Source organism: Salvelinus alpinus, chromosome 25 (genome assembly GCF_045679555.1).
Source record: "Salvelinus alpinus chromosome 25, SLU_Salpinus.1, whole genome shotgun sequence".
Lineage (NCBI taxonomy): Eukaryota > Metazoa > Chordata > Actinopteri > Salmoniformes > Salmonidae > Salvelinus > Salvelinus alpinus.
The window spans coordinates 5182006-5318100 of NC_092110.1; the positions used below are offsets into that span (position 1 = coordinate 5182006).

Sequence of the window (136095 nt, forward strand, 5' to 3'; positions counted from 1 at the left end):
TATGGCGTGTCGCTGCAGAATGCTGTGCTAGCCATGCTGGTTAAGTGTGCCTTGAATTCTAAATAAATCACTGACAGTGTCACCAGCAAAGCACCCCCACACCATCACACCTCCTCCTCCATGCTTGACGGTGGGAACCACACATGCGGAGATCATCCGTTCACCTACTCTATGTCTCACAAAGACACAGCCGTTGGAATCAAAAGTCTAAAATTTGGACTCTTCTTATTGGTGTCCTTTAGTAGTGGTTTCTTTGCAGAAATTCGAAGGCCTGATTCACGCAATCTCCTCTGAACAGTTGATGTTGAGATGTGTCTGTTAATTGAACTCTGCAAAGCATTTATTTGGGCTGCAATCTGAGGTGCAGTTAATTGCCGATTTATGAGGCTGCTAACGCTTAAGAACTTATCCTCTGCAGCAGAGGTACCTCTGGGTCTTCCTTTTCTGTGGCCGTCCTCATGAGAACCCGTTTCATCATAGCGCTTGCTGCTTTTTGCAACTGCACTTGAAGAAACTTTCAAAGTTCTTGAAATGTTCCGGATTGACTGCCCTTCATGTCTTAAAGTAATGATGGACTGTCATTTCTCTTTACTTATTTAAGCTGTTCTTGCCATAATATGGACTTGGTCTTTTACCAAATAGGGCTATCTTCTGTATACACCCCTACCTTGTCACAACACAACTGATTAGCTCAAACGCATTAAGAAGGAAAGAAATTCCACAAATTAACTTTTAACAAGGCACACCTGTTAATTGAAATGCATTCCAGGTGACTACCTCATGAAGCTGGTTGAGAGAATGCCAAGAGTGTGCAAAGCTGTCGTCAAGGCTAAGGGTGGCTACTTTGAAGGAAATATATATTTTGATTTGTTTAGACTTTTTTGGTTACTACATGATTCCATGTGTGTTATTTCATACTTTTGATGTCTTCACTATTATTCTACAATGTAGAAAATAGTAAAAAATTAAGAAAAACCCCTGAATGAGTAGGTGTATCCAAACTTTTGACTGGTATTGTATATAGTTTTTATGCTCTCTACTTGTCAGTGTTCAAAATGGGACATTATTTGTCTTTTTACCTAAACATACAAACACCATCAGATAGAATTCATAGCAATCAGTGCACTGGAATGACATTCAGATGAACTGGAATGGCATTCACTCTCATGGGATGGGTGGCCAAAAATAACTAACTGAAAGCCACACCCCCAATAAGCCACAAATATGACCGCATTGAGGAATATGTCACTGTGATTCTATGGCTACATGCACCATGCCTCTGCTTCATTTGTTCATTTAGCAAACAAGACAGCTCCATTTTTTTATCTAGTGCCTTTATCACAGTCAACACACCTATGTTTTAGCTTAAATTAGATTAAAAAATAGAATAGCATGAGATTAGGTATAAAACTGCACATTTTAAGCTTTGTCCCATGGCAAAATGTGTATAATTGCAGGAAGTTAGCTGTTTTTGTTTGGTCCCATCCACATTTCTGCAGGCCCACCCACCAACTAATTTATGACTACACTACTGGTATCATATTGCACAAATTGGATTTGTAACATATATGAAATAGATCATGTAGTACACAATTGGATGAAGTAGTACACTGGCTCGTGAGCACCGTTTTCAAAACTAGTGGCTAAAATTGTTCGAGAGTGCATCTTTAATTAAAGGCTTCCCACATACAAACTAGGGGTGGATGAAATGTGTTAGTCAGCTGAGCTTAAGTCTAGGCACTAGTTTGGGGCTCTAACACAAGTCTTTAGGTCCACCGTTACAGAAGCATAATAATAGCTTCCCACATGCAAACTAGGGGGGTGGACAGAAGGACATGATGATGAATGAGCTGTCTGATAGGTTGGCAGTGGTGAGGGAGCCCTCTGCTGAAGGGTGCAGTGTAAAAGAACACATCACATAAAAGAAGGGCACACACAGCAGAATAACGACTGACAATTTCACTGGCTCGGCCAAACCCCATTACAACGATGGATCACTGATCAATTACCAATCAGTTACACAAAAGACAGCAACAACACAGAAAGACAGCTTAGTCTTTCATTCCTTTCATTAATAAAAACATCAGCCGTTTTTAATTGTTGATTTCAAACACACACGTAGTATGTCTACGACATGCTTTCTCCTGCGTGCATTTACAGTGTTACGCCTTCAGACTGTGTAATCCTCAAATGCTGAACCTCTGAGCTGGCCATTCCAGTAAGGGTAATAATATGATGTAATAGTATAGACTGTGGGAGATGAAGGAGGGTAGGGATCACACAGAACTATAGGGTGGATATAGAAATATCAAACCTCAAAAGCTTCTACTCCTACTGCTGTTTCAACCCACTATTCCTTCCTTCCCTCCACGATGTGAATTTCCGTGTATGCCACTCCCCTGGAGAAGCAACCCTGGAAACAAAATTCCATCCAAACAACCCAAAGCAATATGCTCCTCCCCTTCCTCAACGAACACAGGGCTTAAAATGAAATAACAGATTTGAATAAATACTTTGTCTATAAATATAGGTTTTAGATCAGAGAGGGGTTGCGGTTAGAGGGTTAGAGAACTGGGGAGTGAGAGCTAGGGGGAACGCCCTAGAGAGAGCCATAAGGATGTGCGTCGCTGAGTGAAACAATATCCCCTTTAACAGTCAAAATGACATTCAGTGGAATCTGAGACAGGGCACATAGGCAGCACCAGCCAGAGGGCATGTAGTCTGAGCCTGGGTAGAGGGGAGGGTAGTCTGGGGCTGAGGCAAGGGTATGAGTTTTGGGGCAGAGGATGAGACTGGGGTTGGAGCTTGGGCTTTGTCTAACTGTTTTTTTCCACTACTTGGAAGAGTCCTTCAGATGACGAGATACAGAGAGAAGAGGTTAGATAAAGCTCACTCCCTTACACCCCTTGTTCTTATCCATTAAAACAGATACATGCCCACTCACTCTCACTCAGAACATTGAATCCTTGATAAGACTTTAGTGTTTGAGAATAGTAGTCATAGACTATCTATCTGTCTGTCTGTCTGTTGTCACTCTCCCTGTCTGCTTAGGCCTACTGACTGACTCCTCTCCAACAGAGAATGTTCCAACAATGTTCCAACAGAGAATTCACTCTGTTAGAGATAAATTAACACCCAGCAGTGTAAAATAACCCCAGTGTTGGTGTTAATAACCAGAGTTATTGTTTTACACTGTGGAGAGTAAAACAGTCCCATCAAAACTACACCCATCATTACCATATTTCCCAGCATGCTATGCATGTACATTGATTGATTGATTATCTTATGCTACACAGAGATAATAAATACATTTTTTCAAGATAAATAACAAATTTTTCTTAACAAATCCAATCAGTTAGTTACATTTATTGCACGTGTCACTGAAATGGTTGTTCCGGTTTAAATGGTTTAGGTAGTCTCCTTTATCTGAGTTCCTAACCCTGGTAGTCATTCTGAATGCAAGTTGTGGTTGAATAAAAACTCTGTCTGAATTCCAAAAGGAAGTAGACATCACTTTGCCAGGCAGCATAATGTGACTTGCAGGCCTGATGATGCCTGTAATTTGTATACCAGGATTTTCCTACCACCATTCTGTTAAGGGAAAACTAGGCCATCAAAGCAAGGCCTTATGATATATGTGATGTATTGTCATCAAGTAAAATTTGTAATGATAACATTCACCTAGGTACTAATTTGATGAAAGCCACAGGCTTTTAAAAGGCAAGAATTCAACAACTATCTCTCTGTCACTAACAAATACAGTCATGGGCGGTAACTCTACAATTCACTCGAAAAGAAAAGGCACCATATGCAAATTAGGCTTCACACCACATAGTGCTAAAATAACACCCAAAATCACTTACTGTAACAGTGTTTTTGCATACCACTAATAGGAGTTGACTCTAGATTAACACTAGCGTTGAATAGAAATGACACTGTGAGTATTACTTACCCCATAGTGTTAAATTTGAGTAACACTGGCAAGTTTAATGCAGTGTTGATTTCCTACACTACGAAGTGTTACAAAAACACTCAAAATGGAACACTATAATCAGAGCACTATGTAGAGTGGGACCATATGTTGTCTGAGATAGTGTCAAAATGTAAGTGGCAGTGGTTTAGTAGCCTGGTCCCAGATCTGTTTGTGCCGTATAGCCAACTACTAGGTCATTGGTTACAAACAGTACAAACAGATCTGCGACAAGGCTAGTGTCGAGGTCTAAACTCTGAAGCAAGTAGCAGATCAGAGTAATTTTCTGATGCCTGGTCTGATGCCTTGCAACATGGTCATAGCCAACAACTCCATCAGGCTAAGAGAGATTTTAATTTATAATTTTTTTTATTTAACTTTTATTTATCTAGGCAAGTCAGTTAAGAACAAATTCTTATTTACAATGACTGCCTACCAAAAGGCAAAAGGCCTCCTGCGGGGACAGGGGCCTGGGATTAAAATAAATAAATACAATATAAATATAGGACAAAACACACATCACAACAAGAGAGACAACACAACACTACATAAAGAGAGACCTAAGACAACATCATAGCAAGGCAGCAACATATGACAACACAGCATGGTAGCGACACAACATAACAACAACATGGCAGCAACACAACATGTTAGCAGCACAAAACATGGTACAAACATTATTGGGCACAGACAACAGCACAAAGGGCAAGACGGTAGAGACAACAATACATCACACAAAGCAGCCACAACTGTCAGTAAGAGTGTCCATGATTGAGTCTTTGAATGAAGAGATTGAGATAAAACTGTCCAGTTTGACTGTTTGTTGCAGCTCGTTCCAGTCGCTAGCTGCAGCGAACTGAAAAGAGGAGCCACCCAGGGATGTGTGTGCTTTGGGGACCTTTAACAGAATGTGACAGAGATTTGAAAAAAAAATGTATGACTATGAAACAATTCTACAAGGTGCCATTTGAGAGGAATAGTGGCAGAATGAAGGAGCTGTGGTACCAGTATGTCCGGGTAGGAACTGTGGTACAAGTATGTCCAGGTAAACCATTGGTGTGCACATGGTATATAGTACAGGGAGTTTTACTGTACTTCAATGATGCCTGTATATACTTCTTGAAGTTGTAGATACCCATAAGAACAGAAAACATTTCTACTTTACTAAACTGTCTGATTCTAGAATAGGCTATGCAAAACTAACTTTATATTTTGTGTCTGTGTTACTATATAGAGAATAATGGAGCTGGAAGGACATGAAATGACCCACATTCTTGTTTTTTGTGGACGAGGCTGGGTTCAATCTGGCCAAAGGCAGGGGACGTGGCCGCAATCTCATTGGACACTAAGCCACAATTGGCACACCAGGCCAACGTGGGGGCAATATTACAATGTGCTCTGCCATTTCTGAGAATGGTGTGAGCAAACATATTCCACACATTGGCTCTGTAACACACAACTTCTCCTGGCCTTCCTAAATACACTTTACAGAGACCTAACACCAGAACATCAAAGAGGTTTAGATAGACCAGATTTGCCAAATTATGTAATTGTGTGGGGCAATGTCAGCTTCCACCGAACCAACATTGTTAGGGAATGGTTTGCTGCGTATGAAAGGATAACAATGGAGGTCCTTCCACCATCCTCCCCGTTCCTGAATCTGATAAAAGAGGTTTGTTCAGCATGGAGGTGGAAAGTATAAGACTATCGGGCACAAGATCAGATGTCTCTGTTAGATGCCATGAATGCTGTTTGTGAGGACATCACAGGCGATCACTGCAGGGGACGGTTGCGCCACGCAAGGACATTTTTCCCCCAGTGCATCGCAAGGGAAAACATCAGATGTGATGTGTCAGGTTTTGGCCAGGACTGTTCTGGTTTTTTGTCACTAGATGTCCCCATTGCACCTTTTTTGTACCTTTTGTTTTTCCCTTGCTCTATTATTGTTTGCACCTGTATGTCGTTCCCTTGTTAGTATTTAATCCCTGTGTGTTCCTTAGTTCCTTGCTCAGTGTTTGTATGTTAGCACCCAGCCCCAGCCCAAGCCTTGTTGTGAACATATATTTTTCTCTTGTTGGATTTTCCAGAGGTTCTCTGGTTTTGTTCTTTTGTATTTTGGATTAGTCTTTTAGGTTTGTTTTTTCCCTTGCTGTTTTTACCACTTTGTGGATTTTCTTTGTATTTTGGAAGTTATCTATTTTTTATTAAACCACCATCTCTAGTACTGCTGTGTCTGCCTCATCTTCTGGGTTCTGCCGATTTAGTGACTGTTTCTCGCACCGGGTCCTGACAGAAACACTGAGCCATTAAAATGAACCCAGAGGCAGCCAGTACCCAGGACTTTTTTCCCATGCTGTCCCACCACGAGGGGACTGTCCAACGTCACGAAGCTGCTCTGGTTCAGCAAGAGGCCTTAATGGCTGGACATTCTCAACTTCTGTCGGAGATGATGACTTCCATAAAGCAGATTTCTGATCAACTTTCTCCTGCAACCGCTTCTGCTCCAGTTCATCAGATTCAAGTGCCCGTGGCAGTTAACCCCCTGGCTGAACCTCGTCTGCCGCCTCCCCAACGGTTCTCAGGTGATCCGAGTGGTTGTAAGGGGTTTTTCACCCAATGTTCTCTCTCCTTCGAGCTGCAACCCTCGTCATTTCCCACCGACCGGTCCAAGATAGCATATATCATCACCCTGCTGTTGGAAAAAGCCCTAGCCTGGGCTACTGCTGTGTGGGATGCCCAAAGTCCCTGCTGTGCCAGCTACTCTACCTTTGCTGATGAATTCAAGCGAGTGTTTCAAGGTCCTACCAGCGGTCCTGACTCAGCCAAACAGCTCCTGACTCTCCGCCAAGGTCGGTGCAGCGTGACGGACTATGCCATCCAGTTCCGCACGGTGGCAGCAGCGAGTGGCTGGAATGATGAGGCGCTCACAGTGTGCTTTTTGAAGGGTCTTTCCGACACCATCCAAGATGAACTGGCCACTCGGGAACCACCGGACAACCTCGAGTCCCTGATCAAGTTGGCTTCACGCATAGACCAGCGTCTGAGAGAGAAAGAGCTCAACCGTAGATCTCTCACCCTAGCTCCTATCGGTCCCAGCTCTGAGTCTCCACCTTTATCCCCGCTGACTCCACCAGAACCCATGCAGGTTGGACGCATCTCCCAGGCTGAGAGAGACCGCCGGATGAGGGAGCGATGCTGTCTATATTGCGGCAAACCGGGCCATTTCCTCTCCACGTGTCCCGGGCTCCAGGGAAAACGCACTCTCCCGTGCAGGCCTGGGAGGACTGTAACGGGAAACATAACCTCCTCCCATCCATCCAACTCCCGCCTGCTCATTCCAGTTACCCTTTCCTGGGACAACCACGAGCTTCCCCTTCAAGCCTTGGTAGACTCTGGAGCCGCAGGTAACTTCATAGATGGTGTCTGGGCGAAGGAGAATGGCGTTCCCTCTGAACCTCTAAGTGACCCCATAAGGGTTACTACGTTGGATGGAAGCCCTTTGGGATCTGGACTTGTCACTCGTGTCACTACCCCCTTGCGTCTTTCAGTTTCCCAACACCAGGAAGTGATGAACTTTCATCTGATCTCCTGTTCCGAGTTCCCTCTCGTCCTTGGATACCCCTGGCTTCACAGCCATAACCCTCACATCGACTGGTCTGTGGGCACTATCAAGCAGTGGGGTCCTACGTGCCAAGCCACTTGTATCTTCCCAAGTTCCCCGAGTTCCCCTCCCGAGTCTCTAGAATCCATCGACCTGTCCCGAGTTCCCGAGTGTTAGCATGACCTCAAACCGGTATTTAGCAAACAGAGGGCCACCAAACTACCACCCCATAGACCTTACGATTGCCCCATCGACCTGTTTCCGGGCACCTGCCCCCCCAGGGGTCGGATCTTTTCCCTATCTCCTCCCGAACGAGCTGCTATGGATACCTACATCAAGGACGCTCTGGCAGCAGGCCTCATGCGTCCATCCACCTCGCCGGCGGGAGCAGGGTTTTTCTTTGTGGCCAAAAAAGACGGGGGATTACGTCCTTGCATCGACTACCGGGGACTTAATGCCATAACCGTCCGTAACCGCTACCCGCTACCCCTTATGGCCACAGCCTTTGAGCTGCTCCAGGAAGCAGTGGTCTTCACTAAGCTTGACCTGCGGAACGCATACCATCTTGTGCGGATCAAACCCGGTGACGAGTGGAAGACCGCTTTCAACACGCCTACTGGTCACTACGAATACTTGGTGATGCCCTTCGGCCTGACCAACGCCCCGGCTGTGTTCCAAGCGCTCATAAACGATGTGCTTAGGGATATGCTTAACATTTTCGTGTTTGTTTACTTGGATGACATCCTCATCTTTTCGAGCTCCCTTCAAGAACACACTAAGCATGTCAGACAAGTGCTCAAACGCCTCCTAGACAGCCATTTGTACGTTAAGCCGGAAAAGTGTGAATTCCATTCCTCTCGAGTACAGTTCCTGGGATTTGTAGTGGAACCCGGTCGAGTCCAGATGGACCCCAAGAAGGTAGGGGCGGTAGCAGATTGGCCCACCCCCAAGTCCGTTAAGGAAGTTCAGCGTTTCCTGGGCTTCACTAACTTCTACCGCAAGTTCATCAAGAACTTCAGCTCGGTGGCAGCCCCTCTCTCAGCTTTAACCAAGGGTGGCAACACAAGGTTTCTGTGGGGAAGAGAAGCTGAGACGGCCTTCCAAGGACTCAAGCAGCGCATCCTCTCTGCTCCCATCCTGACACTACCGACGGCGGATGAACCTTTTGTGGTGGAGGTAGACGCATCAGAGGTTGGTGTTGGAGCTGTCCTGTCTCAGAGGGGTGAAGACAAGAGGCTTCATCCTTGCGCCTTCTTCTCTCACCGGCTTACCCCGGCCGAGAGGAATTACGATGTGGGGGATCGTGAACTCCTAGCGGTTAAGATGGCATTGAAGGAATGGAGACACTGGCACGAGGGGGCTTCTCAACCGTTTCAAGTGCTTACGGACCACAAAAATCTGGAGTATATCCAGCAGGCGAAGCGGTTGAACTCCAGACAAGCTCGATGGTCTCTTTTCTTCAGCCGATTCCAGTTTATTCTCACCTATAGACCCGGGTCGAAGAATCTCAAACCGGATGCCTTGTCACGAGTCTACTCTCCTGCCATTCGAGAAGATACTGACATGACTGTTCTTCCTGCCGCTAAGATCGTGGCTCCGATCTCGTGGCAAGTGGAGGATACCGTGAAACAAGCTCAAGCCATCGAACCGGGCCCTGGAGGAGGTCCTGCTAATCGGTTGTTTGTTCCCAAGGCAGCAAGGTCCCAAGTCCTTCTGTGGGGGCACTCCTCTCGCCTCACCTGTCACCCGGGCGTAGGTCGCACCTTGGAGTTCATCCAGCGTAAGTTCTGGTGGCCCACCATAAAAGAAGACGTTGCCACTTTCGTCAAGGCCTGTTCCGTGTGCTGCCAGGGCAAATCTTCTCACCTCCGCCCTCAAGGACTCCTTCACCCTTTATCTATTCCCCACCGACCCTGGTCCCATATCTCGCTGGACTTTATTACTGGCCTTCCTCCGTCCCATGGTAATACTACGATCCTAGTCATCATCGACAGGTTTTCTAAGGCGGCCAGGTTTGTTCCCTTGACCAAATTACCTTCTGCCAAGGAAACAGCTGAGTTGGTGATTAACCATGTGTTCCGAGTCTTTGGCATCCCGCAAGATATGGTTTCCGACAGAGGTCCCCAGTTCGCCTCAAGGTTTTGGAAGGCCTTCTGCCAACTCATAGGGGCCACGGCCAGTTTATCTTCAGGGTACCATCCGGAGTCCAACGGCCAAACTGAGAGGATGAATCAGGAGCTGGAAACCACCCTCAGATGTATGGTTTCCAACAACCCATCCACATGGTCATCCTTCATTGTTTGGGCTGAGTACGCGCACAACACCTTGTGCTCCTTCTCCACTGGTATATCCCCGCACGAGTGTCAGTTTGGCTATGCTCCTCTATTGTTCCCGGACCAGGAGGCAGAAGTCAGAGTGCCTTCAGCCTCGAGGTTCATCAGACGCTGTCGGCTTACGTGGAAGAAGGCCCGTCTTAATCTTCTGCGTTCCTCTCAGCAGTACCAACGACAAGCCAACAGACGTCGCCGTCCCGGTCCTACCCTGTACCCCGGCCAGAGAGTATGGCTCTCAACAAAAAACGTACCGCTACGGGTGGAGTCTCGCAAGCTGTCCCAGAGATTCATCGGACCCTTTAAGATTGCCAGGAGAGTCAATCCCGTTACTTTTCGCCTGCACTTACCCAGATCCCTTAAAATCAATCCCACATTTCACATTTCTTTATTAAAACCTGTTGTTTTTTCTCCCCTTATTCCGGCAGGCAGACCTCCCCCTCCGCCCCGTGTCATAGGAGGCCAGTCGGCTTATACCGTCCACCGGATACTGGACTCCCGCCGGGTGCAGCGGTCCTGGCAGTATCTGGTGGACTGGGAAGGCTACGGTCCCGAGGAGCGCTCCTGGGTTCCTGCCAAGGACATACTGGACCCTGACCTCATTCGTCAGTTCAGGGCCCTCCACCCTGAGAAGGCTGGTAGGAACGTCAGGAGCCGTTCCTAGGAGGGGGATTCTGTCAGGTTTTGGCCAGGACTGTTCTGGTTTTTTGTCACTAGATGTCCCCATTGCACCTTTTTTGTACCTTTTGTTTTTCCCTTGCTCTATTATTGTTTGCACCTGTATGTCGTTCCCTTGTTAGTATTTAATCCCTGTGTGTTCCTTAGTTCCTTGCTCAGTGTTTGTATGTTAGCACCCAGCCCCAGCCCAAGCCTTGTTGTGAACATATATTTTTCTCTTGTTGGATTTTCCAGAGGTTCTCTGGTTTTGTTCTTTTGTATTTTGGATTAGTCTTTTAGGTTTGTTTTTTCCCTTGCTGTTTTTACCACTTTGTGGATTTTCTTTGTATTTTGGAAGTTATCTATTTTTTATTAAACCACCATCTCTAGTACTGCTGTGTCTGCCTCGTCTTCTGGGTTCTGCCGATTTAGTGACTGTTTCTCGCACCGGGTCCTGACAGTGATGTTGATGAAAATCTCTGGCCAGACCAACAAAAGCGACAGGATGTCCACCAAGAAGATGGGAACTTGTAGTGTTACGTACTGTGAGGAGGTACAATATAATTTTTTTTACAGAACTACCGCAGGTTTTTTCACTGTTGCATTTGTTTTTTTTGGCATGGATGTCATTTTGTGGCAAATTTTCTGTTCACTATATATGACTTTACATGTAAGAAATATAAAAAAATGGACATGCAACTGTGAATTTTCTGTTTACATGTAACACATTGCTACAAACAATAAATGTACTGTATACATACAAATGTGCATATCATTTTTCTGTGTTCCTCAGTATTGACTTTTCCCAGTAAACTTTTCCCTACTGTTGAAATCGGTATCTAAAAAGCTCAGTGTGATAACACAATAGCATTTAGCTAGACAAAACTGACCTTCTGGTATAGTACAGTAAGCAGTCAGTGTCAACAAAAAAGTAGAACAAAACTGAAATTTGGTGAAAAAATGAGGGAAGTTGGTCCCTCTCCTTGTTCGGGCGGCGTTCGGCGGTCGACGTCACCGGTCTTCTAGCCATCGCCGCTCCACCTTTCATTTTCCATTTGTTTTGTCTTGGTTTTCCGCACACCTGGTTCACATTCCCTCATCTGACTAAATGTATATTACCCTCTGTTCGAACCCATGTCTGTGTGTGGAATTGTTTGTTTGTTACGTGTGGTTCGCATCAGGCTGGTTTGCGCCGGGTATGTGTTTGACCCGTGTGTTTTGTTGATTGTACCGTTAGTGTACTTTAAGAGTTATCGCTGTTTTCCTTGGGCATGAATAAAGTGCGCCTGTTATCACCCATCTCTGCTCTCCTGCACCTGACTTACCTTCAACCAGTTGCTCACATAGTGGCAAAGGCTCACACGATGATTAAAAAAAACATTTAATTTTGGTGGCATTGGCCAATTTACTGACACAATAACTAAGTTTTGAAGCATGAATTAAATGTTTTGTGGGAGTTACTACATTTTGCAGACATGCAATAGAGTTGTGATGTCCCATCAAACAGTTGTGACAATTGCACTTACAGTTTAGAGAATGTTAAGACTGTTTCAAAAAATTAACCAAAGTGATTGAGAAAAACTGTAAATCCCCTTCCCCTCAAGTTCCCTTCTCTCTTTCTCCAACCCTCTTCTCTCCTTTCTACTGATCGTCCTGCGCTGAGCCAGATTCTGTGCTGCAGCTGAATGAGCTGAACACACACCTGGCTGCAACCACAGCAAAGTGAGGGAGGTGACTGACTAGTAATGAAGTCATGTCTTCTGTGGCACACACACACACAGTCACCTGCGACAGCCAGCCAGTGAGACAGACACTCAGCAGCGAGACAGCCTGATGGTTGGAACAAGGAGGCTTTTAAAAATAGTGAGCTCAGAGATAAGATGAACTAATGGTACTAATATTCTGGGAAACTCACAAAGCTCTGGGAAATAGCTTCTGGAGAATGTGTGTTTGTGTGTGTCCCCGTTCTTGGGCTGGGACCTGCAGAATGTGACCCATGTGCACAGGGTGTGTGTGTTTCCCTCCTCTCCCTATAACATGTTTTTCAGTGTGGAGTTTACATTGAACCGTCAAATGTCAAGGCACTGGTCATGAAATAAATGATTATATTAGCCCCCATCTCTCTCCATGGCCATTCAATCAGCCAGATAACTGATTTCAAATGTCAACGTCTGCCATTATCATGCACGCCAGTAGAAATTCCTACTCATCTTCAGTGAAAGAGCGCATTGTGAATCAAACAAACACTGCCTACTCGCCGAGTTGAGAAAAAAAAGGGGGAAAGGATAGGAGAAAGTGGGTGGTTGAGTCAGTGGCTGAGCGCTCCCGTCCCACTCCGTAGACATCACCGTGCTCTACCGACTCCCGCCGGATCAGTGACTGACCGCGCGCTGGACCAAAGAAGTGAGGCTCGAGAGGCGGGTTTTATGCAAATGAGGCGCAGTGAGGAGACGCTCGAGCTTCAGTGAGACAGGACGAGCACTTTGTGAACACCACTTTCTTTGATCATTCGTCGATAAAAAATAAATCATCGCAACATGGCTTCAAAGTGCCCCAAGTGTGACAAGACTGTGTATTTTGGTAAGTTACTTGATTTCCTGACTCTAATCTAGTTTGTGCACATGGTTAGTTGAGATTTATTCGCTAAATGACACCCGTGGGAAAGGATGCAAAGACTGCAACCTGCTACAGCTAGGCTAGCCACGTTATTATGTAGAACATGTCCTTACCCAAAATCACGACGTTTGTGGGTAGGCCTACAAGTTGGCACAGTTTGGCATTGTTTACAATAGCTAGCTAACGTTACTGTCATCACGACTAATTATCAAAGAGGACCAGCTTTTCTAAGCAGTAGTAAGTCTCTGCTTTGTTGTAAAAAAACGAATGATGCTAGCTAATATATCAAGTAAATTAAATGACTGGATTTGTTAATTGACTATACTCCATAGGTTATTTTCTAAATCCTACATGGTCCTTTAGTGTTCAGCCTGGCACGTTCCTAACAATCCTAAGGGTTACCCACGTTTAGAACAACAGTCTAGTGGACAAATCCTATGCAGTGTAAATACTGGAATGATAGTAGAGGATTGGACTAGCTAACGTTAGTGCCCGAAGAACATCCATTCAATCTCACAATAACATCCTTGCCAAAATATGGGACATTTGTATGTATGCATAAAAAAAAAAAAAATGTAATCCTAAAATATTAAATGAATCGCTCAGTTGACACAGAACTAGGACATAGCAGTAGTACATTTGTTGTGCTTTTGGGATATATACGCCTATGGCAGCTTTGGAGGTTGCCGCTCAGTCAGTGTCCTTGCTCACTCAGTCAGTGTCCTTGCTCATTCAGTCAGTGTCCTTGCTCACTCAGTCAGTGCCAAGTGTGTGATAATGCCATATGCTGAAAATACTCAATATGAAGGGAGGCAGTGTAGCCTAATTTTGTGGTCAAGCTGTTTCAGATGTACCAAACCTGCTGTTCTGTCAACCATATGCCCAGTCTGGACCACAAAGATACCAAACAACTACTTTGGCAGTGTAGAACTGTGATTTACACACACACACACACACACACACACACACACACACACACACACACACACACACACACACACAGATAAGTTTGTCATGATTAAATCAATCACCTGATCGCCGTGTGTGTGTGCGTGCTTGTGTTTTGCTGTCATCATGGAAAAAACACAGTTATTCCTGGCTAGTTCTCATCCTATCTCTAACTACATCAAACACACACACACACACGCCATCTAGTACAGTGCTTGAAATGGTCATGGGTTCCAAATCAATTAAGTGGATGCGCCTGTTATATAATAACAATCGGTGCACATGGCAGCTGCTCCTCATCCTATGGGCCAATAGGGCTGTGACAGGCATGGCATTTTGGATGACAGGTATTGGTCTACCAAATAACCGTGGTCATCGTAATTTCCATTCGGATAACAAAACCAAAACAATTTTAAAGAAAATAAATATATATTTTAAAGACATTTTCTCTTCTTGTCCGCGCCTGACTGTATGTGCTGCTGCTGCAGGGAGGCATTGCCTAGGCAAGCAAAGACTGGTTTGCTAAAACACCTTGCTTGTTTCAGCAAGGTGCAACAAAGTTTCATCACGTTGTAGAGTCCATGTTACCTCAGAAACGGACTCAACAGCACAAGCGCCCGGGCGTCCCGTCTTCAGTCAGTTGTGCGTTCCACACAACAATAGGGCTGTGACGTTCCACACAACAACAACAAAAAACAATGTTTTTTTTAAACGGTTATGACTGTTATTTTATTTTCATGACGGTCTTCATCCAAAACCGTCAGTTACACGGTTATACGGTAATTGTGCCAGCCACACTCCCTCAAGTCATCAAGTCAGACAACTAGAAGCATACAGGTGTAGGATCTTCATTTGAGCCAGTTTGCTGGAAATGTTAATTATTATGTGAATTGTAATTAATGGTCATTTTTGTAGGGCTGATACATTTTTTGTAAGGGAAAATCAAATTACAAACTTCAGAAGCCTTTTTTAAACCTCAAATGCACTGGAACAGTGGTCACCAACTGGTCGATCCTGATCGACTGGTCAATTTCCAAGGCATTTCTAGTCAATTGCCAAACAGTTCTGTAAAAAACAACTATGATAAAGCCTTGCTTTCCTTTTTGTTTTGTTTTTGTCTCGTGCTGTTGCCTGTAGGTGCATCCGATTCAGCTGCCCTGCGCACCAGATTGGCAAAGTTTTCCCATTTTGAATCATTTCATGTGTCTGAAGGTACAAACTCTGCCTTCCCGGCAGGCCCGGAGAGCAAATCAAGTGCACTATAGGCCTACCGGTGGCCAATCGGATGGCTCAGATTAACGTGTCTGCAGTAGCGAGCCAGGCTTAAAAGAAAGCTACAGCAAAGTTTATACTGTGAGATTTCAAACCTTTTAAAACCCATGACTAGAGAGACTGTCAACGAACACAGCAAAGTGCTGCTGTTTTTATGATGTTGTTGTTTAACTTCTTACTCAACACTGTCAAAAAAATCTATTCAACACTTTTCTAGGCTATTAAAATGTGCGTTCTTCCAACACTGAGGCGGTAAGGAATGACAAGGAAAGTGTATCTATAGGCTTGCGTTGTTATCATTAGAGGCTTGGGTCTTTATTAGTATCGGGGAATATTTCACTTTCTCTGTTCATAGGAGTAACAACATGAATTTGTGCATGAGGCAGGAATAATGCGGTGCGACTCGAGTTTCGCCATTAGCTGGAAGACGGTGACCCTTTTTGGTCAGCGGAGGAAAGGGAGAACGGAGGGACGTTGAGAGGCGAACCCTCAGTCTGCTGCTCTCTCCCTCCGCTGAGACTGACCATCAGATGCAGGCACCATCAGCCCAGTAAAGTATTTAAATGTATGCTCACTCAGCTGTGCCTCACAAGTAATACAACAACGGATATATTACCGGAGTGATCATATAGCCTAGCTCAAATCTTTACATATTAAAAAAATAAATTCTCTGAACAACAATGCATTGGCAGGGCAATTCAAGCAAAGCCAATATAAGGTGCTAATATATTGGTCTTACTGCACAAACCTCATTGATACAGTACTGTTTTTAGTAGGTTAATGTTGCGTAGGCTTACATTTGTCTAAGTCATGGTTAAAAAATCTCAGCAGTACATTTCGGCTTGCATTTTGACTCAGAAAGTGATTTTGACTTAGAAAAGGTTGGTGACCACTGCACGACACACTTTAAATGTCCTGCACTGCAGGAAAGTTCTTCTGCGAAAGTGTGATCAAATTAACATCCTACATCTGTACAGCAGGCAAATAAGATTTGAGATGAGCATCAAATAAATGGCAATTTTCTAATCTTAGCAGTAATTTGATTGCTCCGCATTTATTAATATTTTTTTAATGTAACACACAGACAGGGAAACAGACAGACACACACAATGCGAGCACACAGAGGAAGGGGAACAGCCTATTGAAGTTATTTTTACCTGGACTGCGTGTGGTGGGGTGAAGTGTTCACATCACAGTTGGGTGGAGTGCTGCCTCCTGCCTGGAGCATGCAGGTTTATCTGAAGTGCAGTATGGGGTTGGTGCTGGGGTTATGTGAACAGCTGATGCTGGGATTGTGTGAACAGCTGATGCTGGGGTTGTGTGAACAGCTGATGCTGGGGTTGTGTGAACAGCTGATGCCGGGGTTGTGTGAACAGCTGATGCTGGGATGTGTGAACAGCTGATGCTGGGGTTGTGTGAACAGCTGATGCTGGGGTTGTGTGAACAGCTGATGCTGGGGTTGTGTGAACAGCTGATGCTGGGGATGTGTGAACAGCTGATGCTGGGGATGTGTGAACAGCTGATGCTGGGGATGTGTGAACAGCTGATGCTGGGGTTGTGTGAACAGCTGATGCTGGGGTTGTGTGAACAGCTGATGTTTTTTATTTATTTAACCTTTATTTAACTAGGCAAGTCAGTTAAGAACAAATTCTTATTTACAATGACGGCCTAGGAACAATGGGTTAATTGCCTTGTTCAGGGGAAGAACGACATATTTCTACCATGTCAGCTCGGGGATTCGATCTAGCAACCTTTCAGTTACTGACCCAACGCTCTAACCACTAGGCTACCTGCCACCCCATGTAGGGGATATGTGAACACAACAGTTGATTCTGGGGATACAGTAGCTGTAACTGACAGCAGTCAGTCAGTGACTAGCCTCAGTGGTTTGCGTCAGAAGTCAGAGTGGGTGAGTGAGTGAGTAACTAACTATAGCAGGGATGGGCAGTGGGGGTGGGGGCCACAACAAATCTGAACTCATCATGAGGGTCTGCAGTGGCTTGCGGGTCTGTGTACCCACATCCATACTCACACATGCAGTCAGCCGGCCCCCCACCTTGCGAGAAGAACATTTTAGTGGCCCCCTTTTTTACAGCGGAAGGAAGAGAGAATTTCATGCAATTCTACTCATTTTACCATTGGACGTACAGAACATGTTGCAATTTTAAATCAAGTTTGCTGCAATTCTACACATTTTGCCATGGGGCAGAGATACATAATTTTTTTATATATCGAATTCCCTGCAATTCTGCTAATTTTGCCAAAGGGTGGAGAGAAATGTTGGCCCATGATTATTACAAGTTTAGATAGCTGGCTAGACTAACTCACCTATTTAAAAAATTGTTAGCTGACATGAGCTAATTGAGTGACTGTCAGTGACTGGCATAACATGAGAAAAACTGCTGATGCAAAACAACATTTATAAATTGTACCTTGTGTATTCTACTATTCTAACTCTCAACATTAAGTTAAGACCCCGACCTAATAACCCCACCCAAAACATTTTTGGATTGTTCTTATTTGGGAGCGGGGGCAGGGCAAAATTGATCCGCGGGCCTACAAAAGCTCCGTGGGCCTATTGATCCGTGGGCCTACAAACAAATAACAGTTTTACTGGGAGTAGTTGACGCTGTGGCTAGTCGGAACAGTCAGTGATGAGACTTGTGTGGTTTTGTCTGCATCATACGTGATTATTGGAGATTATACAACGGGTGGGTCTAATCCTGAATGCTGATTGGTTAAAACTGCATTTCAGCCAGTGTCTATTCCACAAGGTACCACCGGCTAAATCTATGACGTTAAAATGCCTATTTACTCTGTTCCATCTGACTCCGCAATCCACTGTCTCATCAGCCCAGCCAGGCAAGTTATAAACTTGATCTCCACTTTAAAAATCATCTAGACATGATCTCAATTTTCTTTTAGACTAACATTTAGTTTTCAACAGCAGAGATTTTTATAAACCTTGCAGTCTGTCTCTCCGACATTTGCAACATTGTTTCAGTATTCAAATTCGATCTCCAGCTGTCCCATAGTAATGAAAGTGTCGGGACGAGACAAAAAGGCAAGTTAATCGTAAGAATGTTGCCAGCCAGTATGGCAATGGAACATTTAGAACGAACAACTGGGTCGCGTCCATAGATGCAGAACAAAAAGACTGAACAACTGAGTCGCGTCTCTGGCAACCGAACCGATAGAACGAACGACCAACCGGCTTGGGTAGCAACCCTAGATTTGTGTCGGGACTATATTTTGTGGAAGGATGAAATAGTATGAATAAATTAATAAAATTAAAAAAATGTATGAAAATTTGTCAATCATTGTTTAAATATTTTGGTAACCCATTGTATAAAAATGATAATGCTCTCGAAGCCGGTGTTTGGAGGATATATTGGCATCCTCCTAACAACACCCGTGCCACTATATCCTCCAAACACCGGCTTCTCTGGAATTATCACTTAAGTGAGTAAGTGATGCGGTCTAGTCTGGGCGAGGTGGTTGGAACATCAGGTGGACGTCACAAAGGAATTCTAGAATGCACCTGTGTAGAACGAGCTGGACTTGCTGCCTTGTTACAATACCACCTAGACAACTCTCTTTAACCACCTTACCTGACTCACTTTAGCTGGAAGCGATTGCTGCTCCTGAATGTGCTGTATGGATTCAAGCAGCATGGTGGTTGACATGCGCCTTATCGATTAGGCCTACTATGCACCTTGCGTCCTACTATGGAGAATGGCTATGCCAAAGAACAATATAAAATCCATTTGGAAAAGGATCATCTTAGCTCAAGCATTTCTACATTGAATTCTATGTTTGCCAGTATATATTTGGCGTTGGCGTCTGTAGAAAAGGACCCGCCTTGCGTTGCCCAATATTGGAACAGCGGGCATTTTATCTATACCTATTTCTCTCTTTCAATCTTTTTTAAATTCTCTCTCTTCCTTGATACTATAGACTGTCGTTTTAAACCCTTGGTGGTAAGCCACTGTCTGGAATGCAAACTTTTGCTTCGAAAGGAAGTGTTTTATTATTTTCCATTTGTTCTTTATTGGGCTGCTGTTTGCAGATGGTGACATTTAGTCGCCACTAACTTAATACACATGTTGACTGTAATAGTGGCATTTTAAAGCCTTTACAATCATCTTATTTCAAATGTATTTTTGGTGTTAAATCTCTGCTTAGCTTGTCTCTACTTATTCATAGTGTTTCTATCCCATGAAGAGAATCTGTACCAGATTAAAGAATCAAGAGTATAAAGTAGGTTGATGTTTGGCCTATATTTAGGATTCTCATGAATTTAGGCTAACTTAATGAAATCCAAATACATCCATAATAAAACCTTAGCCCAAGTGTAGGCAGAGAAAGAATGCATAATGTCCCTTAGCCTAGGTCAGGATGACTTCTTCTTCACTCGTTGACGTGAACTCTTAACTCCCAGAGTGCATGGTGCACATCTGTCAGAAGAGAGTTCCAGTGTTCCAACTGCTGCAGCTCTACCGATGTGAAACCGTATTGGAAATGCACAGGGACTATTGATTGGCGTGACTAGGACAGAGACCCCCAGGGAATTGTGTGTGTCTGTTTGTGTGAGTGCGTGCATGGTGGCACGGCTCAGTAAACCAAACGTGGACCTGAAATAGGCTAAGTGGGCCAATATAATGGCAGGCAGCGTCACTTGTGCACAGCATGATAAGTGAAAAACTAGGAAGTGAATGATGCTGTGCTGCCATAAGTCTATTCTATGTTAAATATCTCTCTCTCCATCCCGTAACAATGTGCATATTGCCAAATCATACTTTGGAGATGAAGTGATTAATTTACAATATTAACATAATTGAAATAATAATCATCAAGATTGTCAATGGGACAATCAGGAACAACATTAATCAAGGGTAAAAAAATCCATACAATGGACAAAAGCAATGGCATAGAGGACATGTGCAGGTTGGTTGGTCTGTCAGACACTGTCCCTTCTTTTATGGCAGGCTGCAATCTAGTGCGCTGCCAACCCACAGCTCTATGCGTCATCCACCAACAGGACGGGTAGCCTATCCTCATCAGAGAGGTCTTTGAGCCTCTCTCTCTCTATCCCTCTACATCTCTTTATCCCTCTCTTTAAAAAATAAAAATCATACTCTTTCTCTTTCTAAACCCAGGCCTTAAATTCCTCCCCTGAATCTAAATGAGGGGGCAGGGGGAGCGAGGCGGAATGGGGCGAGTGGAGAGGAGTGGAGTGACATGGCTTGGTCTTTATTTAAAGCGAGCCTCTCAAAGTGCCTCCTGTATTATAATGAGTAGCAACACCTCTATTCACACAAGGCTCTTTCTGTCTTTTTCTGTGTATAGTAGCTACACGCATTTGTCCTTTCAGGTTGCTAGAATACCTTAGTCCTCCTCTTAGACAGGCTCTCTCAGGGCAGAAGAGAAGGACACCCTATTTCCCACACCGTAGGCTACACACTCATACACACACTGACAGACACACTGAAACACACACACACACACACACACACACACACACACCGTACACACACAATCTTCTCTTTCTCCCTGTTCATGGGGGAGTACCCTGTTATCCACTTGGCTGCCCCTGGGGCTGACTGAACGCTCCACATTAGGCCTAGGCTACGTTATGTAATGTAATTTCTTGATTCGGTGCCTCATGTGGCATTGGGTTGCATAATAGCCCCTGTGAAACTATAGCTGGTCAAGGAAGGGCCCTGTTGTCGATCTGTATGCCTCTTCCAGTCACAGTTTGATCCCCTAACAGAGATGACACTATTGCGTCCCAATGGCACCCAATCCCCTATGTATGCACTATTTTTGACCACTGCCCATAGGGAAGTAGTGCACTATATAGGGTATAGGGTGCCATTTGGGACCGACTATGCCGTGCCCTTAAAATGTTGGCTCCCGAGTGGCGCAGCGGTCTAAGGCACTGCTCCTCAGTGCTAGAGGCGTTACTACAGACACCCTGGTTCAAATCCAAGCTGTATCACAACCGGCCGTGATTGGGAGTCCCATAGGGCGGCGCACAATTCGTCCAGGTTTGACCGGTGTAGGCCGTCATTGTAAATTAGAATTTGTTGTTAACTGACTTGTTAAATAAAGGTTCAATAAAACAGACGGTGCCTTTCTCAGTTCTTAGTAATAAAATGTGTCAGTCACAGACGGGTGCATGGGATTCAAGCAGCAAAAGGAGATTATACTCTGTTAATCTCCAAAGGAAATCTGTTTGGGATACTAACATGCATAGTAGAACACCAAAATATAGAATAGATACCTTTTACAGTGCACACTGTAAACTCTGCTCTGAGAGATGAACTGACCTGCATGTGGTTATTGAACTATGGTTTCTTAGGATATGATCCTTAAATAGAACTGATGTTTAGGCCTAATTTGTTTTTTTATTGTTATTATTATATATCTACACTACCGTTCAAAAGTTTGGGGTTACTTCGAAATGTCCTTGTTTTTGAAATAAAATGTAAAAAAATTGTCCATTACAAATAAACTGATCAGAAATACAGTGTAGACATTGTTAATGTTGTAAATGACTATTGTAGCTGGAAACGGCTGATTTATTTATATATGTATATATATATATTTTTTTTAAATGGAATATCTACATAGGCCTACTGAGGCCCATTATCAGCAACCAACACTCCTGTGTTCCAATGGCACGTTGTGTTAGTTAATCCAAGTTTCTCATTTTAAAAGGCTAATTGATCATTAGAAAACCCTTTTGCAATTATGTTATCACAGCTGAAAACTGTTGTTCTGATTAACCTTTCTGGCGCAGGCGTTCCCCTAGCGACCCACCTCGACAACATCCGGTGAAATTGCAGAGCGCCAAATTCAAATGACAGATATATAAATATTTAACATTCATGAAAATACATGTCATACATCAAAATAAAGCTTCACTTCTTGTTAATCCAGCCGCTGTGTCAAATTTCAGAAAGGCTTTACGGCGAAAGCAAACCATGCAATTATCTGAGGACAGCGCCCCGCATACAAAAGCATGAAAAACATTTTTCAACCAGGCAGGTGCTCCACGAAAGTCAGAAATAGCGATATAATAAATGCCTTTGAAGATCTTCTTCTGTTGGCACTCCAAAAGGTCCCAGCTACATCACAAATGGTCCTTTTGTTCGATAAAGTCCTTCATTATGTCCCCAAAAACTCTGTTTAGCTAGCGCGCTTCATTCAATAATCCACCAGTTTCCCTCCTTCAAAATGCATACAAAATGAATCCCAAACGTTACCAATAAACTTCTCCAAACAAGTCAAACAACGTTTATAATCAAACCTCAGGTACCCTAATACGTAAATAAATGATAAAATTTAAGACGGAGAATCGTTATTGTCTTTACCGGAGATAAACAACAAAGAACGCGCTCTCATCCACACGCATGATAACACTACAGCCAAAATGGGAGCCACTTAGAAAAACTACAAATTCTAGCTCATTTAAAAAAAAAAACAAGCCTGAAACTCTTTCTAAAGACTGTTGACATCTAGTGGAAGCCCTAGGAACTGCAATCTGGGAGGATTTCGCCTCATAATAAACATGACATACATTGGAAACAGTGGTAGGCTGAACATTTTTCTTTTTGGGATGGTTTGTCCTCGGGGTTTCGCCTGCCATATCAGTTCTGTTATACTCAGACATTATTTTAACCGTTTTAGAAACTTTAGAGTGGAGTACCCTGTTTTCCACTTGGCTGCCCCTGGGGCTGACTGAACGCTCTACATTAGGCTTAGGCTACGTTATGTAATGTAATTTCTTGATTCGGTGCCTCATGTGGCATTGGGTTGCATAATAGCCCCTGTGAAACTATAGCTGGTCAAGGAAGGGCCCTGTTGTCGATCTGTATGCCTCTTCCAGTCACAGTTTGATCCCCTAACAGAGATGACACTATTGCGTCCCAATGGCACCCAATCCCCTATGTATGCACTATTTTTGACCACTGCCCATAGGGAAGTAGTGCACTATATAGGGCATAGGGTGCCATTTGGGACAGACTATGCCGTGCCCTTAAAATGTTGGCTCCCGAGTGGCGCAGCGGTCTAGGTTCGATTACAGGCTCAAAATGTCCAGTGGAGCAGTGGTAAGATCTGGTGCACAACTGAGCAAGAGCACAAGTGCATTAGAGTGTCTAATTTGAGAAACAGACGCCTCAACTCCTCAACGGGCAGCTTCATTAAATAGTACCCGCAAAACACCCATCTCAACGTCAGCTGTGAAGAGTCAACTCCGGGATGCTGGCCTTCTAGGCAGAGTTCCTCTGTCCAGTGTCTGTGTTCTTTTGCCCATCTTAATCTTTTCTTGTTATTGGCCAGTCTGAGATATGGCTTTTTCTTTGCAACTCTGCCTAGAAGGCCAGCATCCCGGCGGCAGGTAGCCTAGTGGTTAGAGCATTGGACTAGTAACCGAAAGGTTGCAAGATCTAATCTGTCGTTCTGCCCCTGAGCAAGGCAGTTAACCCACTGTTCCTAGGCCGTCATTTTAAATAAGAATTTGTTCTTAACTGACTTGCCTAGTAAAATAAAAATTAAATAAATATCTCTTCTATGTGCGCTAGTTAAATAAAGGTTAAATAAAATAAATAAAATCCCAGTCACCTCTTCACTCTTCACTTTAATCATTACAACAGTTTTCAGCTGTGCTAACATAATTGCAAAAGGGTTTTTTAATGATCAATTAGCCTTTTATAATGACACACTTGGATTAGCTAACACAACGTGCCATTGGAACATAGGAGTGAGGGTTGCTGATAATGGGCCTCTGTACGCCTATGTAGATATTCCATTCAAAATCTGCCGTTTCCAGCATTAACAATGTCTACACTGTATTTCTGATCAATTTGATGGTATTTTAATGGACAAAAAATGTGCTTTTCTTTCAAAAACAAGGACATTTCTAAGTGAACCCAAACTTTTGAACGGTAGTGTATTATTTTTATATTAAGACGTCCAATCTGACTGCAGTGAAGCCGCTCTAATTTGGTTTTGGTCTAGATGCAGAAAATCATTCATTTACACCCCCTCTACCCCTTTTATCTTCCTTAGCCAATTCCGCTGAACACTACCAACTTGTGTAGTGAACTCAATGCGTCTGAGACCCTTTTATTTAAGCACTTACTGCGCTCACTCTGTGACTCTGTGAAGGTGATGTGAATTTCAAATAGCATTTGGTTCCACAAGTAAACAGCAGCAAGACCACAGGTGCAAAGCAACCTACATACAGTACAATAGGCATCCCAAATGGCACCCTATTCCCTAAATAGCACACTACTATTATCCAGAGCCCTATGGGCCTCTGATCAAAAGTAGTGCACTATGTAGGAAACAGGGTGCCATTTGGGAAACATGCTACATCATTAGTAATCATTAGCAGTAAGTCACACAGTCCTGTACCCAGTAGCATTTCAGCCTAGTACTTCTCTGAGAGCTATGTTGACCTGTAGCCTAGACTCTCCAGTTCAGAACACAATGTCCTGGCTGGTTAGTGGTTGCAGATGAGTTGGAGCTGAGGGTGAGAGGCTGTGTCTTCCACATTTAACCCAACCCCTCTGAATCAGAGAGGAGCGGGGGGCAGCCTTAATCGGCATCCACATCATCGGCGCCCGGAGAACAGCGGGTTAACTGCCTTGCTCAGAGTCAGAACGGCAGATTTTTACATTGTCAGCTCGGGGATACGATCCAGCAACCTTTCAGTTACTGGCCCAACGCTCCTACCCGCCAGGCTACCTGCCGCCCCGAAAGGTGAACAAGGCAAGGCAGAGAGGCTATGAAAATGGTGCTTTCCTCTTGACCAGTACAGACTAGTGTTGCACGGTACCACGGTAATATCACGGTACCAAAACATCATGATACCAACATCTTGGAATACCGTAGTACCGTTTCATATGATACTACCACATTTTTCAGCCCTACAGATTGAAAGAACCCGCTGGCGCCTGTTAGAGAATGTTTATAAACTCAGTTTGGTTTATACATTCAGTTGAATTGAAGCAACAGCCACTAGTCTCTTGAATGCACGGGTCCACTTCACTATCTACTTTACTTTCATGCCCACATCACATGTGGCAGCTGTAATCAGCCAGCCCCAGCCCCATCCCCTACCAGCCCACTCTCACTGCTTCTCTCTGCCCACTCTTCATGTACATCTATTCCTCCATCAGTTTTTGAAATAGAATTTAGCAGTGATGGCGAGCGGGGATGCAGACCCTGATGAGTCTTCTGTTGTTAGAGTTGTACATTTGTTACATTGGAAGCGCGCGGCGCAAAGCAAGCCATGTTGATAGATTGTATCGTTTCATCGCCTGTTATAACCAAGAGCACAGGCCCAGAGTAGACTTTGCAAGTTGACTGACATGCAGCCTCTGAGTGTCAGAGAGGGAATATGGAGCACCGTTTCGCGACGGGCATGTTTACAGCTTTACAGCAAAGAAAACGGCTTGTCTCTAGTGTAAGCGGTAAAAACAATATGACCCATATTACCAGAGATTTTTTTTTAAACTTTCTATCGGGATTTGCACGCATTTGATATAATTTCACAAACCATGTCGCGGGCCATTTTAAAATAATCCTGTGTCGCTCATTTTTGGTTTGATAACCAACAACGTTGTTCAGTCATGTCACCTAGCTAGCAAAAAATCTGGTACTGTAACTTGACAGTAGGTTAAGGCTAATTTGATTGGCACAGGAAGAAAGGAAAAGAGTCTGCTACTCATGAGATGTGCTTTAAAGGTAGGATTCATGTAGGCCTAATGTAAACCTAAACTATATCACAAATCAATTTCTTTCTGGTGCTCCTTAAATTTAGTTTGTGCCTAACATGTTAAAAGTTGGGAGCAGTGTTTGTGGGAATCCCTACTGTTAAACCAGTGACCGACGAAGGGGCCTACACGTCGGCTCTGAACTTCGGCTTGCCTGAAGACATTTTTTGGTGTGCACAAACAGCCGATAAAACCCTTGCCGAGGACCAAAACGGAAAACGTCACAAAATGCCATCATAATATATGCACCAACTGTTCCAAAATGTTGCGGATGGAAAGCATATTGATTTCTGCGCGTAAAAAAGAGCACGGGTCGGGAGTGATTTTTATCGGGATGGGACAGGAAACTTCCAGGGTTCTAGAACTGTTGCAGGATCAGGATATTTAGGGGGGAAAATTGGACAGGACAAGACGGGAAGAATGAATTTTCACTCCCGTGTCAACCTGAATATGATCCTATGTAGTAGCAGCACATCACATAATTTTGAACCAACAAAACACGTAATTGAATCATAGACTTTCGGACTTTGTGTATTGCTAGCAGTGTAGCACTTATCCCATCTTGACCCACTAATGAAAGGTCATCCTCATCACCCTCATGATGTGGTAGTTAACAAGGTCAACACTGTTGAGGATGTGTCAAGTCCTAAAGGACAGCTAGCCTGTTAAAAAACAACGGTAACATTTTACATTTAGGTATAGCCAGTGGGCAGTGTGAGTTCTGATGACAACTGAACAAAACATATTTTGCTTCTACTGCTTAGAAGCAGACAGAGGTCAGAAAGCGATTGATATGCCTGATACTGTACCTGTCCTCTGTAAGCCTCTTAGCTGTGTTTTGAGGTCCTGTGGTGAGCTAAGCTCTCCTCTTCAGTCTGTGGTTCCTTTGATCTCCTCTGTATAGTAAATATGGTCTTATCTTTTATCTGTCTGAAATATGTGAAATAACTCTTGTGACGCTACCCCTTACGCTCTGTTGGCAACCTGGTTTAACCCTAGGATGGAGGTGATGGAGGTGTTAACCCCCTGTTGGCAACCCGGTTTAACCCTAGGATGGAGGTGTGGTTGTATTAACCTCCTGTTGGCAACCTGGTTTAACCCTAGGATGGAGGTGTTAACCCCCTGTTGGCAACCTGGTTTAACCCTAGGATGGAGGTGTGGCTGTGTTAACCCCCTGTTGGCAACCTGGTTTATCCTAGGGTGGAGGTGTGGTTGTGTTTAACCCCCTGTTGGCAGCCTGGTTTAACCCTAGGATGGAGGTGATGGAGGTGTTAACCCCCTGTTGGCAACCTGGTTTAACCCTAGGATGGAGGTGATGGAGGTGTTAACCCCCTGTTGGCAGCCTGGTTTAACCCTAGGATGGAGGTGATGGAGGTGTTAACCCCCTGTTGGCAGCCTGGTTTAACCCTAGGATGGAGGTGATGGAGGTGTTAACCCCCTGTTGGCAACCTGGTTTAACCCTAGGATGGAGGTGATGGAGGTGTTAACCCCCTGTTGGCAGCCTGGTTTAACCCTAGGATGGAGGTGATGGAGGTGTTAACCCCCTGTTGGCAACCTGGTTTAACCCTAGGATGGAGGTGTGGTTGTATTAACCCCCTGTTGGCAACCTGGTTTAACCCTAGGATGGAGGTGATGGAGGTGTTAACCCCCTGTTGGCAACCTGGTTTAACCCTAGGATGGAGGTGATGGAGGTGTTAACCCCCTGTTGGCAACCTGGTTTAACCCTAGGATGGAGGTGATGGAGGTGTTAACCCCCTGTTGGCAACCTGGTTTAACCCTAGGATGGAGGTGTGGTTGTGTTTAACCCCCTGTTGGCAGCCTGGTTTAACCCTAGGATGGAGGTGATGGAGGTGTTAACCCCCTGTTGGCAACCTGGTTTAACCCTAGGATGGAGGTGATGGAGGTGTTAACCCCCTGTTGGCAGCCTGGTTTAACCCTAGGATGGAGGTGATGGAGGTGTTAACCCCCTGTTGGCAACCTGGTTTAACCCTAGGATGGAGGTGTGGTTGTATTAACCCCCTGTTGGCAACCTGGTTTAACCCTAGGATGGAGGTGATGGAGGTGTTAACCCCCTGTTGGCAACCTGGTTTAACCCTAGGATGGAGGTGTGGCTGTGTTAACCCCCTGTTGGCAACCTGGTTTAACCCTAGGATGGAGGTGATGGAGGTGTTAACCCCCTGTTGGCAACCTGGTTTAACCCTAGGATGGAGGTGATGGAGGTGTTAACCCCCTGTTGGCAACCTGGTTTAACCCTAGGATGGAGGTGATGGAGGTGTTAACCCCCTGTTGGCAACCTGGTTTAACCCTAGGATGGAGGTGATGGAGGTGTTAACCCCCTGTTGGCAACCTGGTTTAACCCTAGGATGGAGGTGATGGAGGTGTTAACCCCCTGTTGGCAACCTGGTTTAACCCTAGGATGGAGGTGATGGAGGTGTTAACCCCCTGTTGGCAGCCTGGTTTAACCCTAGGATGGAGGTGTGGCTGTGTTAACCCCCTGTTGGCAACCTGGTTTAACCCTAGGATGGAGGTGTGGCTGTGTTAACCTTGGCAACCTGGTTTAACCCTAGGATGGAGGTGATGGAGGTGTTAACCCCCTGTTGGCAGCCTGGTTTAACCCTAGGATGGAGGTGATGGAGGTGTTAACCCCCTGTTGGCAACCTGGTTTAACCCTAGGATGGAGGTGATGGAGGTGTTAACCCCCTGTTGGCAACCTGGTTTAACCCTAGGATGGAGGTGATGGAGGTGTTAACCCCCTGTTGGCAACCTGGTTTAACCCTAGGATGGAGGTGTTAACCCCCTGTTGGCAGCCTGGTTTAACCCTAGGATGGAGGTGTGCTTGTGTTAACCCCTCCTATGTTACCCCATCCTCATCCTTTTGACTCAGGATGACTACGTCTGGATGAACCATTTTTTATAACAAAGCAAACCTACAGTTGACATTGTTCACAGTGTGGGTAAAACTTGACTGTAAAGGGACTGTAAGGTGCATGTGAGGCCACAGCAACTGTTCACAGAACTTTTCTATCATAGACACACATAATTCACAACCTTCTCTCCCAGGGAACATGGGAGTCATAAGGATGGATCTAATAGAATCAGCGTTGAGGAAAATTTGTTTCTGTAAACATGCCAAGCCCAATATGAGATTAGCCATGTGATAGGGGAAGTGCTGTTTCTACACTGCTATCAGTGATACAGGTTTAGCAGAAAGTCGTCTCTGTGATTCGGTTACGTATTTTGTTTGTTCAAAATGATGTGATGTGCTGCTACTTAGGATCATGTTCGGCAGGGAAGCCATTAGGCCTACTGTGAGCGTTATTCTTTGGACAGTTAAGTTCTCTAGCCATATTGGGGTCTCTGTCTGTGTGTGTCTGTCTCCTGTGTGTGTCTGTCTCCTGTGTGTGTCTGTCTCCTGTGTGTGTGTGTCTGTCTCTGTGTGTGCGTGCGTGCGAGCGAGCGAGCAAGCCCAGGCGCTTATGGTGTGTGAAAACGGAGTGTAATTACGCCAGACATTAGCAGTGTGGGGAAATTATACGAGGGAACTAGTAATTTAGCAAGGAGGTCTACAGGGGGAAGGCTTCTAATGGGCAAGTGTCCCAAACGACTTAATTACAGCAGCTTAATTATCAACAACGAGCCAGAAGCACCCAAACACCATAACTCTCACACGTGACCCACACACAAACACAGCAAACACACACACACATTCAACGTTTTTTTTAATTTGTACTATTTTCTACATTGTAGAATAATAGTGAAGACATCAAAAATATGAAATAACACATATCATGTAGTGACCAAAAAAGTGTTCAAATCACAATATATTTTATATTTGAGATTCTTCAAATAGCCACCCTTAGCCTTGATCACAACCAGCTTCACCTGAAATGCTTTTCCAACCATCTTGAAGGAGTTCCCACATATGCTGAGCACTTGTTGGCTGCTTTTCCTTCACTCTGCGGTCTGATCCCAAACCATCTCAATTTGGTTGAGGTCAGGGGATTGTGGAGGCCAGGTCATCTGATGGAGCACTCCATCACTCTCCTTTTTGGTAAAATAGCCCTTCCTGTTGAAAAACAAATGATAGTTGCACTAAGCCCAAACCAGATGGGATGGCGTATCGCTGCAGAAGGGTGTGGTAGCCATGCTGGTTAAGTGTGCCTTGAATTCAAAAACATTACAGACCGTGTCACCAGCAAAGCACCATCACACCTCCTCCATGCTTTACGGTGGGAAATACACATGCAGAGATCATCCGTTCACCCACACCGCGTCTCACAAAGACACGGCGGTCGAAACCAAAAATCTCAAATTTAGACTCAAGACCAAAGGACACATTTCCACCGGTCTAATGTCCATTACTCGTGTATCTTGGCCCAAGCAAGTCTCTTCTTTTTATTGGTGTCCTTTAGTAGTGGTTTCTTTGCAGCAATTCGACCATGAAGGCCTGATTCACGCAGTCTCCTCTGATCAGTTGATGTTGAGATGTGTCTGTTGAGCATTTATTTGGGCTGCAATTTCTGAGGTTGGTAACTCTAATGAACTTCTCATCTGCAGCAGAGGTAACTCTGGGTCTTCCATTCCTGTGGTGGTCCTCATGAGAGCCAGTTTCATCATAGCGCTTGATGGTTTTTGCGACTGCACTTGAAGAAACTTTCAAAATTCTTGACATTTTCCGTATTGACTGACCTTCATGTTTTAAAGTAATGATGGACTGTCGTTTCTCTTTGCTTATTTGAGCTGTTCTTGCCATAATATGGACATAGTTTTTTACCAAATAGGGCTATCTTCTGTATACCACCCCTACCTTGTCACAACACAACTGATTGGCTCAAACGCATTAAGAAGATAAGAAATTCCACAAATTAACTTTTAAGAAGGCACACTTGTTAATTGAAATGCATTCCAGGTGACTACCTCATGAATCTGGTTGAGAGAATGCCAAGTGTGCAAAGCTGTCATCAAGGCAAAGGGTGGCTACTTGGAAGAATCTAAAATCTGAAATATATTTTGATTTAACACTTTTTTGGTTGCTACATGATTCCATGTGTGTTATTTCATAGTTTTGATGTCTTAAACTATTATTCTATAATGTAGAAAATAGTACAAAATAAAGAAACACCCTTGAATGAGTAGGTGTTCTAAAACTTTTGATCGGTAGTGTGTGCAATACACATGCTGCACCCACACACCTCTGTGTCTGTTAAACAAAGTCTGAGAAGTCATCACAGACAAATAATCACTGGACTACTCCGCCTTGGACAACACTTACACAACTACCAGCATGCAACAGTACTGCCACAGGAACGGGAAGGAATGTCCAGTGGGACAGTGTTGCTACCTCGTATATAGACCTCTTATCATACTATAACTGGATTAAAATTGTAGTGAAATCCACTCCGAAGGAAGACAACATAATGACTTCTGCCCTCACATATCTGATAGCGTTTACCTCACACAACTATTACCATTTAACGACTGGTTAGATAGAAGCAATCTATAAAGGATTGTATGAGTGGATGTGTGTGTATGTGTTGCAATTTAGGTGTCATGTATGTAGGCCTACAGTAGCTGTCTTATATTGATAAAGCCTAACATAGGGCCCTTTACATTTTTTGCCTGATTCCATTTAGTTTTTTCTCAAATACCGTTTTCTCCGTTTCATTTGTCCAGGCTCCCGATAGCAAAATGATGATAATGTTTTTTGCTCTCAAAATCACACTTTTTAAATATAAAAGCATTTTCTAAGTCCACAACCATGCTTAAACCACATCAGGAGACTTTTGAGGTCTGGGAAAAATAGAAGAAATGTGGCTTTGAGGTGTAGTTAGGCTACCCTTTAATCCAAGTGCGCACCAGCAAGAGACCGTTGTTTGGTTAGCGATGTTTTTGTAGCGCTCATGTGATTGCATAGTTTTCAAAGGAAATGGCCACTGAATTGATGCAAATAATCATGATATCATTCTGCCAGGTAGGCACAGGTTACTTTGTAGTTCACATTTAATTGAGAAGGTTTTTGGGAAAGCTTTTCCATATCTGCTAGCAGAAGGTTGTCATTAGCATCATCGCTAACGGCTGTACAAAGTAAAGGTCGACCGATTATGATTTTTCAACGCCGATACCGATTATTGGAGGACCAAAAAAGCCGATACCGATTAATCGGACGATTTTTAATTTTTTTTATTTATTTGTAATAATGACAATTACAACAATACTGAATGAACACTTATTTTAACTTAATATAATACATCAATAAAATCAATTTAGCCTCAAATAAATAACGAAACATGTTAAATTTGGTTTAAATAATGCAAAAAACAAAGTGTTGGAGAAAAGAAAAAGTGCAAAGTGCCATGTAAGAAAGCTAACGTTTAAGTTTCTTGCTCAGAACATTAGAACATATGAAAGCTGGTGGTTCCTTTTAACATGAGTCTTCAATATTCCCAGGTAAGAAGTTTTAGGTTGTAGTTATTATAGGAATTATAGGACTATTTGTCTATACGATTTGTATTTCATTAACCTTTGACTATTGGATGTTCTTAATAGGCACTTTAGTATTGCCAGTGTAACAGTATAGCTTCCATCCCTCTTCTCGCCGCTACCTGGGCTCGAACCAGGATCACATTGACAACAGTCACCATCAAAGCAGTGTTACCCATGCAGAGCAAGGGGAACAACTACTCCAAGTCTCAGAGCGAGTGACGTTTGAAACGCTATTAGCGCGCACCCTGATAACTAGCTAGCCATTTCACATCGGTTACACCAGCGTAATCTCGGGAGTTGATAGGCTTGAAGTCATTAACAGCGCAATGCTTGAAGCATTGCAAAGAGCTGCTGGCAAAACGCACGAAAGTGCTGTTTGAATGAATGCTTACGAGCCTGCTGGTGCCTACCATCGCTCAGTCAGACTGCTCTATCAAATCATAGACTTAATTATAACATAACACACAGAAATACGAGCCTTAGGTCATTAATATGGTCGAATCCGGAAACTATCATCTCGAAAACAAAACATTTATTCTTTCAGTGAAATACGGAACCGTTCCATAAGTCTAAATATTCCTGTTACATTGCACAACCTTCAAAGATATGTCATAGTTACGTAAAATTCGGGCAAATTAGTTCGCAATGAGCCAGGCGGCCCAAAATGGTGCATATATCCTGACTCTGCGTGCAATGAACGCAAGAGAAGTGACACAATTTCACCTGGTTAATATTGCCTGCTAATCTCGATTTCCTTTAGCTAAATATGCAGGTTTAAAAATATATACTTCTGTGTATTGATTTTAAGAAAGGCATTGATGTTTATGGTTAGGTACACGTTGGAGCAACGACAGTCCTTTTTCGCGAATGCGCACTGCATCGATTATATGCAACGCAGGACACGCTAGATAAACTAGTAATATCATCACCTATGTATAGTTATAACTAGTGATTATGATTGATTGATTGTTTTTTATAATATAAGTTTACTGCTAGCTAGCAACTTACCTTGGCTTCTTACTGCATTCGCGTAACAGGCGGGCTCCTCGTGAGGCAGGTGGTTAGAGCGACTCTTATGACTCTTAAATAAAGGTGTAAAAAAAGGAAGAAAAAAAGATTTCCGATTGTTATGAAAACTTGAAATCGGTCCTAATTAATCGGCCATTCCGATTAATCGGTCGACCTCTAGTATGTTCTGTACAATGTATGCATATTGTAATGTAGGTGTAATATGCATTTTAATCTATATAAACACACGTGTGTAGGTGGGTGTGCCTGGGTATGACTACGAGCATGCATGTCTGTGCGGACACACATGGACACACGCACGTACACACAGCTTTCACACACACACACATACACACTCACAAGCACATATACGCACCAGCACACATGTCTCTATTAGCAGTAGTGGCATAACACCACCTATCCTTCATGGCTCATATCTATGCAAAGCCGGGGTCCTGCCAATCAGTCACCCCGTTGACACGGAGCCCCACCTCCCCAATTAGAGCTGACAGAGCAAGATTAGGAGGTGGCCCGCCCCCACCCACCCACCTGCCTACGTGTCAATCACGAGCCCGGGCATGCGCACACCTGTTTACTGTCAGATCCCATCTCCGCCTGTCAGACGCCATGGCAACCGTCACCGAGGGAAGAGAGCAGGGTGGAAGAGGAGTTAGGGAGGCAGGGGGTGGAGAGGAGATCTGATCTGAATTAACTATGCTGCTCCCCACAGACTGGCCATACTTTTAATTCATTAAATGGATGAGAGGAGAAGGGGAAAGATGGAGAGAGCGAGACAGAGAGCGGGGAAGGGAGGGAAAGAGGGTGGGGGAGCGTTTAACACCCTGAGCAGGATTGTCTTTGAAAGTTTTGGAGTGATATTTCCTTCCTTCTCTTCCCTGCCAACCATCCCCTGGTCCTGTCTCTCTCCCTCTGTCTTCTCTCAGAGGTGGAAGCTGTCTCTGTGAGGGAGAACACGCTGTCTTGTGGGACCTCTCAAGTGACTATTGAACACTGGTCTGTATGACGATGAGTAGGATATTCCACTCCTTGACAATCCTTGTCATTCCAAACATTACATGACAAGGAGTGACAAGAAGTGGAATGTTAGCACAACAGACTGGTTTTCCCGTGCTACCACATATGTTGGGTTCCCTCATAAATGGTAACTGGAAGAAAAGGAGATTTAGAATCTGGTACATACAGAAAAGATGGTCGTTATCACATGGTACCTGCATGGGGTTATTTGCACTTTAATGACTTGAATAGCTAACATTGAACCTGAAATTGTTCCCTGTCTATTGTAGTATAAAGGTCAAGATGCTGGTCCCATTGTGAGACCAGTGTGTGAGCGTACGTGTGTTTCAGGGTAGTTAGGGGTTTTAAGCTGTGGCCTGTGTACACAGTATGTAAATGTGTGTGTGTGTGTGTTTTCGAGGGCATTAAGCAGTGCTCTGTTTACACTTATGCAAATAAGGATATGTGTGTGTGTGTGTGTGTGTGTGTGTGTGTGTGTGTGTGTGTGTGTGTGTGTGTGTGTGTGTGTGTGTGTGTGTGTGTGTGTGTGTGTGTGTGTGTAGCCATGGGCCCTTGGTCCCTGGTGTGTCTGTCTCTGTTCTGTGTTGGGGCCCCAGTGTGAACCCTAACTAATCCCTGACGGGGGCTTGATGGGGTCTCGGCCGGGGCCACTGCCAGGATTACAGGGCCACAGAGTCAACCCTTAGGAGAGAGGAGGAGAGAGATGGAGAGAAAAATGAAGGAGAGAGGAGAGAGTGAAGAGGGAGCAGGAGAGAGGGCCAGAGAGGGATGGAGGAGAGGGGACAGGAGAGAGGGATGGAGGAAAGGGGACAGGAGAGAGGGATGGGGGAAAGGGGACAGGAGAGAGGGATGGAGGAGAGGGGACAGGAGAGAGGGATCATTACAATAAGACATGAAGGTCAGTCAATCCGGGAACATTTCAAGAACTTTGAACATTTCATAGAGTCCTTTGGTCTGATGATTCCAAATTTGAGACTGTTGGAAAAGCATTCCAGGTGAAGCTGGTTGAGAGAATGCCAATGGCAAAGGGTGGCTACTTTGAAGAATCTCAAATATAAAATATATTTAGATTTGTTTCACTTTTTTGGTTACTACATGATTCCATATGTGTTATTTCCTAATTTTGATGTCTTCACTATTATTCTACAATAATGTATGTATTGGTAATGTATGTATTGGTAATTTACAGAGATAGTAGCTGTATCATGAACATATTCCCTACGATACCATGTAGCAAGCAGCACTCATAATCAGAAATGTACAGGTTGTAAGTATTTCTGTTGGACATGTTCACAGCAGCAGTATTAGAGGCCTGTTCGCTATGTATTTATTAAGCGCAGTCTGATACAGAGCCCAGGTGCCTGCCTCTCTCTCTCTTTCTCACTCACTCACTCACTCACTCACTCACTCACTCACTCACTCACACCACATCAATCTTTAATCCATATCTTATACTTTTCTTATGTTTAGTGTGTTCTTTCTTCCCATATGGCAATGAATACTGACAAATATCTCAAATGCTCATAATGCTTTATTGATGAAGTATTCCACAGAATTTAGATTTTAACCAAAGCCAGCCGACAGTATTTACTTTTCCATCTGTGTTGCATTCTGACTTCTTCAGTTCGATGTCTGGGATGTACGCCGTGTGATTTTCTTTGCCATGTGCCTTTTTCGACAGATTTTCTCTTTCTTTCTCCCTCTGTTTCTTTTCGTTATAGTTCCTTGTCACCTCGTCCAGGTGGGCTTTCACCCTCTCCTTATTCTTCCTCACTTCTTCCTTACTCTCTGCTTTTCTAGCTCTGAGCAGCTCTTTCACTTTGTTCTTCTCCAATATCTCTCTTTCCTTCCTCTTCTTCTTCTCTAGCTTTGCCCTGACTCTCTGGGCAGTTTTAGTTTCCTTCTGAAAGAGAAAGTCCATACATGTTAATCAGTGATCTGAGATATTATTATTAGTCATTCTCCAGCATGCAGTCAACTTAATCTATTGAATCTGATAGTATAACCATTAGGAGGTGACTTGTGACCTCCCTGAAGTGTGACTGGTTAAATGGAGTACTGTACCTGTGGCTGCTCTTGCTCTCCGAACCTCAGGGCAGTCTGCATCTGGTACAGCTTTATGTATGCCTCTTTCATCCTCTCCACCATATCTTTCTTCTCTATTTCACATCTGTCTTTCTCCCTTTGCATTTTCTCAATTTCACTATTCGTTCTCTCCCGCTCCCCTGTAATCTCCAACTTCTCCATTTCCATCACTCTCTTTTCCATCTCCCATCCCTTCTTCTCTTGTCCATGCAGGCAAAGAATCCTCATCTTTTCTCCTTCCAGAGCCTCTATCGCTCTTTCCTTTTCTCTTAGTTCAATCATCCACTCCTCTGCTGCCTGTGTGCTACTTCTATTAATCTCCTCCTTCTCCGTCATCCATCTTTCCCCCTGTTGATCCCAGATTCTTTGTAGGCCAGCCTTGGCCTTGGCCCATCTCCCCCTGTCCTCCTTCCAGCCTACTAAGGTCTGATTCCTCTCCAGGTCTGCTTTGGCCAAATCTGTCTTCAAACCATTTCTTATGAGGTTCCATCCATTCCTCTCTCTCACCCTCTCCTTCACCACCCTTTCATTCTCAGCTAACAGTCTCTCCTTGTCCACTCTCAACTTCCATAACTTGGCCAAGGACATGTTCACCTTTGACATCTTGTCCACCAACGCTTGTCTGTCGGCCGCTGCACTTTCTCTGTGTTTGTCCAACACGTCTCGCTGCCTTTCATTCTCTGCTAACAGCCTCGTGTTCTCCACGGTCAACTTCCCTATCTTGGCCAAGTGCAGTATGTTCTGCATCGTCACCTTTGTCATATTGACTTCTAGATTTTCTTTGTCTGCCTCTAAGCTTTCTCTCTGTTTCTTCAATATTTCTCTCTCCCTTTCATTCTCAGATAACAGCTTAGTACTCTCCACTGTCACCTCTCCTATCTCGGCCAAGTTCAGTATGTTCTGCACCTTCAGCTTTGCCATCTTGAGCTCCATCTTCTTTCTGTCTGACACTATGCTTTCTCTCTGTTTCTCAAACGACTCTCTCTCTAGCTTCCGCTGGTTGCGGTGTACCTCAATAGAAGCCTCAGTCACCCTTAACTGCCTCAGCAGATCTCCAATTAGCCTTTCTTTTTCTTTCTCTGGTTCCACCCTCACCTTGTTGACTTTCTCCAACACCTCTCTCTCCAGCTTCCATCGGTTGTGGTCTACCTTGTTAAAAGTCTCAATCTCCTTTCTCATTCTAAGCAGCCCCTCCATTTCTCTTTGTCTTTCTTTATCTCGTTCCATCCTCATCTTGTTACCTTTCTCCATCTCCTCACTTTCAGTCATCTTTTTCTCCGTCTCACTGACTCCTCTCTGCATCGATCTATATTGAGAAACATGTATTCCTTATTTTTTTTTTATTTTTTTCCCTGTAATTTTCTTAACTGTTTGGCCATGCCTGTTTTCCAACTTCAGTTACCCTCAAGCTAATTCGTATCATTTCTTAAATGCTAATAAGTAGGCCTACTTTCACTGATTTGCTTAGAAGTCAAACACTTTTACACATGATTATTTTCTGACTCACCTGTTTCACTGTCACCTCTCTTCCACGATTTATGTCCAGTTATGAAGATTTAATAAGGTCATACACTTGAGGTTTTGATGTGGTGAATGGATATGCTGGTTGTTTTCTTTGGTTTGGAACTTCTTGTTGCCAAGTTCTAATTCTGAATTCTATGGTTGTAGCCAAGCCTAATTGTTGAGTCATAATGAGATTGGAATGTTGGCTTGAATTCTTTATTATGGCCAAAAATCTCAGAATTCTGAAGATTTTAGAATTATTTTACAAAATTCTTGTTTGTGTCATACATTCTATATACACAATTCTAGCCCATGGATGCTGTCTCAAAGTTATAAATCTTACATTCTCAGCCAAAGAAATGTTATCTATTTCAAAAAGATTCTAAATAAAGATGACTTTGTAAGTATTGGTTGTCATGGTGCCCTGAGGTAGTCCCGAAGCCACTCCTGCATTGTCTTGGCTGTGTGCTTAGGGTCGTTGTCCTGTTGCAAGGTGAACCTTCGCCCAGTCTGAGGTCCTGAGCGCTCTGGAGAAGGTTTTCATCAAGGATCTCTCTGTACTTTGCTCCTTTTATCTTTCCCTCGATCCTGACTAGTCTCTCAGTCCTTTTCGCTGACAAACATCCCCACAGCATGATGCTGGCTCTACCATGCTTCACCGTATGGATGGTGCCAGGTTTCCTCCAGAAGTGACGCTTGACATTTATGACAAAAAGTTCAATCTTAGTTTCATCAGACCAGATAATCTTGTTTCTCATGGTCTGAGAGTTTGTAGGTGCCTTTTGGCAAACTCCAAGCGGGCTTTCGTGCCTCTTTTACTGAGGAACGGCTTCCGCCTGGCCACTCTACCGTAAAGGCCTGATTGGTGGAGTGCTGCAGAGATGGTTGTCCTTTCTCCCCCGATTGCTCAGTTTTGCCTGGCAGCCAGCTCTAGGACGAGTCTTGGCGGTTCCAAACTTCTTCCATTTAAGAATGATGGAGGCCACTGTGTTCTTGGGGACCTTCAATGCTGCAGAAATGTTTTGGTACCTTTCCCCAGATCTGTGCCTCGACACAATCCTGTCTCAGAGCTTTATGGACAATTCCTTCGACCTCATGGCTTGGTGGGACCTTCAAACTCAACTGTGGGACCTTATATAGACAGGTGTGCCTTTCCAAATCATGTCCAATCAATTGAATTTACCACAGGTGGACTCCAATCAAGTTGTAGGAACATCTCAAGGATGATCAATCAAAACAGGATGCGCCTGAGCTCCATTTTGAGTCTCATTGCAAAGGGTCTGAATACTTAAGCAAGTAAGGTATTTATGTTATTTTAAAAAACAAAAAACATTTCTAAACTTTCAAAAAAACTGTTTGCGCTTTGTCATTATGGGGTATTGGTGTACATTGCTGAGGATTTTTATTTATTTAATCCGCTTTTGAATAAGGCTGTAACGTAACAAAATATGGAAAAAGTCAAGGTGTCTGAATTCTTTATTAAGGCACTATTTATTTATTTATTTATTTATTTATTTATTTTACTATTTTTTATTTTATGCACTTTGAGATTATCACAGTATAATGAAAAATACTTTACAAATGTAATAAATAATAATAGTAATTATTAGTATTATGCGTGTCTGACGAATGTCTGACGAATGTTTCTCACTCCCTGGCTGGTCCATTGACGCCCTCTCCACTCAAGCTACTCCTTTACTGAACTGTATCATCATGTAGAGGTGAAAGACCATTTTTGTCACTATATTGTTTTTGAGCAACTTTGTCATTCTTTATGAAACGCTCCATTTAAAATATACCTATGATTATTATTCATTAACAATAAAAGGCCTTTACATAATTTTTTTGAAAATGGTCATGTATAGTTTTTCATGTATAGTCCATTCATTGAGATGTGTCTAGATTATTAGGGCTTTCCAAACCTGTTCCTGGAGAGCTACCGTCCTGTAGGTTTACACTCCAACTAATCTAGCACACTTTATTCTAATAATCAGCCGCTTGATAAGGTGAATCGGATTAGTTACAACTGGGGTTGGAGAGAAAAAAACCTACAGGAGGGTACTGTAGCTATTCAGGAACAGGTCTGGTCTAGATGTCTCTGTGTTTAAGGCCCTGTTACTGGGTTGATTATGTGAGGATCTGATAGTTATGAACAGTTTATCTGGAGACAGCCAACAGAGAGAGGGAGAGAGTGAGGATCTGCATTAGCCAGGGAGCTGGGCCCGTACTCACAAAGCATCTCAGAGTAGGAGTGCTAATCTAGGATCAGGTCCCCACATTTTCACTCTTTGTGATCTACAAGGCTAAATTGATCCTAGATCAGCACTCCTATTGTGAGATGCTTTGTGAATACAGGCCCTGATGGTTAGGAACAGTGGTCCTGGAGACTGAGCCCAGTCCAGAGAGAGACAGAGGGAAGACCTGTATTTGCCAGGGCAGTTTGATGCCTTTAGCTAAATGATGGTGGCAGATGGAGGGATTGCTTTGGGAAGTTGTAATCCATCATGATTTCAGATGGACTCACAGCAGCGCTATGTTTTTGGGGTTATGGTCTGGAGCTGTGATTGATGTGATGTGGAGGCTGGTGTAGTGTGTTAGAGGTCGACCGATTATGATTTTTCAACGCCGATACCGATTATTGGAGGACCAAAAAAGCCAATACCGATTAATCGACCGATTTTTATTTATTTATTTGTAATAATGACAATTACAACAATACTGAATGAACACTTATTTTAACTTAATATAATACATCAATAAAATCAATTTAGCCTCAAGTAAATAATGAAACATGTTCAATTTGGTTTAAATAATGCAAAAACAAAGTGTTGGAGAAGAAAGTAAAAGTGCAATATGTGCCATGTAAGAAAGCTAACGTTTCAGTTCCTTGCTCAGAACATGAGAACATATGAAAGCTGGTGGTTCCTTTTAACATGAATCTTCAATATTCCCAGGTAAGAAGTTTTAGGTTGTAGTTATTATAGGAATTATAGGACTATTTCCCTCTATACCATTTGTATTTCATTAACCTTTGACTACCTTGGCTTACTGCATTCGCGTAACAGGCAGTCTCCTTGTGTAGTGCAACGAGAGAGAGGCAGGTCGTTATTGCGTTGGACTAGTTAACTGTAAGGTTGCAAGATTGGATCCCCCGAGCTGACAAGGTGAAAATCTGTCGTTCTGCCCCTGAACAATCTTGCAACCCCACCGTTCCTAGGCCGTCATTGAAAATAAGAATGTGTTCTTAACTGATTGCCTAGTTAAATAAAGGTATTTATTAAAAAATAATAAAATTTAAAAAAAGTTGTTATGAAAACTTGAAATCGGCCCTAATTAATCGGCCATTCCGATTAATCGGTCGACCTCTAGTACAAAGTGTAGACATGCGCCTGCATCACATACAACACACAGAGACAGGTGCATTCCTGTGCCGTTTCAGGAAGTTGCAGGAAAACATGAATCACTGATGCATTTTGTTCATGTTTTATGATTAACTCGGGCAAATGAAAGCATTTTCTAATACGTTCAATACACTTAGTTGATGTCCTACTAAGTTCAATACATTTTTTAATATTGTTAAATTCCGTTTTAATGTCTGGATTCCGTGACTTTGTTCGGGTTCTCCACAACATGGATTTTATAGGGTCCTACTAACATTCCTGTCAAAAGTTATTCACCTCTATAACATAGTACTTGTAAATCAGTCAAATTTGGGGTAAAATCAATTTAAATTCAGTCAATTCCAGAAGTAAACTGACATTTCTATTTCAATTCAAATTTTCCTCATTAAAAAGCAATTGAATTGGAATTGACCCCAACCCTGAATACAGTATATAAATTGTGTGTTTTTTAATTGAATGTAAAGTATTTACATGTGTACTGTAGGTTAAATATTTCAGAATTACGGTTGGTTGGTTGGACTAATTTCTACATCAGCTGTCATGTGGACCCATCTGTTCTTCAGCCCCTCAACACTGTAAGCCCCCCCTCTCTCCTCCATTTCCCTTTCCTGTCCCATCCCCCCATCCATCCCTTCTCCTCTCCCCTATCCACTCCAGTTGAGTACACACAGGCATTTGTAGTCTACTCCGTTGTTACTATTGCAGCGCTCCTTTGATAATGGCATGTCCCATTAACCAACATGCACCTGACTCCTGAGGGCTGAGGGGCCTATAGAGGCAGTGGTAACAGAGAGAGAGAGTTTGTTTGTGTGTGAGGCAGAGACAAAGGGCACAAACATACAGCAAAACAAACAACCATCCTCCCACCTCCTCCCCTCTTCAGCAGCAGACAGGAAGGAACAACATTCAGCCTGTGTTCCCCCTCTGCATCCTCTCTCCATTCTGCTCTTTTTCAATTCAATACACACAACACCCCAAGGCCAAATGGCCTTTGCTGTGGTTAAGACAATGGCTATTCAACATTCACACAATCCCGTGGCAAAGGTTGGCATTCTACATCTACATCCACTAACATCATTCATCTGACCCTGGCTTTGAATGTGGTTTGATTTGGTGAGGTACCAGTTACATTCAACACTGGGGTCAAAGTCACTCTCAGACACTTGGTTTCTTGTTGCACATACATTAGAACATATTTACATCCTCCAGCTCTCTAAAATCTGAATTTCCAATCAACCCCAGGACCACAGCCATTACGGTGATACTGTAGCTGTCTATCTTTATTTAGTGCTTTCTGATTGGCTGGGTGGACATGTGGTATGTACAGCATTTGGCTTCCACCCCTCTAATCTTCTCAGATCTACAGAAGTGGCTAGAGAGTAAAGGGTTGATTTGGCATTCAGCATTAGGTGTGTCCCTCTGTAGGGTGTGATTGGTACAGCCTCTGGGTCACATGTGTTTGGGTCAGCTCCTGCTCCCTCAGGCTGGCTGATGCAACGCCAGTGAAACTATAGCCCAACTTCCCTTCAATCCCCTGGCTCTGGAGGGCGTCTGTCGCCTCAGTCAAGGCGAGGTTTCCTCGCTCTCTCTCGCTCTCTCCCGCTCTCTCTCTCCGTCCGTTTCTATCCTTGTCAGCGTCCCTCCCTGAATTTAACAGCCTTGTGAATTGGGCTTGCTGACGTAAATGTTCTCTCCAGGCTGCACCCTGGAGCAAAGTGGATAAGTTAAAATACTAGCATCCTGTCTGTCTGTATTAGTGTTGTCACGATACCACCATTTTACTAATGATACAATACCAGGTCAAGTATCACGGTGGGGAAAAAATCTGTGGTCTAGCGTCCTGTTCTCCCCCGTACGCTTGTTCCCATTTTCTAAACGTTCTGCTCATGTGCTACGCAAATATCTGTCACTGAAATTCACACTTTCACACAAATTCACATTTAACGTCAAACTGTTCAGTGTACAATAGAATACTGCATAGAATGGCTGATTTGCTCATATTTGCAAAGGCCTACCTGTAGCCGATGTGAGCAAGACCTTTAAACAGGTCAACATTCACAAGGCCGCAGGGCCAGACGGATTACCAGGACTCAGAGCATGCGCGGACCAACTGGCAAGTGTCATCACTGACATTTTCAACCTCTCCCTGACCGAGTCTGTAATACCTACATGTCTCAAGTAGACCACCACAGTCCCTGTACCCAAGAAAGCGAAGGTAACCGGCCTAAATGACTACCGCCCCGTAGCACTCACGTTGGTAGCCATGAAGTGCTTTGAAAGCCTGGTCATGGCTCACATCAACACCATCATCCCGGAAACCCTAGACCCACTCCAATTCGCATACCGCCCCAACAGATCCATGGATGATGCAATCTCAATCGCACTCCACACTGACCTTTCCCACCTGGACAAAAGGAACACCTATGTGAGAATGCTGTTCATTGACTACAGCTCAGCGTTAAACACCATAGTGCCCACAAAGCTCATCACTAAGCTAAGGACCCTGGGACTAAACGGCAACTGGATCCTGGACTTCCTGACGGGCCGCCCCCAAGTGGTAAGGTTAGGCAACAACACATCTACCACGCTGATCCTCAACCCTGGGGCCCCTCAGGGGTGTGTGCTCAGTCCCCTCCTGTACTCCCTGTTCACCCACAACACCATTATTAAGTTTGCTGACGACACAAGAGTGGTAGGCCTGACCACCGACAACTATGAGACAGCCTATAGGGAGGAGATCAGAGACAACAACCTCTCCCTCAACGTGAGCATGACAAAGGAGCTGATCGTGGACTTTTCACATCGACAGGCTGTAGTGGAGCGCTATCACTCCGAGTGCATCTCAGAGCACATCGTTAAGTTCCTTCATTACTGCACTATCACTCCGAGTGCATCTCAGAGCACATCGTTAAGTTCCTTCATTACTGTACTGCGCTATCACTCCGAGTGCATCTCAGAGCACATCGTTAAGTTCCTTCATTACTGTACTGCGCTATCACTCCGAGTGCATCTCAGAGCATCTCAGAGCGCAGGTTGCCTGTTCAACCTGTCTTTCATATTGTCTGAGATCCCCAAGGATTGGAAAGCTGCCACAGTCATCCCCCTCTTCAAAGGGGGAGACACCCTGGATCCAAACTGTTACAGACCTATATCCATCCTGCCCTGCCTATCCAAGGTCTTTGAAAGCCAAGTTAATAAACAGATTACTGACCATCTCGAATCCCATCGTACCTTCTCCGCTGTGCAATCCGGTTTCCGAGCCGGTCACGGGTGCACCTCAGCCACGCTCAAGGTACTAAACGATATCATAACCGCCATTGATAAAAGACAGTACTGTGCAGCCGTCTTCATCGACCTGGCCAAGGCTTTCGACTCTGTCAATCACCATATTCTTATCGGCAGACTCAGTAGCCTCGGTTTTTCTGATGACTGCCTTGCCTGGTTCACCAACTACTTTGCAGACAGAGTTCAGTGTGTCAAATCGGAGGGCATGTTGTCCGGTCCTCTGGCAGTCTCTATGGGGGTACCACAGGGTTCAATTCTTGGGCCGACTCTTTTCTCTGTATATATCAATGATGTTGCTCTTGCTGCGGGCGATTCCCTGATCCACCTCTACGCAGACGACACCATTCTGTATACTTCTGGCCCTTCCTTGGACACTGTGCTATCTAACCTCCAAACGAGCTTCAATGCCATACAACACTCCTTCCGTGGCCTCCAACTGCTCTTAAACGCTAGTAAAACCAAATGCATGCTTTTCAACCGTTCGCTGCCTGCACCCGCCCGCCCGACTAGCATCACCACCCTGGACGGTTCCGACCTAGAATATGTGGACATCTATAAATACCTAGGTGTCTGGCTAGACTGTAAACTCTCCTTCCAGACTCATATTAAACATCTCCAATCCAAAATCAAATCAAGAATCGGCTTTCTATTTCGCAACAAAGCCTCCTTCACTCACGCCGCCAAACTCACCCTAGTAAAACTGTCTATCCTACCAATCCTCGACTTTGGCGATGTCATCTACAAAATAGCTTCCAATACTCTACTCAGCAAACTAGATGCAGTTTATCATAGTGCCATCCGTTTTGTTACTAAAACACCTTATACCACCCACCACTGCGACCTGTATGCTCTAGTCGGCTGGCCCTCGCTACATATTCGTCGCCAGACCCACTGGCTCCAGGTCATCTATAAGTCCATGCTAGGTAAAGTTCCGCCTTATCTCAGTTCACTGGTCACGATATCAACACCCACCCGTAGCATGCGCTCCAGCAGGTATATCTCACTGATCATCCCAAAAGCCAACACCTCATTTGGCCGCCTGTCCTTCCAGTTCTCTGCTGCCTGTGACTGGAACGAATTGCAAAAATCGCTGAAGTTGGAGACTTTTATTTCCCTCACCAACTTTAAACATCTGCTATCTGAGCAGCTAACCGATTGCTGCAGCTGTACATAGTCCATCTGTAAACAACCCACCCAATTTACCTACCTCATCCCCTTACTGTTTTTATTTATTTATTTTTCTGCTCTTTTGCACACCAGTATCTCTACCTGCTCATGATCATCTGATGATTCATCACTCCAGTGTTAATCTGCTAAATTGTAATTATTCGCTCCTATGGCCTATTTATTGCCTACCTCATGCCTTTTGCACACAATGTACATAGACTCATTTTGTTTTTGTTTTCCTACTGTGTTATTGACTTGTTTATTGTTTACTCCATGTGTAACTCTGTGTTGTTGTCTGTTCACACTGCTATGCTTTATATTGGCCAGGTCGCAGTTGTAAATGAGACATGTTCTCAACTAGCCTACCTGGTTAAATAAAGGTGAAATAAAAAAAATAAAAAAATAAAATCGTTAAGTTCCTTCATTACTGCACTATCACTCCGAGTGCATCTCAGAGCACATCGTTAAGTTCCTTCATTACTGCACTATCACTCCGAGTGCATCTCAGAGCACATCGTTAAGTTCCTTCATCACTGCACTATCACTCCGAGTGCATCTCAGAGTACATCATTAAGTTCCTAAACGACCCCAACAGGTGAAAGGGTACATGATTTACTTACTTAGTCCTATTCAATTATCAACAAAATATGGGGGAAAATTGCCTAATGCATGGCTGGCTAATACTGCCTGCATTTATTCCAGACACAGATTTAGATGAAGGTAGGATAATTCGCTTGCACCATATATTGTTTTACTTTCAAGAGGAGACAAAATGTTTCTCTCCTGACACTTGTGCCACAACATTTGTATAATCAAAATAAACTATATACATTTGTAATTTTATCTTCTAATGATCTGTTACTCGGTAAACATGCTTTGTGAGAATAAAAAAAAAAATAGCAAGCAAGCTTGGGCTTGGATCATAACATAACGACAGACGTTATCAGCAATGGAATAATTATACGGACAAAGTAGGCAAACTCAACAACACCAGTTAGATAGACAAAAACAACCATAGGGCCTCAGCAAAGTTGACAGTAAATAACTAGATTGAACAACAATGACTAGCTACGGATTCTGATTCATACACAATGTTTGGAGAAGGGCAGACTTGTGCCTTGAGATGAGTGACTGTGAGTGAGTGAAACAGCCATGCATGTGTCTGTGGAAGTGAGAGCAGAGGAAGAGCGGCTTGTTCTAATCCAATCGCTGCAGCAGGCTCAACCGATACCCCGCCCGTTTCTATACAGACAGACGAACTAGCCAATGGCTGTTTAGAGCTTCACACTGTTTGAGTGAAAGAGAAGCATGCTGGCAGCGGATTTTTTTTTTTACTGATGTCGTATTCAGAAAATTCTCCATATCCGTTATGATACTCGTTTTGTCCGAGTACTCGGCACACCAAGACTGTTCTCAGGGCAAGCCTGGTTGTAGGTAGATAATGTTTGTGTTGCATCAGGGACAATATTAGCATTTACCTAACCGTAACCTAATTATCCTAACCTCCCACGTTAATTATCCTAACCTGCTTCGAAAAGTCACTTCTGCTAGTCAAAATCGGCAGATTTGCCCTGAGAACAGTCTTGGTTTCCACTAATGCGATACAGCTGCTATGCGAGTGAGTAGCCATAGCAACTGCTCCATTTGGCTGCTGCTCAGCGCTCATGAGACAGTTGCCTGTACACAGCAGATAACAACCACATTAAGAGATTTTGGCAATTAACTTTTTGTACTTTTCTAGAGTCGGATGAACTCATGGACATGTGTAATTGTGTACGTCTCTGCGTGCATATAAGATAAAGTAGTGACTGGCTACAACTGGAGCGAGACGAGAGAATGAGCCGAAGGAAGGGGAGGGGGAAATGGCTATTTATTTTGTAAAGATTTTAATAAAGTATACTATATTAGGCCTAGACAGTGTTTTTTTTTGTATGAAATGCGCCACACATGACATATTTATAACCCCCCCACCCCTTCCCCCCTCAAAAAAGCTCATAACTATTCCTGTACTACCCAATCCTGTAGACTGTCTATCCTGTCCTGTCCAGAACTTGACTATAGAACTACACGGAATCCCGCAGGAATGAGAGTCAGCCGTTACTGGGTGTTATTATTCAGAGTTACAGTTGCATTCAAATATATTATAGGGCCCTATAGTTTTGCGAAAAACTAAATGCAATCAGGTGAAAAATATAACCGATTTTTATAGGGCCGAAATATTGGCACCCTTGCACTTTTCTTAAATAATTACCTATATCTTCTCAGATAAGTTCAAATTGAAAAAAAACATTTGGTCCCCGCACCTTATTGGATGTTCAACATTGCAGAACCAATTAAAATTTTGTTGACTTAAGTTTAAACAATTTGTTTCGAAAATAAAGACATGGCATGAACAAAACTATTGGCACCCCGGAGCTAGTACTTGGTTGCACAGCCTTTGGCCAAGATCACTTCAGACAAACTCTTCTTGTAGCCATCAATGCGCTTGCTGCATCTTTCTACTCCCTGGCCACTCCAGAACAGGCCAGTGTTTCTTCTTGAACCATTCATAGGTGTTTTTTGATGTGTTTGGGATCGTTATCCTGCTGGAAGTCCCACAATCTTCATTGGAGACCCTGTTTTTGGACACTTGGTTGAACATCAGACCCCAAAACACCTCAATCTGCTGATTTCATGATGTCTTGCACACGTTCAAGGTCCCCAGTGCCAGAGGCAGCAAAGAAATGCCACAGCATTCAAAGAACATAACACCCTCACTACAATCAAACATGGGGGAGGTTGGATAAGGCTGTGGGGTTGCTTTGCTGCCTCTGAAACTGGGGGGATTGAATGTGTTGAAGACAGCATGAAATCAGCTGATTATCAAGGTGTTATGGAGTGCAATGTTCAACCCAGTGTCTCTGAAGGTTGTGGGTCTTCCAGCAAAACAACAACCCCAAACACATCAAAAGCACCCTGGAATGGTTCAAGAAGATACACCGGACTGTTCTGGAGGAGCCAGCGAAAAGTCCAGATCTGAACCACATCCATAACCAATGGTCAGAATAATAATAATAAATAACGCCTTTTAGCAGACGCTTTATCCAAATTGACTTAGTCAATTTGCATGTATTCATTTTAGGTATGGGTGGTCCCGGGATTCGAACCCACTACTGTGGCGTTACACACGCCATGCTCTACCAACTGAGCTACAAAGGACCAAAACAGTAGTTAGTGGAGGGTACCCCTCAAACATTGATGAATTAGAGCAGTTTGATGCTGAAAAGTGGGCAAAATTCAAGCTCATTTGTGGCTCCAAGAAGCGATTGTTGGCAGTTATCTTGGCCAAAGGGTATGCAAGCAATAATTTTTCCCATGCCTTTTTGTCTTGGTTTTCTGAATTAAAATTGGAAACTTAAGCTTACAAAAATATAATTGTTTCTGCAATGTTGAAAATCCAATAACAGGTTGTGGAGAACCAACGTATATATACTTTTTTCTATGTATTGAGAGGAAATAGGGAATTATTTAAGAAATGTGCAAGGGTGCCAATATTTTATGTTCTCTAGCCATAGTGGGAAAGGGTCACACTGTGTGTGTTTGTGCCTCCAGTCACCCAGGCTGGATAATGGTATGCGTGTGTGTGGTATCGTATAGGGGGAGTGGTTGGCTGGAGGATAGACAGCCGGACCATTCCCCTACACTGCAACACACACACACTATAACTCACACACTCGTAACCCAGACACCCCTTTTAACAACGTCTCTCCTCTTACAATAATAACATCCATTTAAACTGAAGAGCTTTTTTATTTGTTCAGTTTATCACCTAACCCTCATACAATGACAGACGGCTGGCTGGCATAGCCTTCTGTCCCTCTGCACGCACAACACACACACACACACACACAATGACAGAGGACTGGCTGGCTGGCATTATAGCCTCTTCATGTCCCTCCTATCCCACTCATAAATTCTCTTTGGACACTGTCACTGTTTGGTTAGAAATCATTGATTTAGAGGCTAATCTGTGATTTGGGGGTATTTCCCCTGACCCCTGCAACTATTATCACTGATGATATGTTCAGGTTAAGCTGTGTTGTGTTTGTGGGAGGTCCAACTGTAGTTACTGTCTACATCCTGTTTTAGTGCAGTTGACAGCGAAACTGTCTTGGAGACAAAATGAACTGCCTGGAGGGAAGTCAGTCGCTGAGCTGAGGGGGGTCTGAAACAATCCTTCTGAAACAGTCCTGCTCACTCCAGGTGGAGAAGAGAGAGAGGGAGGGAGAAAGGGGGCGATAAGGAAGGTGTACTGTAGGAAGCGGCCTGACGTCCGGCTGATTGTGGCCTGCCATGATTAGAAAAGGTGTTTCCTGTAGTGAAGTTAGCTGGTCCTGCGGGCCTCTTCTGGACCATTGTCTGAGGGAGGGAGAGGGAGGTGGGTATAATTGTAAACTTGGCTATAATTAGGACCACTCCTGTCTGGAGAAGTGTCTGGTTTGGTCTGGGAGAGAGACTAAGACTGGTGAAAGGGGATAGAAACGGGGTGGATGAGGAGAAGTGGGGTTGGGGGGGGGGGGGAGTCAGAGAGGGGGATGAGGGAGGGGTATAGAGAGAGGAAGGGGGAGGAGAGGAAGGATATTAAGGGCTCTGGGTTAGCTGTTGACACCCTGCTGTCCAGCTGTACTCGGCCTCATGCATCTGCTATCTGTCTGTGTGATGATGACATTATTACAGCAGCGTCCTGTATCGTGCACTAGCACCCTCAGACAATAGCCTAATGTGCCCTTCTCTGAGCTCTGAGGAGGCAAGAGAATAATCAGTGGAGTGAACAGAAAATCATGATACTGTAAAGCAATGACCTACCTACCTAAGGAACTGAAAGTAACAGCCTTCTAAGAGATAAGGAAGTGTAGTCATTGATTTCAATGAAATGCCTCCATTATTTAAGCGTGTTTACACTCATGACGTCTTCTCCTCCTCTCTCTCTCATCTCTCTCTCTCTAGCTGAGAAGGTGGCATCTCTGGGGAAGGACTGGCATAAGTTCTGTCTGAAGTGTGGCCGCTGTAACAAAACCCTGAACGCAGGGGGACATGCTGAGGTGAGTGATAATCAATGATGTCTATGGGTCTGTAGGCTCACAGGCATAGGATCAATCCCTATAGGTCCACGAGGTATAACCTAGTCGGAAAACCCAGTTTTATTTTGACTGATTGACACACACAGACACTCACTCACACTACATCCAGATACGGTTGAAGTCAGAAGTTTACATACGCCTTAGCCAAATACATTTAAACTCAGTTTTTCACAATTCCTGACATTTAATCCTAGTAAAAATTCCCTGTTTTAGGTCAGTTAGGATCACCACTTCATTTTAAGAATATGAAATGTCAGATTAATAGTAGAGAGAATGATTCATTCCAGCTTTTATTTCTTTCATCACATTCCCAGTGGGTCAGAAGTATACACTCAAAAGTATACACCCAATTAGTATTTGTTAGCATTGCCATTAAATTGTTTAACTTGGGTCAAATGTTTCAGGTAGCCTTCCATAAGCTTCTAAAGCCATGACATCATTTTCTGGATTTTTCCAAGCTGTTTAAAGGCACAGTTAACTTAGTGTATGTAAACATCTGACCCACTGGAATTGTGATGTGAAATAATCTGTCTGTAAACAATTGTTGGAAAAATTACTTGTCAGGCACAAAGTAGATGTCCTAACCGACTTGCCAAACCTATAGTTTGTTACAAATAATTTTGTGGAGTGGTTGAAGAACGAGTTTTAATGACTCCAACCTAAGTGTATGTGAACTTCCGACTTCAACTGTAGATCAGTAGCTCAAAATGACATTACCATCACCATTCTATAGGACTAAAGCTTAACCTACAGCTGTGCTCTGTAGATGTGCTGCCTGTGTCCTTGCTGAAGGTTAGCTGTCACTTCATGACCTAGCCAGCCAGCCCATAGAAATACCAGTACAATATATTATAGAACTGTTCTATTTCATTCAATGAGTCAGCTATTCTATTTTCACCATGTCTGTGTTTTATAATGAATACAGTATATCACCTCCAGTCCTCTCATATCTCCTCCATACACTCTTACATCAGTATGAATCAGCACTGGTTCCTGGGCCTGGATCAGAACAGAAAGGAAGGAGAGGTGATCATTTTGCAGCCTTTTTCATGACCTAGCAGTCAGCCATTCTATTTCCACTTTGTCTGTACATGAAGACTGAACATCCCCTTCAGTCATCCCTCATATAAACTCAGCAAAAAAAGAAACGTCCTCTCACTTCCAACTGTGTTTATTTTCAGCAAACTTAACATGTGTAAATATTTGTATGAACATAACAAGATTCAACAACTGAGACATAAACTGAACAAGTTCCACAGACATGTGACTAACAGAAATTGAATAATGTGTCCCTGAACAAAGGTGGGGGGGTCAAAAGTAACAGTCAGTATCTGGTGTGGCCACCATCTGCATTAAGTACTGCAGTGCATCTCCTCCTCATGGACTGCACCAGTTTTTCCAGTTCTTGCTGTGAGATGTTACCCCACTCTTCCACCAAGGCACCTGCAAGTTCCCAGACATTTTTGGGGGGGAATGGCCATAGCCCTCACCCTTCGATCTAACTGGTCCCAGATGTGCTCAATGGGATTGAGATCCGGGCAGAACACTGACATTCCTGTCTTGCAGGAAATCACGCACAGAACGAGCAGTATGGATGGTGGCATTGTCATGCTGGAGAGTCATGTCAGGATGAGCCTGCAGGAAGGGTACCACATGAGGGAGGAGGATGTCTTCCCTGTAACGCACAGCATTGAGATTGCCTGCAATGACAACCAGCTCAGTCTGATAATGCTGTGACACACTGCCCCAGACCATGACGGACCTTCCACCTCCAAATTGATCCCGCTCCAGAGTACAGGCCTCGGTGTAACGCTCATTCCTTCAACGATAAGCACGAATCCGACCATCACCCCTGGTGAGACAAAACCGCGACTCGTCAGTGAAGAGCACTTTTTGCCAGTCCTGTCTGGTCCAGCGACGTTGGGTTTGTGCCCATAGGCGACGTTGTTGCCGGTGATGTCTGGTGAGGACCTGCCTTACATCAGGCCTACAAGCCCTCAGTCCAGCCTCTCTCAGCCTATTGCGGACAGTCTGAGAACTAATGGAGGGATTGTGCGTTCCCGGTGTAACTCGGGCAGTTGTTGTTGCCATCCTGTACCTGTCCCACAGGTGTGATATTCGGATGTACCGATCCTGTGCAGGTGTTGTTACACGTAGTCTGCCACTGCAAGGACGATCAGCTGTCCATCCTGTCTCCCTGTAACGCTGTCTTAGGCGTCTCACAGTACGGACTTGCAATTTATTGCCCTGGCCACATCTGCAGTTCTCATGCCTCCTTGCAGCATGCCTATGGCACGTTCACGCAGATGAGCAGGGACCCTGGGCATCTTTCTTTTGGTGTTTTTCAGAGTCGGTAGAAAGGCCTCTTTAGTGTCCTAAGTTTTCATAACTGTGACCTTAAACACCGTTTCCCATGCTTGTTCAATGAACCATAAAGAATTAAATGAACATGCACCTGTGGAACTGTCGTTAAGACACTAACAGCTTACAGACGGTAGGCAATTAAACCCTTTACAATGAAGATCTGTGAAGTTATTCGGATTTTTACGAATTATCTTTGAAAGACGGGGTCCTGAAAAGGGACGTTTCTTTTTTTGCTGAGTTTATAATGGCGCCGGAGGGGATGGGTGCCGTTTTATGGGCTCCTTACCAACTGTGCTATTTTGTTCGTTTTTTCACATTGTATTTTGTACATAAAGTTGATGCTACTGTCTCTTATGACCGAAAAGAGCTTCTGGACATCAGAACAGCGATTACTGACCTCGAACTGGACGAAGATATTTTCTTTAATGAGTCCTACGGCAAAGAATATACTGCTTCCCGGAGACAAGGCCCAAATCTCTCCCATTCACGTGAAGAAAAGGCGGAGATACAAAGGGAGAAGGTCGGTTCTATTGGCCAACGTGCAATCACTGGAAAACAAACTGGATGATCTATGGTCGAGACTGGCCTACCAACGGGACATTAAACACTATAATATCTTATGTTTCACTGAGTCGTGGCTGAATGACGACATGGATAATATAGAGCTGGCTGGGTTTTCCATGCATCGGCAGGACAGAGCAGCTATGTCTGGTGTAAGACGAGGGGCATGGTGTGTGTCTATTTGTCAATAACTGCTGGTGTACGATGTCTAATATAAAGTAAGTATTGCTCGCCTGAGGTAGAGTGTTTATCATAAGCTGTAGTCCACACTATTTACCAAGAGTTGTCATCTACAGTTGAAGTCAGAAGTTTACATACACCTTAGCCAAATACATTTAAACTCAGTTTTTCACAATTCCTGACATCCTAGTAAAAATCCCCTGTTTTAGGTCAGTTAGGATCACCACTTTATTTTAAGAATGTGAAATAATATAGAGAGAAGGATTTATTTCAGCTTTTATTTCTTTCATCACATTCCCAGTGGGTCAGAACTTTACATACACTCAATTAGTATTTGGTAGCATTGTCATGCCCTGGCCTTAGAGAGCCTTTTTATTTTCTCTATTTGGTTAGGTCGGGGTGTGATTTTGGGTGGGCATTCTAGTTTTTCTATTTCTTTGTTGGCCGGGTATGGTTCCCAATCAGAGGCAGCTGTCTATTGTTGTCTCTGATTGGGGATCATACTTAGGCAGCCTTTTTCCCCACCTTAGTTTGTGGGATCTTGTTTTTGTTCAGTTACTGTGTAGCCTGCAGAATGTTACGTTTGTTTATCTTTTGTTGTTTTTTTGGTGTTCATCTAAATAAAATAAGATGTACGCTTATTACGCTGCACCTTGGTCTCCTTCCAACAACGGACGTGACAAGCATTGCCATTAAATTGTTTAACTTGGGTCAAACATTTCGGGTAGCCTTCCACAAGCTTCCCACAATAAGTTGGGTGAATTTTGGCCCATTCCTCCTGACAGAGCTGGTGTAACTGAGTCAGGTTTGTAGGCCTCCTTGCTCGCACACGTTTTTTCAGTTCTGCCCACAAATCTTCTACAGGATTGAGGTCAGGGCTTTGTGATGGCCACTCCAATACCTTGACTTTGTTGTCCTTAAAGCCATTTTGCCACAACTTTGGAAGTATGCTTGGGGTCATTGTCCATTTGGAAGACCCATTTGCAACCAAGTTTTAACTTCCTGACTGATGTCCTGAGATGTTCCCTCAATATATCCACATAATTGTCCTTCCTCATGATGCTCGTGGACTTCATGAAAAGGAAGGCCGATCAGACCTCCATTAACATCGACGGGGCAGTAGTGGAGTGGGTTGAGAGTTTCAAGTTCCTTGGTGTCCACATCACCAACAAACTATCATGGTCCAAACATACCAAGACAGTCGTGAAGAGGGCACGACAACTCCTTTTCCCCCTCAGGAGACTGAAAAGATTTGGCATGGGTCCCCAGATCCTCAAAAAGTTCTACAGCTGCACATCGAGAGCATCATGACCGGTTGCATCACCGCCTGGTATGGCAACTGCTCGGCATCCGACTGTAAGGCGATACAAAGGGTAGTGTGTAAGGCCCAGTACATCACTGGAGCCAAGCTTCCTGCCATCCAGGACTTATATATATACTAGGCAGTGTCAGAGGAAGGCCCAAAAAATTGTCAAAGGACTCCAGTCACCCAAGTCATAGACTGTTATCTCTGCTACAGCACGGTACCGGAGCGCCAAGTCTAGGTCCAAAAGGCTCCTTAACAGCTTCTACCCCCAAGCCATAACACTGTTGAACAATTAATCAAATGGCCACCTGGACTATTTGCATTGACCCCCCCCCCCCCCTTGTTTTTACACAGCTGCTACTCATTGTTTATTATCTATGCATAGTCACTTTACCCCTACCTGCACAATTGACCTCAAATTACCCCCGCACATTGACTGGGTACCAGTACCCCCTGTATATAGCCTTGTTATTGTTATGTAATTTTATTGTGTTACTTTTTACTTACCAACAATGCAGTTCAAGAAAGTGTTAAGTAAGCATTTCATGGTAAGGTCTACTACACCTGTTGTATTCGGCGTATGTGACAAATAACATTTGATTTGATATTGGTTATGTCAGTGTGAAACAGCTCTGTCCCTTGGTCAGGATCAGAACAGGAAGGAAAGAAGGATGTGAATTCTGCAGCTTTTTATGACACAAAATCACAAAAGCTATTCCCCACCCAGCTCAGACCAGACGCAAGCCAGTCGTCAGTAGATACCAGTCCTAGCCTGGGTTGTTTAATCTCTCTATCATCATTACATCATATAAATGTTATTTTTCCATGTCCTCTCCACAATTTCCCTCCAGACCCCAGTAGATAAGCCTGGTCCCAGATCTGGTTGTACAATATACTGTAAATAGATCTGGGACCACGCGATAACCAAATCCAATTAATGCACAAACAGATCTGGGACCAGGCTTTAACCAACTCCAATACAGCACAAACAGATCTGGGACCAGGCTTTAACCAACTCCAATACAGCACAAACAGATCTGGGACCAGGCTTTAACCAACTCCAATACAGCACAAACAGATCTGGGACCAGGCTTTAACCAACTCCAATACAGCACAAACAGATCTGGGACCAGGCTTTAACCAACTCCAATACAGCACAAACAGATCTGGGACCAGACTACTAGTAGATGTTGGCAATACTGGCCTGATTTGTTGTTGTTGTCCGCCCTCCACTCCATGGACAGACAGCAGATCAGACACACACACACACACACACACACGATTAGATGTACTCTAGTCCATCCTCTCCATTGACAGCACATCCCAAATCCAACCAGCAGCCTTAGGCTAGGCTACATTGCCATGGTGAGTGCATTGCCGTGGTCGGAAAAATCTGTACCCCATCATCATGGAACTGAAGGGATGGTTCAGAGATGGAGTGGGGGGGGTTAGTAGTGAACTATAAGAAAAGACATGGAATGTAGTCAGTGTGCTGTGAGGAGATCCCAGGCCCAGTACAGCAGAGGTCAGGGTCTCTATAAGCAGGAGGACAGGGGGATAACGAGGGGGGAGATGGCACCACTGCCCCCTGGGGCTCCATGGATGGCAGATGGCAGAGTCATAAGGTCATCCACATACTTCCCATCCGAAACAGTTATGAACAGTTTGTGCATTTGTTATGACGACATATTGTAATGTTTTTGTTAGTTTTGGTCTTCGGTAGTTTTTTTTCAGATGTTCGTGCACACTAATACTTTTTTTCAATGCAAGCTGAAGTTCAGAGCTGAAGTCTACACGCCTTCGTTGGTCATTGGTCAACAGTAGTGATTCATTGGTCAACAGTAGTGATTCGTTGGTCATTGGTCAACAGTAGTGATTCGTTGGTCATTGATCAACAGTAGTGATTCGTTGGTCATTGGTCAACAGTAGTGATTCGTTGGTCATTGGTCAACAGTAGTGATTCGTTGGTCATTGGTCAACAGTAGTGATTCGTTGGTCATTGGTCAACAGTAGTGATTCGTTGGTCATTGGTCAACAGTAGTGATTCGTTGGTCATTGGTCAACAGTAGTGATTCGTTGGTCATTGGTCAACAGTAGTGATTCGTTGGTCATTGGTCAACAGTAGTGATTCATTGGTCAACAGTAGTGATTCGTTGGTCATTGGTCAACAGTAGTGATTCGTTGGTCATTGGTCAACAGTAGTGATTCCTTGGTCATTGGTCAACAGTAGTGATTCCTTGGTCATTGGTCAACAGTAGTGATTCCTTGGTCATTGGTCAACAGTAGTGATTCTTGCAATTTGAGAGACGACTTGATTTCACACACATTTTTTCACTTGGGAAATACTTTCTTAGATTCATTCTGACTATTTTGTGGAAGTGTATACTGGCTACGGCGCCTCAAGATGGACAAACAGGCTAGATGTCGACCGATTATGATTTTTCAACGCCGATACCGATTATTGGAGGACCCAAAAAAAACGAAACAGATTAATCGGACGATTTTATTTATTTATTTATTTATTTGTAATAATGACAATTACAACAATACTGAATGAACACTTATTTTAACTTAATATAATACATCAATAAAATCAATTTAGCCTCAAATAAATAATGAAACATGTTCAATTTGGTTTAAATAATGCAAAAACAAAGTGTTGGAGAAAGTAAAAGTGCATTGTGCCATGTAAGAAAGCTAACGTTTATGTTCCTTGCTCAGAACATGAGAACATATGAAAGCTGGTGGTTCCTTTTAACATGAGTCTTCAATATTCCCAGGTAAGAAGTTTTAGGTTGTAGTTATTATAGGAATTATAGGACTATTTCTCTCTATACGATTTGTATTTCATATACCTTTGACTATTGGATGTTCTTATAGGCACTTTAGTATTGCCAGTGTAACAGTATAGCTTCCGTTCCTCTCCTCGCTCCTACCTGGGCTCGAACCAGGAACACATCGACAACAGCCACCCTCAAAGCAGCGTTACCCATGCAGAGCAAGGGGAACAACTACTCCAAGTCTCAGAGCGAGTGACGTTTGAGACGCTATTAGCGCGCACCCCGCTAACTAGCTAGCCATTTTACATCGGTTACACCAGCCTAATCTCGGGAGTTGATAGGCTTGAAGTCATAAACAGCGCAATGCTTGAAGCACAGCGACGAGCTGCTGGCAAAACGCACGAAAGTGCTGTTTGAATGAATGCTTACGAGCCTGCTGGTGCCTACCATCGCTCAGTCAGACTGCTCTATCAAATCATAGACATAATTATAACATAATAACACACAGAAATACGAGCCTTAGGTCATTAATGTGGTCGAGTCCGGAAACTATCATCTCGAAAACAAAACGTTTATTCTTTCAGTGAAATACAGAACCATTCCGTATTTTATCTAACGGGTGGCATCCATAAGGCTAAATATTCCTGTTACATTGCACAACCTTCAATGTTATGTCATAATTACGTAAAATTCTGGCAAATTTTCACAACGAGCCAGGCGGCCCAAACTGTTGCATATACCCTGACTCTGCGTGCAATGAACGCAAGAGAAGTGACACAATTTCACCTGGTTAATATTGCCTGCTAACCTGGATTTCTTTTAGCTAAATATGCAGGTTTAAAAATATATACTTGTGTATTGATTTTAAGAAAGGCATTGATGTTTATGGTTAGGTACACGTTGGAGCAACGACAGTCCTTTTTCGCGAATGCCACCGCATCGATTATATGCAACGTAGGACACGCTAGATAAACTAGTAATATCATCAACCATGTGTAGTTATAACTAGTGATTATGACTGATTGATTGATTGTTTTTTATAAGATAAGTTTAATGCTAGCTAGCAACTTACCTTGGCTTCTTACTGCATTCGCGTAACAGGCAGGCTCCTCGTGGAGTGCAATGTAAACCGTAAGGTTGCAAGATTGAATCCCCGAGTTGACAAGGTAAAAATCTGTCGTTCTGCCCCTGAACAAGGCAGTTAACCCACCGTTCCTAGGCTGTCCATTGAAAATAAGAATGTGTTCTTAACTGACTTGCCTAGTTAAATAAAGGTGTAAAAATAAAATAAAAAACGCAGTCCAAAATACCGGTTTCCGATTGTTATGAAAACTTGAAATTGGCCCTAATTAATCGGCCATTCCGATTAATCGGTCGACCTCTAAAACAGGCTATTGCATCTTTTTCTCATTTTTTTAAGTGAAGGTCTTTTTTTAAAGGAGTATGCGAGTTCGACTAGCCGCCAACCAACTGAAGCATGCAGAAGCCTTTAGCAAGCCTCCATAGTACACATTATGCATACACACACACACACAGGCCAAGCCTTCATCCTGGCTCTATCCAAGGAGGAGGTCATAACTCTGTTACTACACACAGAGAACCTTCCAAGATCATGTCTGTACTAATCCCCCTCACCTGTATACCTGATACAGGTATACAGTTGATAATGGGCCTGGGTCTTACCACGCAAATGCCAAGGGAGCAGGGTGAGCGGTGGTGGTGTTTGTGTGTCTCACGAGGAAGGGGGCTGTATGAGATCGGATTCGGGGTCAGGGAAAGACTAGGGCTGTGACGGTCATGGATTTTGGATGACGGTAGTTGGCCAGCCAAATGATTGCGGTCACCGTAATAACCGTTCGGATAGCGAAAAAAGAAACACGGTCGTTTTCTTCTCTCCTCCACTCCTGACTGCATGTGCTGCCATAGAAATAGAATGAATAGAACTGGTGTCTCCATTCATGTCAATGATGGCATAATGGGTGGACTGGCGGCCATTGCGAGTCTACTAATAGGAGCAAAGCAGGAAGTAAAAGGAGGAAGTAAAAGCAGGAAGTGTACCCATCACTTCTCAACTGACATTACAAAAAATACATTCCATTGCATGAGTCACATCAGATAAAATCATTTGAATGAACATTCTACGTTACCATGGAAATTATTGCATCAGGCAGCCATTGCAAGTGTTGACAGGGTTAGAGGTTCCAAGCCTTATATTCATTATATTTCTTTGTGTGCTGCTGCTGCAGGGGGGGTGTTGCCTAGGCAACTCTTTTGCTACAACACCTTGGTTGTCATTAGTTACTACAGCGACAAAGTCAGAAGGCTCACCTACTCGACCAATCAGATGAGGGAGTGTGATGACGCATATAGCGACCGACCGGCTTGCAGGGGCAGACGAGAGACATGTATTTATTTTATTTAGTGATTCATCAATGGTTTGGTAAGTTATTAGATATAGTAAAACTAACCATTATAAATGCAAAGTGTAAATCGGATATTTTATTCAAATTCAGCTTGCAAGCTTATTACAAGGTTTGCCCTTACTCATAGTTACTTGTCTTAACCCAAAATAGGTTTACTCCAATATCTGCATTGTTTTTTAAATGGCATGTAGTCAAACAAATTGGCACATTTTGATTTTCAAAATCAACAATCAAAACATACGATTTCACAGAAATGTTCACAGAAAAAAAACACTATACAGTGGAAACTCACCACCCTAACCCCACTCTAAACAGGGGAAGCTCACCATCCTAACCCCACTCTAAACAGGGGAAGCTCACCACCCTAACCCCACTCTATACAGGGGAAACTCACCAACCTAACCCCACTCTATACAGGGGAAACTCACCACCCTAACCCCACTCTAAACAGGGGAAACTCACCACCCTAACCCGACTCTAAACAGGGGAAACTCACCACCCTAACCCCACTCTAAACAGGGGAAACTCACCACCCTAACCCCACTCTAAACAGGGGAAACTCACCACCCTAACCCCACTCTAAACAGGGGAAGATCACCACCCTAACCCCACTCTAAACAGGGGAAACTCACCACCCTAACCCCACTCTAAACAGGGGAAGATCACCACCCTAACCCCACTCTAAACAGGGGAAGATCACCACCCTAACCCCACTCTAAACAGGGGAAACTCACCACCCTAACCCCAATCTAAACAGGGGAAGATCACCACCCTAACCCCACTCTAAACAGGGGAAACTCACCACCCTAACCCCACTCTATACAGGGGAAGCTCACCACCCTAACCCCACTCTATACAGGGGAAGCTCACCACCCTAACCCCACTCTAAACAGGGGAAACTCACCACCCTAACCCCACTCTAAACAGGGGAAGATCACCACCCTAACCCCACTCTAAACAGGGGAAACTCACCACCCTAACCCCACTCTATACAGGGGAAACTCACCACCCTAACCCCACTCTAAACAGGGGAAGCTCACCACCCTAACCCCACTCTATACAGGGGAAGCTCACCACCCTAACCCCACTCTAAACAGGGGAAGATCACCACCCTAACCCCACTCTATACAGGGGAAGCTCACCACCCTAACCCCACTCTAAACAGGGGAAGATCACCACCCTAACCCCACTCTATACAGGGGAAGCTCACCACCCTAACCCCACTTACATACATACTCTTTCTTTGTATTTATTGTATTGGCCCATCCACCCCCGGAGTACAAAAGTAAATTACTTTTAACTTTTTTATTTTGTTACTTATTACATGATTCATACATATGGTATTTTTCTATATAGTATTACATGATAGGAATACAGTTTGATATACACATGCAGTGAAAACAGGACAAATATAAACAACACCCCCCCCCCCATGGGATCTTTAGTTACGACAGAGTTGGGACAGCTGTTTAAAGTGCCATCTTCTTCAGTTTTATTGAGGAACATTCCATTGTTAGTACTTCAATATTATTCAATGAAACCAATGTTGTAAAAGTGTATTGCAGTGGTCACCAACTGGTTGAATGTGATCGACATTCCTAGTTGATCACCAAACCAAAAGAAACTATAAAAAACAACGATAAAGCCTTGCGTTCCTATTTTTTGTTTTGCGCTGTTGGCGGTTAGTGCACTTGATTCAGCAGCCCTAGCACCAGGAGAGCAAAGTGTTTCCATTTTTAAACATGTCATGTGTCTGAAGGTAGAACCACCTACCTGGCAGGCCCAGAGAGCAAATCAGGTGCACTTATAGGCCTCCCGCTGGCCAATTAGATAGCTTACCATGTCTGCAACGTGGACCTCGTGCCCTAGACTGTATAAAGAAGACTTGAACACACAGTGAAATTTATAGTGTGATATTACAAAATGTTTAAAACTATGACTAGAGAGACTCAACGAACGCAGCAAAGAGCTGCTGTTTTTGAGTAAGTTCATATTTTAAGTCATTTTTTAAATGATTTATTTTACCTTTATTTAACTAGGCAAGTCCGTTAAGAACAAATTCTTATTTACAATGGCGGCCTACCCCAGCCAAACCCGGACGATGCTGGGCCAATTGTGCACTGCCCTATGGGAGTCCCAATCATGACCGGTTGTGATACAGCCTGGAATTGAACCAGGGTATGTAGTGACTTAGACCGCTGTGCCACTCGGGAGCCCTTATTCAGCACGGTCAATAATTTGATCAGCACTTTTATAAGCCATAAAGTGTGCATTCTCCCTATTTCCACTCACACTACAACCAGCACTGCAGCTGCAATTAATGAGTGTAGCAAAGTGTTTCCATACGTTTGCGTTGTTATTATAAGCGGCTTGTCTTTTATAATATAGAGGAATATTTCACTTTCTCTGGTCATAGAAGTAACAACATTAATTGGTGCATGAGGCAGAAATGAATGTGGGAAAATTGGAAAGGCGAATGTCTCCTCCTTTTTGTGTCTGGGAAGTGAGTGGGCTAGGCTCTGGGCTCTGGACTGGGAAAGTTGATCCATCTTTAGGGTACTCATACTGCAGGGAATTATAACCACACACTGGGCTGGGTAATCCATCTTTCAGGTCCTACTGGTCCTGCTGTAGGGAAATTACAACCAGAACTGTGAGGGGACCAGAGCTGTCTAGTGGACACAATGAAGTCCTGTGTGCTGGACCTTCCCTCCTGACAAACCCATCAGTGCCTATTAGTCAGAGAGAGAGAGACAAATATTACCAGAACTTTTACTCTATAGGCCCCATAGATGTTACAACCCCTACGCATCTGTGTCTGTCTGTTTAACACACACATACTGTGTCTGCCTGTCTGTTTCTAGCTCCTGTTACAGAGCTACATTTACTTCCTGTCATGGGTAATACATTATAGATGGTTGAGAAGAGAAACAGGCTGTTTTCTACTCTGTGGGTTTCTGAGTGGAATAAGATGGCACGTGGGTGTGGAGGGATTGTGCGACTAAAGCAGTTTGTTCCCACAGTCGGCATTGGCACGTGGCCCTGTGGCGTTGGTACCATAGCCTCCTTCATCCCCCTCTGCCTTGTCACTTTGGCTGTATCTCAATTCATCCTCTCTCTTCCCGGCCTCCTCACTGTATTGGAGGAGAATTTCCAAGGTCCCTTCTGACCTTTTTTTTTTTTTTTCAAAGATTCATGAGTCTGGCTAGAAGGTGTACATTTCCGAGCTATGGTTGTCAGTCTTGTGAGGTTTGGGCTTATAAATGTTATTTACTCACCGTCAGTCATTCTTCTCTTTATTCCCTGTCTACAGCATGATGGGAAGCCCTTCTGCCACAAACCATGCTATGCTGCCCTCTTTGGACCAAAAGGTGAAGTACATCTTACTATTGTCATAAGGCATACGTTAGATCAGGAGGGCGATTCCATGGTAACCGAATGATGCTGAGTCTCAGATGTTTCACTTTAAAATGTATGCCAAACAAAAAACAATGACTGCAAAGTTAAACAAACCATACGACTCTATGCACAAGGACAACTTTGAACAATTTCCACTGACGACTTTACAAAAACACATTTAACTTGAAGAGAAGTGCGGACGCAAAGTTTGTTAACAGAATGACGGCACAAACAACACGAACCGTCTTTCTGTTACCAAACTTTGCATCTGCACTGTTCTTCAAGTGAATGTGTTTTTGTAAAATGTTCAGTGGAAGTTGTTAAAACTAGTGAATAGAGTTGTGTGGTTAGGGGTATTCAAATCCTTCCTTATGAGGTCCGGAGCCTGCTGGTTTTCTGGCTCACTTAGAAATGTCCTTGTTTTTGAAAGAAAAGCAAATTGTTTGTCCATTAAAATAACATCAAATTGATCAGAAATACAGTGGAGACATTGTTAATGTTGTAAATGACTATTGTAGCTGGAAACTGCAGATTTTTGAATGGGATATCTACATAGGCGTACAGAGGCCCATTGTCAGCAACCACTCCAATCACTCCTGTGCTCCAATGGCACGTTGTGTTAGCTAATCCAAGTTGATCATTTTCAAAGGCTAATTGATCATTAGAAAACCCTTTTGAAATGATGTTAGCACAGCGGAAAACTGTTGTCCTGATTTAAAGAAGCAATAAAACTGGCCTTCTTTAGACTAGTTGAGTATCTGGAGCATCGGCATTTGTGGGTTTGATTACAGACTCAAAATGGCCAGAAACAAAGAACTTACTTCTGAAACTCTTCAGTCTATTCTTGTTCTGAGAAATGAAGGCTATTTCATGCGAGAAATTGCCAAGAAACTGAAGATCTCGTACAACGCTGTGTACCACTCCCTTCACGGAACAGCGCAAACTGGCTCTAACCAGAATAGAAAGAGGAGTGGGAGGCCCCGGTGCACAACTGTGCAAGAGGACAAGTTTATTAGAGTGTCTAGTTTCAGAAACAGATGCCTTACAAGTCCTCAACTGGCAGCTTCATTAAATAGTACCCAAAACACCAGTATCAATGTCAACAGTGAAGAGGCAACTCCGGGATGCTGGCCTTCTAGGCAGAGTTGCAAAGAAAAGCCATATCTCAGACTGGCCAATAAAAAGAAAAGATTAAGATGGGCAAAAGAACACAGACACTGGACAGAGGAAGATTGGAAAAAAGTGTTATGGACAGACAAATCTAAGTTTGAGGTGTTCGGATCACAAAGAAGAACATTCGTGAGACGCAGAAAAAATGAAAGGACGCTGGAAGAGTGCTTGATGCCAAATGTCAAGCATGGTGGAGGCAATGTGATGGTCTGGGGTGCTTTGGTGGTGGTAAAGTTGGAGATTTGTACAGGGTAAAAGGGATCTTGAAGAAGGAAGGCAATCACTCCATTTTGCAACGCCATGCCATACCCTGTGGACGGCGCTTAATTAGAGCCAATTTCCTCCTACAACAGGACAATGACCCAAAGCACAGCTCCAAACTATGCAAGAACTATTTAGGGAAGAAGCAGTCAGCTGGTATTCTGTCTATAATGGAGTGGCCAGCACAGTCACCAGATCTCAACCCTATTGAGCTGTTGTGGGAACAGCTTGACTGTATGGTACCTAACAAGTGCCTATCAAGCCAATCCAACTTGTGGGAGGTGCTTCAGGAAGCATGGGGTGAAATCTCTTCAGATTACCTCAACAAATTGACAACTAGAATGCCAAAGGTCTGCAAGGCTGCAATTGCTGGCTGTAAATGACTACCTCATGAAGCTGGTTGAGAGAATGCCAAGTGTGTGTAAAGCAATCATCAAGGCAAAGGGTGGCTACTTTGAAGAATCTCAAATATAAATTATATTTTGATTTGTTTATCACTTTTTTGGTTACTACATGATTCTATCTGTATTTTTTTCATAGTTTTGATGTCTTCACTATTATTATACCATGTACAAAATAAAGAAAAACCCTTGAATTAGTAGGTGTGTCCAAACTGGTCTGAATCTAAAGTCTGACTTCTCTCTACCCTATGACCGCTGTAGGTGTGAACATTGGCGGAGCAGGGTCCTATGTGTATGAAGCCCCCGTCAGCAATAACCTAGCCTCTACTGACTTGGATGCCCCCCCCAAGCCTGCTGAGGAGAAGAAAGTGTTTGCACCCAGGGCACCTGTCAAAGGTACATGCTAGTGTGTGTGTGCACGTTCTTTCGCGCATGCATGTGTGTATGTGTCCACATATGTACAGTAAGTGAAGACATGGGAAAAGTTGTGAAATAGTGAAAGTAGCTGCCTACGGATCTGAGTTTGATAGAAAGGAGAAGCAGACTTGTCTTCCTGCTGACTCAGTGATGAGACCTACTATACAGGCCAGGCTCACAGCAGGGATGGTCACAGTGGACTTTCTCAAGCTGTTCACACTGCGTTTTCCCACAGTTGCAGACCAGAGGCTATACGTGTGTGTGTGTGCGTGTGCGTGTGCATGCGCGTGTATGTGTAGCTATCTGCTGGTGAACTCTCTTTCTGACTCTTCTGTTTCTTTACAGTTTCCAGCATCACCACCTTCTCTGGTGAGGCCAACCTGTGTCCCAGGTGCAGCAAGAAGGTCTACTTTGGTAAGTAGCCATGGCACACTACCAGGCTCAGAATAAACTGTCAGGTTAGGTGTTAGATTACAACTGGACCTGTCGTGCAGTTGCCATGGTGACGTGTCCTCCTGTGTGTCTTTCCTTTTGAATGACATTTGAACATTTCCGCACCTGCCGCTGAGGTCATTGATTTCTAAGTTATTGTTGTGTGTGTATGACAGCTGAGAAGGTGACGTCCCTGGGGAAGGACTGGCATCGACCCTGTCTCCGCTGTGAGAGGTGCAGCAAGACCCTGGCCGCCGGCAGCCACGCAGAGGTAGGAGAGATGAGGAGGGGTGTGAAAGAGGCAGGAAATTTAAACAGGAAAGGGGCCAGCTGCAAAAAAACATAATCAATGTTCAAGGGAATCCGCCTGAGCAAGGCACAACACAGAATCACTGATCTACGAATCATCTTGGATGCTAAATAACTGCTCATTATGTTATCAAGATTAGGGAATCTACACAGCACCTTGCTCAAGCAAGGATTGCATTCAAGCATTCTTGAATGCACCTGAATGGCATAAATGCGTCATAATTAGGATGTTCTCATTGAATACATGGTATGATTACACATTTTCATACAGTGTCTTTTGTGTTATAACAGCATAATGGCCAGCCATACTGCCACAAGCCATGTTACGCTTGTCTCTTTGGACCCAAAGGTAGGTGCTTGTCTTTACTCAACCACTAGGTGGTGCTGTTGTCCATAAATATTAGCTATACCTTAACAATAGCCTATGCTGTGTGTTATAGCTGTTAAAAGAATCATATTGAGCTTCCTACATAAAAGTGATGCTAAACCACCAACAGAAAATAAGTGACTAGTTATACTGTAACACATTTTCAGCATTTGATACTGATGCCTGTTTGTCTGTGGTGTTCTTGTGTCTCCAGGAGTGAACACTGGAGGTGTAGGCAGCTACATCTACGAGAAGGAGGTCAGCACAGAGGCCCAGCCCTGAGCTACTGCGGTCTGTCCCGTCCCCAGCCTCAACCTGAGCTCTCCAATACTAATACCACAATCCAACACAGTATTATTAACACTAGGCTTTAGCCCCTATAGCTCCTTCTATAAGCAGCCCTGAGAGACCCAAGGCCTCTCTTCTAGCTCCTCCCATTTAACCCCTGACCCCAAATATTTCACCACCTGGCCCAGCCCACCTCAGCCTCCTAGCACTGCAGTCCTCTAATATACACTACCTGACCAAAAGTGTGTGGACACCTGTTCGTAGATTCCAAAATCATAGGCATTAATATGGAGTTGGTCCCCCCTTTGCTGCTATAACAACCTACACTCTGCTGGGAAGGCTTTCCACTAGATGTTGGAACATTGCTGGTGAACTTGCTTCCATTCAGCCACAAGAGCATTAGTGAGGTCGGGCACTGATGTTGGGCGATTAGGCTTGGCTCGCAGTTTGCATTCCAATTCATCCCAAAGGATGCAGGCCGGGTCAAGTTCTTCGACACCGACCTCGACAAACCATTTCTGTACGGACCTCGCTTTGTGCACGGGGGCATTGTCATGCTGAAACAGGCAAGGGCCTTCCCCAAACTGTTGCATCAATGTTGGAAGCACAGAATCGTATGCAATGAATGTTATTGTATGCTGTAGCGTTAAGATTTCCCTTCACTGAAACTAAGGGGCCTAGCCCGAATCATCAAAAACAGCCCCAGACCATTATTCCTCTTCCACCAAACTTTACAGTTGGCACTATGCTTTGTGGCAGGTAGTGTTCTCCTGGCATTCGTCCGTTGGACTGCAAGATGGTGAAGCATGATTCATCACTCCAGAAAACGCGTTTCCACTGCTGCAGAGTCCAATGGCGTCGAGCTTTACACCACTCCAGCTGATGCTTGGCATTATACATGGTGATCTTAGGCTTGTGTGCAGCTGCTCTGCGATGGAAACCCATTTCATGAAGCTCCTGACGAACAGTTATTGTGCTGACGTTGCTTCTAGAGGCAGTTTGGAACTCTAGTGAGTGTTGAAAATGAGGACAGACTATTTTTACGCGCTTCAGCTTTCGGCAGTCCTGTTCTGTGAACTTGTGTGGCCTACCGCTTGTTGCTCCTAAACGTTTCCACTTTACAATAACAGCACTTACAGTTGACTGGGGCAGCTCTAGCAGGGCAGAAATGTGACGATTTGACTTGTAGGAAAGGTGGCATCCTATGACGGTGCCACATTGAAAGTCACTGAGCTCTTCAGTAAGGCCATTCTACTGCCAATGTTTGTCTATTGAGATTGCATGGCTGTGTGCTCGATTTTATACACCTGTCATCAATGGGTGTGGCTGAAATAGCCAAATCCACTCATTTGAATGGGTGTCCACATACTTTTGTATATATAGTGTAGATTGACGTTTCCCAAACACTTTATTAAATTATATTTTATTTACGCTTCAAAAAGAAAAAATAATTTATGGAACACAGTTCTTAGTAAAAAAGCACCATATTACTGTATCCATTCTCTCTCCCCACTGAAACACAAGAGCCAGGAGGCCAGTTCTTCACCTTTTATGAGTTCATGATTACTTTATGTTATGTTTATGTATATTTACGAGCGTAGATATAAGCACATTATAACACTACTTTAAGAACTGCAATAAAACATTTTATTTCCCTTTTTATTTAATTTTAAGTACCCCTAACGCGGCCTTTGAGGGGGAGTTTAGAGACGAGACCAGGTGAAAAGGGTAAAATGATCCCTGTAACATAACAAATCTATTTCCTCAAGAGTAGTGATACATGGTGTTTAAAGGAAGGTGTTGCATTGTCATGGTAACATGCTGACAGGAATGCAGGGGTACCTGGGAGAGAGGGTGTAGTCTGGCTGCAGGTGCAGGTGGTGCTGTTTCAGGACAGGAGCACCACTTTAAATCCCTCCTGCTAGATTTATGGGTTAAGACCCAGATTTATACAGTTTTGGCCGCCTGACTACATTCCTGATCAAATGGATGATATAAGAAAAGTCTCTGGGGTTTAAGTTCCAGAAAGAGTGGATCATTTTAAAAGATGGTATTTTAGGGTTGTGGGTCTATAAGGGTAGCCAGGTTCACTATCTGTTTGTACTGTTTTGCCTATGGTCATTGCACGTCAATGGATACCATAGTATCCACACAGCACATACACATCTGGAACCAGGCTATTTTGAGGTTCCTGTTACTGGGTTGACATGGTACAGTAGATTGTTTATGCACAGTCCTGCATTGGGTTCCAGACATGGAAGTCATTTTAAATTGGGTTTGAAATGAGCAGGATGTGTTGATTGATTTGGTAAGAATAAGAAGACTATACCAGTGAAATTGCATGAGGAAGGTGCATTGTACTATGGCTATGGGACAAATGAATGAAGGAAGGAAAAGAAGCTGGGGCAACATAAACGTGTAGGATATAGAGCTGTACTATTTGATATGGTCAGAATGTTACTGTATTAAGAAACCCTTGGTGTATTTCTACCTGAGATTACTATGAGCTAACTGAAGTATTATACCTTAGTAGGAGGTAGCCTATAGAAACACAGATGCATCTGAAATGACACCCTGTTCCCTGTTTAGTGCACTACTTTTGAACAGGGCTCCGGTCAAAAGTATCGCACTATATAGGGAATAGGATGCCATTTTGGGATGCACACAGAGTAACTGAAACACTGCAGACAAAGCATTATGTTAGAATGTGCTTTAGTATTTTATATATATATATAATATGACTGTTATTGTGATGATTTGATTATAATGATCTGTTATGAACTGTTTTGTGTAGTAAGGCTTTAAAACACTTCAGGAGTCACTGTTTGTAGAGAAAAATAAAATGGCTCCACTTCAGTCCTGCTGCTTCCGTCTTTTTAATCCCTTAATTAAACGTTCTATATATACTATTGATCTGATCTCCTGTGGTTTGTGTGTGTGTGGGGGGGGTATCCCAGAGCATATAAATATACTGTACATCTTTACATTTACAGTACCTTCAGAATGTATTCATAGCCCTTGATTTATGCCACAAGTTGTTGTGTTACAGCCTCAAATTCAAAAGTAATTAAATATGTATTTTTTTCATCCATCCACACACAATACCCCATAATGACAAAGTGAAAACATGTTTTTAGAAACATTGAAGATGAAATACAATGTCATTTACATAAGTATTCGCACCGCCGAGTCAGTACTTTGTAGAAGGACCTTTGGCGGCGATTACAGCTTTGATTCGTCTTGGGTATGTCTGTATCAGCTTTGCACATCTGGATTTGGGGATTTTCTCCCATTCTTCCTTGCAGATTTTGTCAAGCACTGTTAAGTTAGATGGGGAGTGGTGAACAGCTACCTTTGTCTTTCCACAGATTTTCAATGGGATACAAGTCTGGGCTTTGGCTGTGCCAATCAATGACTTTCACAATCTTGTTCTGAAGCAATTCCAGCGTTGTTTTGGCTATGTGGTTGGGGTCATTGTCCTGTTGGAATGTAAATCTTCACCCCAGTCTAAGGTCGTTTGCACTCTGAAGCAGGTTCTCTTCAGGGATTTGCCTGTATTTTGGCTCCATTGTTCCCTCTATCCTTACCAGTCTCCCAGTCCCTGCCACTGAAAAGCCTCCCCATAGCATGATGCTGCCACCACCATGCTTCACGGTAGGGATGGTGTTAGACCGGTGATGAGCTGTGCCTGGTTTTCTCCAGACATTGCGCTTTGCATTCAGGCCAAAGAGTTCCAATTTTCTCTCATCGGACCACCATTTTTCATGTTCCTTTGCAAACTGCAAGCATGTTACGTCCTCGTATATTACCATGGTGATCTCTCCTTACAATAAACAAATGTCACGGTGGTTCGCTACGCTCTGTCATGACATCATCTGTCATTCATTTTAAAGTAAACTATGACATGCTGGGCTGGGCAGAGTCAAATATTTCAAGGAACACACAGAGACATGCGTGCGTGTGCACACCTAAACACATAAACACACAACTGGGTATGAATGGAAAACAATCAGGGGTTAGTGTGATTACTTATTAATAGTTGCTCGTGCCCTGCCCACACCATGTATGGAGACAAGGTACACATACACACACAGTCAATACAACAGAACAAACCATGTAACTCATGATAACCTTCGACCAACCCCACCCTGTAGTCTGAGCTGAGATCGACTCTTCATAGGCCTAGGAAATTAGATTTATTTGGACCTTATTCTGCTCTGGTTGTGTGGGATTGTCACAATACACACACACAACATTACTTCCATTACCCCAGGAATCAGCTTCTGTCTGTCAACTAAGGCTTGCATGCTATGGGCATGTTATGCATGTGTAATGGGGCAGTGGAGGCTGCTGAGGGGAGGACGGCTCATAATAGTGGCCGGAACGGAGCAAATGGAATGGCATCAAACACCTGGAAACCATGGAAACCATGTGTTTGATGTATTTAATTCCATCCCGCATATTCCACTCCAGCCATTACCACAAGCCTGTCCTCCCCAATTAAGGTGCCACCAACCTCCTGTGTGATGGTATGAATAGTTATTCTGTTTACTGTGTGTGGCCTGCTATTGTTTGTAAGGTTGACTGACTTCTTTAGTATGCGTGGGCTGGTTCTGATGATTTACAGTCATAATGTCTTTGTTAAAAACACACACACACACACAGTACCTCAGGTAGCAGTCCCTCAAGATGTTCCCAGGCCCAGACCTAGCTCCTTGTGTGAAGGCAGGGGACTCCCCCCAGCTCCCCTCAGGGCAGCGGACTCCCCCCAGCTCCCCTCAGTGCAGGGGAGGTCCAGGTGTCTGTCTTTATGGTCTAAACTGTACAGTATGTGAGGTTTGGGCATCTGGTCCAGAACAAGTAGTTACATTCCTACTTTACAACATAATGCCATTCATTGCACAGTAGAGAGGGATGTGAATGTGTTTAAATATGATTATGTTCATTTGCTAGTTCAAGGTTTAATTGCTCACTAATACGGAGGTCCTCATTAAAACCCACAGGAGCCTGACTGGAGGATAGGAGCAAGAATGAAGCAGGCCTGGGTTCAAAAGGTATTTGTTCTCTTTCAAATATTTTGAGTGTTTGATTGAGCGTGCCTGAGTGGCAAACGGACAGGTTTTATACCTTGGGATGAATCTGATGAATCTATTGTGTCAGGCAAAATCGAAAATAACCGCAGCTAAAGCATTCGAAATAAAACAAATCCTATTTGACCCCCTGGAGTGTAGCTTGTGTAGCTTGTCAGCCAGGCTTTAGTCTGGTGAGGACAGGAAGTCTTACAGCCAACCAGGCTCATCATCATACCGCTGCTACCTGGGGCCAGAGCCTTTCTCCCTGGACCATCTGATGAATGACTCGGAGTATGGAGAAGTTAAAGAGGGCTGCTGGCTGCCTGACAGAGTGCTGTTGGCAGCGGAGACCTCCCCTCTATACTTCATCCTTATGAGCAAGTTGCAACAGGCCCTATTTATACACATCTGCTGAAGTGTGTTGTGCACCTTCCAGATGCACCCAACAGCCATAATCATCCCAAGGTCTGCCCTGTCACTGGACGGAGGGATAGGAAGGAAGCAAGAGAGGGATGGGAGGACGGAGGGATGAGAGGGGTGGGAATATCTGAAGCTGCCATGCATATTCAATAATGGAAACCAGGTCCAGATTTGACTGTAACCGTCATTGCTCATCCATCCCTGAAATGCTAGCCTGGATCACTCACTCACTCACGCATGCACGCACGCACGCACGCACGCACGCACGCACGCACACTCACTCACTCACTCACTCACTCACTCACTCACTCACTCACTCACTCACTCACTCACACACACACACACACACACCCATCCATCCATCCGACAAGGGCCTGGAGAATCCACAGGGAATGATTATGGATCTCTGTTGAAGACAGTCAGCCTCTAGACACAATTGATACGTTAAAGAGGGGACTGGTTCATGCTTCATGGCTTACAAAAAGCACTCCCTGAGTTGCCATTCCTCAAGACAAGAGTCCATATTTGGCACGTTCTGGAGTTTCACACTCAATTCTTTATTGTGTAGCGTGTTCCCGAACGGGTTCCGGAGGTGGTGTAGTCAGTGTTTTCTTCTCCAGTGAGAAACATGGGACGTAACACTCTCACGCAAGAGCGTTCGTGTGCAGTTTAGTCCAGCTGGAGAGAGAATTATTACTCCTTCTACAGTACAGTTTTGGAAATGGACCATTATTGCAATTTTAAGTCCAAGTGACATGGTAGCTGCTAACACCTGGTATTGCAATCATTCAAAGTATCTGTTCCATAAGCTGTCATTTCATACTGTACAGAGGGAAAATGATCATTCAGTATATATTTCTGTTCTCCCCGCCAATCCTTGGACAAACGGACAAAATTATACATAATGACTCAATTACGGTACCCAAAGTGCAAATATATCTGTCTGTGAAGTGGAAAAAGTATAAATAAAAATGGACTCAGTACTGTAATGAGTCTTTGTTTCTCTACTTCGGGAATTGGCTTAAGAAAGTGAAAAGCCTATGGTTGCTTTGCGTCTACTTTATACTGTGAAATCACAGTAGCACTTCAGTTACCAGATGCGCTAGAGAGCCTGGAAACTCTGAGCAACATATGAACCACGTTATAACAACACCTATAATAGACCAAAAAATCCTGCCATAAAACAGTGAAGTTGGAGCCTCTGAGTCTCCGCCTGCCTGCTGTTGTAATCGTGCTGAGTTGTAGAGTTGAGGTGCCTCAAGCACTTTCTTATTCAACAGTTCTGAGCCTGATGCCCTCTCACTAGTACAATGCCATAGCTTGGGAGTCCTATAGCAGTAGGCTTCTTATCAATTGACCCAAACAGATGTGTGTTGTCCCATGCCTCGTTCTACAGACAATAGAAAACGCCTCGTATGAGATCTCCCCTCTGCACTACGTATTTCTTCATATTATCCAGCCATAAGTAGGGGCTACAGCCCTCAAACTCAAATCTGGGCCTTGAAGCCAGTTCCACTGCCTTTTCCATTCGTCCCCTCTAATCAGGGACTGTTTTAGACCTGGGAAACCAGGTGGGTACAATGAATTATCAGGTAGAACAGAAAAGCAGCAGTAGTCCGGACCTCTTGGGTGAGATTTGACTATGAGTAGGGTAAGTGTCAAGACGCTACATCATTCTAGCTTTCCCCATTGAAGGTTTTCTTACTTTCTTTCCTTCTTGTATCACACCTTTGTGTGTGATTCATGTTGAGACAGCAGTTTCTTGATATTACTCGGACTTGCATCCTGAGTCATTGTGCACAGGCCAGACTCACCACATGAACTAATCTGACTCCAGACTACAAAAATGGCACCCATCCCTTTATAGTGCACTATTTTTTGACTCGGGCCCGTTGGGCTCTCGTCAAAAGTAGTGCACTAAGTAGGGTATAGGGTGCCATTTGGGACACCGTTTCTGACTTTAGACCACAAGCACACTGCAGGTTTCACTTCCAAAGTATAAAACAACGAGAAGGGCTCCCATGACTACCGTGGTGGCAGTTAGCAGTCTGTCCTCGCTGCGTTGAAAGCTTATTGCCATTAAGAGAGAGAGAGAGAGAGAGAGAGAGAGAGAGAACACAACCTAACCTTCTGCTTTGAAAAGTACAGACCCTGTTCTCCCCCATCCGTCCAAAATTCTTTGGAAAAAACGATTTAGTCTTTTGTCATTCTGTGGAACTTTACGAGTTGTTTTGACATGGTTGGCACTGCGAGAAGTATGTTAAAACATTCCAACCACAACTGAAGTCAATTTGTATATTTTATCTGAGTGAGCATGTGCATGGAATTTGTATATTCAGCTTCTATTTTCATTGTGGTTACCAGTTAGGGGAAGATTAGGGATAAGAGAAGGGATGGGAGAGAAATGCACCATTTCACAGATGTTGTTACTGATCACCCCTCCTCCCCCTCCCCTCCTTCTCTCTCCTCCCCCCTCCTTCCCCCACCCCTCCTTCTCTCTCCTCCCCCCTCCTTCCCCCCTCCTCTCTGTGACCAGTTGGGCATGCCTAGCTGTCTGTGTTATGGCTTAGTGGGGCTCTGTGTGACACTGAAGGTCTTTGTTCAAGAGGAGAGGGTGAGAACAAGGGAGGGAGGGGGAGAGAGAAAGAGAGAGAGAGAGAGAGGGAGAGAGAGAGAGAGGCAGAGACAGAGTTCCGCGCCGGCCGGTTGTCGGGTGTCTGTTGGGTCTTGTTTGTGTCTGTTACTGTGGTAACAGCGGTGGGTCAGTCGGTCCTGTGACAGCGGATGGGAGGGAGGGAGGTTAGTGAGGCGGCTGCCAGCCAGCTGCTGGGTGATGGAGGGCGAACGGGCGGCTGGCCGTAACCGTGGAGTTGAGGGTGTTTCCTCGGAACAGGGTGTGGCAGCGGAGGCCACAAAGGCCAAGAGGAAGTATCTGGCCTTCCCTTCTGGCCATGGGACAGATTGGGATAAATCCCAGACCCACCCTTCCGCTCCCTTTAAGACTCTGGTCCAGCCAGACCTCTCATCCCCCCTCTCTCTCTCCCTAGCCTCTCTCCCCTATCCTCCCTCAGTACTTTGGTCCAGCTGTTTAGTGGACAGGGTGGGTGTGAGAAAGAGCAGAGGGCTGTGTCCCATGAATCATGTCTCTATGAGTGGATGGGCCTGGCCAATGGAAGTGGATAGGGACTCATTCAGAAGGATAATGTCAGAATGTTTGTATCATGGAAGTGGATAGGGGTGTTCTTTTCACAAGGATAATGTCATAATGTTTATATCACTTAATGTCAACGATAATTGCCTGGCCCACGGGTGTAGATAGGGACTTTTATCCATTTGTAACACTTCATGTCATAAACTAATTATGTTTCTCTTTTACTGTCATTAGCTAAATGTTAACAATCGTCGATGTGGGAGGTGGCGAAGCCACAGCAGACTACGGAGACCATGACAGTTTCAAGACTCCATCCTGACCATAAGGGTGTGAATCAAAGTAGATTGCCCATATATTTACTGCAATGTTGAAAGATTTCTATTCCTGCTCTCGTCCGTAATCCTGTGTCCAGATCCTGGTCCAATTTGATTACTGATTGAGTTAGTGTTTAGTGCCAACTGCCAAGGCATGTGGACACTGACAATATAAGGGACTATTATCTATGGTTGGCTGTGTGATGTGTTCTGTTTTGTCCTCTTGCGTACTTGAACACAGTGGACATGTCCAAGTTTTCTTGGCTCATAGCAGGTAGTCACGGAAACATTGTTATTGCTCTGTATGTAACTATCAAGTGTAATAATGGGTGAGCGCCCAACTGAGACAGGAGAAATGTTATATACTAAAGTATACTGAAACCTTGGGCGTGTTCCTCTGCCCAGGTGTTGCTGATGCCTGCCAAATCATACAATGCCTGGATAGGTATTTTACGTATCACCTGACCACATCATATGTTATAGCAATCTGTCAGTCGATGACACAGTCTATGATGTGGCACACAAACCATCGGTTGATGCCTGCAACGTCGGAGCAGGGGAACGCAACCCTTGTAAAGTGCAAGACCACGAGAAATGAATGAATAGGAGGGTAAAACATTTTGAAAAAGAGTGTTTAATCAGAATTTAAAAACAAGTAAAGGAACAGAGAGGTTATTGTATAACCCTCCGATCCACTAGTGGGACTAGAGAACATCTCTGCGATGTATTAAGGCCGAATCCTCTAGACAACACAGACAGAAAATAACACAAAATGGTGGTTCCGAAAAGGAACTTCTTTGGTTGTTTGTTTTGGTTTAGTATGGTATGGAGGACGTTGTAGAATGCAGAGTTGCCTTCTTCTTGGTGTGGTGGGTGAACCTGTAAAGAAAGGAGAAAATGTTATGTTTGTATTTTGTTAAATAAAACAACACTCTCTAATGTTTGTAGCATTTGTAAGGCTAAGGTTGGCGGTGAAGGTGAATGTATTGTCTCCACGTATTTGTTTCGTTTCCATATTAAGGTCTATTTGAATGGGAGTGATATCACTGTGGTTGGTCTATCTTTGGAATGAGTACACTGGCCTGTACCTGAGTGGCTCTACTTTGTGAATGTGTGGCTTTCAGCTCCTCCACGTCCAAAACCTGTTGGGGGGAGAGAGAGAGAGAGAGACAGTATTGGCTCAGGAGACTGTATACTGTATGTCGGCCAAACATTTTGGGATTAAGTTTCAGGAGGAAATGGGAGCAGCGGAACCACAACAATGGAAACTCCAGTGGTCTCTGACCCCATTCCACAGCAGCCCTTCTAGAGCCACCAGGTGGAACCAACAAGACCAGGCGATATGACCTTGGCATTGGCTACCGCTGTTCCTATTCCGACTGACAATTCCAACTATTTTATCTCATTCAGGATATCTCAGTCGATGCACAGCTGAAAGAACTGAGGGTGGCCATTATGCATCGGGAAGCTATCCTACTTTTTAAAGTGAAAGAGCGTGTTTGAGCAGATAGCTGGTAGGTTACCCATATGCAATGAGATACATTGATAAGATGTTAGCATGATGACCACAATGTTATTTGTGGAAGCCTGAACCTCACCGGGGTGGGTATTGTAAAGGTTACAATGAGCTCATTCGGTCACAGGTTCATGTAAGGAGGACAATGAGCTTGGACTTTCCATACAGGATATGTAATCGCCTTATCAGGCTACGTACGTGCGCGTGGCTCCAATGTCACTGAGCTCAACCTATCAACTGTTATCTTGTTACATGTCATTTGAGCCCAAAACATAGAAACACCCTAGGTAATATGGGTTATGGTAATAGAATCTCTCAATTGGGATATCCTTACTGAGATAGATGGTTAAGGCACCTTGCACCAAGGGCCGTTACAATAGTAATGAAGAAGAACTCACCTTTAGGCCCGAATAGTGCAGAGTAGCAGGGATTGTTACAATAGGGCTTGCCGTCGTGCTACAGCGAGAGACAGATAGAGGGTACAAGCCGTATTAGTACCGGGCTGATTAAAAATACCAGCATTTGATTGTATCCAGACTTTCTACACAATCTGTGTGATAGGTCAAGAATTTCTTATGAAAGATTTATGGACCAGAATGTGGGCTTAAAGACATGCTCCGGAATGACTACTAATACTTTTCAAACCTCCTGTTTTAGGATGAATGTGTCAATGTGTAGTTCATACATGCATAATCAAATTCCTAGTTTGAAAGCGACTGTTTTTCCTCCATTTTCCCCCATGTGGGCCAGACCCCTAGCAATTTGAGTTCTAGCCAATGAGCTTCAGCCCCTCGCAATTTGAGTGACAGTTAGCAAGATACACACACAGTAGAACAAGCGAGAGGGCAATGACGTGGTGCAGATATTGCCACATATGTGACATAGTACCCATTTTTCAGAGACCACTTTTGGCTCGTGAGCACTACTTTCAGAACTACTGGCAAAAAATATATAAAAGTACCGGGGAATCTCTTTAATGGTACTCTATGAGAAATATGATCTGTGATAAAGCGAACAAACATACATATTTTTTATTCCAATATCATTATTTTCATTTAAATATTTGTCAGCTAATAATTCAGTGTGAGTGGCGTGTGAGGTATGTGTGAGGTGTGTGCACGAGCTTGTGTGTGTGTGTGTGTGTGTGTGTGTGTGTGTGTGTGTGTGTGTGTGTGTGTGTGTGTGTGTGTGTGTGTGTGTGTGTGTGTGTGTGTGTGTGTGTGTGTGTGTGTGTGTGTGTCGTCTGACCTCTGCGTGTGATCCGGCCGACAGCGTCTTGCTGCACTTCTCACACTTCAGACAGGGCCTGTGCCAGTCCTTCCCCAGTGATGTCACTCTCTCCGCTGTGAGACAAAGAGACAAACAGACACGTTTAGCTAATGGACACGGTCCACTCACAATGACACGCATCCTCCCACATCGCACAGAGTGCCACCGTTCCACACAGAGAGGGGCATTGTGGTCTGCAGTAGGTATGGATACTGTATGTGACTTGCAGGGCCATACTGGGGCTGCATTACAGTACATGGTACCCCAGAAGAACTGTGAGCTCCATGGTCGAACGCTACAGGTCCAGCCTAGGACCAGCACAGTGTTGATTTCCCTACCCACACACACACAGATAACGCGTTACTCACAAGAACATTAGGAGGGTGTGGTGGTTGGCTGAGCCTCAGAGAGAGAGCGAGAGAGAGAGGAGACTCCCTGTGGAATTTGCACTCCCTTCCCTTCCCTCTTTCCCCTCCTTTTGGCATCATAAAAACCTGATAAAGAGAGTCTTTATATCCGGGCTGAACTGTGAGGAACAATTTGCAAAAAACAGCCATCATGGCTGGCGATGGTCGTTAAAGAGGGAGGGAGGCCATAGTCATGTGTTTCAGGAGTTTTATGAGAAGAGGTGTTCAAGCTTGGAGGGCTGTGTCTGCTGAGACCTATCCCATGATGCAACGGGAGAGAGAGCCAAATAAGAATTTACTGTGTCTGATGGGAGCCAAATGCTGCTCAGTTCATGATACTGAACACACACACACACCAAACGCACGTATGCACACACATACGTGCACGAGCGTACACACACACACACACACGCTCCATGCCAAACAAGAGGCCAACTCCCAAGCATTAAGGACAGGAGGTGCACAACGTACAAAACCGCTCTCATGAAGTTTTGTCATAAATAAACTAGAGAAAAAGAAAACACACCGGAGAATAACTTTATTAGTACCATCTGTGGATACGAATGGACCTGAGGGTCCTGCTAAAGTCTTACTCAAGAAAAGATTTAAAGCAAATCTTTAAGTAATAAACGGCAGATCCATCACGGGAGCTCTTGCTTGAGGTCTCTACATATTTGTAGAATCGCATTTGACTACAGTGTATTTCTGAGTTTATGCACAGTAGGCCTACGTATCATTGGGTATTATTTGCCAGGTCAGGGATTTAGTGTGCGTATGGATCCAACTGCTGTCTCCATTTTCTTCAATTATGGAGGAAAAAACGGTAAATAATAAGACCTGATTACACAACACTGAAACCAGGAAGACAAACCTAACCTAACCTAACTAACCTAACCTAACCCAGTCAACTAGAGTCTCAGTCAGTCAGTGTCTCAGTGCGGTCAATCAGTCAGTCAGTCAGTAGAGTCAGTCAGTCAGCCAGTGCAGTCAGACAGGGAGTCTTACAGCATTCCAGCTGGCTCTGTAGAGGATGGGTGGAACGCTCTGGGCCAACACTAATTACTGTACTTTACTTCCAATAACAAGACATGGGGATCAGGAAACTGAGAAGGGACGTCCCTCTTCACTACCCTGGGCCAGACTATAATGGTGCTGCTGTGTCTTAGCTTGAGTTACAGTGTCAGAGGGTAACATAAAGAAAGCGGGTGGGTTTAACAGACCTTATTCACACAGTGGCCGACACATGAATAAGGTCTATCCTGATGAAACGAGCAACATTCCTGCAATTCTGTTCTGACCACTGGCTATGACTAGTCAGGTCATTCCTTTGGCATCAGAGAGCTGTTGTCTGTCTGTCTGTGGGTGTGTGAATAAAGTGCATGCTGGTGTAACTGTCATAGGGTGGGACTGACTGGGGTGTGTGTGTGGGAGAGAGACAGATGAGTTGATCTGCTGTCTGCATCAATTTGCTCATCACTGTGGCGCAATAATATGAATGGACTCCATCCAACACACACACACACACACACACACACACACACACACACACACACACACACACACACACACACACACACACACACACACACACACACACACACACACACACACACACACACACACACACACACACACACACACACACACACACACACACACACACACACACACACACAGAGAGAGAAAAACACCCAGATGAGGAAGCATTCAACCCTTCATTCACCACATCCAACCTTCCAAAGAATGACAGATGGAAAAGTTCCCGCAGCCCTGCTTATCATCCTCTAAAAGATGAACTAATATGACACCCGGCTGGGACACGTGTCAGGAAGTGAAGCACTTCTGTTTTCCCTCTTCCTGGTACATCGCCTCTCGTTTTTCATTATTACTTTCACACGTCCTATGGTTGAAATGAACACAGGGTGCACCTACAGTAAACCTACACCTACAGCAGGCTACCATTTATACAGACGGTGGAGAAACGCTTCAGAGCTGCTGATGAGGCAAACAAATGGTACATTTCCCATGCGCATCTAATCATTTGTTATTCTATGTCCTGACTGAGACAATGCAGTCCTTTCAGAAGCACTGTTCCACCCTAAATTGAACACTGGCACTGGATTGGCTCAGATTGTAATATAACTGGCCCATGTGATGAGGAAACATGCCGTTAGGATGACATCAATTTTGGTTCCTGGGTAATTCGCTGCACACTGTGACGGCCGGTGCCCCTCCTTAGCTCTTAAAGCTCAGACACAGCGGTAGGATTGTCAAACGTTTGCCCGACGACAGTACTTAGAACTTCTGAACAGAGTGTTGGCAGTCAATTTCGTTTGTGTTCACACAGCAAAGACCTTGGAAGTCGTCGGCCACTCAGCCTTGTTAAAATACTCCAAACCAGAAGGTGGCAGTAGCGTTGCCTTGGCAATGCATATCTGTGTATATTGCTTATGGTCTAGTTTCTAAGCTATCTGCGCTAATGTTGCTATTTTGTAGAAAGCCCTTCTTGATACTAGCCAGATGGCCACATCTTGATAACAACCTAGCAAGATGATGACGAAACAAATTAATTCACATAATGCCATACTGCCAGTGCCAGCCCATAGCCACATGTTTTGCTAACTAGCTAACGTTTGCATATTTTTTTGCTAGCACAACATAGCTAGCTAGCTAAGGACACTGCACTAACTTGGCAGCTAACACAGGCAGCTGTTTCATGGAAACAAGCTAATGTAATTATAATGTCAATACAAGCTACAGTAGCAAGCTAGCTTGGAGGAAGTATTTAGTGTTGTGTGCATTGCGTCTGTGCACTTAGCTAGCTCCCATCCCATAGCCCACATTGCATATGAAGTGTGACTGGATGTATGGAGAAAATGCCCTATTTAAAAAAATAAATTATGTTGGCTGACCCACGTGGGGGTTCGTGCTCTCTAATTGGCTTAAAGTAGAATCGGTGGGTTGGTCGCTACCGGGTCGGCACGCAGCAGACACCGCATTTTTTCTAGCAAGAGAAGGAATGGCCTCCCACTGTGATAAGTACCTATAGGCAGTCTATTGGCAATGATATTCTCATGTGTTTCATGCTTCACTCTCTCTCTCCATCTCTCTCTCTCTCTCTCTGTGTGTCTCTCGTTCCAGGGATGGTGGATAAGTTTTATTGTTTTCCGCTCTCCCTCCCTCCCTCCCTCCCTCCGCCTTCCTCCTTTCTCTGGAAGCAGATGTACTTCCCCTCCATCAGTCCCTGACTGTGGCAGCAGTAGCATGATTGCTTCCATCTGAGAGCTCAGCTACCGCTGGGAGAGAGGGATGGGGTGGAGGAGAGGTGGTGGCTCTGGAGAGTTGAGATCGGGTGGGTAGAGAGAGACAGTGAATAGGAAATAGGTTTGGTCAGGTAGTAAAACAGGGCTACAGTGGAACAGATCGTGAATGGTTCCGCCTTGATGATGGAGAGTCGCTGCACAAGCATTTCCAAGCAAGACCGTAGACGGTAGCTTCTACCTTGAGCACAGCTATACAACTGACATGAGAACTTTCTGAAACAACTATTTCAAAGGTGTATTTATGAAAGAGGAAACTGATAGCACTCAGTCGAGATTTAAGAAAACATACCTTAGCTTCAATGCCCTTTTGCCCTGAGACATTTTAATTCGTGGCTGGAGAGAGACGCCGAGCTGTTTTTTTACTGGGGCTTTTTCAGCAATACATGAACAAACGAATGAAACAAATCGGTTCGCTTGTTTTGGCCGAGGGGGAAAGTTAATCTGCAGGAAAAAAGGAAAAAGTGTGGCTCCCCAGCCAGCAGCGTCAATTCATCTGACTGACAGGCCAACCTTACTGTAGAGAGAGAGAAAGAGAGAGAAGAGAGAATAGAGAAGAGAGAAATAGAGAGAAGATACGAGAAGACAGAGAGACAGAGAAACAGAGAGAGAGAGAGAGAGAGAGAGAGAGAGAATAGAGAAGAGAGAAATAGAGAAGATACGAGAAGACAGAGAGACAGAGAGAGAGAGAGAGAAAAAGAGAGACAGAGAGAGAGCGCGAGAGAGGCTATGTGGCTTTGCACTGTGTCTCATGGCTTTGTGTGTCTCCAGAGATGACTAAGTCTAAGAGTTCAACTACTGGAGACGAAGGAAATGTGCTAAATGGATCAAGACATACATCAAATGGTCATGTCCTCTTCCTTCCTTCTTTCCCCCCAGATGAACCAATCAGCCCTGCTGCCTCCATGGACCTCAGACAGAGGCCAACCAAGGCTATTGGGACTCACCGGATGAAAGCCAGGACATTTCTTTACTCCTCCTCCAACTTTAAGAAGTACAAAAGCAAAATACAGGTTCAAAAGATGGAACCAGTGATAGTTATTTGATGGAATTACTTTGTCTCCTTCAGCCTTGGCAATGATAAACCCAGTACCCTTCCCACATGGATATGAGAGGTCATCATCCCCCACACAGTACTCGTCATTAAACTCCCTTACTATCGCAGTTGTTGAGAGAGATAAATCAAGCAGGCTAGAACTCCATCAAATCTCCAATGCAAACAGATAGTTACTGTCAACCTGACCTTGTACGAATTTCAAACCTGATATATAGCTAAATGATCTCACATTCCATTTAAGGTCTGAGAGATGTATTAAGGGGGTCCTAATGCCCGTTGTAGATTTTTATCCCTGTCTTATCCCTTCTCTCCCTCTCTCCCTAATGCAGTAAGTGCTGTCTGCTGATCCACTGACTTGGCAGGACCTGCAGTGCCACTCCTATGATAGCAAAATGTTATCACCATAGGAAATCTCTAGAGTTTACTTTTATTCTGAGGGAAAGGGACTCCCATAAAATACTACCTGTATTGGATTTTAGTAGGATTGGGCAAAAAACATTCCAGTCGTCAACCAATTAGGCCTAGTCAACTACATTTACTAGAATTGCTATTAACTAGTTATTAAAAGTTTGTCGCAAAAATATTTTGCAGTCACAATGTTTTTTTTTGCGTTGGCTGCAAGCATAATTCATAACAGGAAATTGCTCAAGTGATGCGTTCATCATCGCGCTCACAATCTCTCAATAGCTCTTTGAAAGCTGCAGACAAGACAGTAAACGAAAAACTATATCCTATCCTCATATGGGAAATGTGACACGCAAGCGCGTATGTTGAGTACACTAATTGCAAAACAAATGAATAATAATCTGTATCGACACAATAAAGATGTCTTACCGAAGTAAACTTCCTTCGTGCATTTTGGGCACTTGGGCATGTTTGCAGGGTAAAGTGTTGGTCTCCGGGAGTGAAATAAGTATCCTAGTTGAAATAATGTTCACGGCAGTATTACAGCAGAAGCCCACCTGTCCGTTCTAAACCACGCCTCGTTGTGAAGTGCAGATGTGCGCGCCTTCCTATTTATACGGTGAAGGAAATGCGTTTGGTGGAAAGGAATGGAGGGTGAGGCTTTGACAGCGCGTGTGTGCGTGTGTCTGTGTGTGTCTGTGTCTGTGCGTGCGTGCGTGTGTGAGAGAGAGAGAGAGAAAGAGATAGAGAGAGATGTAAAATACGAATATTATGCCAGGGGAAATAACATTTCTTCATGTGATTTGGAGTTGAGTGTGCCTCTAAGGTCAAGTCAGGAAATCATTGTAGCAACTTTTTTTGTGCACTATTTCTTTTGGCTAGTTAGAGTTATATTCTCCCCTTTATGTGCATACACAGCAAATTGGCAAGTGCAGATTTTTCAGTGTAATATTTATAGTGTTGATTCAGGAGTTATATTCACTCTGTTAAAGTGAAATGAACACACAGTGGTGTAAAAGAACCCCAGTGTTGGTGTTAGTAACCAGAGTTATTGTTTTACACTTGGGAGAGTAAAAAAGTCCCATCAAAACCACACCCAGCATTACCATATTTCCCAGCATGCTATGCAGGTTGATTTGGGGGGGGGGATTGTACTTACTATCTGTTTTTGTTTTTTTGCTTGTACATTGATTGATTGATTACTGTTATGCTACACAAAGATAAAATACAGTCATGGGTGGTAACTCTACAATTCACTCAAAAAGAAAAGGCACCATGGAAAATATGTAAATTCGGCTTTAGACCACACCCAAAATCACTTACTGTAACAGTGTTTTTGCATAACACTAATAGGAGTTAACTCTAGATTAGCACTAGTGTTGAATAGAAATAACACTGTGAGTATTAATTACACCGTAGTGTTACATTTGAGGAACAATGGCAGGTATAATGCAGTGTTAATGTTTTACATTACGCATTGTTACATTAACACAAAAAATGTAACATTATAATCAGAGTACTTTTTACACTCTGTAGAGTGGGACCATATGTTTTCTGAGGTAGTGTTGAAATTAACTCTTTAAGTGTTGATTTAACACTGGAAAATGTACTGTTTGAGCTACATATTCTAAATAATTGAATTGAATTTCAATAAATCTCAGTTATTAAAGTTTTTTATCACATTGGTACTGTTTTCACTAGAATGTGGTAAAATTTCACAACTCTTACAACAAAACTGAAAACAGATAATCAAATAGGCTTTTTTTCAAAACTTTAAGCACATTTTAAATTGACTACATACAACACACAAAATCACACGGTAACTTTTTCACCAAACCTTGTCACTGTTTCATCTAGATTAGTGGTTCCCAAACTTTGTATAGTCCTGTACCACTTCAAACATTCAACCACCAGCTGTACCCCCTCTAGCACCACGGTCAGTGCACTCTCAAATGTTGTTTTTTGCCATCATTGTAAGTCTGCCACACACACACACACTATACAATACATTTATTAAACATATGTTGTAAAAGAGTTATGCAGAGTTATGCTCATCCTTTCGAGCACACCCTTCTCATTAACCTGTGGTGAGGTATTCATAACTTTTGATGAACAAATAAGGTTTTATATGTAAGATGGCTAAATAAAGAGCAAAATTATTGATTATTATATTATTATTTGTGCCCTAGTCCTATAAGAGCTCTTTGTCACTTCCCACGACCCGGGTTGTGACAAACACTCTGCCTAGAAGGACAGCATCCCGGAGTTACCTCTTCACTGTTGACGTTGAGACTTGTGTTTTGCAGGTACTATTTAATGAAGCTGCCAGTTGAGGACTTGTGAGGTGTCTGTTTCTCAAACTAGACACTAAATGTACTTGTCCTCATGCTCAGTTGTGCACCGGAGACTCCCACTCCTCTTTACATTCTGGTTAGAGCCAGTTTGCTCTGTTCTGTGAAGGGAGTAATACACAGCGTTGTACGAGCTCTTCAGTTTCCAGCTACAATAGTCATTTACAACATTAACAATGTCTACACTGTATTTCTAATCAATTTGATGTTATTTTAATGGACAAAAAAGGACATTTGTAAGTGACCCCAAACTTTGGGACGGTGGTGTAAGTCTATGGTGTAAGCCTAATGTGAAAACTGTGTAATCTACTGTATTTATTTTAACAGGTAAGTTGACTGAGAACACATTCTCATTTACAGCAAGAACCTGGGGAATAGTTACAGGGGAGAGGAGGGGGACGAATGAGCCAATTGTAAACGGGGGATGATTAGGTGATCGTGATGGTATGAGGGACAGATTGGGAACTTAGCCAGGACACCAGGGTTAACACCCCTACTCTTACGATAAGTGCCATGGGATCTTTAGTGACCACAAAGAGTCAAGACATCCAATCCAAAAGACAGCACCCTACACAGGGCAATGTCCCCAATCACTGCCCTGGGGCATTAGGATATTGTTTTAGGCCAGAGAAAAGGGTGCTTCCTACTGGCCCTCCAACACCACTTCCAGCAGGATCTGGTCTCCCATCCAGGACCAACCCTGCTTAACTTCAGAAGCAAACCAGCAGTGGAATGCAGGGTTGTGTGCTGCTGGCAATACTGTAGCATATTACTTTCAACACGTCTAAAGGGCGATTTGAAACACGTATCTTGCATTGTTTGATATTGGATTAACTGGTAGTTAAAACAACAAAATTGAAAATATATCATTATGTTGTGTTTTGGTGATTAAACCAATGTTCTCAATACATTTCACAATAAATGTATATTTTGAATCAATGGTTGTGTGGTGAGAGATGTTTACGATCCAAATGAACGCACAATGACAGGTTTTGAATGAAAGACTGGCTGCGTTACAAGTGTGACCAGTTTAGAGTTTTGTACTAAGCGTTGTGAAAATCTACCACATACTTGTGAAAATAACACCAAAGCGATTCAAATAAAAAAACTGTAACAACATGTTTGCAACATACATGATGGGCCATACTGTACTTTGCATGCTTATGCTCACTGAAGCCTATCCTGCTCACTAGGCGACACCCAGTTTCAAAGTTCACTTTCTTTCCTGAGTGTACAGGTGCTGATCTTTCCATACAATCCACTCCCATGTCCACCTCATGCTGTAGCTACTGCGCTAGCAGGGATGATAGAAAATTAAACTGTAAAAAGTCATGTGAGGGAATATGAGGACAGGTTGTTTTGAGTGGAATATGTCCATCATGTTTTAAACGTATAATAATAATAAACACATTTTTATAATGGAGAGAGGGAGAGACGAGAGTCACCTTCCAATAGATCGTTAACACAATCCCTGGCATTGGGACCTGTGTGCACTGCAACAACACACACACACACACACACACACACACACACACACACACACACACACACACACACACACACACACACACACACACACACACACACACACACACACACACACACACACACACACACACACACACACACACACACACACACACTGCTGCCTACATACAGACTTGAAATCATTGGCCATTTTAATAAATGGATCACTAGTCACTTTAATAATGCCACTTTAATAATGTTTACATATCTTGCATTACTCATCTCATATGTACATACTGTATTTTATACCATCTATTGCATCTTGCCTATGCCGCTCGGTCATCGCTCATCCATATATTTATTTGTAAATATTCTTATTCCATCCCTTTACTTAGATTTGTGTGTATTCGGTAGTTGTTCTGGAATTGTTCGATTATTGTTAGATATTACTACACTGTCGGAACTAGAAGCACAAGTACTTCGCTACACTTGCAATAACATCTGCTAATCATGTGTACATGACCAATAAATTTGATTTGATTTGAGACACCCGTTCTGCTGCCCTAAATATCATCTGAAATATAGTCCAGTAATTAGTGTGAGTAAAGTCATGCTCTGTTCCACTAACTAATCGGACTATAGTTCCTCCTTGGAAAATACTGCATTATTAAGAAGCCTTTAGAAAATACCTCATTCTGTTCTCACAGTTTTGGCAGCTTCATATCACATCACACCTTCCCAGAACAAAGGAGGTACTGAGGGAGGAGGGTGTGTGTGTGTGAATGTGAGTGAGTGTGTGTGTGTGTGTGTGTGTGTTTGTGTGTGCGCGCGTGCGTGTGTGCAGCAGGAGGTAGGGAAAGTGTTTGATTTATGATGAAATGTAATATTAATTTGCTTTTCTGACTGTATCTGAAAAGACTGAGTATGTGAATGACCCAGAGCAGGGAACTGATATGAGTGAAGGAAGGGATTGGAAGGGAGCTCAGCTGATTGCTTCTTTGTCATTTACTCTTTGAAATATGATCCAACCCACTCCTCCTACTCCTACTCTGCTACAGATGAATGACACACTCTAAAAAATGCTGGGTTGTTTGGATGACCCAACTGCTGGGTTGCAGTAATTGGGTCACTTAGTTGGGTTGTTTTCTTTAAATATAGAAAGGTTGAGTTGTTGATGCTGGGTTATTGATGCTGGGTTATTGAGATATGACATCAGAAGACTGTAAGCGTGGCTTAATAGGGACGTGGCTTTCAGATAGTTATTTTTGGCCACCCGTGAGAGTACATGTGAAGCTGATAAAATATCAAGCCCAGGGAGGGCATTTAGATCATTATTATAGATGTTGTTTACTAAAGATAAAACATGGCCTGGGCTGCGTTCAGCACGGCACAAAGTTGTGGAAAATTCACATACAAATATATAATGTAGAACAAATATTCTGAAATTATTATTTTTTTTTTACAAAAGATAAGCTTGAAATTGGCATGGTCTAATTGACTCAACAACCAAACAACTTAATTAACCAGAAAATCTATAGTTATAGCTGGCTAACTCATTGATCCTGCTTTGTAGTATACCCCTCTGGTTTTGGGTTGGGCTGTAGTTGACCTACTACAGCCTAGTAACCATACTTCCACCCATGTGATCATAGCTACTGTTTGTTAGTTACAGTCTCTGACAGACAGTGTAGGACAGTTTCGGAGCTGAGTTGACTTGTGACTGCAGTAACAACTGTGCGGTGTCGTCACAAATGTCTTCGCCAGAAACACAGGGAGTGTTCTGATTCTCAGCCCAGCATGTGAAAGATCAGTGTGTGAAGTACCAGCATGTGAAGGACCAGCGTGTGAAGAGCCCAGCGTGTGAAGTCCAGCCCTGTCAGACTAACCCAGCCCTGTCAGTCTTGTATAAGGATTAGAACATGTAGCACGCCATGCCGAGGACCAGAGAACTAGACTTTAACCCTTTTGTAACACTTTAGCCTTGACCATTGGATATTACTTGGTCGTAACCTGTGCTTGTATTTTTAACTCATAGGCAACCGCTTCAAGCACAAACACTAGAATCTATGTAAAGAGGGCTTGTGTGTAATCACTATACAAACACCTACCAATGCACACACACACACACACACACACACAGACACACACACACACACACACACACACACACACACACACACACACACACACACACACACACACACACACACACACACACACACACACACACACCTTGTCAGTAGTGCGTGCCTCTGTGTACTCCTCCACTGTTGACTTATTTCTAAAAGATAGCTAACCCTCCTTTTAATTAAGTCACCATGGCAACCAAACAATGAACGAAACACACAGGAGTCGTCACAGGTTCTGGAGAAAGATGAGGAGTCGTCACAGGTTCTGGAGAAAGATGAGGAGTCATCACAGGTTCAAAAGTGATGTGAGAAAATTCAAATGTGTCTTTCTGGGGCCTGTAGTTTTTCCTGATCTCATGACCTGGTCAGTTAAAACTTTGAGTGCTATTCGTAGGCTAATCACAAAATATTATTATTTTAGATAGCTTCCTTTTTCATCTGTGTTATGACCATAGAGCTGGGGGTTTTCTTGTCGGGTCATGTGAATTGAAAACACTTCTGGTCTAACGTGAATCGAACCCTTTCAAACGACCACAAAACGTGTTATTATTCATTCGAAATCTGATATCAGAAGAGCCAGTGACAACAACTTCAATGGACAGCATACTCTGTATTTTAGTGAACTACTATAGCAGTGCTGAGCGTTATGTAAAGAATGGTAACAATGTCTTTAAATACACATTTCACTCTATACACACAATGTTTGGCAGTGGTTTTTGAAAAATTAACAAAAGACAGGTTTCAATGTAGAAAATGATTAACATTTTATGTCATAAAACCTATTATTATCTGATTTACAGTGCTCTTCTGCAATTATTTATTCTATAATATTTATGTAAGGCAGGGTAACATTTATCACGATACAGTAGAATTTGTAACAAGGCAGGGTTACATTTCACACTATACAGTATAGTTTGTAACAACGTTTTTTTTTATGTGTAAGTCATAAAACCACTAGCCTTGTGTTGTTGTCCTCGTCTCCATCTGCCCACCAGAGGTTGCTTCCCTGGCTCTCACTGTAGGAAATTGTTGCCTGTAAAATCCATATATTCAATCATGAAATCAACTACTTTCAACATTTTCATAGAAAATAATGTTCCCCTTTTCATGAAGTAGATTTTATTGAATGTCACTCATTCTATTGCACTCTATTCTAACCAAACCTGCATTACCAGTCCATATAATCCTATAATCTCTCCCTCACCCTCCATTTGGAAAATCTGACCATAATTCTATCCTCCTGATTCCTGCTTACAAGCTAAAATTAAAGCAGAAAGTGACTAGATCAATAAAAAAGTGGTCAGATGAAGCAGATGCTAAGCTACAGGACTGTTTTGCTAGCACAGACTGGAATATGTTCCGGGACTCCTCCAATGGCATTGAGTACACCACATCAGTCATTGGCTTCATCAATAAGTGTATCGATGACGTGGTCCCCACAGTGACTGTACGTACATACCCCAACCAGAAGCCATGGATTACAGGCAACATCCGCACTGAGCTGAAGGCTAGAGTTGCCGCTTTCAAGGAGCGGGACTCTAAACCAGAAGCTTATAAGAAATCCCGCTATGCCCTCAGACGAACCATCAAACAGGCAAAGCGTCAACACAGGACTACACTGGCTCTGATGCTCGTCAGATGTGGCAGGGCTTGCAAACCATTACAGACTACAAAGGGAAGCACAGCCGAGAGCTGCCCAGTGACACGAGCCTACCAAACGAGCTAAACTACTTCTATGCTCGCTTCGAGGCAAATAACACTGAAACATGCATGAGAGCACCAGCTGTTCCAGAAGACTGTGATCACGCTCTCCACAGCCGATGTGAGGAAGACCTTTATACAGGTCAACATTCACAAGGCCACTGGGCCAGCCGGATTACCAGGACGTGTACTGCGAGCATGCGCGGACCAACTGGCAAGTGTCTTCACTGACATTTTCAACCTGTACCTGACTGAGTCTGTAATACATAGTCCCTGTGCCCAAGAACATTAAGGTAACCTGCCTGAATTACTACCAACCCGTAGCACTCACGTCTGTAGCCATGAAGTGCTTTGAAAGGCTGGTCATGGCTCACATCAACACCATTATCTCAGAAACCCTAGACCCACTCCAATTTGCATACCGCCCCAACAGATCCACAGATGATGCAATCTTTATTGCACTTCACACTGCCCTTTCTCACCTGGATAAAACTAACACCTATTTGAGAATGCTATTCATTGACCACAGCTCAGCGTTCAACACCATAGTGCCCTCAAAGCTCATCAATAAGCTAAGGACCCTGGGACTAAACACCTCCCTCTGCAACTGGATCCTGGACTTCCTGACGGGCTGCCCCCAGGTGGTAAGGGTAGGTAATAACACTTCCGCCACGCTGATCCTCAACACAGGGGCCCCTCGGGGGTGCGTGCTCAGCCCCCTCCTGTACTCCCTGTTCACTCATGACTGCACGGCCATCATTAAGTTTGCCAATAACACAACAGTCACCGACAACGACGAGACAGCCTATAGGGAGGAGGTCAGACTCCAAACTCCCTCACGACGCCAGGTCAGCGGAGTCAATCACCACCTTCCGGAGACACCTGAAACCCCACCTCTTTAAGGAATACCTAGGATAGGATAAAGTAATCCTTCTAACCCCCCCCCCCCCCTTAAAAGAGTTAGATGCACTATTGTAAAGTGGTTGTTCCACTGGATATCATAAGGTGAATGCACCAATTTGTAAGTCGCTCTGGATAAGAGCGTCTGCTAAATGACTTAAATGTAATGTAAATGTCAGATACCTGGCCGTCTGGTGCCAGGACAACAACCTCTCCTTCAACATGATCAAGACAAAGGAGATGATTGTGGACTACAGGAAAAGGAGGACTGAGCAAGCCCCCATTCTTACCGACGCGGCTGCAGTGGAGCAGGTTGAGAGCTTCAAGTTCCTTGGTGTCCACATCACCAACAAACTAACATGGTCCAAGCACACCAAGACAGTCGTGAAGAGGGCACGACAAAACCTATTCCCCCTCAGGAGACTGAAAAGATTTGGCATGGGTCCTCAGATCCTGAAAAGATTTGGCATGGGTCCTCAGATCCTCAAAAAATCCTCGTCAGCCAATCACTATACACGTGATTGGCTGACGTGTATAGTGTTGAGTCATCCGCATACATAGACACACTGGCCATAACTCATACTTTTTCCAGCAGGAGACTATGATCAATAATGTCAAAAGTCGCACTGAAGTCTAACAAAACAGCCCCCACAATATCTTATCATCAATTTCTGTCAGCCAATCATCAGTCATTTGTGTAAGGGTTGTGTTTGTTGAATGTCCTTTATAAGCGTGCTGAAAGTCTGTCAATTTGTTTACTGTAAAATAGCATTGTTTCTGATCAAACACAATTATTTCCAAAACTTTACTAAGGGTTGGTAACAGGCTAATTGGTCGGCTATTTGAGCCAGTAAAGGGGGCTTTACTATTCTTAGGTAGTGGAATGACTTTTGCTTCCCTCCAGGCCTGAGGGCACACACTTTCTAGTATGCTTCAATTGAAGAAATGGCAAATAGGAGTGGCAATATCGTCCGCGATTATCCTCAGTAATTTTCCTTCCAAGTGGTCAGACCCCAGTGGCTTGTCTTTGTTGACAGACAATAATCTTTACACCTCTTCCACACTCACTTTACGGAATTCAAAATCAAAGTGCTTGTCTTTCATATTTTGATCAGATATACTTGGATGTGTAGTGTCAGCGTTTGTTGCTGGCATGTCATGCCTAATTGCTAATCTTGCCAATGGAAAAATCATTAAAGTAGTTGGCAATATCAGTCGGTTTTGTGATGAATGAGACATCTGATTCAATGAATGATGGAGCTGAGTTTGCCTTTTTTCCCAAAATGTAATTGAAGATGCTCCAAAGCTTTTTACTATCATTCTTTATGTAATTTATCTTTGTTTCATAGTGTAGTTTTTTCTTATTTTTCTTCAGTTTAGTCACATGATTTCTCAATTTGCAGTATGTTTGCCAATCGGTTGTGCAGCCAGACTTATTTCCCATTCCTTTTGCCTGATCCCTCAACCCTACCATTTTTCAATTCCTAATCAATCCACATGGATTTAACAGTTTTTACAGTTATTTTCTTAATGGGTGCATGCTTATTAGTAACTGGAATAAGCAATTTCATCAATGTGTCAAGTGCAGCGTCTGTTTGCTCCTCATTACACACCATGGACCAACACACATTCTTCACATCAAGAACATAGGAATTACTACAAAACTTATTGCGTGACCTCTTATATACTATATTAGGCCCAGCCTTTGGAACTGTGGTTTTCCTAGATACGGCCACTAAATTGTGATCACTACGTCCGATGGATCTGGTTACTGCTTTCAAGCACATTTCTGCAGCATTAGTAAATATGTGGTCAATACATGTTGATGATTTCATTCCTGTGCTGTTTGTAACTACCCTGGTAGGTTGACTGATAACCTGAACCAGCTTGCAGGCACTGGTTATAGTTAGAAGCTTTTTCTTGAGTGGGCAGCTTGATGAAAGCCAGTCAATATTTACATCACCCAGAAATAAATATTAATCTCTGTTGATATCAAGCATTTCACACGTTATCCAGATACTGACTGTTAACACGTGGTGGTCTCTAGCAGCTTCCCACCAGAATGAGCTTTAGGTGAGGCAGATGAACCTGTAGCCATATTACTTCAACAGTATTTAACATGAGGTCCTCTCTAAGCTTTACAGGAATGTGGTTCTGAATATAGACTGTAACACCGCCCCCGTTGGCATTTCTGTATTTTCAATAGATGTTATAACCATGTATTGCTACCACTGTATCATCAAAGGTATTAGCTGAGTTTCAGAGATAGTCAGAATATGAATGTCATCTGTTATTAATGTCATGAACCTTGTTTCTTAAGCTACATATGTTAATGTGTGTTATTTTGAGCACTTTTCTGGGATGCTTGCTTGTTTTCATTGCTTTACTGGGAAGCTTAGTAGAAGTAGATATTCTCATGTTATTTATGTTAGATCAGGGTGAGCTGCACACAGTGGACTTCCTACTAGGGCACATCGCCTCAGTGCTAACAGCATAAATCTGGTTCACAGGCACATGATTGCTCCATACACTAGCTGTAGGATCAGCAGAGGCATTCAGGGAAGTTAGAGGGACATAAATTAGGTTACTTACATTGTGTCTACCAACGCCCCTGGTATAATGTACATTTTCTAAAGCATTATGACAACTCAGCGACACAATGGTAGGGATTAACTGAGCTGAGCTTGGGTAATTGATAAGTCATTGTCTCAACGCAGCCTTATAATGCTGTGAAAGGATCCAGGAACCCAAATGATTTGGGTGGATCCCATCCTCCTTATAAAACGTGTTTTGTTTCCAAAAGGTATCGAAATTGTCAACAAAAGTTACACCCATTGAGCTGCAGTAATCACGTAGCCAGTTGTGAATAGAACATATTGATATTGCCCTCAGAGCAGCCTCAATTCTCAGGACATGGACTCTATAAGGTGTCGAAAGCGTTCCACAGGGATGCTGGCCCATGTTGACTCCAATGCTTCCCACAGTTGTGTCAAGTTGGCTGGATGTCCTTTGAGTGGTGGACCATTCTTGATACACACGGGAAACTGTTGAGCGTGAAAAACCAAGCAGCGATGTAGTTCTTGACACAAACTGGGCACCTGGCACCTACTAACATACCCTGTTCAAAGGCACTTAAATATTTTCACCCTCTGAATGGCACACGTAAACAATCAATGTCTTAATTGTCTCAAGGCCTGAAGATCCTTCTTTAACCTGTCTCCTCCCCTTCATCTACACTGACTGAAGTGGATTTAAGTGGCATCAATAAGGGATCATAGCTTTCACCTGGTTTCACCTGGTCAGTCTATGTAGATTGATATGACTTGAGTTGTCTCTGTTATTAGTACAAACTTCCTGGTATGGGATTTCAAACTATGAATAAATGATCCGACTGCCAATCAGCTGCCACCTGTGTCTTCCCTCAGAAGTGCACTTGCTGTGAGACTTGTGTAATAACACATTTATTGGAGATCGAGGTAGGTGAAGTCTCAGTGACTGATGGAAAAGTTAGAATAGGTAGACAATATGATTGTCTAGGAGTTATTACCCGCCATTACAATTAACTTTATATCATGGAAACTACATCATATATACATTAAAATCGATTTTGGTTGATAGACAAGTCTGAGAGCTCTTGCTATGAGGTACCTTACATCACTTCATTAGGGGTCTGAGGAAATTCACCTCAGAGAGAATGCTCTCAATTGGCCTACTTACAGGGGACTTAGCGATTTGGGGGCAATGTTATTGAAGGGTCCCACTTGAAACATCTAGGTATAGATTAGGCTCAAGGCCAACTGTTAACTTTGTGGCCTGTCATATATAGACTACATTGTTTCAAGATGGCAACCGATAATTCTGGTAAGGTCGTTTGCCCTCAAAAAGCTCATCATAACATACACAAAGGTCATATTTTGTCAACGTCATCCACGCATCATGAATAACTGAACGTAACCTTCTGTCATTGTTGTCCTTTTACAGGTCTGTGAGGTGCTGTTGATTCTCAACTTCAACCTGGGCAAACATCCCACCAAAAAGAATGAAGTTACAAGGAAAGAGGTGGAAAGGAGGGCCCACAAAAGTTCCCTTTAAATACTGTCCAGCATTATATTAGAAAGGGAACAACAAAAGACAAAATCAACAACACACAGTGTTCTTCTCAGCACTGTGTGAGGGTAAGGAGGGACATAGGGGTGGTTTCCCGGACACAGATTAAGCCTAGTCATAGACTAAAAAGTATTTTTGGCAAAGATGCTGCATTTAGCTTGCTTTTTGGTCCAGGACTAGACTTGTCTGTGTCCGGGAAACCATCCATTCATGTGTCATGATACATCTCAAAGAAGGCATAGTGAAATGTAAATACAAATGTAATCTAGATAGAAACATGAGACTAAAGGAGCTTAAAATGATGAATTATGATATTGTGTAATGATGCATACTGTAGTACAGGGTGTGTGTGTGTGTGTGTGTGTGTGTGTGTGTGTGTGTGTGTGTGTGTGTGTGTGTGTGTGTGTGTGTGTGTGTGTGTGTGTGTGTGTGTGTGTGTGTGTGTGTGTGTGTGTGTGTGTGTGTGTGTCCCATGTGATGTTCTAAGGCTTTTGAGGGGCACTGAGACGCTGTCCGCGAGATTCCTCAACCTGCGTCATGTGGCAGATAACCACGCTGCTTCTGCAGTGAATGTCCCTTAAAGGCTGTTTGAGTTAAATACCACAAGGTAACTTCACAACTGTCCCTCATGAATTTAAAAGGAATGTAGTGGTGTAAGGAATACAGTGGGATCTTCGGTCCCACTTTAGACAAAGTACAACTTATAAAGTCTTTATATAGCACACATACAAGTTACTACATAAATGCTTCGTGGTGTATAAATATACATAGCGCATTATGTCACATTTGGCAATTTACCCCACAGTGGGAATGGTTATGTCACCCTTTATACACCAATTATAGAGTATGTCATATGCTTATGGATAATTTGTGAATGATCTATTTAGTGCTTATGAAGCCTTTATATATGCTGTATAAATCTTTTGTACTTCGTATAATGTGGGATTTAAATGTATATGCTTGCACCATTCCAATGCTTTTGAATGCATGAGGTGGAGTGAACGAATGGACACTTCTCGGTGAAGGTAGAGAATCAGAAGGATTAGAACACAACCAATGAGCCTCTTGCTTTTCAGGAAAATCATCCCAGTTAGTTGACAGCCTGGCAGACCACTGCAAACAGTTTGGCGTGGTCACACGTGGAGTTGGAGCATCATTTCTAAAGAAAGCAGCGGACATCTTGCAGACTGCCATCGACACAGAAACGGAAATGTTGGAAACAAAAGAAGATGTTGACTTCTTACTGCATTTGGACAGTACTTTAGCAATTTTATAATGGTATATTTGTTCAAATTAGTATAGTGCTTTTGGAGATATTTTCTTTTCTAAATAAAATATGTCTGACTGATTTGACTCCCTTTGTCTCCTATTCACGAGGCAAGGACCAAACATTGAAATAGGTTTACGATAGGGCAGAACTGGCTATCAGATAACAGACATAAGACAGAATATGCCGCGCCCGATAGTAGGATAATTATGCAGTTATAGATAGAATGATGGTCGACTGATGTATGGCAAACATAATAAATTACCAGGAGTAGGGATGGATTTCACCAGAACGTCACCTTGTGGAACATCAAGGTGTTTTAAATTCAAGTTTGCTTGATGCATCTGACACCACAAATGAAGTTCCCTCTGGGAAAATAAAGTTAGTCACGCCATGCTAGGTTCTGCTACGATGTGTTTCCAACAGCTTTAACTTGAATATCGAATCCATGTGTCACGTGAGTGCAACAACAGGACTGCGCTGTTTATCTCTGCCACCGGCTATTGACTTATGTACAAGACACAGTCTTATTGCTCTTCCATGCTGGCAACACTTCTGTCCTCTGTTTCCCCATATGTAGAGGGACCAAGTGGGAGTGAGGTCAGGAAGGTGAAGCAGGGGCAGGAGGAGTTGGCAGAGTACTGTACAGAAGACAGATTATCACACAACAATATTAGAGATTTATCTAGAAACCAGAATTAAAACTATAATAAACAAGAGTACTAGAAGCCATAGAGGCCAGCGACAAGACAAATTGGCAGGTGTTATTTGTAAAAAAATAAAAAATAAATGTTTGACCCATCAAGGTCACTGATGTAGCTTTTGATAAACTCTTCCACGTCAGCCTCAACCACCGTCACCTTTACCTCTGCCCCACGACTCCTTTTGATAGTGCTCTCTCTTAATTCATTTCAAAAGAGACTTGTCAAGTAATCCATTCTAGAAGAAAATAACAAATGCAGCATATCATTTCACTACTCTACCTTCCCCACATCCTTTACCTTATAAACCGCCTCTACCACGCCACAATCATATTTTTCTTCAATGTTAAATTTGGGGTTAGTGGGGCCCCTCAGCTCAACACCATTTTTGAAATGGCCCCCCAAACTGCTAAGTCCCCTGCAAGTAAGCAGACTGCTGAAGTGATGTACCTTAAAGCGAGCGCTCTCAGACTTGTCTATCAACCAAAAGCTATTTTTATGTTTTCCATTGGAATGATGGGCCATAAATCCTAGACAATCATATTTTCTAATTATTGTAACTATTTTCATCAGTCACTGAGACTTCACTTACTGTACCTCTCTCTCCAATAAGTTTCTTCTCACACAAGTCTCACAACAATTGCACTTCTGAGGGGAAGACACAGGGGGCAGCTGATTGGCAGATAATTAATGTTTCCATATATGCAAAACCCATACCAGGAAGTGTAGGAATAAGAGACCACTCAAGTCATATCAACTGATATCAATCAACAATTCAGCTTTATTAAACATATATAGACATATATACATCATTGTTAACAGCTCCTTGACTTGGGGGACATGATAGCAGGACACAATGCAACTATACAGACTGTGAGAGGGAGAGAGAGGGAGACCTAGCCCATCACCAGCATAACTATAGTTTTTGTATCTGAAAACCTGAAATTTGACTTGTAATCCTATCTAATTCGCTAGATAGTGTGCTCAGTTTACATATAGCATGGTATTTAGCTTGCTATCTGTCAGTCAATTGGAGCTGGCTGAGTTTCTGCAAAGTCTTGCGACACTGACGGTAGCTAGCTAGCTACTTTGCTGCTTTGGACGCGGCAGGCAGACTGCTTCTTCTCGGACGAGGCGTTGGAAGCATTGCTGAGAGCCCATTAGCTATCGAACGGCCATTGGCGTCAGGTGTGGGTTTTGATGGCTTGGGAGCTTCCTCAAAGGAATATTTTGGTTCGCTGTGTGTCCCAAGCGAAGAAAGAAACCAAGTGCAGAGTCAAACAACGAGGTGCTGGTGCAACCAGACAAAACAGAGGCAAACCAGCTGAAATTGGGGGAGGTCCTGTCAACTTGTCCAATAAGAAACAACTGCGTTCTTTTCTGTCGCAAAACGTTTGTGTACGTTTGTCTGTGACGTGAACTAATGAATATGTCTTGTAAACGCGTTCGGTGCCGCTGCTTTGAAAGTGGTGTGGGGGATGCTGTTTTACCACATGTTTTCCGGCGGCTCAGACTTTGATGCAGTGCTTGACTCTGAAATAGGTGTCGGTACTCATTTTGGGTGCCGGTACTGTTTACATTTAGGTTCAGGAACTCCGCAATACTCTGACAAACTCAAACAGTAGAACATTTGAGGTGCCGTACTCAGTACTCAGCTCCTGTCTAAGTCAAGGACTGCGTTTGGTCAATGACTTTGCTTTGTCCTGGACAGTAGCATAGGGCTGTTTGACACTCGTCATTTCTTATACCTTATGGAAAGCCTGACCTTATGAAGTTATTGAAGCTCTGTGTTGTGAATAGTCTCCCTTGTGGTTGGGATGAGTCTGGGATGACTGTCTTCTGTTCTGTTGGCTGTCTGGCGTCTGAAACTGTCTCAGACCAGACAATGTCCCCCAACCCCTGCCCCTCAGTGCCCGCAGCAGCAGCTCAATCAGTCAGCTAATCTCTCCCAGGCCAGCCGAGCCAGATCTCCATGCCAACCAGGAGGCCCGGGTCGGGGCCATGCCTCACCGCTCTACTCTGCCTGCCCTGGGCTCTGCTCAGTCGGGTCGGCTGGGGCCGGAGATGTGTCTAGTTTGAGAAACAGACGCCTCACAAGTCCTCAACTGGCAGCTTCATTAAATAGTACCCTGCTCCAGATACTCAACTAGTCTAAAGGAGGACAGTTTTATTGCTTCTTTAATCAGGACAACAGTTTTCAGTTGTGCTAACACAATTGCAAAAGGGTTTTCTAATGATCAATTAGCCTTTTAAAATTATACACTTGGATTTGTCACGCCCTGGCCATAGAGAGGCTTTTATTCTCTATTTTGGTTAGGCCAGGGTGTGACTAGGGGGGCATTCTAGTTTCTTTATTTCTATGTTTTCTGTTTCTATGTTTTGGCCGGGTATGGTTCTCAATCAGGGACAGCTGTCTATCGTTGTCTCTGATTGGGAATCATACTTAGGCAGCCTGTTTTTCCACCTTAGTTGTGGGTAGTTGTCTGTGTTAGTGGCCTGTATAGCCCTAGTCAGCGTCACGTTCGGTTTTGGTATTTCTTGTTATGTTGGCGACATTTATAACATTAAATGAAATGTACGCTCACCACGCTGCACCTTGGTCCTGTCATTTCCACCCTGACGATGATCGTGACAGGATTAGCTAACACAACATGCCATTGGAACACAGGAGTGATGGTTGCTGATAATGGGCCTCTGTACGCCTATGTAGATATTCCATAAAAAAAATTGCTGTTTCCAGCTACAATAGTCATTTACAACATTACAATGTCTCCACTGTATTAATGATCAATTTTATGTTATTTTGATGGACAAAAAATTTGCTTTTCTTTCAAAAACAAGAACATTTATAAGTGAGCCCAAACTTTTGAATGGTAGTGTATATTTCCTGAGCTTTCTTACACAGTATCTCCTATATATAGGACAGACACTTCAAAACGTCTGGCTGTTGCGGATGGGTTATTAGCAATTGTGAGCGGGTGTGGGTGACAAACAGCTCTACTGCGCATCACTAGTGGGCGTGTTGATACAAATCTAAATATACTTACATACCCAGCCCTGATTGGCGGATCGGATCGTCTAGACTCAAGTCAAGAGACTATGCCGCTTACCCCTCCAAAGTAGGAAGATACATATGCAAATAAAAGACGACTGGTCATAGGTCAGATTAATTGAGTGGTGCAGTGGTCTAAGGCACTGCATCTCAGTGCTAGAGGCGTCACTACAGAACATGGTTCGTTTCCAGGCTGTATCACAACCGGCCGTGATTGGGAGTCCCATAGGGCAGCGCAGAATTGGCCCAGCATCGTCCGGGTTAGGGTTTGGCCAGGGTAGGCCGTCATTGTAAATAAGAATTTGTTCTTAACTGACTTGCCTAGTTAAATAAAAAAACAAAAAAATGTTGATCTCATGCTTTTGGCCAAAAACTCCATCCCACCTGAACAAGCTGAAATTCCAGGAGTTAAAAATATAAATAATGTCACGACTTCCGCCGAAGTCGGTCCCTCTCCTTGTTTGGGCGGCGTTCCGGCGCTCCACCTTTCATTTTCCATTTGTTTTGTCTTGTTTTCCTGCACACCTGGTTTACGTCTCCTCATAATGACTGTGTGTATTTAGCCCTCTGTTCCCTCCATGTCTGTGTGTGGTATTGTTTATTGTCGAGGTTGGCACGCTTCCAGGCTGGTTTGCGCCAGGTTTTATGTATACCTGTGTTTTGTGGCAGCCTGTACTTTGTACTTTGTTTGTGGTACTTTGTGCTGGCTTACTTGTTTTGGGCATTTGGTTTTGGTGACGCTGTTGCGTTCTGGTTTTACTATTTGCCTCAGTAAAGTGCTTTGTGTTCACTCATCTCTGCTCTCCTGCGCCTGACTTCCATGCACCAGCTACACCCACTGTTGACAAATAAGCTCTTACACTAAAAGGGCATTATCATAATTTTAACCATTTCAGAATGTTATTTCACCCTCATAGTGTGGAAATATAATAAAAAAACAGGAAATCACGTTTTTGACAGGACTGCCTCTTCAAGAATATACGGTCGGCTTATTTTATTTGAACCAGACATTTCTGGACTCATTTATTCGTGGGAGTAGCGTAGCTCCCCAGAATGATGGATTGGGATCCATCCAGTGGGGTGAGAGCGGAGAGAGAGACAAGCAAACATACAGTGATTACGAACATACAGGCTGTGATTAGTTAATCGGGACTGTTAGTAAAACAAACCATGACGTGTTCTAGGTCATTACTCCTGCAAATCTATCAGACAGAGGGAGAGATGGATGTTGGGCTGGAGAGAAAGTGAGAGAGAAGTCCAGGACTGGGAGGAGAACATGTAGACAGGAAAAAGAGAGAGGGAGAAGGGGGAGGGAGGAGAGCGGGAGGGAGAGAAAGTGAGACAGAGAGTGTGGTATAGAGGTCCACGATTGGGAGGAGATCAGGCGCTAGACAGAATACAGGAACATGGCCAGTAAATTGGGACTCAATGTCCTTGTTTCTGTGATGCTCAAAGACAGAGCCAGTCAGAACACGTTCGCACGCACACACAGGAGAGGTTCTGTATGGTTACCACCTGTGCCTGTCCTATCTCTTCTCTCCTTAATACTCCCATTACCTCACTATACTGATAACCCCCACGCTATGACGTCATCAGCATGGGAAACATTGAGCCACTAGCAATGCTTTGATGTGGTTGCTAGGCAGATTCATGTTCCCACCACATCATAGCTTGTCCTTAGTCACCAGTGCTGTCAGTCAACAGGTTATTGACACCGTTAATGAGCAGACAGAAAGTAACTCCGGTGTACCACACCCATGCTTCAAACGTTACAAACATCTTACATTGATGTATAATTGTCACATCAGTGGCAGCTGTGGTTGTAAAATGATAGCACGGAAGCAACCCCTTTTTATGGATATACTGTAGGACGTAAACACATCGTATCCTCAAAGAGTTTTTCCCCCAAAAGCCCTAAACGTCGCTTACTATTGTAACGGACATGTTTATGAGATTTATGTCGAGATTTTGTATCACGTCATTTCATCTGAGGCGTAGCTAAGCTTTCTTTCTTTCATCCATCCATCCATCCATCCCCAGGCCAGATACAGTCTGTCTACACACGCTACAGGCAGCATGAATTTAGGAGCAGATCCTGGTAGCAAGTCATAGGAGATCAACATGTTGGCTTCTTCCTCGTTGTCATAGAGGCTGTGAAAGAGTTGACGACTGCAGAGAAAACAACTTGTATTGTTTGTGACTTTTTGACTTGCGGTGGTGTTTCTGTGTAGGTTGACAATCCTTTTGTTGGATGATTGCTCAGCTCACAATGTCACCTAGAAAACATTCCAGCGCCTCTCTGTGTTTGACTTGGACATGTGTCAAGAAGTGGCTTACAGTCAAAACAAATATACTACACACGCGCGCGCACGCACGCACGCACGCACGCACGCACGCACGCACGCACGCACGCACGCACGCACGCACGCACGCACGCACGCACGCACACACACGCACGCACGCACGCACACACACACACACACACACCATCCAATACACTATGGGAAGAGGCAGCGGCATGGTCAAATGTCAAGAGTGTATCTGTCCTTGTCTGCACTGTTCTAGACACATTGTGTGAATGTTCTTCTTGCATTCAGTGTTTGTGTGTGTAAAAAGAAAGAAAGAAGGGGTCAGCTACAAAAATAAACAAGAACATTTCACAGTTTCTCATACTAGAATAATTGGATAATCTCATGGAAGCCATTGAGAAAGATCGGTTCAGAAAACAATTATCTAAACCCATACCCACTACCCTCAAACTGTTCTCATCAAGACCAATTTCCAGCCGGGCATGGTGTTGGCAGGAACACAACTATTTGTTAGAAAAAAAAATAAACAAACAATCAGCGGGATAAAAACAACGGTTTCCTAGACAACATGTCATTATTTATCAGGGTTGTGTGTCCTGCGCCATGGTTACAAGAAGCTCAATCAAAACAGGATATGAAACAGGGATGTGCGTTTGATGATTGTCTGTAGTGATTTTCGGGTTCTCTCTGGGTAGAGTGAGATTTGAAGCATTGGGTTCCCCGTATCAACGAAATACAATCTCTAATCAAAGAAATACAAGATTTGATCAACACAATAAAATCTCTCAATCAAAGTTAAAATGAGATTAATTCAAACGTGTGTGAATTGTCAATGATTTGGTCATCCAGATACATGTACCGCACTTTGCCTGAATCAAAGTGGACTTCCCGGTGTAAAAGCAATATTGTTTCAGTGTGACTATGAGAAGGTAAGGCATATTTTGAAAAATAAAACCTAGTCCAGAAGCATCTATATGTCATCACCATCTGGTCTCAGTGCTCCAGTCGTCTCCCTCCGTCTCCCCCAGCGCTCTCACTGTGTTGTCATATTTACCGCTCCGATATGATTCACTTCATGATTTGTCACTGTACAATACAGAACTTCTCCAAAATGTGTTACCTGTTTGGGACAGAAACCTCATATATCACTTTGGCACTGTTTTCTATATATTGTTACAGCAGCTATAGGTATTAATTTTATCCGCGGATGTGTGTGTACTCTGTGTGTGTGTGTGTGTATGTGTGTGTACGTGCATGTGTAGGTGCGTGTGTCCTGCTCAGACTGGCTCTGGCTCATCCCTTCTTTGCGTGTTGACAGGACATGCCCTCTGTGTGATCTTATGCTGAGAACACATCGGAGACATGACAACATGATGCGCTGAAGACAGACACCTTCGAATGCACAAATAGGTCCACTAATACGGGACTAGTAAAGGTTCAGTGCACTCCTTTTGTGAAAATTAAAAAATATATATTAACTACACTACCGGTCAAACGTTTTAGAACACCTACTCATTCAAGGGATTTTCTTTATTTTTAGTATTTTCTACATTTTAGAAAAATAGTGCAGACATAAAAACTGTGAAATAACACATATGGAATCATGTAGTAACCAAAAAAGTGTTAAACAAATCAAAATATATTTGATATTTGATATTCTTCAAAAAAAAAAAAATGTTTACATTTTATTTCACCTTTATTTAACCTGGTAGGCAAGTTGAGAACAAGTTCTCATTTACAATTGCGACCTGGCCAAGATAAAGCAAAGCAGTTCAACACAATACAACAACACAGAGTTACACATGGAGTAAAACAAACATACATTCAATAATACAGTAGAAAAAAATAAGTAGATACAATGTGAGCAAATGAGGTGAGATAAGGGAGGTAAAGGCAAAAAAAAGGCCATAGTGGCGAAGTAAATACAATATAGCAAGTAAAACACTGGAATGGTAGATTTGCAGTGGAAGAATGTGCAAAATAAAGATAGAAATAATGGGGTGCAAAGGAGCTAAATAAATAAATAAATACAGTAGGGGGAGAGGTAGTTGTTTGGGCTAAATTATAGATGGGCTATGTACAGGTGCAGTAATCTGTGAGCTGCTCTGACAGCTGGTGCTTAAAGCTAGTGAGGGAGATAAGTGTTTCCAGTTTCAGAGATTTTTGTAGTTCATTCCAGTCATTGGCAGCAGAGAACCGGCGGCCAAAGGAAAAATTGGTTTTGGGGGTGACCAGAGAGATATACCTGCTGGAGCGCGTGCTACAGGTGGGTGCTGCTATGGTGACCAGCGAGCTGAGATAAGGGGGGACTTTACCTAGCAGGGTCTTGTAGATGACCTGGAGCCAGTGGGTTTGGCGACGAGTATGAAGTGAGGGCCAGCCAACGAGAGCGTACAGGTCGCAGTGGTGGGTAGTATATGGGGCTTTGGTGACAAAACGGATGGCACTGTGATAGACTGCATCCAATTTATTGAGTAGGGTATTGGAGGCTATTTTGTAAATGACATCGCCGAAGTCGAGGATCGGTAGGATGGTCAGTTTTACAAGGGTATGTTTGGCAGCATGAGTGAAGGATGCTTTGTTGCGAAATAGGAAGCCAATTCTAGATTTAACTTTGGATTGGAGATGTTTGATGTGAGTATATAGCCACCCTTTGCCTTGATGACAGCTTTGCACACTCTTGGCATTCTCTCAACCAGCTTCATGAGGTAGTCACCTGGAATGCATTTCAATTAACAGGTGTGCCTTAATGCGTTTGAGCCAATCAGTTGTGTTGTGACAAGGTAGGGGGGTATAAAGAAGATAGCCCTAAGTCCGTATTATGGCAAGAACAGCTCAAATTAGCAAAGAGAAATGACAGTCCATCATTACTTTAAGACATGAAGGTCAGTCAAACAGGAAAATATTCTGATTTTTCAGGGGGTGCTGCAGCACCCTCAGGACCCCTACTTACCCCGGCTATGCAGCTGGGTGTTTTATTATTAAATGAAAGGCTCCAATTGTCTACACTCATACAATAGCCCTTTGATATAAAAGTGATGTATATATGAGTAAGGACCTGGAGTTTTGCCTGATAATGTGTCATCACCAGGAAAAGCTCTCAGCCCTACTTCTGAGACCTAACTTCTTAAGAAGGTACAAATAGATACAAGATAACCGAGACTAATGAAAGCAACTTTTTACGACATCAATACTGTGAACAATGTACACCTTTTATCAGAACAGCGGAACAAAAATGTCCTATTCAAATATATACCCTACCAACTGTATTGATACCTGAGATCCCTGGGTGTCTCCGGTGATTTGTGTGAATGATCTGTTCGAAAAATAAAGGATGAAAGAGAAAGAGAGAGAAAAAATATGCACAGGTCGAAAGTGTTGCTTCGATATTTATGCTTTGTTTTATCTGGAGTGGATTTCCTCAGACTAGCAAGAAATGAAAAAGATACCATTCCATCTTTGTGCTTTGGCCTGTATGAAAGGAATGTACTTCATCCAGTTCATGTAAATCTACTCCCCTCTCCTTGGCCTCCATAAGATCCAAACATTCAGTGTATATAGAAACCCGGGGTACGGTGTTGTCCCATTCACCAAAAGCCTAGTCATACCAGTTACATAGGCTCTACCTACTGAGCTACACAGGCTCTACCTACTGAGCTTCACAGGCTCTACCTACTGAGCTACACAGGCTCTACCTACTGAGCTACACAGGCTCTACCTACTGAGCTACACAGGCTCTACCTACTAAGCTACACAGGCTCTACCTACTGAGCTACACAGGCTCTACCTACTGAGCTACACAGGCTCTACCTACTGAGCTACACAGGCTCTACCTACTGAGCTACACAGGCTCTACCTACTGAGCTACACAGGCTCTACCTACTAAGCTACACAGGCTCTACCTACTGAGCTACACAGGCTCTACCTACTAAGCTACACAGGCTCTACCTACTGAGCTACACAGGCTCTACCTACTGAGCTACACAGGCTCTACCTACTGAGCTACACAGGCTCTACCTACTGAGCTACAGGGGCTCTACCAGCTACACAGGCTCTACCTACTGAGCTACACAGGCTCTACCTACTGAGCTACACAGGCTCTACCTGCTGAGCTACACAGGCTCTACCTACTGAGCTACACAGGCTCTACCTGCTGAGCTACACAGGCTCTACCTACTGAGCTACACAGGCTCTACCTACTGAGCTACACAGGCTCTACCTACTGAGATACACGGGCTCTACCTACTGAGATACACGGGCTCTACCTACTGAGCTACAGGGGCTCTACCAGCTACACAGGCTCTACCTACTGAGCTACAGGGGCTCTACCAGCTACACAGGCTCTACCTACTAAGCTACAGAGGCTCTACCTACTGAGATACACAGGCTCTACCTACTGAGCTACAGGGGCTCTACCAGCTACACAGGCTCTACCTACTGAGCTACAGGGGCTCTACCAGCTACACAGGCTCTACCTACTGAGCTACAGGGGCTCTACCAGCTACACAGGCTCTACCTACTGAGCTACACAGGCTCTACCTTACCTACTGAGCTACAGGGGCTCTACCAGCTACACAGGCTCTATCTACTGAGCTACAGGGGCTCTACCAGCTACACAGGCTCTAACTACTGAGCTACAGGGGCTCTACCAACTACACAGGCTCTACCTACTAAGCTACACAGACTCTACCAGCTACACAGGCTCTACCTACTAAGCTACACAGGCTCTACCTACTGAGCTACACAGGCTCTACCTACTGAGCTACACAGGCTCTACCTACTGAGCTACACAGGCTCTACCTACTGAGCTACAGGGGCTCTACCAGCTACACAGGCTCTACCTACTGAGCTACACAGGCTCTACCTACTGAGCTACACAGGCTCTACCTGCTGAGCTACACAGGCTCTACCTACTGAGCTACACAGGCTCTACCTGCTGAGCTACACAGGCTCTACCTACTGAGCTACACAGGCTCTACCTACTGAGCTACACAGGCTCTACCTACTGAGATACACGGGCTCTACCTACTGAGATACACGGGCTCTACCTACTGAGCTACAGGGGCTCTACCAGCTACACAGGCTCTACCTACTGAGCTACAGGGGCTCTACCAGCTACACAGGCTCTACCTACTAAGCTACAGAGGCTCTACCTACTGAGATACACAGGCTCTACCTACTGAGCTACAGGGGCTCTACCAGCTACACAGGCTCTACCTACTGAGCTACAGGGGCTCTACCAGCTACACAGGCTCTACCTACTGAGCTACAGGGGCTCTACCAGCTACACAGGCTCTACCTACTGAGCTACACAGGCTCTACCTTACCTACTGAGCTACAGGGGCTCTACCAGCTACACAGGCTCTATCTACTGAGCTACAGGGGCTCTACCAGCTACACAGGCTCTAACTACTGAGCTACAGGGGCTCTACCAACTACACAGGCTCTACCTACTAAGCTACACAGACTCTACCAGCTACACAGGCTCTACCTACTGAGCTACACAGGCTCTACCTACTGAGCTACAGGGGCTCTACCAGCTACACAGGCTCTATCTACTGATTTACAGGGGCTCTACCAACTACACAGGCTCTACCTACTAAGCTACACAGACTCTACCAGCTACACAGGCTCTACCTACTGAGCTACACAGGCTCTACCTACTGAGCTACAGGGGCTCTACCAGCTACACAGGCTCTATCTACTGAGCTACACAGGCTCTACCTACTGAGCTACACAGGCTCTACCTACTGAGCTACAGGGGCTCTACCAACTACACAGGCTCTAATAGCTACACAGGCTCTACCTGCTAAGCTACACAGGCTCTACCTACTAAGTTACACAGGCTCTACCTACTGAGCTACACAGGCTCTACCTACTGAGCTACAGGGGCTCTACCAACTACACAGGCTCTAATAGCTACACAGGCTCTACCTGCTAAGCTACACAGGCTCTACCTACTAAGCTACACAGGCTCTACCTACTGAGCTACACAGCCTCTACCTGCTAAGCTACACAGACTCTACCTACTAAGCTACACAGGCTCTACCTACTGAGCAACAGGGGCTCGACCTACTGAGCTACAGGGGCTCTACCAGCTACACAGGCTCTACCAGCTACACAGGCTCTACCTACTAAGCTACAGAGGCTCTACATACTGAGCTACAGGGGCTCTACAAGCTACACAGGCTCTATCTACTGAGCTACAGGGGCTCTACCTACTGAGCTACAGGGGTTCTACCAGCTACACAGGCTCTATCTACTGAGCTATAGGGGCTCTACCAGCTACACAGGCTCTACCAGCTACACAGGCTCTACCTACTAAGCTACACAGGCTCTACATACTGAGCTACAGGGGCTCTACCAGCTACACAGGCTCTACCTACTAAGCTACACAGACTCTACCAGCTACACAGGCTCTATCTACTGAACTACACAGGCTCTATCTACTGAGCTACAGGGGCTCTACCAGCTACACAGGCTCTACCTGCTGAGCTACACAGGCTCTACCTACTGAGCCATACAGGCTCTACCTGCTAAGCTACACAGGCTCTACCTACTAAGCCACACAGGCTCTACCTACTGAGCAACAGGGGCTCTACCTACTGAGCTACAGGGGCTCTACCAGCTACACAGGCTCTATCTACTGAGCTACAGGGGCTCTACCAGCTACACAGGCTCTATCTACTGAGCTACAGGGGCTCTACCAGCTACACAGGCTCTATCTACTGAGCTACAGGGGCTCTACCAGCTACACAAGCTCTACCAGCTACACAAGCTCTACCTACTAAGCTACACAGGCTCTAACTACTAACTACACAGGCTCTACCTACTGAGCTACACAGGCTCTACCTGCTAAGCTACACAGGCTCTACCTACTAAGCTACACAGGCTCTACCTACTAAGCTACACAGGCTCTACCTACTGAGCTACAGGGGCTCTACAAGCTACACAGGCTCTACCTACTAAGCTACACAGGCTCTACCTACTAACTACACAGACTCTACTTACTTAGCAATACAGGCGCTACATACTAAGCTACACAGGCTCTACATTCTGAGCTACAGGGGCCTTACCAGCTACACAGGCTCTATCTACTAAGCTACACAGGCTCTATCTACTGAGCTACACGGGACTCTTGACAGTCCTGAAGGTTTCTGTTGTGGGTGTGTAAAAAGTTGTGCCTACCGCCTGGCTTCTGTCCATTCTGGAAACTCTCTGCCATGAGTACGGTACCACTCAGTTCCCGGCAACCTACTCCGGTTAGCCTACAAAGATAGGAAGGGAAACTCCGCATTGAATGTACAACTCTAAATAGTCCTGATAAGTTGTGAACTTTGAGTAGACATTAGTTTGGAGCCTGTAAGATGTGTTGTTATGGTATATATACAGTACATGTACTCTCTGTTTCTGGCGAGATGAGGTTTCCCAGAGCAGAGGGAGACAGGAAGGAGGGAAGGAGCGGTTATATGATTTTGATTAAGGATTAAGGGGTCTCCATTATGGTTTAGTGCACCATAAGGAGGTCTAATCAGTAATCACCCACATATGGACCTGCAGACCTAAAGTACATCAGAAAGTTCTCCATGACAAACCCCACCATTCAGAAGGTCCTCCACTCCTCCACTTTAACAGGCAATTTTACATTACACTGTGGTTTTCTTTTGATGCTTTTAAAAGCTTCATGGTTGGTTTGAATCTCAACTGAAATTGTACTTAAACTCGGAACAATGTAGCCTACTGTACAGTATGTAAGTAATCGTAGAAGCTATACCAGCGCTTTGAAGGGCTACATTTCCATCCCTTCGTGTAACCACATAAATACCCTTTCAGATCAATCCCTGTACCCATACTTCACAAACTGCAGGAAATTACATGTCTGTGCTATTTGTCACTCATAAGTCCTGCATAGGACAAGCTACCAACCCTGGTCCTGTACAGAAGTTCCAATATTTATTGCACAACAGCAGCCTTTGAACAAGAGCAACATTAACATAGTGTAGGATTAGTTTAGAATAATTATTATTGGACTCTGTTATTTTCTATGAAACACCAACTGGATAGTGTTCTTCTCATGACTGCACAGCCAGGCACGACTCCAACACCATCATTAAGTTTGCCGATGACACAACAGTGGTAGGCCTGATCACCGACAACGACGAGACAGCCTATAGGGGAGGAGGTCAGATACCTGGCCGTGTGGTGCCAGGACAACAACCTATCCCTCAACGTGATCAAGACAAAGGAGATGATTGTGGACTACAGGAAAAGGAGGACCGAGCACGCCCCCATTCACATTGACGGGGCTGTAGTGGAACAGGTTGAGAGCTTCAAGTTTCTTGGTGTCCACATTACCACCAAACTAACATGGTCCAAGCACACCAAGACAGTCGTGAAGAGGGCACGACAAAGCCTATTCCCCCACAGGAGACTGAAAGGATTTAGCATTGGTCCTCAGATCCTCAAAAGGCTCTACAGGTGCACCATCGAGAGCATCCTGACTGGTTGCATCACTGCCTGGTATGGCAATTGCTCGGCCTCCGACCTCAAGGCACTACAGAGGGTAGTGCGTACGGCCCAGTACATCACTGGGGCCAAGCTTCCTGCCATCCAGGACCTCTATACCAGGCGGTGTCAGAGGAAGGCCCGAAAAATTGTCAAAGACTCCAGCCACCCTAGTCATAGACTGATCTCTCTGCTACCGCACGGCAAGTGGTACCGGAGAGACAATTCTAGGTCCAAGAGGCTTCTAAACAGCTTCTACCCCCAAGCCATAAGACTCCTGAACATCTCATCAAATGGCTACCCAGACAATTTGCATTGCTCCCCCCCCCCCTCTTTTACACTGCTGCTACTCTCTGTTATTATCTATGCATAGTCACTTTAATATCTCTACCTACATGTACATATTACCTCAATTACCTCGACTAACCGGTGCCCCCACACATTGACTCTGTACCAGTACCCCCTGTATATATCCTCGCTATTGTTATTTTACTGCTGCTGTTAAATTATTTGTTACTTTTATTTTGTATATATTTTTTTTAACTTTTATTACATTTATATATATATATATTAACTGCATTGTTGGTTAGGGCTTGTAAGTAAGCATTTCACTGTAAGGTCTACACCTGTTGTATTCGGCGCATGTGACAAATACAATTTGATTTGATTTGATTGACTTTGTATTGATTCACGTTCAGTGATTGTGGAATTTGTTTATATTATGGCAGCGTCCAATGGCTTTGATTCTAACAGGTTCTGATGGAAGAACAGACCAGAGGGAAGCTTGAAGCCCAGGATGCATTATAGTCTGGTAGAGCAGCTGTGGCCACTGTTACTCCCATTAACCAATCTCCTCCATCAAGTCAGATGGCGTGAGGAATGAATGTTAAGATATGCTTTGTTGAATTCCCTCAGCTCCTTCTGAAAGCTTTAGTGGAGTCGTTTGATCTCTCTAGTAGCTGATTGTTCCCAACTTCCCTCTCTCACAATCTGGTGCTTGGAGCGTTTGTGGGAAATGAATGGGAACAAATTAATAAAATGGACTAGTATGTGGAAAATACTGTACTGTAGTATGCAACAGGAGAGTTGTGTGAGGCAGTGGAAGAAAATAACCAAACAGGTCTCACAGTATTTATGCCCTCATGTTTCTGGAGAAGTCATCAGTCAGGAGTCTCCCTTCGCTACACATAACCTGTGAACGGCGAGAGATCCAAGCTGACCCAACATCAAATGGATGTCTGGTCACAGACTCATACCGTGGATCACTCTTCTGAATGGGTTCTGCCGGACAGTGTTCGCTGCTGTAAGGTCATCCTTATGTCATACGTTATATACAGTAGAAGAAGAAAAACAACTACACCTACTGTAGCTGCGCAGATCAAAGGGGGTTCATTTAGAATGAATAACAGAGTGTTTTTTTTACTGAGCTGACCTCCATGGCCAGGTCTCCCTTGTGAGGCAATCTGGATTAAAGGTTAAATAATAATTAGAGGATGTTGAGAGTCCTCTGGGCTCAGTCTAGAAGGTCTGTCGGAGCTTTGGAGTCTCGTGAAACGTGACTCCTCCTAGTTGGAGTCTGCGGTGATTACAAATCTGACTGTGAGGATTTGGTCCACTGCTTTCTTTCTCCCACCAACGTTGCTAGAACTCTGGTGGTTGCATTTGTGGTCTGCTGTTTACGATGGCTGTTGTTCTTTATAAAAACTGGGCCATTAAGTATGGCAGAACTCTGGAAAGCACCAGTAAATCACTAGAGAGGTAGGCCAGGATTACAGATTCAGTAATGAAAAACACACCTTGGATAAATACGGTAACTCACTACTTCGCCAGAATGACCATATTTACTCCAATCGGATATTTACTCTGTCATTAGGCCTTCAGAGGTTTAGCAGTTAGGCCTAGCTATCAAGCTGATACTCCACAGAGCTGACCACCATGGCGTAGTTCACCCCCGGCCAGTGATGGGTGGTGGTTACAGTGTTTCCCCTGTACTTTCCCCTCTCTGCACTCCATTCCATTTCAACTGTATGAAGATATCGTCATCTCATTTGCAGAAATATATGAATCACTCTCTCTGATGTGGTGGTTCTGTCCGTCCCAGAAGCCTGCTGTCTGAGTTCTGGAATGTTTCCTCATTGCAGTGCTAATGGGTGGGACAAGGAACAGAGTCTATCCAGAAGGTTCCAGAGATAATTGAGGTGCATTTATGAGTATGACTGAGAGAAAAAGCAAATAGTGTAGACTTTGACGCACCTGGCAGGCCTAGAAATGGATCGATTGCATATGGCATGTCGTTTGTTTCTTCCCTGCTAAAATATACGTGATGTTCAGTTTGACGCAAAAACAAATCTGCAGTGTATTAAATGTCCAGAATGATGTGGAGCTCAGATGATTACTGTTCATGAATAAACCACCACAGAGCCTTGCAAGATGTTGCTTTAGCCAAGTTGTATTTTTTGGCACAGTTAGTTTGCACATATGTTTTATTTCTCTCCAGCAGTCCAAAGATCATTGAATAACAAACTCATCTGAACTGCCATTTTTAAATTCTACCTAAGGAAAGATTATTTTTGACCAACAAACATCCCGCTGGGCACAAACTGGTTTAATCAACATCGCTATCAGGAATCAAGGTAAGACCCAAGTGCAGACTGTGTGAAGTAACAATGTTTATTGTAACCACAGGGGCAGGCAAACGCCAGGTCAAGGCAGGCAGGGTCGATAATCCAGAGCAGAGGCCAAGGTACAGGACAGCAGGCAGGTTCAGGTAGGTAATCCAGAAGTGGAGCAAAGGTACAGGACAGCAGGCAGGCTCAGGCAAAGTGGTCAGGAGGGCAGGTACAGGGTCAGGACAGGCAAGGGCCAAAAACCAGGAGGCCGAGAAAAAGAGAGACTGGGGAAACTAAGGCGCAGAGACAAACCACTGGTTGACTTGAACAAACAAGACAAACTAGCACAGACAGACAGAAAACACAGTTTTAAATACCCAGGGGATAAGTGGGGAAGATGGGCGACACCTGGAGGGGGTGGAGACAAGCACAAGGACAGGTGAAAGAGATCAGGGTGTGACAGTTGCTTCCACATCGTTTCAATGAAATTACGTTGAACCAACATGGAATAGATGTTGAATTGACGTCGTGCACAGTGCTATTCTACTCTGTTGGAAGGAACCAAGAGGGCTGTTACTGTGATTTCCTCTGATACAATCCTGCCTCAGCCAATCAACTAGGGTTTCTGTTGGTTGGAGATTTTAAAACCACATATCTGACAACCGAAACCCCTATCAATTCCTGCCTGCTGTGCTCCAGTCCAGCGACTAACATGGCAACCCATAATCAAGTGCTAATTCACATGTTATCTCAATGAGAGGTCGGGATTTCCAGTCATTTAGGGATCCAGTTCCATTAGTGTTCCTGTAAAGCAGAGCTTCAAACAATCTAATCGGATCTCTGGAATATCCTCCCAAACTTATTTATAACAAGCCCAGAGCCTTGTTGAGATCCAAAATATAATCACAAAGACCATTAGAGAATCAAGTCAACTTCCTCTCCGACATCTCAAATGGGTACATGGGGCTTTATTTTTAAGACACTCTCTGTCTGTATGATATAAAATGTAAGAGGGGTTCGAAAATAGAACTGGAATGCACTGAGTCTGAGATCCTTGGTGCGTCTCCATAGCAACCATCTCCCCCTCCAAAACACAAACAAACTCCTTGATTTTCTCTCCAGATGAAAAAAGAGGGAGGGAGGGAGAGAGAGAGGGAGGGAGAGAGAGCAGAGATTTTTTTTTTACCAAGTAATAGCTGTGGAGGGGCTCCTGCGGTGGTTCTGCAGTTGGAACGCTTTCAAACCGCTGAAGAATTCAGTAAAATAATATATTTAGCTGCAGCTGTGAACTGAAACTGGGCTGGCATGCTAGAATTGCATTTCGGTTGTGCCCTGCTTTTTCCACCTTTTGACAGTTCTGGTGTATGTAACTGTATTGTACTGTGCTTATACTGTATGGTGAAGTGATGGTGACTGAGCGGTTAAAAAGCCATAGATGTCGAAAAGCAACAGGCCACTGACTGAGTAGAAAACTACACAAGAAAAATGTGCCTACTCTCAATCTCAAGAATTGTGTTAGCTATCTTTTTTACCACAAGCGTCAGGAGAAACTTGACCTTTTGTGATGAACTTGAAGGATTGTCTAATTGACACCTGTTACTCCTATTTTGCTCATCGTCTACTTACCCTCCACACTTCTTCATTCCATTCATTTTCTTCTCCTTCTCCATTGTCGTCCTCCTACTAACTGCCCCCAGTACTTTGCTCCTCCGCTACCTTCGTCACCGGTTTTCCATCCCAGTTTGGCAGCTGGGACACTGGGGGCATTGTGTGAGGATGAAGGGCCTTCTCTTCCCTGGTTCCCCAGACTGGATGCACAACTACAACAGAATGGAATGGGTTGTGAGTGACATCACTGGGTTGTGGTCCTGGATATGAAGCCAATGGTCGGTAGCTTCATCCCGGAAAGAGGCATTATTTATCTAAATGTTTATTTTAACATTATAATTTAAATGTTATTATAAACTGGGTGGTTCGAGCCCTGAATGCTGATTGGCTGACAGCCGTGGTATATCAGACCGTACACCACGGGAATGACAAAACACTTATTTTTACTGCTCTAATTACGTTGGTAAACAGTTTATAGTAGCAATAAGACCCCTCGGGAGTTTCTGATATATGGCCAATATACCACGGCTAAGGGCTGTGTCCAGGCACTCCGCGTTGTGTCATGCATAAAAACAACCCTTGGCCGTGGTATATTGGCCATGTATCACACCCCCTCGGGCCATATTGCTTAAATATAAATGCCTAGTTCAGTTCCACATCCATGGCCACCACCCGGTGATGTCATTCACAACCCATTCCAAAATGTATATTAAAAATGTTTATTTTAAAATTAGAATAGAAATGTTAATAGAAATGCCTAGTTGCGGGACAAAGCTAAGTGGTCAGTTGAATTCAGAACTATCTAACTAGCATGGACAATCAAGCTGGCTAGCTAATGGGTAGGCTACTGGGTAACCATTTGGAAGCTTTATTGTTAAATTAAAGGCCCAAAAATGTGGGGTAAACGTTAACATGCAGCATTTCATCAGATACATTTAGCCCCAACCGCATAAACCATCAGTTCTGACAAACCATCATTATTATAACATCGGCTCAGTTGCCTCCCCCCCTAGAAAGCTCCAGTCTAGTCTCGGGTGGGGGGGGGGGGGGGGGGTTTGGTTCTGGGTGCTTGGACTGCTTGTGGACAACAATGTGGCATCTTATTTCCTATTTAGTGCGCTACTTTTGACCAGAAGCTTAGTTCACTAAATAGAGTATACAGTGGCTTGCGAAAGTATTCACCCCCCCTGGTATTTGTCCTATTTTGTTGTCTTACAACCTGCAATTAACATGGATTTTTGGGGGGTTTGTATCATTTGATTTAAACAACACGCCTACCACTTTGAAGATGCAAAATATTTTTAATTGTGAAACAAACAAGAAATAAGACCAAAAAAAATTCTACTTGAGCGTGCATAACTATTCACCCCCCCAAAGTAAATACTTTGTAGAGCCACCTTTTGCAGCAATTACATCTGCAAGCCTCTTGGGGTATGTCTCTATAAGCTTGGCACATCTAGCCACTGGGATTTTTGCCCATTCTTCAAGGCAAAACTGCTCCAGCTCCTTCAAGTTGGATGGGTTCCACTGGTGTACAGCAATCTTTAAGTCATACCACAGATTCTCAATTGGATTGAGGTCTGGGCTTTGACAAGGCCATTCCAAGACATTTAAATGTTTCCCCTTAAACCACTCAAGTGTTGCTTTAGAAGTATGCTTAGGGTCATTGTACTGCTGGAAGGTGAACCTCCGTCCCAATCTCAAATCTCTGGAAGACTGAAACAGGTTTCCCTCAGAAATTCCCTGTATTTAGCGCCATCCATCATTCCTTCAATTCTGACTAGTTTCCCAGTCCCTACCGATGAAAAACATCCACACAGCATGATGCTGCCACCACCATGCTTCACTGTGGGGATGGTGTTCTCGGGGTGATGAGTGGTGTTGGGTTTACGCCAGACATAGCATTTTATTTGATGGCCAAAAATCTCAATTTTAGTCTCATCTGACCAGAGCACCTTCTTTCATATGTTTGGGGAGTCTCCCACATGCCTTTTGGCAAACACCAAACGTGTTTGCTTATTTTTGTCTTAAAGCAATGCCTTTTTCTGGCCATTCTTCTGTAAAGCCCAGCTCTGTGAAGTGTACGGCTTAAAGTGGTCCTATGGACAGATACTCCAATCTCCGCTGTTGTCAACGGTGGGTGTAGCTGGTGCATGGAAGTCAGGCGCAGGAGAGCAGAGATGAGTGAACACAAAGTACTTTACTGAGGCAAAATTGTAAGACCTGAACGCAACAGCGTCTCCAACACCAAATGCCCAAAACAAGTAAGGCAGCACACAGTACCACAAACAAAGTACAAAGTACCGGCTGCCACAAAACACAGGTATACATAAAACTTGGCGCGAACCAGCTGGAAGCGTGCCAACCTCGACAATAAACAATACCCCACACAGACATGGAGGGAACAGAGGGCTAAATGCACATAGTAATTATGAGGAGAAGTAAACAAGGTGTGCAGGAAAACAAGACAAAACAAATGGAAAATGAAAGGTGGAGCGGCGATGGCTAGAAGACCGGTGACGTTAACCGCCGAACGCCGCCCGAACAAGGAGAGGGACCAGTACCCCCCCCCCCCCCCCCCCCTTGACACGCGGCTTCAGCAGCGCGCCGACGCCGGCCTCGGGGGCGACCCGGAGGGCGAGGTGCAGGGCCATCCGGATGGAGACGGTGTGGAACTCCCGCAGCATTGAAGGGTCCAATACGTCCTCCACCGGGACCCAGCATCTCTCCTCCGGACCGTATCCCTCCCAGTCCACGAGGTACTGAAGGCCCCTCGCCCGACGCCTCAAATCCAGTATGGAGCGAACGGAGTACGCCGGGACCCCCTCGATGTCCAGAGGGGGCGGAGGAACCTCCCGCACCTCACACTCCTGGAGCGTGCCAGCCACCACCGGCCTGAGGAGAAACACATGGAACGAGGTGTTAATACGGTAATCGGGGGGTAGGTGTAACCTGTAACTCACCTCGTTCAGTCTCCTCAGGACTTTAAATGGCCCCAAAACTGGGCCGAGAGACAGACCAGGTCCCCCGGTGCAAACACCGGGGCCTCACTGTGGTGACGGTCTGCGCTGGCTTTCTGGCGCAGCACGGCCCACTGAAGGTGAACATGAGCGTCGTCCCATGTCGCCTCCGCACGCCTGAACCAGTCGTCCACCGCAGGAGCCTCGATCTGACTCTGATGCCAAGGCGCCAGAACCGGCTGGTACCCCAGTACGCACTGGAATGGGGAGAGGTTAGTGGAGGAGTGGTGGAGCGAGTTCTGGGCCATCTCTGCCCAGGGCACGAACGCCGCCCACTCCCCTGGCCAGTCCTGGCAATAAGACCTCAGAAACCTACCCACATCCTGGTTCACTCTCTCCACCTGCCCGTTACTCTCAGGGTGAAAACCCGAGATAAGGCTGATCGAGACCCGCAGACGTTCCATGAACGCCCTCCAGACCCTCGAAGTGAACTGGGGACGCCGATCAGAGACTATATCCTCAGGCACCCTGTAGTGCCGGAAGATATGCGTAAACAAGGCCTCCGCAGTCTGTAGGGCCGTAGGGAGACCGGGCAGAGGGAGGAGACGGCAGGACTTCGAAAAATGGTCCACAACGACCAGGATCGTTGTGTTACCCTGTGAGGGAGGAAAATCGGTAAGGAAATCCACCGACAGGTGCGACCAAGGCCGTTGTGAAATGGGTAAGGGGTGTAGCTTACCTCTGGGCAGGTGCCTAGGAGCCTTACACTGGGCGCACACTGAGCAGGAGGAAACATAAACCCTCACGTCCTTAGCCAACGTGGGCCACCAGTACTTCCCACTCAGACAGCACACCGTCCGACCGATGCCTGGATGACCAGAGGAGGGTGACGTGTGGGCCCAGTAGATCAGCCGGTCACGGACAGCAGACGGAACGTACAGACGCCCAGCGGGAAACTGCAGGGGAGTGGGCTCTGCACGTAGCGCCTGCTCAATGTCCGCGTCCAGCACCCACACTACCGCCGCCACCAGGCAGGAGGCCAGGAGTATGGGGTTGGGATCCATGGGCCGCTCCTCTGTTTCATACAGCCAGGACAGTGCGTCTGCCTTCACATTCTGGGAACCTGGTCTGTAAGAAAGGGTGAAAACAAAACGGGTGAAAAACATGGCTCACCTTGTCTGGCGAGGGTTCAGTCTCCTCGCTGTCCGGATGTACTCCAGATTGTGGTGGTCAGTCCCGATGAGAAAAGGGTGTTTAGCCCCCTCAAGCCAATGTCCCCACGCCTTCAAAGCCTTGACAACAGCCAACAGCTCCCGGTCCCCCACGTCATAGTTTCGCTCCGCCGGGCTGAGCTTCCTCGAGAAGAAGGCACAGGGGCGGAGCTTTGGTGGCGTACCCGAGCGCTGAGAGAGCACGGCTCCTCTCCCAGCCTCGGACACGTCCACCTCCACTATGAATGCCAACGAGGGATCCGGATGGGCCAGCACGGGAGCCGAGGTAAACAGAGCCCTCTGGTGACCAAAAGCCCTGTCCGCCTCAGCCGACCACTGCAAACGTACCGGTCCCCCCTTCAGCAGTGAGGTAATGGGAGCCGCTACCTGACCAAAACCCCGGATAAACCTCCGGTAGCAATTGGCAAACCCTAGAAACCGCTGCACCTCCTTTACCGTGGTGGGAGTCGGCCAATGAAAAACGGCTGAAATGCGGTCACTCTCCATCTCCACCCCTGAGGTGGAAATGCTGTACCCTAGGAAGGAGACGGACTGTTGGAAGAACAGGCATTTCTCAGCCTTGACGTACAGGTCATGCTCCAACAGTCGACAAAGCACCCTGCGCACCAGGGACACATGCTCTGCGCGTGTAGCGGAGTATATCAGAATGTCATCAATATACACCACTACATCCTGCCCGTGCAGGTCCCTGAAAATCTCGTCTACAAAGGCTTGGAAGACTGATGGAGCATTCATCAACCCGTACGGCATGACGAGGTACTCATAATGCCCTGAGGTGGTACTGAACGCCGTCTTCCACTCATCTCCCTCCCGGATACGCAACAGGTTGTAAGCGCTCCTGAGATCTAGTTTGGTAAAGAAGCGCGTCCCGTGCATTGACTCAATCGCTGTGGCTATGAGAGGTAGCGAGTAACTGTACCTCACAGTGATCTAGTTTAGGCCTCGATAGTCAATACACAGGTGCAGACCTCCCTCCTTCTTCACAAAAAAGAAACTCGAGGAGGCGGGTGTAGTGATGGACCGAATGTACCCGACGCAGGGATTCGGAAACATATGTCTCCATAGCCGCCGTCTCCGCCTGTGACAGGGGATACACGTGACTCCTGGTAAGTGCGGCGTCTACCTGGAGGTTTATCGCACAATCTCCCCTACGATGGAGTGGTAATTGAGTCGCCTTCTTTTTAGAGAAGGCGAGAGCCAAATCGGCATATTCAGGGGGAATGCGCACGCTGGAGACCTGGTCTGGACTTTCCACCGTTGTAGCACCAACGGAAACCCCTAACACCTCCCCGAGCACTCCCGCGACCACCCCGTGAGAGCCCTCTGCTGCCATGAGACAGTGGGGTCATGACAGGCTAACCAGGGAAGGCCTAGAACCACGGGAAACACAGGAGAGTCAATGAGGAAGAGACTGATTCTCTCCCTGTGACCCTCCTGCGTCACCATGACCAGGGGAGCGGTGGCCTCCTTAATAAATCCGGACCCTAAGGGTCGGCTATCTAGAGCGTGAACTGGGAAGGGCACAGCCACTGGAACTATGGGGATCTCTAAACTATGAGCGAATGCTCTGTCTATAAAATGTCCAGCCGTGCCTGAATCCACGAGCGGGTTATGCTGGGAATGCGGGGAAAACTCAGAAAAAATGACATGCAAAAACAGGTGTGCAACAGAGGGCTCTGGGTGAGAATGGTGCTGGCTCACCTGGGGTGACGCTAGAGTGCCCTGCCTGCTGCCTCGACTCCCAGAGGAACCAACTCGACACTGGCCGGCAGTGTGACCTCTGCGACCACAAATGGGGCATGTGAAGGTCACTCCTCCAGCCTCCCTAAGCGCAGCACCTCCCAGCTCCATAGGTATCGAAGCGTTGGTGCTAGAGGATGGAACCAACAGAGCCTGATCTGGATGTCTGCGGGTGACCAGCAGGTTATCCAGCCGGATGTACAGGTCCACCAGCTGGTCAAATGTTAGGGTGGTGACCCTGCAGGCCAACTCCCGACGGACATCCTCACGCAAGCTGCAGCGATAGTGGTCGATCAGGGCCCTGTCGTTCCAACCCACTCCGGCGGCCAGGGTCCGAAAGTCCATAGCGAACTCCTGGGCGCTCCCATCCCCTGCCGCAGGTGGAACAGACGTTCACCCGCCGCTCTACCCTCGGGCGGGTGGTCGAAGACTGCCCGGAAACGACGGGTGAACTCCTCGAAGTGGTCCAGCACCGCATCTCCTTCCACCCACACGGCGTTGGCCCACTCCAGGGCTTTCCCGAGATGCACGAGACGAGAGCGGACACCCTCTCACGGCCCGAGGGAGCCGGGTGGACGATCGCCAGGTATAACTCCAACTGCAACAGGAAACCCTGGCAGCGGGCAGCCGTCCCATCGTACTCCCTGGGGAGGGCGAGGCGAATCCCACCGGTCCGGGTGCAGGGGGAGCGAGTAGTGGAGGCCCCTGTTGTGCTGGAGGGACTCAACCCACCGTTGACAGAATACGGCTGGGGTATTCTGTCAACGGTGGGTGTAGCTGGTGCATGGAAGTCAGGCGCAGGAGAGCAGAGATGAGTGAACACAAAGTACTTTACTGAGGCAAAATAGTAAGACCAGATCGCAACAGCGTCACCAACACCAAATGCCCAAAACAAGTAAGGCAGCACACAGTACCACAAACAAAGTACAAAGTACCGGCTGCCACAAAACACAGGTATACATAAAATATGGCGCTAACCAGCCCGGAAGCGTGCTAACCTCGACAAATAAACAATACCCCACACAGACATGGAGAGAACAGAGGGCTAAATACACATAGTAATTATGAGGAGACATAAACCAGGTGTGCAGGAAAACAAGACAAAACAAATGGAAAAAAGTACTTTGTGTTCACTCACCTTGCTGTCCCCAGTCCACCTGGCCGTGCTGCTGCTCCAGTTTCAACTGTTCTGCCTGCGGCTATGGAACCCTGACCTGTTCACCGGACGTGCTACCTGTCCCAGACCTGCTGTTTTCAACTCTCTAGAGACCGCAGGAGCGGTAGAGATACTCTTAATGATCGGCTATGAAAAGCCAACTGACATTTACTCCTGAGGTGCTGACTTGCTGCACCCTCGACAACTACTGTGATTATTATTATTTGATCATGCTGGTCATTTATAAACATTTGAACATCTTGGCCATGTTCTGTTATAATCTCCACCCGGCACAGCCAGAAGAGGACTGGCCACCCCTCATAGCCTGGTTCCTCTCTAGGTTTCTTCCTAGGTTTTGGCCTTTCTAGGGAGTTTTTCCTAGCCACCGTGCTTCTACACCTGCATTGCTTGCTGTTTGGGGTTTTAGGCTGGGTTTCTGTACAGCACTTTGAGATATCAGCTGATGTAAGAAGGGCTATATAAATAAATTTGATTTGAAAATGAAAGGTGGAGTGGCGATGGCATGAAGACCGGTGACGTCGACCGCCGAATGTCGCCCGAACAAGGAGAGGGACCGACTTCGGCGGAAGTCGTGACAGCTGTGGAGCTTTGCAGCTCCTTCAGGGTTATCTTTGGGCTCATTGTTGCCTCTCTGATTAATACCCTCCTTGCCTGGTCCGTAGGTTTTTGTGGGCGGCCCTCACTTGGCAGGTTTGTTGTGGTGCCATCGTCTTCCATTTTTTAATAATGGATTTAATGGTGCTCCGTGGGATGTTCAAAGTTTCTGATATTTTTTTATAACCCAACCCTGATCTGTACTTTTCCACAACTTTGTCCCTGACCTGTTTGGAGAGCTCCTTGGTCTTCATGGTGCTGCTTGCTTGGTGGTGCCTCTTGCTTAGTGGTGTTGCAGACTCTGAGGCCTTTCAGAACAGGTGTATATATACTGAGATCATGTGACACTTAGATTGCACACAGGTGGACTTTATTTAAATAATTATGTGACTTCTGAAGGTGATTGGTTGCACCCGATCTTATTTAGGGGCTTCATAGCAAAGGGGGTGAATACATATGCACGCACCACTTTAAAGTTTTGAATTTGTTAAACATTTTCATTTCACTTCACCAATTTGGACTATTTTGTGAATGTCCATTACATGAAATCCAAATAAAAATCAATTTAAATTACTGGTTGTAATGCAACAAAATAGGAAAAACGCAGAGGAGGGTGAATACTTTTGCAAGGCACTGTATGATGCCATTTGGGATGCAGCCAGTGCCTCGGTGGAACTGATCTGGTAACAGCAGCAATGGGGTGCACCCCATAACACTTGGCATCATCTCACAGCTCAGTACAGGAAGAACCCTAGCTATTCTATCTTGCCTGGTGACCGGACTAGCTTTCTGGCAAAGGTGAAATTATTTAATCATTCCTCTTGTACATATTTTAGCAAATTCGGTCCAAACCCTGTGACGAGGTCGCTAGGTGTTGGGTTAAGGTCACGACAATACATTGAGATAAGCAGAGCAGAGGGTAGCAAATCACCTTAGAAGTGTGCATACAGAGTGTGTAACTTAGAACAGTGTAGGCGGATAATATATCACAGGATTAAGAGCCCTATTCAGTGACACAGTGCACACATGAGAAACCATGTTTGAGTTACTTTTTATTTGAGTCTGTATATTTTGTGTACGATACAGTATTGGCATTTCTGTCTCGGCCTCGGACAAGTTTATGTACATAGTGTTAATCTAATTGTATTATTGTTTGATGGTTAGGTGTACATGTCATCATAGGGAATTACGACACAGTCAGAACATGAGGGGTAAGAGGGTTGCCGTAAACGCAACAACAGGAAAGGCAGTGACAAAAGAGGGAAAGGACTCGGGACAGACAGACGTGATGAGGGGCAGGCGGTGAGGTCACAGCACATGATCAGCTAGCCAGCTGTTTCCTGATGTCTGAGAGGTGCTATAGTAGACTGAGATTACATGGATATCATAAAACCCAGTGACTAATCGTTTGAATAGCACATTTACAGTTTAGAGCTTATGTGTGTGTGTGTGTGGACGTGTTTAACTATACTTGTGTAAACCAGCAACAATTTGACCAACTGGGGATATTTTGTTAGTCCCCGCATGGTCAAATGCTATTTCTAGGGGGTTTAGGGTTAAGGTTAGAATTAGAGTTAGGTTTAAGAGGGTTTCTGTTTATGTTGGTATCGAACCTTGGGTTGCACGGGCCTATTGCAACTTTCTGCCCTGTTTCTATATTGTACATCAGACCGGTCTGGAGAGGGTGAGAGAACATGAAAGGCCCAGAGCTCCGAGGGGTCACTCATCACAGTTCAACAACAGAAGGAACACAATTATTGATAAAGTGCTGGGGGTAAACAAGTATAATTTTAAAACAAATTTTATATAATAAAATCATAATAAAACATGCAATCTGGATCAATAAATTAATAGATAAATAAGTAAGTACATAATTGGAAATCACACCAAGGGATGAAGGGATTAAGTGGTACAAAGATGAGTGCTATGTTGAAGTGCTTGATATAATAAAATTAAATATAAAAAAGACAAAACCAGATTGAGCATATAAATATCACATTTTTTGTTAAATTTCCTCCTCGTGTCGGTGGCTCCTCCGGCTCTCTTATTTAGGCCCTCACACTCCCACTGTCTGTGTCCAACTCACACTCCCAAACATCCCCGGAACACAGACCACTTTCCAGCTCACTCTCCAGATCCCAATCACCAGAATTCTAATCACCTGTTCACACACCTGCATGTCATCCTCCCACACTATTTAGTTCAGTTCCTTGCACCCCATCACTGTGAGCTATTGTTTGTTTTGAGAGACACTTTTTCGGAGCGCTGGTTTTTCCCGTCCGTCTCTCCTCCCGTGTATGATAGTTTTTGCATGCCTCACAACGCCTTTTGTCTATTCCCTGCCTGTACTGTTGCCATTTTTGGACCTACCGTGTATGACCTTCTGCCTGGCCCTGGACCCAGCTACCTGCCTCCTCCTGTGGTGCGTTTCATTAAACCCCTGCTGCGCTCTGCGCTTGAAACCAGCTCTCTGTCTCTCTCGTGTTCATTACACAATGCTTTATCCTACTCTTTACCATTCATACCAAGTGGAGCCATGGTCTTAACGTTTGCTATCCACCTGGATTCAGCTGCTCTTCTCTGGCCTATGGTCGCGGAGGCTTTCATCTCTAGACCGGTGATGCTGAGGGAGGTTGTAGGGTGGTTTTGGAAGTGTTTTACCAGGTGTGTTTCATGTTTGTTTTTTTCAATTGTGTGGAGGTGCAGTTGAAGGCGTGTCAAGACTGTGACTGGTTTCTCCTATAGAAATGTAGTGGCATAATGTGCATGTTATGGCATGGACAATGTTGGTGCTCTGATTGGTCACGAGTTGTGAGATAGGACTGGAGGTTTGTGCATGTGGATTTTGAATGTGTGGAAGTTGTCGATAGTACTGTGGTGGTTTAGGAGTGGGTTTGTTGGACCAATTTACATAGACTAAGAGATCTCTTAGGTCGGTGTTTCTGCAGAATGCTGATATAGGTCTGAATCCCTGGAGTGGGGAAATGTATGTTTGTGTTTGGGTGTATGCGGAATGAAGGAGTCTGTCTGAGAAGGTGCTGATGATGGGTATAATCTGGGGTTCTGTATCTGTTGGGGGGGATAGGAACAGGGGGTCTGGGAAAGGTCTGAGGGTGGAGGACAGGGATAGGATGGGGGGGATAGGGATACCGACCCAGAATCTGGAAAGGGTTAAAAATAGGTGTGGGCTGTTCGCCCAGGTCAGGAGTCAGTGCCTGGTCCAGAGTTCTGCAGGGAAAGTTGTGGAGGTTAGGGTTAGGGGGATCAAGCATTCTGTTCTGGGTGAGGCCTGCCAGTGTGTGTGCCTTCATGTACCTCAGTGACCGCTTTGAGTATCCCCTTAGGGTTAGGAGCTAGGGTTAAGGTTAGGTTTTTGGGTTAATGTTAGGGTTAGAGGTTAGGGAAAATTGGATTTTTAATGGGACTGAATCGTATCTCCCCACAAAGTTAGCTGCGCAAGACTGTGTGTGTAGTTGCTTTTAATCTCTTTAGCTCCTCCCTGTAGTATAGGCAGAAAGGAAACTCAGTGATAACTCCCGCTGTGGAACATGGCCACTTCCAACAAGGACATAAAGAGCAGAGCACAGGAAAGGCCTGGTGTTGGTTTTGGAGAAGAAACCAAAGGGAACTGCTAAGCTGCTGTTGGAGCGTTTCACTAACTAATCTATCATGTAATTCCCTGCCTGGACTGGACTGTGTAGATCAGGGGCCAACTATGTACACCAGGGGCCCAGGGCCGAAGCAGCACTTATCCCTGTGTTCCCCACTGGCCCCCGCCGGACCGGCTGTCAACTTCCATCACAGCGCAGACACACAATGGGTGTGAGAACATGATAAAACAGCTGGTTCCTATGAGATATGCCCATTCATAATATAAATCCCTACATACTCCCATCCATAACTCCTGTACTAAAAGTGTATATAATCTTATTTTATAGTGTTGGTCTGGCCACCTTATTGGGCCAACAGGGAGAGAGGGACATAGTAAACTGTGGTAAAGGAAAGGAGAGGAGGAGGTGATGGAAGAGAGGATTGGATCCTGGCCTTGACAGTGGCAGGGTGCCATGGTTTCGAGTCTCTCTCATCAATTTGAAACGTTAGTGCGCCTGCCAAGCCGGCCCACCTGTGCCGATCTGAGACATCATGTGATTATGTTGGGGGGGTTGTCAGTGGGTCCAAGAAGGGTTGAAGGATTGTGCCGGGCCAGGGAATATGTCTGGGCCCTCAGGGTAGCAAGGGAGCTCTGGGTTCCATTTGAACCTCCTCTTTCATCATTGCATCATTACAACATTAACCCTGATCACACAGGTTTTACTTGATTGTCCAATGGCTCTCTTGAGCTAGGGCTGAGTAGGGAGGATGTCCTGAGAGAAGAGTGAGGGAGAGAGAAAAAAAGAGAGAGAGAGAAAAAAAGAGAGGGAGGAAGAGGAGCCATCTATGTGAAGCTGATCCATCTGGGATCCAAGTAACATCTGTTTCTATGCCTGAACTTTTAAATAAGGCTCTGGGTAGTAGAGACAATCTGATAGGAGGACATAAACAAGCCAAATCAAAAGGAACGCAACGTGTTTGCAATTGGAGTCAGAACATCTTTGGGTTAGGTTCACATCTGTTTACTAAGATGTTACAACTGGAGAGAGACATCGAGGTGGAGCTGGGAGGGAAAGACACTGACGTAGAATTATCGTGAAGAATAATGAGATGACGCAGATGATGATGAGGGGGAGGATGAGGAGAATAATGATGATGGTAACAACAGAAACACTGATGATAACTGTAATGCCGCCACTTAAGTATGGTCAGCATTAGAAAGCCTCTATAATCACCACAGATCAGTGAAACCAAAGGGAGCAGGAATCTCATTACCATTACTGCCAGCTAGGCGCCTCACCAAGTCATTCTGATGTTTTAACTGCGTGTGTGTGTGTGTGTGTGTGTGTGTGCGCGTGTCTGCGTGCACGTGTGTGTGCACTCGCAATGGTTTAACTGGCTGCGAAAAACACTGTGACTTTGGCAGACAGTCACCAGAAATCAAACCAATTGCAAATAGAATTTGGAGATAATTTAATCTAACATGGGGAAGTCCACTGGAGGCTGTGGCTCTGGACAGGATCTGTGTCCGGACCGGCTGCCACAGAGGGTCTGGGTCAACCACTCACTGACCGTTGTCATAGTGAGAAAACAACTCCAGAATCCCTGACTCACTGCCTCCCTGCCTCCCCCTCTAAAGCTATCTGACTATCTGAGTTCACATCTTTAAAACATTAAAACAATTGTTATTTGAGTGCAAACTCAAGACAAATGTAGTTTTTTTTGTTGATGAATACTGTGTACTAGATGATGTTGTGAGTCCTGTGCTATGGTGTACGTATGAAGTTCACACTGCATGCGAAGTTAAAGGCAGGGCAAGGAGGGAATGTGGGATAAAGTGGCTCAATGGTCCTTTGAGACTACTGGGATGTGTCCCAAGTAGCACCCATTCCATAGTGCACTACTTTTGACCAGATTCCTATGGGCCCTGGTCAAAAGTAGTCCACTACAAAGGAAAAAGGGTGCCATTTGGGATGCGGACCTGGAGTCATGGTTCCATTTTAGTGAGCCATCCAGTCCCTCAAATCCCATAAGCCCAGGCTCTGGCCACATGACTGAGGGTTTGGGACCAGCCCATCTGGTAGATGAGTTGAATCTATGCTACTTTAAAATCACCAGTAGACATTTCTATTTAGGAGGTTACTGTAGATGATGGTGGAAATGTCATTTGACGATGTCAGTCAAAATCTCTTCCCTCTCGATGAAAACGGAAGCAATGAAGACAGAAAAAGGAAATACAGTGGCTTGCGAAAGTATTTACCCGCCTTGGCATTTTTCCTATTTTGTTGCCTTACAACCTGGAATTAAAATAGATTTTTGGGGGGGTTTGTATCATTTGATTTAAACAACATGCCTACCACTTTGAAGATGCAAAATATTATTAATTGTGAAAAAAACAAGAAATAATACAAAAAAACTGAAAACTTGTGCGTCCATAACTATTCACCCCCTCAAAGTCAATACTTTGTAGAGCCACCTTTTGCAGCAATTACAGCTGCAAGTCTCTTGGGGTATGTCTCTAAAAGCTTGGCACATCTGGCACATTTTTGCCCATTCTTCAAGGCAAAACTGCTCCAGCTCCTTCAAGTTGGATGGGTTCCACTGGTGTACAGCAATCTTTAAGTCATACCACAGATTCTCAATTGGATTGAGGTCTGGGCTTTGACAAGGCCATTCCAAGACATTTAAATGTTTCCCCTTAAACCACTCAAGTGTTGCTTTAGAAGTATGCTTAGGGTCATTGTCCTGCTGGAAGGTGAACCTCCGTCCCAGTCTCAAATCTCTGGAAGACTGAAACAGGTTTCCCTCAGAATTTCCCTGTCTTTAGCACCATCCTTCAATTCTGACCAGTTTCCCAGTCCCTACCAATGAAAAACATCCCCACAGCATGCAGGATGGTGTTCTCAGGGTGATGAGAGGTGTGGGGTTTGCGCCAGACATAACGTTTTCCTTGATGGCCAAAAGCCATCTCTCGTCTCATCTGACCAGAGTACCTTCTTCCATATGTTTGGGGAGTCTCCCACATGCCTTTTGGCGAACACCAAATGTATTCGCTTATTTTTGTCTTTAAGCAATGGCTTTTTTCTGGCCATTCTTCCGTAAAGCCCAGCTCTGTGAAGTGTATGGCTTAAAGTGGTCCTATGGACAGATACTCCCATCTCCTCTGTGGAGCTTTACAGCTCCTTCAGGGTTATCTTCGGTCTCTTTGTTGCCTCTCTGATTAATGCACTCCTTGCCTGGTCTGTAGGTTTTGGTTGGCGGCCCTCTCTTGGCAGGTTTGTTGTGGTGCCATATTCTTTCCATTTTTAATAATGGATTTAATGGTGCTCTGTGGGATTTTTGTTCAAAGTTTTGGATATTTTTTTATAACCCAACCCTGATCTGTACTTCTCCACAACTTTGACCCTGACCTGTGTGGATAGCTCCTTGGTCTTCATATATACTGAGATCATGTGACACTTAGATTTCACAAAGGTGGACTTTATTTAAATAATTATGTGACTTCTGTAGGTAATTGGTTGCACCAGATCTTATTTAGGGGCTTCATAGCAAAGGGGGTGAATACATATGCACCCACCACTTTAAAGTTTTCAATTTGTTAAATTCTTTTGAAACAAGTAATTTTTTAAAATTTCACTTCACCAATTTGGACTATTTTGTGTATGTCTGTTACATGAAATCTAAATAAAAATCCATTTCAATTACAGGTTGTAATGCAACAAAATAGGAAAAACGCAGAGGGGGGTGAATACTTTCGCAAGCCACTGTAAGTGTCTCTCTCTGTTGAAAGAATAGTATTTAAAGATCCTACAGGGGACGTTCCATTACTCTTTGGAATCAGCAGACAAAGGCAGGTTGTTAGGTAGTTGTGTGAAAGTTGTTTGAGAGTTGTATGAAGGTTGTGCGGTAGTTGTGTTGACCCAATGTCTCTTTGTCAGGGCACACACTGTCCAGAGCCTGTGGAGCAGTGAGAGAGATCTTGGAGCAGAGCCTCCACGGACCCCTGTCGTTATTCCTAATGCTGCCTTAATCTAAACAGACCTGTTTCCTTTGGCTACCCCCATCACAGGGCCTGCAGCTCTCCCAGCTAGCACATTTGGTTCCGACATTGTGGGAACGTATGTTTTTGGTTTCACATTGGTTGTGGGAATGAAGCCATATGTTTCCTGACCTGTAAAATGTAACTTTTTTTTAAACGTTCTGAGAACAGAAGTTAAAATTTCACCATTTCGGGGACCTTAATTTTTAGATTGTAGAGAGGTTCTGAGAACTGCTTTCTGTGTGAGGTACGGTCGTACTCTACGGATGTTGTAGAGCATAAACCTGCAGGAGCGAGTCACTGCTTTGATGTTTGCAGGGAACGACAGTGTTGTCCAGGGTCCCGCCAATGTTCTTTGCACTCTGGAAGGACAACACTGTGAAGTTGTCAACCGTAAATGAGAGGTCTTGAGTGGACAGGCCTTCTCCGGGAGGAAGAGCAGCTCCGTCTTGTCGAGGTTGAGGTGGTGGGCCGACATCCAAGCTGAGATATCTGCTAGGCACACAAAGATGCGTGTCGCCACCTGGGTGTCAGAAGGGGGGGGAAGAAGAAAAGTAGTTGAGTGTCATACGCATATCAATGATAGAAGAGACCATGTGAGGATATGACGGCGCCTGGTGACTTGGTGTATAGAGAGAAGAGGGCCTAGCACTGAGCCCTGGGGGACAACAGTAGTGAGAGCATGTGGTGCAGACACAGATCCTCTCCAAGTCACCTGGTAGGACCGGCCTGCCAGGTAGGATGCGATCTAAGACTGTGCAGAGCCTGAGACGCCCAGCCCTGAGAGAGTGGAGAGGGGGATGATGGTTTATGATGTCAACGGCAGTGGATACATCTAGGAGGATGAGAACAGAGGAGAGAGAGTCAGCTTTGGCTGAGGAGGAGGAGAGCAGAGGAGAGCAGTCTCGGTTGTGTAACCCGTCTTGAAGCCAGACTGGTTAGGGTAAAGAAGATCGTTCTGCGACAGATAACAAGAGAGTTCATCAGAGACAGCATGCTCAAGTGTTTTGGAAAGAAAATAAAAGAAAGGAGGGATACAGGTCTATTGTTTTTGAAGTCAGATGAGTCGGGTGTTGGTTTCTTGAGGGGAGCGATTCAGGCATTTTTGAAGTAAGATGAGTTGATGAGGAATGGGAGAAGATCTCCAGAGATGGTCTGGAGAATGGAGGAGGGGAAGGGGGTCGAACGGAAAGGTTGTCTGGCGGCCAGACCTCACGAGTCAGAGGTTTTCATCTGGAGACAGTGGAGAAAGAGGTCAAGGCATAGTGTAGTTCTGTGTGAGTGGAACCAGTGGACTCAATAGGCTGAGAGAATGGCAACACAGCTATCTTTTGGTTATCACTATGGCAACAGCCTCCAGGAACATAAAAAAAACACAATATTTACAATGAAAAAATTATTATTTACAATGTCGGCCTACCCCGACCAAACCCTCCCTTAACCCAGACAATTGTGTGCAGCCCTATGGGACTCCCGGTCATGATACAGACCGGGATCGAACCTGGGTCTGTAGTGACGCCTCTAACACTGCGATGCAGTGCATTAGACCGCTATGCCACTCAGGATGATTTATCTCTAGAGAAACTGCAATGTGCGCATTGAGCTCACAGAAGAAAAAAACCTGAAATGGAATTCAAATCGTTGAACAGATGTCGGCCAATTACTTGTTTAATAACCAGAATGTTGGTTAATCACCTAGCACTTATTCAAACAGACCCCATGTCAAAGGAAACAAGCACACATTAAGATCAGGTGTGGTCAATTAGTGGGTGTGGCCAACACACCTGAACACACTTAACAAGATAGAGGACAGAGATAGGTTTGTTGATGTTGGAAACAGAATGTATATGTTTTTAAATCATTACTTTAAATAGAACCATGAGGAAACCCGAAGAAAACTTTATGCTGAAGTATTGAAATTCCCACAGAAGAACACTGTTTCTTAATGTTCTCTGAACGTCCTGAGAACACTCCCAACATCCAACCAGTTGGAGAACGTTTCTTGAACATTAGCAAAATTGAAACTTTTAGGAAACTTTCTGTTAAAGTAATGAAATACCAAGAAAATAAAGTATTTTTGTCAAGTTCCTTAAAATGTGCTGAGAATGTTGCAAAGCCAAGCAACTATCCAGCAACATTCCCAGAAAGTTGTGGGAAGGCTGTATACAAAATAACCATAGGACAACCACGCTCTCACCAAGCTTCTCAGAACGTTATGTGCTAGCTGGGTAGTGACTGTTTGCAGTCTGGTCAGTCTGTATAGCTTGTTAGCAGAAGCAAGGGACTTCTGTTTAGTAACCAGGCAACCACAGTTCCCTAAGGTGTGGCTAAGGGCGGGGCCATCATGGTCCAGTCTAGTCAGACTGAGTGATGGAAGTGAAGGGCAATGTTTCCACAGGGTTGGGATCTGACCTAATATGGATTATAGAGGTCTACATATCCAAGGATAGAACTGAACTCCAGTTTATATAGCCTACTGATAGAGCGAAACGCTTATTGAGGAGGTAGGCTAGTCTGTCCTAACTGGTTTCATTGTCATTGGTTGTAATAACATGGGGATGATGATGTGGGTAACGTGATGTTGATGTTGTTGACGATGTTAATTATAGTGGTGAGGATGACATTTGTGATGATTTTGGTCAGCATATTCTTGATGACGTTGATGTGATGATTTGAGAATTGTTCACAGCGCACGTGACCTATTAGGTAACTTGGTCTTGGTACTATTGCTATATATAGGTGGTGGGAGCTATACCTGTTAGATGGAGTGAAACTGTTACATATTTGTACACCGTGAGGTAAAGCTGAAACTGTACAGTAGGGCGGTAGGCATTCCTCGAGCTGTCAAGTACTGTGTGTGTGTGTGTTATTCTCATCCTCTTATTGAGACAGCCTGGAGGCTTGGGAGGTCAGTCAGGTCTGCAGTACAGCCCTCTGCAATAGCTACAACACTTCAGTTCTTCACACACACACACACACACACACACACGCATCTGGCCTGGACTGCATGGCGGCGTTCCAAACGGCACCCTATTCCCTAGTGCACTACTGTTGACCAGGCTCTGGTCGAAAGAGGTGCGCTATATAGGGTGTAGAGTGTGATTTGGGACGCAAAGATTTACAAACATGTCCTAACTCTCCGTCTCTCCCAAGCCAGCGAACTCAATCTAAATCATTATCTAGCATGCCGTTTTAC

General features: G+C 44.4%; 3 protein-coding genes across 3 annotated transcripts; 1 reads left to right on the forward strand and 2 right to left on the reverse strand.

The window, feature by feature from the left end:
- Nucleotides 1–12981: 12981 nt before the first annotated feature.
- On the forward strand, nt 12982–70840 carry crip2 (cysteine-rich protein 2). Its single transcript, XM_071365368.1, has 8 exons — nt 12982–13138; nt 51138–51232; nt 64199–64256; nt 66378–66512; nt 66879–66947; nt 67142–67236; nt 67566–67623; nt 67856–70840. The coding sequence occupies exons 1-8, from the start codon at nt 13096–13098 to the stop codon at nt 67921–67923; spliced, it is 621 nt and encodes a 206-aa protein (XP_071221469.1). The 5' UTR covers nt 12982–13095; the 3' UTR covers nt 67924–70840.
- Nucleotides 36230–37865, reverse strand: LOC139553065 (golgin subfamily A member 6-like protein 6). The gene is made up of 2 exons (XM_071365038.1): nt 36775–37865; nt 36230–36613 (listed from the first exon to the last, which is right to left on the reverse strand). The coding sequence occupies exons 1-2, from the start codon at nt 37726–37728 to the stop codon at nt 36242–36244; spliced, it is 1326 nt and encodes a 441-aa protein (XP_071221139.1). The 5' UTR covers nt 37729–37865; the 3' UTR covers nt 36230–36241.
- A 6662-nt stretch (nt 70841–77502) lies between the features above and the next one.
- On the reverse strand, nt 77503–85605 carry crip1 (cysteine-rich protein 1). Its single transcript, XM_071365414.1, has 5 exons — nt 85290–85605; nt 79651–79745; nt 78801–78858; nt 77975–78028; nt 77503–77765 (listed from the first exon to the last, which is right to left on the reverse strand). The coding sequence occupies exons 1-4, from the start codon at nt 85327–85329 to the stop codon at nt 77985–77987; spliced, it is 237 nt and encodes a 78-aa protein (XP_071221515.1). The 5' UTR covers nt 85330–85605; the 3' UTR covers nt 77503–77765; nt 77975–77984.
- Nucleotides 85606–136095: the final 50490 nt, after the last annotated feature.

Excerpts from the sequence above, each read along its gene's own strand:
- LOC139553065 (XM_071365038.1), bottom strand. The coding sequence starts at position 37,728 with ATGGAGCTCAAGATGGCAAAGCTGAAGGTGCAGAACATACTGAACTTG. Across the intron at positions 36,614-36,774 it reads GAGAGCAAGAGCAGCCACAG|AAGGAAACTAAAACTGCCCA; the intron begins GTACAGTACTCC and ends TTTCTCTTTCAG.
- crip1 (XM_071365414.1), bottom strand. The coding sequence starts at position 85,329 with ATGCCCAAGTGCCCAAAATGCACGAAGGAAGTTTACTTCG. Across the intron at positions 79,746-85,289 it reads CACGAAGGAAGTTTACTTCG|CGGAGAGAGTGACATCACTG; the intron begins GTAAGACATCTT and ends TTTGTCTCACAG. Across the intron at positions 78,029-78,800 it reads TGCACTATTCGGGCCTAAAG|GTTTTGGACGTGGAGGAGCT; the intron begins GTGAGTTCTTCT and ends TCCCCCCAACAG.
- crip2 (XM_071365368.1), top strand. The coding sequence starts at position 13,096 with ATGGCTTCAAAGTGCCCCAAGTGTGACAAGACTGTGTATTTTG. Across the intron at positions 64,257-66,377 it reads TGCCCTCTTTGGACCAAAAG|GTGTGAACATTGGCGGAGCA; the intron begins GTGAAGTACATC and ends TGACCGCTGTAG. Across the intron at positions 66,948-67,141 it reads CAGCAAGAAGGTCTACTTTG|CTGAGAAGGTGACGTCCCTG; the intron begins GTAAGTAGCCAT and ends TGTGTATGACAG.